Raw genomic sequence first — 144179 nt, forward strand, 5'->3', positions numbered from 1 at the left:
CCTAATGCTAACACACTGGCTCAGGTTTTTATTGACCACATCGTGAAGCTTCACGGGGTCCCTTCCGATATTGTTTCGGATCGTGGTACCCAATTCGTTTCTAAATTTTGGAAAGCTTTTTGTTCTCGTTTAGGGGTTCATCTGTCGTTTTCTTCATCTTTCCATCCACAGTCCAACGGTCAGACTGAACGTACCAATGAAAACCTAGAGACATATTTGAGATGCTTTGTTTCCGAAAATCAGGAGGAATGGTCATCTTATTTACCGTTAGCCGAGTTTGCCATTAATAATCGTCGTCAAGAATCCACCGATAAGTCACCATTTTTTGGTGCGTATGGTTTCCATCCTCAGTTTTGTACGTTTAGTGAGGGGGGGCCATCTGGGATTCCCGAGGAGGAACGATTTGCGTCTTCACTTTCTTCAGTGTGGCAGAGTGTGCAAGAAAGTTTGAAGAGAATTGGTGGTAGATACAAACGTGCGGCTGATAGGAAGCGCTCTGAAGGTCCGGACCTTGGGGTGAATGACTTGGTGTGGTTGTCTACCAGAAATATCAAGTTGAAGGTTCCCTCGTGGAAATTAGGTCCGAGATTTATTGGTCCTTATAGGGTAATTAAGATCATTAACCCGGTGGCTTTTCGTCTGGAGCTACCTCAGACTCTAAGGATCCATAATGTCTTCCACAGATCTCTGCTTAAGAGATATGTAGAACCTCCTGAACCATTGCCACTACCGCCTCCACCGGTGGTTGTTGATGGCAGTCTTGAGTTTCATGTAGAAAAGATTGTTGATTCACGATATGTTCGCCGCTCTCTTCAGTACCTGGTGCACTGGAAAGGTTATGGTTCCGAAAAGAGAATGTGGGTTCCAGCATCAGAGATAAAAGCGGACAGACTCATTTGGGCTTTTCATAGTTCCCATCCGGAGAGGCCTGGTCTTGAGGGTCCAGGGGCCCCTCGTAGAAAGGGGGGTACTGTCACGACTGTGACTGATCCAGACAGGTCTGGGAGGAGAAGGTCGTAGCGACTTGCTACTCGCGATAGCTTGTGAGTTTGCTCCGTGGTTCAGGGTATGTCATCTGGGTTTTGCCTTGTGAACCTTTTTGTCCTGACTGGGAGTTTGTAGGCATTCTTCTCAGGTGAGTCCTGTCTGCCACTCCCAGCTACTATATTAGTTTCACTTTCACTTGCAGTCATTGCCAGATATAGTCCTTACTTCCAGTTCTATTCTGACCTTTGAAGGAGATCGTTTGATGGTGTTGCTGTGGAGCTCTTGTCCGGCGTGGACTGTCGTGATTGGGATCGCCTTCTCTGCTCGTGACTGGATAAGTCTATCTCTGATATAGTTTTTTTTGTTGCTGTCTTCCCCTGCTGTTCTCCTAGACATGAGTGATGGTGACTAGTGCTCCCATCGGCCTTTCCCCACTCTAGGCCTTTTTAGGGTGACTGAGGGTTTAGGAATCCTGCTCGCCGCACGGGTTCACACCCTGTCTAGGGTATCAGGGCAGACAGGTGCCAGCTTAGGGTTAGTCAGGGGTGGCCATACTATTCCCATCCGTAGATAAGGGTCCCCCTTCCTCTCCGTCTGGTGCGACACGACTGCTGCTGGGGTAGCGGTCGTGACAATTATGATCTCTCTGAGAGGTATATCTGAGGTCTAACTAATAGTTCACTTGCTGAATTTGGTTGCAATTTGCAGTATGCAGTTAGCAATAATTATTTGCAGATTGGTTGAGTATGATCTGGTATGGTTGTATGCAATTTGGATTGCAATATGGAATTTGAATTTGGATTGTGAACTTTTTAGTTTGCAATTGGTGAAAGTGTAAGTAAACACATATATAACTAGTTCAGTATACAGTTCTAATCACTATATTAACAGTAGGAACATTATATAACAGTTTTAAATACCTATTTCCCTGCTTCCATAAAACACAGCTCTTAGTGGAGTGAATGTCTGTTCAGCTTCTCTCTCTGGTGAATAATAATTTCTAGCAGCTCCTGCTAGGGAATTTCCCACACAGGCTGTGTGTGAGGCTGGCTGTGATTGGTCTAGACTCCTGCTATGTGTGAGGCTGGCTGTGATTGGTCTAGACTCCTGCCCAGCAACAACAGTTTAACTCTATGATTTCTATTGTTTCTGCTGTGTCATTGAACTTACCTCACATCATATAATGAATCTTAAAGGCATACTATCTTTTCTGCTTCTGTGAACACAATATATAACAGTTATATGACATCCAAACATGCAGCCGATACCGCACTTGCATCAATCTTGACAGGATTCGTCTCTAGGTTGAGAGATATTGTTTTCATCGCAACCACATCGTCGAATAAACAGAAAACTGGCTCTGTCTCAGGCAACACTTATTTTTAAAAAATTTAATTTATTAAATATTTAAAGTTGTCTGAGTAATTTTTTTTATTCTTTCTATGTTTCTAACTAGGCAAATGTAACAGCTTTCCAATTCACTTACTTTATCTCCAGTGGCTGGTTTCTCAGATTTTACTGAGGGTCACATGACCTGTGATGTCAGCTTCTCTCCCTGCTCTGATAATGTTCCTGCACAAGCCTGAGAGATCTGTACACAAGATCTATGCTGGCCAGTGGCCACGCTCCCCTGCACTGCTGGCTGCTGCTTATTGCTCACTCCCAGGACTCTTAACCTCTTCAGATGCAGTGTTTACTGTGTAGCTGCATGCAGTGAGGAGACAAATGCTGGGTGCAGGAGCTGAAACAGAAGTTCTGCAGAGCATTGCATCTAGGGGGAAGATCCTGTGTGTATTAGCAGTGTCATTGTACAGCTAGGACTTGTAGTTCTATACATACAACATGCTGCTGAGTCTCCAAGCAAGCAGACGTTACTCAGGACAGCTCTTGTATCCACTCCCTTAGCAGTGTCATTATACAGCTGGGACTTGTAGTCCTACACATACAACATGCTGCTGAGTCTCACAGCAGGCAGACATGTCACTCAGGACAGCACTTGTATTCACTCCCTTAGCAGTGTCATTATACAGCTGGGACTTGTAGTCCTACACATACGACATGCTGCAGAGTCTCCCAGCAGGCAGACATGTCACTCAGGGCAGCACTTGTATTCACTCCCTTAGCAGTGCAGGGGGAGGGGCCAAGATTGTTTTTATTGCAAGTAAACAAAGGGCCAGAAGAGAATCAGGGAAATGAGGAAATAGATATTTTTTGGCCTAAAACTTGCTTAGCTTAGTTATATATCGCTGACCATCAGATTTACAGTGCTATATTTTTTCTTCCATAACTCGGACAACCTCTTTAATATTAAATGGAAACAAAACTTGATTAAAATTATAAGAAACTAAATTTAAATTCGCCAAAATATTATCCCAATCTTCAATGGAAATTCCCGGACAATCAATTTGCCAAGCCTTTTGTGCCGGAGAACATGTATTATTAAAATGTGCAGAGCCGAAGTGGCCTTCTCATGCATTTGCAACGTCCACACTTTGACGTCGTGCCACTCTATGGCCTCTTCATGCTGCTGCCACCTCCACAATCTCTCGTTTTCGTGCTACTCTGTGGCCTCCTCATGCTGCTGCCACCTCTACAATCTCTCGTCGTCGTGCCACTCTGTGGCCTCCTCATGCTGCTGCCACCTTAACATACTCTCGTCGTTGTGCCACTGTGTGGCCTCCTGATGCTGCCGATACCTCCAGACTCTGTCATTGGGCCATTCTGTTGTCTCCTCATGCTGCTTCCAACTCACCACTATGTCATAAGTCCACTCTGTTCCCACCCTCCCCACTTCATGACTGGTCCACTATTTTGGCTTTCAGCCTGGCTGACATCATCATTTATTTGACCTTTCTTGTGATCTGTCAGATGGAAGGAAAAATGAGATGCAGAACAGATCCTGTCTGTGTAGCAGCTGTAAGACCTGTATGGTCCCATCAGAATTGGCTTATGATTTGGTAGCCAAAAGCAGGAGTGGGTACAAAACACAGAAGACATGCAAATATTCCATTCACGTGTCATCTCTGTTTTAGATCCACTCCTGTTTTGTTTGGCATTAGCAATACTGATGGAGTGATGGTGGATGCTCCACAGACAGGATCCTTTTTTTTGGAGGTTATTGTTCTGACAGATCAGAGGTAGGGCAAAATAATCAGTGACGTCAACACAAACTTACTGCTGACACCCTCTCCACTCCGCTTGTATAAGCGTTTAATAGAACAGGTTCTGTAGAAATCTATGTGGAATCAGCTGACGACGGTGTAAAAGGAGTGCGCTTCTTCTTGACGCTAACATTGACCTGTAAGGCTGAGTTCATACTTGAGTTATTTGTTCAGTTTTGGCCCCATGACTGGCCAAATAAGTGAAGTGTGCAGTGATTCTAAGAGCAACGCCTGTCATCTGCATGTCATACGGACTCACAGTATTATTTCACTACCAAAGCAGACTCCCTATGCGTATTACTGCAAGGCATAGTGTTGTACACCACTATAAAGGCTCTCTGCAGCCAGGAAATAGCAGTTTTTAATGTACGTGTAATTCACCGCAAATAAATTTGGATCGAACCAAATTTTTGAAAAATTCGCTCATCTCTAATAGAGATTATCAAAACCTCACAATAGCTACAGCCATATTGACTACATTTTCCTGCAGCACAACCTACTCCCACATGCCCACATGTCTTTTATTGGATCCACCCTATAATCTGACCACGCTCCTGTATTCTGTTCCATTCTAGTCCCTCTTGCCTATAAGAGGGCTTTTTTGTGGTGACTCAATGAATCCCTCCTCTTAGACTCACTATGTTTGGCAGACCTGAGGCAAATGATTTCCAACTTCCTTGTAGACCATAGCTCAGACCTCTCTTCGCCTCCATTGAGGTGGGAGACCTTGATGTGTGTGACCAGAGGACTCCTTATTAAACATGGGGCTCATTTGAAAAAGGAAGCTGCTCACCATTTGCACACCCTTTTGGCTAAGCTTTGTTCATCAGAAACCTCCCATAAGCACTCATTGATGGCTTCTACTCTTAGGGAATTAACCCAGGTTCGACATGATATTAAATCTTTACTTGATCACAAAACTAAGAGATATAAACAAATCTGCGCCAGGGCTTTTTATAAATGGGGAAATAAGTCAAGCCGTTTGCTGGTATGTGCTGTACTCGATAAGTGGGCTTCTATGTTTATACCGACCCTCGCATACCATACAGAGAAAAAAGGTAGGGTTAATGGTGCTAATCTGGGGAAAAACCAGAAAGCAACAAAGGAGCGCCACAAAGCAAAAAAAGGTTTACAGAGTTCAAATTATAATATAAATCTCATAATCCCTTTGGGGACTGGAGAAGCTACTTTTACCACCTACAGGCGACCTCGGTGGTGGAGGTGCAAGTATTGATGTATTGGGTTTATCCTTTACTTCCCTCTCCGGTAAAGTAAGTCCTTTACCATTGCTATCTTACAAATTTTATAATTGCTTTCAATTACCGTCTCTTAAAAACACACAATCTAACATAATATACCAACTTACACTTTATGATATTTATATTATAATTTGAACTCTGTAAATCTTTTGGCTTTGTGGCGCCCCCTTGTTGCTTTCTGGTTTTCCCCCGGATTAGCACCATTAACCGTACCTTTTTTCTCCTATCGCCTTTGAATCAGCAGTACACTCTTACAGTCTGGGGAGCTGCCTCACATCTCTTTTTATCCACAACTTAACACTTCCATCTCTGGGTGATCCCTTGGTGCACTCTGCGGTCTTACTAACCCTGGTACTGGTGTAAAATTGAGAATTAGCCAACATATCTTGCTTGGAGGACATGTCTGAGCTCGAGCACCGCACCAAGGTTTCTCAAGTAGCTCGGGACCTAACGCTAAACCTACCTGGGCCGTATGGGCAATACCAGGAGCCAGTGGGCGAATTACATTACAGGAGCGCAAGGTCCGACTCAAAGCAATCTCCCAGTAACCTCCAACATGTAACCATGCATACAATGGGAGGAGGCAGAGAGCTCTGAGCCCCACCCAAGACTGGCCAATAAAAATCTTTGAAAATTGAAAATTTCCACCCACACAGCTGTATGAGAGCTTGTTTTTTGTGGAACAAACTGTGGTTTTTATTGGTACCATTTTTGGGGTATGTATAACTTTTTGATCATTGTTATTCAATTTTTTGGGGGTGATTAAAAAATGGCAAATCGCAGGGAAAATATTTTTATATTTGAATAGTTCACACATTTTTTATTGTTTACTTTGAAATGTAAAATTGGGAAAGGGAGGTGATTTAATTTTTTTTATATTTTTACGATTTTCTTTATTTAAAAAAAACACAATAATTTTTAGTCCCCTTAGGGGGGCTAGAACCTGCAATCTTCTGATCACTTGTCCCATAGTCCATAATATTACAGTCTATGAGATTCTGTTGCTCTGTCTGTTGAGCTGTGCCTCATGCAGAGCTTTACAGGCAGTTTACCATCGGTTCGGAGGGCAGAGGTAGCCTCCTTCCTCTGCCTAACTCCACAGATGCTGCGATCACTATTGATTGATGCATCTGACCAGGTGCCACCATGTATGGAGCGCGAAGGCGTTATGAAGAACTTGACAGTTGCTTGTAACTTTTCCCCCTGTTGATAGGGTATCTTCTGAAAGGTGTGAATTGTCAACTTTGATTGAAATTTGAATTAAAAAACAAGAAAAAACTCAGTGGCCCACATTTACTATTGTTTTGCACCTAAATTCTGGCTTAAAGTGTGCCATAATCTGGTATATTTTTGGCACAAAATGTTGCATTTCCGGTTATTTATGAAAGGATAATCCAGTGTCTCACTCAACTACAGGATATGGCTTACAAGTAAAGGAGATGTGACTTTGTAGCAAGGTGCATGGCTCAAGATACACCAACTTGTGGTAAAATTGTGATAAATATAAACCAACCAATAGAAGTTATACAAAAGTGTCTAGACATGCATCAAAGTTATACAGCGTGCGTCACTGTGATAAAGGGGGTAATGTATTAACATGCATGTATTAACATGCAACTTTCCTTTCATTTTTTTGGAGTGTCTGTTATGGGTTGCATTTGTTTTTACAACAAATTTACAAAATACCATTTGTATACCTATGGGTGAAGTCAGGGTAAATACGGCAGCCACACTTCACACCGGCTTAAGTGAGGCACCTTTCTTTAACTATCCTCAGTGGATGACATAGTGCACTACCATCCTCTGGGCGATTAGTACATATTTTGTTGCCATTCTGTACTTGGCACTAGATTAATTGTGTTAGTCCAGAGGTGTGACCCTAATGGGCATTATGACACAGTGGTGTAATACATAACAATTTCCACTAATTACCCAATGTGATTAATTTATTACCTGGGCTTCTACCTCTGGAATTCAGGTCCCACTACATTACTGGTTCACTTGACTGGCAGACATACCATGCAAATTCAGTTGCCAAACCTATGCAGTCATAGTGAATCATACAGAGTGACCTCTCACTCAGCCTACTATATATCACGTTTTTAGGTCATGCACCCGTATATGTATTTTTAAATCAGATGACTAATAAACTTTCGTTGTTTTGAGTTTTAACGTCCCAATCAACATTTGCCATATTGATACTTAGTTCGGACGTACACCCTTTTCACCACCTATATATTTTTTCCTTTTCCTTAGTAAAGTCAGGGTAAAGTCTAACCTCATTTATTATCAAGGTTTCCCACAGTCTGTACGCCACCAGGGGACTGGAGTACACTTGCTACTTTTTTAGGTGACTTGCGACTTTTTGGTGAAAAAGTTGCAATGATATATCTGGCTAATAATGAAGCCCCACCCACTAAACATCTGTCTAACCCTTAGCAAATGCATTTTGCAGAGAATGACGCAAACCCTGAAATGGTGAAAATGTATAATAAATTTGGCACAAATGCCTACTTCGTCAACAAAGCAGCCAAAATCACTGTTTTCTGGGCCAGAGCACTTGATGCACTAACTCTTAAGTTTAGGCTGTCTATATTTGATGCAGGGTTAGTAAATCTGCCCCAGTCTTCCCTTCCCATGTGCCTTCTGTTCATGATCCATTCTTGCTTTGGCTTCACAAATGGCATAAATAACCTGAATGTACAGTCGTGGCCAAAAGTTTTGAGAATGACATAAATATTGGAAATTGGAAAAGTTGCTGCTTAAGTTTTTATAATAGCAATTTGCATATACTCCAGAATGTTATGAAGAGTGATCAGATGAATTGCATAGTCCTTCTTTGCCATGAAAATTTACTTAATCCCAAAAAAACCTTTCCACTGCATTTTATTGCTGTCATTAAAGGACCTGCTGAGATCATTTCAGTAATCGTCTTGTTAACTCAGGTGAGAATGTTGACGAGCACAAGGCTGGAGATCATTATGTCAGGCTGATTGGGTTAAAATGGCAGACTTGACATGTTAAAAGAAGGGTGATGCTTGAAATCATTGTTCTTCCATTGTTAACCATAGTGAGCTGCAAAGAAACGCATGCAGCCATCATTGCGTTGCATAAAAATGGCTTCACAGGCAAGGATATTGTGGCTACTAAGATTACACCTCAATCAACAATTTATAGGATCATCAAGAACTTCAAGGAAAGAGGTTCAATTCTTGTTAAGAAGGCTTCAGGGCGTCCAAGAAAGTCCAGCAAGCGCCAGGATCGCCTCCTAAAGAGGATTCAGCTGCGGGATCGGAGTGCCACCAGTGCAGAGCTTGCTCAGGAATGGCAGCAGTCAGGTGTGAGCGCATCTGCACACACAGTGAGGCGAAGACTTTTGGAAGATGGCCTGGTGTCAAGAAGGGCAGCAAAGAAGCCACTTCTCTCCAAAAAAAAACATCAGGGACAGATTGATCTTCTGCAGAAATTATGGTGAATGGACTGCTGAGGACTGGGGCAAAGTCATATTCTCCGATGAAGCCTCTTTCCGATTGTTTGGGGCATCTGGAAAAAGGCTTGTCCGGAGAACAAAAAGGTGAGCGCTACCATCAGTCCTGTGTCATGTCAACAGTAAAGCATCCTGAGACCATTCATGTGTGGGGTTGCTTCTCATGCAAGGGAGTGGGCTCACTCACAATTTTGCCCAAAAACACAGCCATGAATAAAGAATGGTACCAAAACACCCTCCAACAGCAACTTCTTCCAACAATCCATCAACAGTTTGGTAAAGAACAATGCATTTTCCAGCACGATGGAGCACCGTGCCATAAGGCAAAAGTGATAACTAAGTGGCTCGGGGACCAAAACGTTGACATTTTGGGTCCATGGCCTGGAAACTCCCCAGATCTTAATCCCATTGAGAACTTGTGGTCAATCCTCAAGAGGCGGGTGGACAAACAAAAACCCACTAATTCTGACAAACTCCAAGAAGTGATTATGAAAGAATGGGTTGCTATCAGTCAGGAATTGGCCCAGAAGTTGATTGAGTGCATGCCCAGTCGAATTGCAGAGGTCCTGAAAAAGAAGGGCCAACACTGCAAATACTGACTCTTTGCATAAATGTCATGTAATTGTCGATAAAAGCCTTTGAAACGTATGAAGTGCGTGTAATTATATTTCACTACATCACAGAAACAACTGAAACAAAGATCTAAAAGCAGTTTAGCAGCAAACTTTGTGAAAACTAATGTTTGTGTCATTCTCAAAACTTTTGGCCACGACTGTAGAAACCCAGTCTTAGTGGGTTTAAGGAAGAACAAGCAGGACGGGATGACGTAGGACGTAGTGTGTCGCACTCTCCCCTCCTCCTGTGGCTCGGCTGCCTCGCTCCTCGCGGCATCTCTGCTGCCTCTCCTGTTCCCCTCGGGTCAGATGGCCTCTGCCGCGGTCTTGGTCCCCAGTCTCTCCGTGCCTGCCTGGCAGTGCTTCCGGGTCTCTGCTTCTCCCCGGATTTCCTCGTCTGGACCGTGGGCTTCGTCCTCGTTGCCTGCCTCTGCCTGCCTCTGTCTGCTTCTGCCCTCTGCCTCCTCGGCTGGCAGTGTCCGGCTGTGGCGTGGTCGGCTGACTGGGTTGGGGGGCTTCTGTTGCGGCCGTGGTCCTCGGTCTCTCTGTGCCTGCCCGCCGGCGTTTCCTGGTCCCCTCGTGCCCGCCGATGCCTGCCGGTTTCTGTGAACAGTACTCCTTTCCCTTTGGACATCTCCTGAAGAGTCTTGTGTGCCCTGGGTGTTTCACGGGGGCCATCGGAACCTGGTCGGCTGCTTCCTCTGGTGATCTCTTCCAGCCATTCCACTGGCGGGGAGGTGCCGAGCAGGGGGGAGTGTGGGAGGGATGGTCATAGGTGAGAGATCTGCTGCAATATGTGGTGGATTACTTGTATGGGGGGGGGGTTGGGATTGGGCTGGGATGCGTCCCCTTTTTTTTTTTTTATATATCTAACTGTCTTCCATAATGTCAATTAGAATTCTTACCTGGAACGTACGGGGTCTGGGGGACAGAAGAAAGAGACAAGCGTTTTTTTATCTGATGAGGATACACCTCCCAGCAATTGTATGTTTGCTAGAAACACACCTTACTGGGGAGACCTCCAGGATGGTCACCAGGGCATGGGCTACGCACACTTACCATTCCACCTTCTCTAGCTATTCTAGGGGAGTGACTGTTTTCATACATAGAACGATTGATTTCGTGTGCGAGGCATCCTCTGTTGACCAGCAAGGGAGATTTGTCTTCCTATATTGCAGGCTGGTGGGGAAGATATGTATTCTAGCCTTTGTCTATATCCCACCTCCATTATCTTTCTCAGTCCTCCACTCTCTGTTAACATTTATGGATAAATGGCCTGAATGTCCAACACTGATTATTGGAGATTTCAACTGTGTTATTAACCCTGTTTTGGATAGGGTCTCTACGGGTGTTAAGGGAGAAACTCCTGTTCAGGGGTCCCCCTTGGCACGCTTTTGCTCTGAGGCCGGGTTTGAGGATGTTTGGGGATGTTTGGGGATGTTTGGGGATGTTTGGGGACGTTTGGGGACGTTTGGGTCATGGGAAAAGGGTTTTTTCATGTATCAGTAAATCAGGTAGATCTATGTCCAGAATAGATCTTGCCCTGATGAATAGAAAATATGTGAGATATGTAAATGAATGAAGTACGAGACAAGGTCATTCTCGGACCATCTACCCCTATCCCTTGAACTTTGTCTGACCCACGATAAAAATATAGAGAGGCCCCCATTTAGATTAAACCCCTATTGGTTATCAGTAATAAAGAGCCATTAAACAATACAAAACGGAATTAACCGATTTTGGGATACTAATTATGGCTCAACAAAAACCCAGGTGGTATGGGATACCTTTAAGGCCTATATGAGGGGAATATTGGTCAGCAACATTGCGAACCTGAGAAAGGAGTATGGGAAAAAGGAGAAAAATTTTGAACAACTAGCGTCCTCATCTACACAATCCTTTTATATAAATAATACAGAGGAAAATAGGGAAATTATGCAGAAGACTACAGTCGTGGCCAAAAGTTTTGAGAATTACATAAATATTGGAAATTGGAAAAGTTGCTGCTTAAGTTTTTATAATAGCAATTTGCATATACTCCAGAATGTTATGAAGAGTGATCAGATGAATTGCATAGTCCTTCTTTGCCATGAAAATTAGCTTAATCCCCAAAAAACCTTTCCACTGCATTTCATTGCTGTCATTAAAGGACCTGCTGAGATCATTTCAGTAATCGTCTTGTTAACTCAGGTGAGAATGTTGACGAGCACAAGGCTGGAGATCATTATGTCAGGCTGATTGGGTTAAAATGGAGACTTGACCTGTTAAAAGGAGGGTGATGCTTGAAATCATTGTTCTTCCATTGTTAACCATGGTGACCTGCAAAGAAACGCGTGCAGCCATCATTGCGTTGCATAAAAATGGCTTCACAGGCAAGGATATTGTGGCTACTAAGATTGCACCTCAATCAACAATTTATAGGATCATCAAGAACTTCGAGGAAAGAGGTTCAATTCTTGTTAAGAAGGCTTCAGGGTGTCCAAGAAAGTCCAGCAAGCGCCAGGATCGTCTCCTAAAGAGGATTCAGCTGCGGGATCGGAGTGCCACCAGTGCAGAGCTTGCTCAGGAATGGCAGCAGGCAGGTGTGAGCGCATCTGCACGCACAGTGAGGCCAAGACTTTTGGAAGATGGCCTGGTGCCAAGAAGGCCAACAAAGAAGCCACTTCTCTCCAAAAAAAACATCAGGGACAGATTGATCTTCTGCAGAAAGTATGGTGAATGGACTGCTGAGGACGGGGGCAAAGTCATATTCTCCGATGAAGCCTCTTTCCAGTTGTTTGGGGCATCTGGAAAAAGGCTTGTCCGGAGAAGAAAAGGTGAGCGCTACCATCAGTCCTGTGTCATGCCAACAGTAAAGCATCCTGAGACCATTCATGTGTGGGGTTGCTTCTCATCCAAGGGAGTGGGCTCACTCACAATTTTGCCCAAAAACACAGCCATGAATAAAGAATGGCACCAAAACACCCTCCAACAGCAACTTCTTCCAACAATCCAACTACAGTTTGGTGAAGAACAATGCATTTTCCAGCACGATGGAGCACCGTGCCATAAGGCAAAAGTGATAACTAAGTGGCTCGGGGAACAAAACGTTGACATTTTGGGTCCATGGCCTGGAAACTCCCCAGATCTTAATCCCATTGAGAACTTGTGGTCAATCCTCAAGAGGCGGGTGGACAAACAAAAACCCACTAATTCTGACAAACTCCAAGAAGTGATTATGAAAGAATGGGTTGCTATCAGTCAGGAATTGGCCCAGAAGTTGATTGAGAGCATGCCCAGTCGGATTGCAGAGGTCCTGAAAAAGAAGGGCCAACACTGCAAATACTGACTCTTTGCATAAATGTCATGTAATTGTCGATAAAAGCCTTTGAAACGTATGAAGTGCGTGTAATTATATTTCACAACATCACAGAAACAACTGAAACAAAGATCTAAAAGCAGTTTAGCAGCAAACTTTGTGAAAACTAATATTTGTGTCATTCTCAAAACTTTTGGCCACGACTGTACACAAGCATACTCCAACTTCTTGTTGGAGAAGGCCCAACAGAGTCTATTCTTTAAAGGCCAAAAATATTTTACAGAGTCTGGGCGACCTGGGAAACTTCTATCTAGAGTGATCTCGAGCCAGAAATCCAAAAAATATATAGATAATATCCGATTGGCTAATGGTAGGATGATTAGTGGACAAAATTCCATAGAGAAAGCTTTTCTGGACTACATTTTACATCTTTATAAAGCTAATTGTAAGATTACGGATGAAATGATGGATTCCTACCTCAATGGTATTGCTTTTCCAACTATTACCTTGGCTCAAAAGAAAGCACTTGAGGTGGAATTCTCCATTCAGGAACTTGAAGGGGCAATTAAATCATGCTCGGGCAACTCCACCCCCGGTTCAGACGGACTCCCATATGAATTTTATAGTAAATATAAGGAGATATTCTCCCTAGATTGTTGGGGGTCTTTGCTGAATTGGTGGATGATGGGAATCTGCCGGATTCAATGATGGAAGCCGTAATAACATTAATTCCAAAAAAAGGCAAGGATCCCACAGATTTGGAATCTTATAGACCGATTTCACTGCTAAATGCAGACGTAAAGCTCCTGGCAAGGATCTTGGCCACAAGGCTCTCCAGGGTCATTCCCTACATTATCCATCCGGACCAGAATGGGTTCATCCAAAATAAGGGCACTCTTCACAATCTTTATTGGCTTTTTGCCAATATACAGGCCCCTGGGGGAACCTACCGCTCCATCCTTTCACTGGATGCCTGTAAGGCCTTTGACAGGATGGAGTGGCGATTCCTGTGTAGGGTTCTGGCCAGGATGGGCTTTGGGGAGAAATGTATAAATATCCTTAAACTACTGTATAGATCCCCTACGTCGAAGTTGAGTCTCAATGGGAGCTTGACTACTAGCTTTGATCTAAATAGAGGAACTCGCCAGGGCTGTCCACTATCCCCATTGTTATTTGACATTTACATTGAGCCCTTAGCTTTGGCCATTAGGCAGGACGATCAAATTAAAGGATTTGGCACATTAGGAGTGGAAGATCGTATTTCCCTATATGCGGACGATGTCCTCTTTTTTATAGATCATATGGAAATAACTCTCCCAAGAATTATCCGATTGGTTAAATTGTTTGGTGAGGTATCCGATCTACATATAAACTGGTCGAAGACCAGTTTGATGCCAATAGACCCGGTACCCCAAAAGGAGGGTTTGATAACCCAGCTGGATGTTGCTGACACCTTTCAATACTTGGGTATGATGATATCGCCCAAGGTGATGATATCGCCAAAATTTTGTACAACTCAATCTGATCCCATTGATAACGAAAATTAGGGCAAAAATAGGGATTTGGTTGAAACTCCCCCTATCTAGAGCTGACCGAGTCTCATTGGTTAAGATAGTCATTCTACCGCAATTCCTGTATGTTCTCAGGAATACACCTATTTGGATAGAAGACAAATATTTTAAATTTATGGAAAGAATAATTAATGATCTAGTTTGGGGAAGAAAACGAGTGAGGCTCAAATTGGAATATCTATATAAATCACTAGAGTATGGGGGTCTAAATCTCCCCTACTTCAAAGGTTACTTTATTGCTGCTCAGTTATGGATGTGCTATGAATGGCATAACAGTGCACTTTTAGGGAGCTTAGTAGGGAGTTCTTCATATAATAACATATTTACTCTTTTGGAATCTGGACAACTGACTAATCGAGACCGGGACTACAAAGAGACTACAAAATTACTTGCTAAAGTGTGGGTTACTATTAGAAGATGGTTGGGGGTAAAGGGATCACTTATATTCACGCCTCTTTGGCATAATGTTCACTTACAGATTTTAGATGGTATAGCAATGGATCAATTTTGGCAAAAGAATGGGATTCTTTATATCACACAAATAGTTAAGAATAGAGAGATTAAGTCGTTCCTGGATCTATCACATAATGTAGAAAACCTTTCTTGGTTTAGGTATCTTCAGTTGCGGTCGGCACTATTTAGTTTGGATAATAAATCACTATTGGACATAGATAACTCCTGTCTTTTAAATGAATGGATAGGGACTACACCTTTAAGAATGAAGATCACAAATATATATTACTTTTTAAGGCACGATTTTGTGAGACACAATCGCCAGGACAAAGGGCCTGGGAGTTGGATTGTCCAAATATACAATTAGAAGGGTGGGGAATATTTTTATTAATTTAGGTTTATTATCTCATAATTTTAACCATATTTTAGTACAGTTCAATATCTATCATAGACTATATGTTACCCCTATATGGCTAAATAAATGTGGGTTAAAAGATACCTCCAAGTGCCCTAGATGTGATACCTTAGGTGCAGATTACTTGCACATGATCTGGGCCTGCCCAGAACTTAGAGAATACTGGAATGGTATCAACAATTTTCTTATTCATAAACTAAAAATACAGATCCCTTTTGAGCCACAATTGTTCTTGCTGAATGACCTCTCCACAATAAGTAGCCATAAATACCAAAAGATCCTATTAGGTAGAATACTATTACTGGCCAGACTCTTCTTGATCAGCCGAAGTTGGTTCGCTCGCCATACTCCAGAGTTAAACTCCTGGATAAACCTAGTTAATAAGGTAAAAAATTACGAACGGATCCTTTATAGGCAGAGAGACACGGAGAAATGGATTAGGATATGGGACGGTTGGAAGATTTGATCTGATTGTACTTTTTATTTATTTATTTTTTCCCTTTCTTTTTTCCCTTTCTTTTTTCCCTCTCCTCCTTTCTCCTTCTCCTCTCTTTCTCTGAGGGGGAGGGGGGAGGGCAGACGCATCACAGGGCTGGGGGGGTGGGGGGGAGATAGGGGTTGGGTAAAAAAAAAATTAAAAAAATTATCACTTGAATCCTTTTTCCATGTGAATTTGTTTTATATATCATTAAAGTTGCTAAATAAAAATAAAAAAAATTACATTTAATAACTGGGGATTTAAAAATAAAATTAGACCCCCCCCCCCCCCCAAAAAAAAAGAAGAACAAGCAGAACTGTAACACAGAACTATCAACTTATTTCCATGTTTGTAGAAGAGGTAAAAGAACTGCACAGTGTAGAACAGATGCAGCAAGTTAGTATTTCATGAATTTATTTTCAAAAACATGGCAGGAGATTTGTCAGGTCCTTATAAACATGTGGTGAAATAACATAGAATTAATACTCATACCTTTTCTCCCCAGCTTCTTCCGAAGCTGCACTCTGGTCCTCTCTGCTGCTGATGCCATACCTGTGTGTACACAATGTCACTGCTGCAGCCAAACACTGGCCATAGCAGTACACAGGACACCACTGCTGATACCAGTCATTGGCTGCAGTGGTGACCGGTGTGCATGTACAGTGTTCATTTTAGGACATGGTCAGATATCATAGTCAAGTATCAAAATAATGCCAATGTGACACCTGACCCTGACACCTGACTCTGACACCTGGGACATCACAGCTGCAGACAAGAAGACGAACAGCAGCAAGAGGACCAAAGCAGAGAGTGTGAAAAACCAGATGAGAAAATGGAGAGCATACATTCTTCTGCTATTTTACATGTTTTTATTTAACTTAGACAACCTCTTTAATTGTCTTAATGTTGGGAATCCATTTGTATAACATCTACTGTATATCACCCGTATGAAAAAGCATGCCATCTTTCCACCAGCAGCTATGCAAAGTTCTGCTTATCTTATCATGTTCAGGAACATCTTCTGTAATACCACGCATTCCATTCTTAAAATTAATTTCAATTTGCTGTTACAGTTCAGACACTGTGGATTAGTGTCATAAACTCTACCCTTCACATAACCCCACAGATAAAAATTGCACACCATTAGGTCACTATAGAAGAGGCAATAGAAAAGTACAGAGTTACCAGTGATCAGAATTGATGTCAAGTCAGATAGTCATGGACAGGTCAGACATTGATAGGGTGCATGTAGAGAGGCAGAGGCTGTGGTAGGTGGATAAGAGGTAGGCTGAGAAGCCTGTCTCTGTATGCTACACATAGCGGTCTCCAGCGTTAAATTTATACTGAAGACAGGTTTTCCTTAGCTACATGCAGGTTTCTGGTACAAATAAACAGATTTCTTAATATAGTATAACACAAACATGCTTAAAATCACTGTCCGTACGCAATTCTAAATATAAACTGAATGACAGTTACACTTTGCAGCTTTCTAGATACTCTATTGGGGAAGCAGAGGGCTTAATTGGAAAACTGATTTATTTGTATTCTGTCAATTAACACTTCTCCAGAGGCGAGACCTGCACCTACTAGACATTTATGGCATATCCTACAGATGGAAATACCCAGGGGTGCACCTAGCCTTTCTGCTGCATGAGGCGAAAAAAGAAACGCCCCTCCCCATGCCAATTTCTTAACCTAACCCCTTTGCCACAATGAAAGCGCTCATTGCCCATGGCCCTTCCACTGCCCACCTCTTGCCCCAACCTGGTGCTGCCTGAGGCTTTCGCCTCACTTGGCCTCATTGGTGGTGCACCCCTGGGAATACCCCTTTAGAAATACCAGAACTCTGACAGAGCCTTACTGTGTTTTCTAGCTACTGCTTTGATGGCAGCTACCAGCCAGTCCATGAGCAGCTCTGCTTGTAAGAAAAAAAATCTGTATTGGGGTAGAATGTAAACGGAACAAGAAATAATTGCAGTTTAGCAAGTTTCTACTTGCTGAACATCTACTTTTGGTTTCATTTCCTTGTTTGAGCCTGAGAGAGCCACTCCCAGTGAGTTCACATCTTATTCTCATCTGCAAGTGCTTGTTAGCAGAAGGATTAGAGGTACGTTTCTTTGGATTACCTTTTGTCAGTATGATTACAGATTATGTATGTATGTCATGCCTTTACGTTAATGATGATTCTTCACTGTACAATGATGATGCTTCATTTATTAATGCTAATTGTGTATAAATCTGTGTAAGTGTATGCTGTGAGGAATAGTCAATATGCCCTTCTACTTATTTGGTTTGCAGTACAAAATAATTGTTGAATTTAAAGGGGTATTCTCATTTTAGCCATTTATGTCATATCCACAGGATATACCATAAATATTTTATAGATGTAGGTTCCACCTCTCATTCCCTGACCTCACCCTGCCTGCCAAGGCACCCTACATCTGAATGATAGGTGGCTGTGATTACAGAAACAAGTTGAGCTAGCTGTGTCCTAGTAGGGAATGGGAGGTATGGAAATAGCATAGCACAGTGAGCTCAGCTATTTCCCTAATCCTTACCATCTCACAATTTAATCACAGCCTGGATGTGGCAGCTAGCAGCCAATGGACAAGGTCAAGGGCCTCTGTTCTGGGGATAGGTGCAGGTGGGACCCCCATCTATAAAACATGTTATATCCTGTGATCTGTAACATTCAATTTCTCAATATTATAAACAACGTGAATAGATATTTTAAAAAGAGGAAGTGTTTTTTTTCTTCCACTGCACAGCATACATACGAACTCCTGCAGTTTTTTTGAGCCAAAGAAGGCTGCTGTGATATTCATGTTCTTGGAAACCAATCAAATACATTGTATCTGTACAATCTTGGCCATATAGATTTTGCAGATGTGTTCCCTAGAGACAGCGGTACAGCTGCTTTACATACTGAGTTTTACAATCAGGAAAATGCTTTAAATGATACTATTTTTCTTTTTTCCTTTTCTTTTTTCTTTTAAATTTGACATTTGCTTGGCATTTATTACATTGTTGATTTACTTATCTGTATGACAATTCTAGAAATTGCTAAAGCAAAGTTTGGAAGAAGGATGTACATTTAAGTTACCAGCTGCAGATATATGAAGCAACTAATGTATTATTGTAAAATAATTAGTGATTGTTATTCAGAAGCCTAGCGAAATGGAACATATGTTGAGAGAAAAATAGACATCAGAAGGTGGTGGTATCTTTCATCACTCTGGTACTGTATTTTAACACAGTGAAAGAAAGTGGTATTAAAGCAAAACCATGAACAGGATACTGAAAGACACGGAAACCTAGTGAAAATACATTAGTCTCTGCCTTGTGATCCCACTGATCTTTAGAATGGTGGAGGCTGGAGCCATAGCAATTCTTCAATCATTGCAACCATTTGTCCTCTGACTTGTTCTTGAAAATCTCCTTTTTACAGCAATTAGTCTACATGCACCTTACTATTGAGTGAATTAAAAAAATATACAAGGAAACGTAGGTCAATTTAGTAATCCTAAACCACTAGTTCGGCAGCATAAACTTAGACTTCACAGTCTGAAAATGTGACACATCATATTCTTTCAAAGTGTCCCACTAGTATATGTGGGCACTGCAAAAGCTTGTTATGTCATATGTTATATCATCCTGTATTTCATTCTTATGTGGAATCGCTGTTACCAGGCTGTTAGGTACATTACGCACATTCCACCACTAGATGGGGGCAGCACCGCAGTATATATACTGCAGTTCAGGCCTAGTGACCAGGGGGGAGTTAGAATTTGGAGGAAGGAGGAGATAGAGTGAGGAGCAAGGGGGAAGGAGAGGACCCCTCTCCTCTCAGCTCTCTCTTGGGCTCCACGGCCCAGAGGAGCCAATTCATGGTCTCAGTGTCAAGCCAGGAAAATAGGCAGAGGTGAAGTCTGTGTTCTACCGTCTACTCTTTCGGAGTGTCAAGTGGATTTTACTTAGTTTATTGTGGAAAGACAAAGGAAGGACAACAGCCATTATTCTAGGCTTTAGGCGGCTTTGTAATAAGGTGAAGGTTTATTAGCTTCTGACAGCCTCACTATTACTTCAAGGACAGATAGGACATCTGTTACATCACTTGTGTGTAGAAGACAAAGACTTGAACTACTTTTACTGAGACTGAAGCAAGGCAAAGAGCTGAATATCAGTGAGCACACAACTTCCTACTATAGCCTGAGACATAACCACATGTACAGCCTGTTACTGGGATTTGCCACATCCAACCTGCATGTTCATAAGAGACTGTTTTATAACTGGATGTAAACTGCTGTCAAGATCCTGGTTACAGTAAAGTTCTTAGTTAGATTCAACCCTGCCTCATTCTTCTATCTCCATACTACAACCGCTCTCATAATTTTGCACCACCAAGGTGCTGGCGTCACAACATTACCTAAGTCAGGGGCCCAGCCACACAAGCACTCAGAAACCTAATTACCATCAAGGACACCTCAATCACCACCTGAAATAGAGTGTGCCCCGGAGAATTTAGTGCTGTTCTCCTCTTCACTGCACTGCTGGCCCAGGGAGGCATCTGCTAACCGTGAGTAACCGATGAACTGTTGTACCCTTCGGCCCACCGTGAACCTCACGTGTTCTCCCCTGGGGACCGGCACGTTGCATGTGTCTAATTCTGGTCGGTGGGATGCAGCATTTTACTTTTATGTTATGATCAGAAGTAATACTCTTAATGTTTTATTTTTTACTGTCTATTAGTTTGTTTGGGGCAGCCGCTATACAATTGTGTCATAGTTGATCCATTAGTGTGGGTCAGCTGATTTCTCTACTGCAGATTTGAATTATTTCAAGTAGTTCCTGATTGGTTAGCCTTTCTTTAAATATTCGTGGCTTCAGCAGTGGGCTTCTATAGTGTAAACTATGTGCATTTAAGTCCAATAATCCTTGTGTAAAAACTGGAATACCTTTTTAAATGTGAAAAAAATGTCCCAATGATCTGTAATATGATATAAGTAGCAATGTTACATTATTTGTGCCTGCCTTTGTGTAAAAATTACATCTCATTTTTATATATTTTTATATATCTTAGATGGCACACACAGTAATGAATAACTCTGAAAGAAGCTCCATTATTCCACAACCAAGAGGAAATCGTGCTGTTAAAGCTGCCTATTTCTTTATTCTCGTATGTGCTCTACTTCTCTACCTACTTGGAATTGGAAATTTCAAAAGGAGTCAAATTGCCTTTGCGATAGCATTTCATTGTGTAATTGCACAAAGTTGGCACTTTATGGTCAGCCTATGTGAGTTTACTGAAGAACTTGCTCATGTTCACAGCAGGTAACTTAACAAAATGTAGACTGTAGTAATGTCACGTCAGGTAGGGAACAGTGCAAACCTGACCTCCACCCTCACCACTGTCCCTACCTACTTGGACGATCCGCCCTAAACGGCTGCCCCAACTGGGCAACAGTCCCTGACCTGACTAATTGTGTAGGACCTACTTTGGGGAGATAAAAGGGGTTAGGCCAATCAAAACCAGAAAGTACCTTCAGTACCAAGGAAGAAACAAACGCAGAGTAATATACCAAGCAGGGTCAAAACCAGGAGGTAACGTCAGGACCAGAATCAGCAGTCAGAGGCAAAGTCACGAACAGGCAGGTCAGAAGTCTGGGAATCAACATAAACCCAAATTAAGTGTGTGAGGCAAGAAGACCAATCACAGGCAACTGTGTCTCGCTGACAGGAAGCACATGATAGGCTGATCAGCCCCACTGTCAACTAGGCTGGTTGCCATGGGGTATGACCACACGGTGCAGTCATGTTCCAGTCGGGCCGCGGCCAGCTGCGGTCAAGCAATTAGGCCGCAGCTGCCTGATATTTAACTAATGAAGACCACATAGGCAGTCTGAATTTATAATGGCTACATGGTTTTGAAGGTGCCATGCAGCCATTAAGAATTCAGACCGCCTGTACAGTGCAGGCTTCATTAGTTAAATACCAGGCAGCTGCAGTTGGCCACGACCTGACCAGATCACGACTGTGCTGTTTGGTTATACCCTTAGAGAGGATGGACTAGCCACAGGAGCACAGGCTCTGTTCATATTTAACCTATGGCTTCTGTTATTGCTAGAATCCACAATGCTGTACCTGTGCACCCCTTTGTCTTGTAATAATGTCCATCGGGGTTTTGTTATGGATGAGAACAGAGCTTGTGACACATATGTGAAAATGTACTATATTGCCAAAAGTATTTGGACACCAAACCAATATGAGCTTTTTAAACATCCCATTCCAGAACAATTTATGTTAAAATGGAGATGGTTCCATTTGTGCATGTATAACAGCCTCATCTCTTATGGGAAGATTTTGAAGTGTGTGTGGGAAAATGTGCCGATTTAGCCAAAGAGCATTTATGAGGTCAAGCACTGATGTTGGTTTACAAAGTCTGGCTTAACATCGAAGTTCTACTTCATCTCAAAAGTTCTTCTGCTGATGTCACTTCAAGAGTTAGTATGGAACTCTGAGTGCTGCAACAGAGCTTGGGCACTTTGACTCAATTATTAAGAAGGTCTGCATAATTTTGGCAATATACAGTAGTGTAGTGTTACTATTTAATTATACAGTAAGTGATTTGCAATATCTTTAGCTTAATGTGTGCTTTTTTGTCTTTTGGCTCTGTGGCCAGATATTACATTGTAGGTAGAGATGAGTGAAGTTTTGAAAAATTCTATTCAGCTGATTCGTCGAACTTCCACAATAAATTTGATTAGTTTTGAATTAATTTGTCACAAATCGCGATAAATCAAGTATACCTAGGCCACTCTGCCTAATCACATCCATCCCACTGGTGGCTTAATCTCAGTGTGAAGGCTTGGAACTTAAACTGCAGGGAGAGTGTATCGCCAAGTGCATTACGTTCTAGTGCACCCACATTCATAGTTAATCCTTTCTGTAGGTACTGTGCCATCAGTATTACAGGCAGGTGTAATTTATCGCCGTCTACATCACTGTGCACCAAGAGCACCAAGATTCATAGCTAATCCCTTCTGTTAAACAAATAGAAAAGCATACAGCACCCTTCAGTAAAGCAAAAAAAACATGTGTGCCCCTGCCCAAATGACTCCTTAGTGGAAAAAAATAAAGAAATGGTGGTAGCGCCAATAAAGTAGTGTAAAAAAAATCTTTTAAATGCATGTTGTGGCAATCCAAACACATGCTTTTTAATCCCTTTTGTAGATTTACTTTGCATCAGTATTACAGGTCAATTTTAGCGTCAAGTCTCATTTATCATCATGGACTTAACTGTGCAGTGCCCCAAGATTCAAGTAGTGGCCCCATGACAGAGTGGGGAGGTTGGCAGCAGCAGCAGTAACATTGACAATATTGCCCCCATGACAGAGTACGGAGGGTGGCAGCAGTACAGTGACAGTAGTGGCCCCATAACACAGTGGGGAGGGTGGCAGTAGCAGCAGTGGCAGTAACAGTGATAATAGTTGCCCCACAACAGAGTGGGGAGGGGAATAGCAGCAGTGGCAGTAAGGCGGTGCTCACATCTCTGTTTATTTATACGTTCTGATCCGTCAGAAGAACAGAAACTAAAGGAAAAAAATAATCCTGTATTTTGAGCATCCATAAAGTCTCTTTCAGTATTTGGTCAGTATTTTGCATCAGTATTTGATCAGTAATTGTGGGCCAAAACCAGGAGTGGGTCCAAAACAAAGATAAAATGTAATAGAAATATTTGCACTTCTTCTTTGTTTTGGACCCACTCCTGATTTTGACTTACAAATACTGATGCAAAATACTGACTGTGTGATGGAGGCCTTAGGCTCAGTTTGCATCTGTTTTGGCCATTTACATTTGAATTTAGTTTTTTTAACAAAGAAAAAAAAGTCCAGCATGCAGCACTTTAATGGCCTCTTTCACATGGTCAGTGTTTTGCATCAGTATTTGATCAGTATTTGGAAGCCAAAAACAGGAGTGGGTCTAAAACAGAGATAATATGTCATGGAAATATTTGCATCTGTTTTGTGTTTTGGATCCACTCCTGCCTTTGGCTTACAAATACTGACTGATGCTCAAAATACAGGAGCCTTTTTTTCTCCTGTTCTTCTGATAGATGAGAAGAATGAAAAAATAAACAGTGATGTCAACATGGACAAAAAGGGACAATAGTGGGGATGGGGGCCAACTGCAGTGGCAGTAACAGGGACTATAATAGCCCCATAACAGAGTGGAGATGGGGGCCAACAGCAGTGGCAGTAACAGGGACAACATGGCCCCATAAAAGAATTGGGGTGGGCGCCAATAGCAGTGGCAGAAACAGGGACAATAGTGGCCCTTTGACAGAGTGTGGGGGTGGCAGCAGCAGTGGTAGTAACAGAGACAGGAGTGGCCCCATGACAGAGTGCGGAGGGGGGACAACAGCAATGGCATACAGCACAAGATGATAGCATAGTAGCAGAACCCAACAACAGTAGTGTGATATCAAGGCCCAGTAGGATGCATATAATTTTACAAATTTAACATGTGCATATCAGTTGGCCAAGAAGCCCCAGTGTAGAAATGGTAGTAGAGGCAGCAGGCGGGTGGCATCAAGCGAGTAGCAGCATCAGAATGGTGGCAGCAGCACATGGCCAGAAGTAACAGCCCAGAATATTCTGGTGTGGCAGCACACTAAAGTATGATCATTAGTGGCAGAATAATCTATTCTGTTGCGTCAGGCACCAGTGTCTTGAAATCTTGGTTGATCCACACTTGATTCATCTTTACAAAGGTTACTCTCTCAGCATTTTGGGAGGAAAGGCGAGTTCTCTTAGGCTAACTATGCCCCTCACCGGCCGGGCAGGAAAGCATGCCCATGGCAAACTCGGCCAGTGACAGAGTGGAGTCCAAATATGCCACCACCTGCTGGTTGAGGTTCTGTTGCATGTCCTGCTGCTGCTGGGTGGTTTCTTCAATAGGTGGCTGAAGAAAACTGCTCATCAGAGACTCCAGATTAAAGTTGCTACATATACCCGTCAAGACAGTGGAGCATGAGCGCAGAGGGTCCCCCAGTTAGACCTTCCTGAGGACAAGCAATGGCACACGTAGGTAACGACCGACCAACTATACAGCATGTCTATAGTACTATTTTTGCATCCCTCTCAGAAAGTCTAAAAAATGTCCCTAATTTTGACCAGTGGCGAGGGTCTAACAATATGGATAGCCAGTAGTCATCCTGACAATGTGGGTTTCACTATGCAAACAATAAAGCATGCATCTGACCATTTGCACAAGGGACTCGGAGGGCCTCCCTGCCTCCATCTCCACTGCATACTGCCAGTCTGTCGGGGTCATCTGTGTCATCTTTGTTGTCACCTCCCAGCTCTTCCTGCTCCTCTCCTGTCACATGGGCAGATAAACCACCTTGCATTATATAAAACTCCTGAGCATTCATGTCCTCCTCCTCCTTCCTCTGCCAGTTCAGCCGCCTCAGGGCTCAGGAGGCCATGAGATGTAGGTACCACATCTTCTGTCCCCTTGCCAATCAGATTTATCAGCATTCCCTCTAGGACGTGAAGGAGTGGAATGACATTATTCACCCCGTAGTTCAGCCTACTGACAAATAAAGTGGCCTCCTTAAAGGGCCTATCGCACATGAGCTGCCACTGGCTAATGTGGAAGTTACACCGGGGAGTAGACCTGTCCATCTGATACATTAAGATATCGTTGACCGCCTTCCTCTGCTTGTACAGGCGGTCTAACATATGGCACGTGGAGTTCTAACAGGTAGAAATGTTGCATATCAGGCGATGTTGGAGAACAGCATTTTGCCGTTGCAGCTCAAGGAGGGCATGTTTTGCACGGTAAGAGTAGCTGAAGTGCATGCACAGTTTCCTGGACATTTTAACAGCTCTTGCAGTTCAGTGGAAAACTTGAGGAACTGGGTGACAACGAGATTGAAGACATGCACCATGCAGGGCGCATGGGTCAGCCCTTCCTGACATAGCACAGACAAAATAGTCTTCCTATTATCAGTAACCATGATTCCTATATCCAGTCGGCGAGGAGACAACCAGTATTCGATTTCTTTATTGATGACACGGAGCAGTTCCTCCCCCGTGTGACTCTGTTCGCCCAGGCTGATGAGGTGCAGAACCATGTGACAATGCCTAGCTTTGCATAGGTGATATGCTGGAGGACCACTGTGAACTGTGCTTACAGTGGAGGCTGAGGACAAGGATGAGGAGACAGAGGAGGACATTGGCGCAGAAATCCCACTATTACAATGTGGAGATGGCATTGCCATCACCAGGCCAATTTGCTGGTGTGCCTGGCCAGGAACGATATTTACCCAGTGGGCTGTGAACGACATATAGTCCTTGACCATAGTTACAACTCCATACGTCAGTGCTGGCGTAAACTCTACGAGACACTGAGATGCAGTAGGACTGGCCTACTTTCTGCTCAATGTATGTGGGCAGGGTTGCTACAGTATTTTTGGAAAAGTAATGTTGGCTTTGGAATCTCCACTTTGGGTGGGCACAAACCATCAGTTTTCTGAAATGTCTCTGAGTCAACTACATGGAAAAGGACGGACTGTAGTACCAGCAATTTGGCAAGGTGCACATTCAGCTTCTGCACTGTTGGATGAGTGCACACATACCGTTGTCTTTTTGTAATAGCCTTTTGCTAACATTGTTGAGCCCTGAATGCTGGAGAGGGGGTGTGGGCTGTAACACTAAATGAGTGGCACGTTTTTCCCATGCCACTTTATGGTGACGCTCTATGTGTTGAAGCAATGCTGTCATCCAACATTAGGACCCTGACCACGCTTCACCTTCAGCCCACATCCTGCATACCGCCACTCTAAAGTCGCCCAGCGACTTGGTAAAAAACTCCCGCACTGCCAAGTATGGCATTGGGACTTGGTGAAAAATTCCCACACTGCTAAGTATGGCATTTTCCCTCCACCACTGCGTGATGTCTGCCTGCTGTTGCTTTTATTAACCCGTGCACTGCTAGAGTATTCCTTACAGGTAGTCTCTCGAGTAACAGACGGTATACACCTCCCGTGTTTACCTGCAGATCTCCCACTGCTTACACCCTGCTGTCTCACGGGCACCCTGCCACCTTCATCCCTGAAGATGACGATGCCCCCTCTTCACCCGACTCCCATGTGCGATCGGCTAGATCATCATCATCTACATCTGTTTCGTTGTCACTTATGTCACCCTCACCTGTCTCTTGTGCACGTTACTGACCTCTCGCAACATGTGCTCTCACTCGAATGTCATCTTCGGTAGTTGTATGCCTAGAGGAGTCCGCAGCGGACCTCTCCTTCAAATCTGTACTGGCCTGTAACTGCTGACTGTCCACACAAAGCTCATCCACACTGAAAAGCACAGCAGAGCCGGCGACATACGTGACTTGGCTAGCAGAAGGAGCAGCAAAAGCAAGAGGCAGGACAGGTGAGGGCATATAGGCAGTACTTGGGCCATGCCAACTAAGTGTGTTGTCAGAGGAACCCACCGATTCCTGGCTGTGTTTATCTGTTGTCACTTGTGATGATGCTGGATTGTTGATCAAAACAGGACCGCTGGATGACAGTGGCAGCTATGGCCTGTTGCTTCAGCTGCTCGAATCCCCACTCTTCTTCTGCTGCTACTTGTGCCGACTACAGCAACATTTTTGCCACTGCTCATTCCTCTGGAGGGCCCAGGCAACTGTCTGTTGGCCATAGTATACAGTAACTGTATCAGTAAAGTAACAGATTAACTATGAATGTTGGAGCAGTTGAACAAGATGCATGCAACGAAATATTAGACTACCCTTTAATAATGAGGCACAGTAAGTGTATCTGTAAAATAACTGATTAACTATGAATGTCACAGCAGTTGAACAAGATTCACATGGCGATATACTAAACCACCCTTTATTACTGAGGCACAGTAAGTCTACCTGTGAAATAATGGATTAATTATGTTGCAGCATTTGAACAAGATGCACATGGTGATTCCTGCTGTCTTCCCAGCTCTCTCTACAGTCTAAAAAAAACCTCTCCCTACGATCTCCCTGCACTGTCCCTGCACTCTCCCTATCCAATATTCTTTTTCAAACTGTTTTCATGCAAGACTGTTCCTAGCGCATAGGCGCTTGCCACGTCTCTCCCTATACTCAGCTCACAGTGAACTGGCAAAGACCGTGTGGGATGAGGTTTTTATAGGGCTATGACATTATAGGGGCATGGCTAACAGCGGATTGGCTGTCTGCACGGCATTATGAGTGATCTCACATTCCCTGGCTTCTTACTTTTACTGTGTAACACGTGCAGCCACCATTTTAGAAAAAAAACGGATTCGTTACCACGAAGCACAAGGAAATTCGGATCCGTGGCAAATCAAATTTTTGCTAAGATTTGGATTGAATTCCACTTCGAATGCTCCGATTTGCTCAACACTAATTGTAGGTAACAGACTTAAAAAAAAAAAATCAAATCACCTTCACAGACATTCATGTCCACATTTGTTGAAGCTATCAGGAACTCTGTTTACAAAATGCAATTTACCTAGATTTCTACTCAACATTTAATGCTCCAATATTTATACTCGAATGATTCTTTCAGCACTTGAATGAGTCTTTCAGCACTTCACTGTAAAGATGTAGAAATAAGTGGAGTAGCATCCCTACAAAAGGCCTTTTTGCCACTCCAATAGTGTCTACAATGTTTGTCTTAGGCCTCTTGCACACGACCGTATGGATTTTTTTTTGTATTTTGCGGTCTGCAAAAAACGGATTCGCAAAAAATACGGATGACGTCCGTGTGCATTGTGTTTTTTGCGGAACGGAACAGCTGGCCCCTGATAGAACAGTACTATCCTTGTCCATTATATGGACACTAATAGGACATGTTCTATCTTTATACGGAACGGAAAAACGGATATACGGAAACGGAAGGCATACGGAGTAACTTCTGTTTTTTTGGTGGATCCATTGAAATGAATGGTACCGTATACGGAATGCAAAAAACGGAATGTAAACGGAAGAAAAAACGTTTGTGTGCATGAGGCCTTAAACTAAGGGAAGTGAAGATAAATTTATACAGGCTCATTGAACTACCATTAACATTGAACTGATGGTTTATGAAATGACAGCACAAAGGGAAAGAGGTCTGTATTCTATTGTACTATGGTACTATATGAGTCAGGATATTATAGTAAAGATACAGTTTACAAAGACAAGTACTTATTAAAGAGGACTTGTCGCCTCTTCTGACACATGGAAGAAATCCCAATTGTCGTGTCTTGACAATTAGTTATGATGTTTTATTGCATCAAATCAATGTGTCCTACAACCAGGACGCGTTTCGGCAAGCATGCCTTCATCAGATGAAGGCATGCTTGCCGAAATGCGTCCTGGTTGTAGGACACATTGATTTGATGCAATAAAACATCATAACTAATTGTCAAGACACGACAATTGGGATTTCTTCTATATTACAAATGGAGATTGCTTCTATCCCGTGCGGCGTGCACTGAGTGAGTGCTGGCTGATCCATTTTCTTGTGCCTCTTCTGACACGTCTGTTTTAGTAACTATGTGCATTTCTCCATAGTGTAGCATTTCTGAAGCATCTTTTCACATAACTCTATGTTGTGCCATTCTTCTATTATTCTTACTCGAAGTTTATGAATGCAGTTTACGTTGCGAGGGGGGTGCGGCGGGTGCGGGCCGCACTGGGTGGCACCAGTCTGATGGGGTGAGTCACCCGCCGGACCCAGTGGCCGATTATAATAGGGGCGTTCGGGTCGGCTTCCCTGGGGGGCCCAACGCCGACCCGAACGCCCACATACTGCGGCGGGGCACGGAAGCGAATAGTTCCCATCCCTGCCACCGATCACCGTCATAGTCTTCAGGTCTAGTAGGTCTGAGGCCTATGCGGTAGTGAAATCCCGTCGCAAGCATGCGTGATGACGTCAAAGGTAAGTATTAGCTTTTAATTGTTTTTATTTTTTTATTTTCTGTGTGTGCCAACTTTGGGAGGGGGGGCAGAGGAGGACATGGGACAGTGTGGTAGCAAATCAGTTTTGGGGGGGGCAGATTATTAAATGGGGCAAATTACTTCATGTGGGGCAGTGTAGGGGCAGATTATTACTTGGGGCAAATTACTTCATGGGGGGCAGTGTGGGGGCAAATTACTTTATGGGGCAGTGTGGGTGCAAATCACTTCAGGGGGTGCAGTGTGGGGGCAAATTCTTCACGGTGGGCCGTGTGGGGCCAGATTACTTCAGGGGGTGTAGTGTGGGGGCAAATTACTTCAGGGGGTGCAGTGTGGGGGCAAATTACTTCATGGGGCAGTGTAGGGGCAAATTACTTCAGGGGGTGCAGTGTGGGAGGAAATTACTTTATGGGTGTGCAGTGTGGGGGCAAATTACTTCATGGGGCAGTGTCGGGGCAAATTACTTCAGAGGGTGCAGTGTGGGGGAAAATTACTTAATGAGGGGCAGTGTAGGGCAAATTATTTCATGGGAGTGCAGTGTGGGGGCAAATTACTACATGTGGGCAGTGTGGGGGAAATCACTTCAGGGGGTGCAGTGTGGAAGGAAATTACTTTATGGGCGTGCAGTGTGGGGGCAAATTACTTCATGGGGCAGTGTGGGGGCAAATTACTTCAGGGGGTGCAGTGTAGGGGCAAATTACTTAATGAGGGGCAGTGTGGGGGCAAATTATTTCATGGGAGTGCAGTGTGGGGGCAAATTACTACATGTGGGCAGTGTGGGGGAAATTACTATATGGGGCAGTGTGGGGGAAATTACTATATGGGGCAGTGTGGGGGAAATTACTACATGGGGCAGTGTGGTGGAAATTATTATATGGGGCAGTGGGGGGGAAATTACTATATGGGGCAGTGTGGGGGAAATTACTATATGGGGCAGTGTGGGGGAAATTACTATATGGGGCAGTGTTGGGGAAATTACTACATGGGGCAGTGTTGGGGAAATTACTACATGGGGCAGTGTGGGGGAAATTACTACATGGGGCAGTGTGGGGGAAATTACTACATGGGGCAGTGTGGGGGAAATTACTACATGGGGCAGTGTGGGGGAAATTATTATATGGGGCAGTGTGGGGGAAATTATTATATGGGGCAGTGTGGGGGAAATTATTATATGGGGCAGTGTGGGGGAAATTATTATATGGGGCAGTCTGGGGGAAATTAATATATGGGGACTGTGTGGGGAAAATTATTTTTGGGGACACTATGCAGGCATTATTACCTGGAGTACAATATAGGGTGTTATTATTACTGGAGCCACTTCATTGGGGCCGTAAGAGGGGAAATTACTTCGGGGGCTGCAGTGTGGGGACAAATTATTTCATGGGAGTGCAGTGTGGGGGCAAATTACTTCAGGGGGTGCAGTGTGGGGGGCAAATTACTTCATGGGGCAGTGTAGGGGCAAATTATTTCAGGGGGTGCAGTGTGGGAGGAAATTACTTTATGGGCGTGCAGTGTGGGGGCAAATTACTTCATGGGGCAGTGTCGGGGCAAATTACTTCAGGGGGTGCAGTGTGGGGGCAAATTACTTAATGAGGGGCAGTGTGGGGGCAAATTATTTCAGGGGAGTGCAGTGTGGGGGCAAATTACTACATGTGGGCAGTGTGGGGGAAATTACTATATGGGGCAGTGTTGGGGAAATTACTACATGGGGCAGTGTGGGGGAAATTACTATATGGGGCAGTGTGGGGGAAATTATTATATGGGGCAGTGTGGGGGAAATTACTATATGGGGCAGTGTTGGGGAAATTACTACATGGGGCAGTGTGGGGGAAATTACTATATGGGGCAGTGTGGGGGAAATTACTATATGGGGCAGTGTGGGGGAAATTATTATATGGGGGCAGTGTGGGGGAAATTATTATATGGGGCAGAGTGGGGGAAATTATTATATGGGGCAGTGTGTGGGAAATTATTATATGGGGCAGTGTGGGGGAAATTATTATATGGGGCAGTCTGGGGGAAATTAATATATGGGGACTGTGTGGGGAAAATTATTTTTGGGGACACTATGCAGGCATTATTGCCTGGAGTACAATATAGGGTGTTATTATTACTGGAGCCACTTCATGGGGGCAGTATGAGGGGAAATTACTTCAGGGGCTGCAGTGGGGGGGCAAATTACTTTATGGGCGCCAAATTATTTCATGGGAGTGCAGTGTGGGGGCCAATCTCTTCATGGGGACAGTGTGGGGGCAAATTATTTCATTGGAGTGCAGTGTGGGGCAAATTATTTCATTGGAGTGCAGTGTGGGACAAATTACTTCATGGGGCAGTGTGGGGGCAAATTATTTCTTGAGGGGCAGTGTGTGGGCAAATTATTTCATGGGAGTGCAGTGTGGGGGCAAATTACTTCATGGGGGCAGTGTGGGAGAAATTACTATATGGGCAGTGTGGGGGAAATTACTATATGGGGCAGTGTGGGGGAAATTACTATATGGGGCAGTGTGGTGGAAATTACTATATGGGGCAGTGTGGTGGAAATTACTATATGGGGCAGTGTGGTGGAAATTATTATATGGGGCAGTGTTGGGGAAATTACTACATGGGGCAGTGTCGGGGAAATTACTATATGGGGGCAGTGTCGGGGAAATTACTATACGGGGCAGTGTGGGGGAAATTATTATATGGGGCAGTGTGGGGGAAATTACTATATGGGGCAGTGTGGGGGAAATTACTATATGGGGCAGTGTTGGGGAAATTTCTACATGGGGCAGTGTTGGGGAAATTTCTACATGGGGCAGTGTGGGGGAAATTACTGTATGGGGCAGTGTGGGGGAAATTATTATATGGGAGCAGTGTAGAGGAAATTATTATATGGGGCAATGTAGGGGAAATTATTATATGGGGGCAGTCTGGGGGAAATTAATATATGGGAGCTGTGTGGGGAAAATTATTTAAGGGGACACTATACAGGCATTATTACCTGGAGTACAATATAGGGTGTTATTATTACTGGGGGCACTCTAGAGGACATTATATCTGCTGTAGACATGGACCTTTGGGATAATTCATCAAACTTGTGTAAAGTAGAACTGGTTAATTAGCCCATAGCAACCAATCAGATTACACTTTTCATTTTTGACACCTTCTTTGGAAAATGAAAGGTGGAATCTGATTGGTTGCTGTGGGCAACTAAGCCAGTTCTACAGGGTGTGCCATTTATATGGATACACCTTAATAAAATGGGAATGGTTGGTGATATTAACTTCCTGTTTGTGGCACATTAGTATATGTGAGGGGGAAACTTTTCAAGATGGGTGGTGACCATGGCGGCCATTTTGAAGTCAGCCATTTTGAATCCAACTTTTGTTTTTTCAATAGGAAGAGGGTCATGTGACACATCAAACTTATTGGGAATTTCACAAGAAAAACAATGGTGTGCTTGGTTTTAACATAACTTTATTCTTTCATGAGTTATTTACAAGTTTCTGACCACTTATAAAATGTGTTCAATGTGCTGCCCATTGTGTTGGATTGTCAATGCAACCCTCTTCTCCCACTCTTCACACACTGATAGCAACACCGCAGGAGAAATGCTAGCACAGGCTTCCAGTATCCGTAGGTTCAGGTGCTGCACATCTCGTATCTTCACAGCATAGACAATTGCCTTCAGATGACCCCAAAGATAAAAGTCTAAGGGGGTCAGATCGGGAGACCTTGGGGGCCATTCAACTGGCCCACGACGACCAATCCACTTTCCAGGAAACTGTTCATCTAGGAATGCTCGGACCTGACACCCATAATGTGGTGGTGCACCATCTTGCTGGAAAAACTCAGGGAACGTGCCAGCTTCAGTGCATAAAGAGGGAAACACATCATCATGTAGCAATTTCGCATATCCAGTGGCCTTGGGGTTTCCATTGATGAAGAATGGCCCCACTATCTTTGTACCCCATATACCACACCATACCATAAAAAAAAATTGGAGGGATCTATCCAATGTGGGTTAGTGTCAGACCAATAGCGGTGGTTTTGTTTGTTAACTTCACCATTCACATAAAAGTTTGCCTCATCACTGAACAAAATCTTCTGCTTAAACTGAGGGTCCTGTTCCAATTTCTGTTTTGCCCATTCTGGAAATTCAGTGAGCCAATCTGGGTCATCCTCGTTGAGATGCTGCAGTAGCTGGAGTTTGTAAGGGTGCCATTTGTGAGTAGCTAATATCCGCCGAAGGGATGTTCGACTAATGCCACTCTCCAGTGATATGCGGCGAGTGCTACGCTGTGGGCTCTTGTTGAATGAAGCTAGGACAGCCACTGATGTTTCTTCATTAGAGACAGATTTCATGCGTCCACATTTTGGCAAATCCAACACTGAACCAGTTTCACGAAACTTAGCAAGCAGTTTGCTAACTGTAGCATGGGAGATGGGTGGTCTCGTAGGGTGTCTTGCATTGAAATTTGCTGCAATGACCCGGTTACTGCGTTCACCAGACATCAACACAATTTCTATCCGCTCCTCCCGTGTTAACCTCGGCGACATGTCAATGGCTGTAAACAAACAGAAACTTGTAAATAACTCATGAAAGAATAAAGTTACGTTAAAACCAAGCACACCATTGTTATTCGTGTGAAATTCCCAATAAGTTTGATGTGTCACATGACCATCTTCCTATTGAAAAAACAAAAGTTGGATTCAAAATGGCCGCCATGGTCACCATCCATCTTGAAAAGTTTCCCCCCTCACATATACTAATGTGCCACAAATAGGAAGTTAATATCACCAACCATTTCCATTTTATTAAGGTGTATCCATATAAATGGCCCACCCTGTACTTTACACCAGTTTGATAAATGACCCCAATTATGAGAAATCTAACGTGTCTGTGTAGCAAACTCTGCAGAGACGAGATGTGGCTAAAATAATTTGTCATGGTGGCCTGGGTCAAACTGAGGAGAAGAGGAAAGAGAAGGTCTACATGACAGGAGATGTCATTGGAAGTAAGAGGTATGTGGTGCTGTATTCTCCTATATGTAGAGCGGGCTAAGATTTTAATTTGTAGATGTCACCTGCAGTCCTATGTAACATCCCAGATAACAATGCTAGCTTTCTGTGTGCAGATAATGTAGTAGATGTTCCCTGCAGTCCTATGTAACACCCCACATAACACAATAATTAGCTGTGTTATGTGGGGTGTTACATAGGACTGCAGGTAACATCTATGACATCTGTACACAGAGAGTTAGGAGATTGGTGGGGGTCTGACTCCTGGCACCCCCGACAATCAGCTGTTGGAGGAGACCGTGATGTTCTAGTGAGCGCTGCAGGCTCTTTGCTCCTTACCAAGCACATCTCTCTCCATTTGATAGCACTGTGCTTGGTATTACAGCTCAGCCCCAAACACTCAGATGGGATTGCACTGCACCTAGACCACATGAACGATGAATATGATGTCATATGGCCTAGGAATAGACTATGACGCTCACGAAGCACCGCAGACTCTTCATACAGAAAAAAATTAAACTAAAATGGAGGAAGGGGCCCGTGTGGGGTAGACAGCTCCGGGCCTCACATGCACTTAATCTGCCCCTTGCCGGACCCAACACCACTCGCCCCCCCCTCCCGGTAAGCTATCTGTTTACTATACAAACCACCCCCCGTTACCGCTTGGGTCAGTCGGCAGGCTCAGTGAAGGACGTGAAGGGACATCAGCGGCGCCGCGGCGGCAGGGTGGAGCTTGATGGACGTCCCCTACGTGACTCGTACGCACAGGTCAGAACACGATGACCACACGAAGAAGCGGTGACCAGAAGAAATTGAACAGCATTTGGTGTCTCGGTCAGCCAGCCAGCAAAAGTAGGGTGCACCTGACCTAGGTAAGCTGCTGCCAGCCCTAGCAACGCCACTGTATGAATGAATTGCCAGAAGTCCACAATAAAGGTGCACCTGGGGATGGGGGGGGGGGGGTTGTCCCTGTACTGTAATTATTCCTTTTCTGTTTTTATCAATATACTTCACCAATTTGGCACATTTTAGTAATTACACGTCAACTTAAGAAAAGTAATAAGAACTATAGAGACAGTGAACGTGAACATAATACTAATGGTAATGAAATAAACAAAAGCTTCCATTTTAAAGGTATAATGGAGAATACCTAAAGGCGTTACAAGCAAGTGTCAGTGCCAGGAGTACATCTCTGATGATCTTAAATGTCATGTGCTGCTACATTCTTTATACAGAAGATCCGTTACCAGGAATGATTCATGTGGTGTTGCTGTTTCTCTGCAATTTGCTATGCAGATGTTTTGGACTTCAGGTATGTAACAATTATTTTTTTAGGTATCCCTTGATGTGCACATTATTATGGTTAGGTTTATATGTATAGATAAGGAAGGTAATAACTTTTTTTTTACAATGTAATATTTGTAGATGGTAAACCCTAGTTCTAATAACCCCCGTCCACAACACAGCCCATGCAGTTTAGTGGAGAACAATGCCACTTGTATATTTTATTCTTGTATTATAAGTTCACAGATATGACCTCTGTGGCACAATGTACTCCAGTCCAATTTATACGAGATGAAAGCTTTAGTTTGCTGCCACACGTTTTGTTTTTTTAAAGCAGTTTTTGAAGCCAGAACCAGGAGGGGATTGAAAAAAGTGAAGTTGTATCGGCCCTTAAAGAGGTTCTCTGATCATTTCCTCTGATTAGCCCATGGTTCCCTGCAGAGGGAAAATGTTTTACATGGTACTTACCCTCCCTCGCTCCCCTGATGCCAGCATCTCTGCTGTGCTGGTGCACGTTCAGACTATTCCTCCCAGGAATGTGGATGTGGCCGCTTCTTGTCAATGTAGCTGAACAGGAAAAGAATTCCCCACATCCAGTCAGGACCCGGGCAGAAGAGCCTGAAAATGTGCGAATGCAGCAGAGACGGCCACATTGGGGAAATGAGGGAGGCTAAGTAATATGTGAAACATATGAGGATCAGCACTGCAATTTCCCCGTGCAGTGCACGATTACCTGATCCATATACATAAGTGAATCACAGCATCACAGGAAATGATAATTAACTTCAAGCTTTTGGTTATTTAAAGTGGTACATTTATCCCAAATAAATTCAAAGTATATTCAGACCAAGGTCTTGTTACCAGTGGGGTACCTCAGGGATCTGTTCTGGGACCCATATTGTTTAATATCTTTATCAGTGAAATTGCAGAAGGCCTCGATGGTAAGGTGTGTCTTTTTGCTGATGACACAAAGATTTGTAACAGGGTTGAGGTTCCTGGATGGATACACCAAATGGAAAAGGATTTAGGAAAACTAGAGGAATAGTCAAAAATCTGGCAACTAAAATTTAATGTTGATAAATGGAAGATAATGCACCTGGGGTGTAAAAACCCAAGAGCAGAATATAAAATCAGTGATACAGTCCTAACCTCAGTATCTGAGGAAAGGGATTTAGGGGTCATTATTTCAGAAGACTTAAAGGTAGGCAGACAATGTCACAGAGCAGCAGTAAATGCTAGCAGAATGCTTGGGTGTATAGGGAGAGGCATTAACAGTAGAAAGAGGGAGGTGCTCATGCCGCTCTACAGAGCACTAGTGAGACCTCATTTGGAGTATTGTGCTCAGTACTGCAGACCATATCTCCAGAAGGATATTGATACTTTGGAGAGAGTTCAGAAAAGAGCTACTAAACTGGTACATGGATTGCAGGATAAAACTTACCAGGAAAGATTAAAGAACCTTAACATGTATAGCTTGGAAGAAAGACGAGACAGAGGGGATATGATAGAAACTTTTAAATACATAAAGGGAATCAACAAGGTAAAAGAGGAGAGAATATTTAAAAGAAACTGCTACAAGAGGACATAGTTTTAAATTAGAGGGGCACAGGTTTAAAAGTAATATCAGGAAGTATTACTTTACTGAGAGAGTAGTGGATGCATGGAATAGCCTTCCTGCAGAAGTGGTAGCTGCAAATACAGTGAAGGAGTTTAAGCATGCATGGGATAGGCATAAGGCCGTCCTTCATATAAGATAGGGCCAGGGGCTATCCATAGTACTCAGTATATTGGGCAGACTAGATGGGCCAAATGGTTCTTATCTGCCGACACATTCTATGTTTCTATATTTCTATGTTTTGGTGGACAAATCACCTTTTTCAAGCTTTTTCAAGCTCCATTCACTGTGTAGTGGCCTTCCTGATTTCTGCAGTGCTGCTAATATTATTTAGGATATTTAATCAATATCAGATCGGCAGGAGTCTGACTCCCTGCACCCCCATCAAATTGATATTGATAACTTACCCTAAATATTGGCCAATAGGTAATTCCTGAAAACTCCTTCAAAATTACCAACATTTTTTTTATGTCTTTTCATCAAACGGTGAGCTAAGTCGACTGTCAGTAGACCAAGCAAGTTTCAAATATTCTGCCTGCAATAGTGTCAACAGCAGGTGTGCACTGCTCAATAAATCCTGGCAAATGAAGAGAGTCCCTTGTTGTTTCTTTCCACTGGAGTCACCACTCTAGCTTCTCAATCATCTCAGTTGTGTCCTTTTTGTAAACGTCAAACAATGTCTCCAGATTTTGATCATTTCACCCAAAGCAGCATGCAAACTTCCATTCTACCATAAGAAGAAAAAGCAGGGATAGGCTGCACGTAGTAAAGAAGCGCTAAGTCTAGAACATCAAATCCACTCAATGATTTTATTTACTCCTGTTAAACTGAATATATTTCAACATTTATTTTCTTGTAGGAACCAACACAGGCAGTGATATCTGAAATAACTGAGAAGAAACAGTTAAATGTGGCTCATGGGCTTGCATGGTCTTATTATGTTGGATATTTAAAGTTAGTCCTGCCAGGTAGGAAACTTTGTGTTAGATGCTGTGATGGGTGAGTAGTTATTTACTGAAATAAAATGTCCAAATAAAGAGTTTACCTAAAATAGAATAGAATCCTGAAGAATGCTTTAGGATAATATAGGACAAGTAGTTCACTATATGAATTTCTCAGGAATGGACGACAACAAGAGATTAACGTTTAAGTATTGGAATAAAATATAATAAAATATAACTTTTATTAGGATAATTAAAATGTGAGTCATTCAACTTAAGTGTATAAATAGATAAACTACGTATAAACCATCCTGGATCACACTCGCACTGGGTGTGAGTGTTGTATCATCTACTCAAACTAGACCCTAGGACTGTGTACACACAGAGGGAGCAGGCTGTGTGTCTGGAGATCAGCGGGGTATGCGTTCTAGCCTCTACATCACTGTAGGCACCTAAGCCTGTTCTGCTCGACGCATTTCTTATCAGGAGCACAGAGTGGTATATTGGAAGCCAACAAAACAAACAAACAAATAGTGCTGCACACTCTCATGTATAGCGTGCAGACACGTAGCCTGCCGCCGTGGGACGGCCATAGCGTGGCCGCCCAGTGCAGCTTCTAAAGAAATAAAAGCCACACCCCCTGGGCCGACCAAAGCAGTGTGGGAGCCAATGGATCAGAGACACTGCCGGCGCGCCCCTATCCCACCTCTTAACAACGCTGGAGGGAGCGCAGGAGGTAAGTACATTACATAGAGTGAACAAAGGCGATTACTCTTGCTCCAGGACAAACAATCGCCCATACATATCAAGGATGGACACTGAACCGGGAGGTAGATCACCAGAGCAAACAAACCTGACCAAATGGGGTGATGTCAATGCCAGGGCACCCCATAGAAATATCCAGGGTCATAAGATGTCACACCTAAGTACACCATATAGTCACAAAACGTGACATGCAGACAGGAATAACAGACAAACCATGTCTGTAAATAAAGACTATCTCTAGAGGTGAACACATTATCGTCACAGAAGTGACAACAAGGCAAATGTGAGGTGTTGCATATAGATATACCATGTTGTCACAAAATGTGGCATGCAGGCAGGCAAGAATCACAAACAAGCCATGTGTATAAGTCAAGACACTCACCAGATGTGAACACAATACCGTCACAAAAGTGGCAACAAGAGAGGGATAACAACACACCAGTCATATCAGTGGATATTGGGGGCAACGTGTTAGAGAAGAACAACATATAAGAATGATAGGGGCATATTCAGACCACAGATGAGTACTGCGTGACCAGTAGTACACATCACTGAATGAAACTGGTGTATGAAATTAATTCATTTAGTCCATGGGGTTGGGTGGTCTGCAAAGTGAAGGACCATTGATCCTCTTTGCGGAGGAGGAGGTTATTCACATCACCCTCTTGCGCAAAGGTTCTGACATGCTCAATTCCCTGGAATTTAATACAGTCGGTCTTGTCAGGATGGTATTTCAACATATGCTGGGCAATTGGAGTATCGGCTTGATTCAGAATATCCCGTAGATGTTCACCGATACGACGCCTAAACTCACGTTTCGTTTTGCCCACATACTGAAAGCTACGTACGCAGGTTTCCACGTACACAACACTAACAGTTCTGCAGTTTATAAATGACCGAATCATGTATCTCCTTTTGGTGGTAGTACTCTCAACTATCTATCCTTTCTTAATGACCTTGCATGTCACGCACCCCTGCAATTATATGTGCCCGGTGGTCTATTAGGTAACCAAGTATCCAGTGCCGGAGTAGAAAAAGCACTGTGTACTAATTTGTCCCTAAGGTTCCCACCTCGTCAAAATGTGATTAGTGGATAATCCCCCATGAGGTGTCCCACTACAGGGTCTGACTTCAAGAGGCCCCAGCTGTCCCTAAGAATCTCTCGTACCTCATTGTGTGCTACATCAAATGAGTGTTGTTAAGAGGCGGGGTAGGGGCGCGTCAGTCTCCGGCAGTTTCCCTGATCCATTGGCTCCTGCGCTGCTTTGGTCGGCCCAGGAGGCATGGCTTTTTCTTTTTTAGGAGCTGCACTGGGTGGCACGCTATGGCCGTCCCAGGGCAGCAGGCTACGTGTCTGCACGCTATACATGAGAGTGTGCAGCACTATTTGTTTGTTTGTTTTGTTGGCTTCCAATATAACCCTCTGTGCTCCTGATGACTAAGTTGCAGCAACTAAGAAACGCGTCGAGCAGAACAGGCTTAGAAGCCTACAGTGATGTAGAGGCTAGTACCTCAATGACAGGAAGCAAAACTACATTGTAGCCAGTTTTTATGAATAGTTTTTACCTAGGGCAGCAGCTCAGGGTTCAGTGGTAGTGTCTTTTTTCTTAGACATCTGCACCCTGTCAACTTGTTGAGTGCTGGAGTATTGTGTGTGGGGGTTCAGTCGAGCGTTTATCGCCATACACCTACCCCGCTGATCTCCAGACACACAGCCTGCTCCCTCTGTGTGTACACAGTCCTAGGATCTGGTTTTAGTAGATGATACAACACTCACACCCAGTGCTAGTGGGATCCAGGACGGTTTATAGTTTATATATTTACCGTATGCACTTACGGTAAGTTGAATGACCCACATTTTAATTATCCTAATAAAAGTTATATTTTAGTGACAGTTATTCCAATAGTTAAACGATAATATAGGACAAGCCAGGGACCTTTAGAGAAGAGTTTATTTTTGGTGGAACAAAAATAAACCTCAATACAATTTTTCATGTACATGTTTGCTTGACATCCATCCTAAACATTCACACTGGCTAGCAGAAAAGAAAAAATGTAGCTTAGCTTATTTATTGCATGGACTGACAGGTAGGATTATAATACAGTCACATTATATATTTGTAAATTATATATATATATATATATATATATATATATATATAAAATGGACAGCACCATTGATCAGGGAATACTCCTCAGATGCATCAGTCAACCGATCTACTTTCCCATCCAGTCTCCAACTGAATGCCGTAAAAATAAGATTGCAATCAGCATTCAAAAACTTTATTTTGTCTGAAATCTTTTTTTATACAGCGCTACAAACTACAAAAATTTCCAGCACTGTCCTGGATCTTGCAGGACAGTGCTGGATTTCGGTGCCTGTCCCGCCATCCTGGAACTGCTGAGGTACGGAATGTACGGAACAGTTGAGTTCAAAGGTGATTCAGGGAGCTGTCAGCACCCTGCTTCACCATTCAACTGCCTGCGCTCTCCACAGCCTTAGGCACATCATCGCGCCTGCAGAGCTCAACTGGAATGCGCATATGCCAAGGATCATTCCCTGTCTGGGGAATCAGCCTATCCACTCTTCAGCTCAGCAGGTGCTATGTGGGGAATACCTACTGTGTGGGGCCAATAAATGGCATAACTAATATGTGGGCTGCATTAAAGGGGCATAAATACTACTTGGGCGCAATATGGGAACATAACTACTGTGTGGGTAACTATGGGGGCATAACTACTGTGTGGTGGCACTATAGGGACATAACTACTATATGGGGGCACTAAGGGGGTATAACTACTGTATAGGGGCAATAAGAGTACATAAATACTGTGTGGGGGCATTAATGAGGCATAACTACTGTGTAGGGGTAGTAAAGAGGCATAATTACTGTGTGGGATAACTAAGAAGGCATAACTACTGTGTGAGGGTAGTATGGGAGAATAATTATTTTGTCAAAATCTTTTTGACACAAAGCCATGCTTCTAAGTCCTCCTAATGATTACCTACAGTCAGGTCCATAAATATTGGGACATCGACACAATTCTAACATTTTTGGCTCTATACGCCACCACAATGGATTTGAAATGAAAGGTGTGATTTAACTGCAGACTGCCAGATTTAATTTCAGGGTATTTACATCCAAATCAGGTGAACGGTGTAGGAATTCCAACAGTTTTCATATGTGCCTCCCACTTGTTAATGAACCAAAAGCAATGGGACAATTGCCTTCTCAGATGTTCCATGGCCAGGTGTGTGTTATTCCCTCATTATCCCAATTACAATGAGCAAATAAAAGGTCCAGCGTTAATTTCAAGTGTGCTATTTGCATTTGGAATCTGTTGCTGTCAACTCTCAAGATGAGATCCAAAGAGCTGTCACTATCAGTGAAGCAAGCCATCATTAGGCTGAAAAAACAAAACAAACCCATCAGAGAGATAGCAAAAACATTAGGCATGGCCAAAACAACTGTTTGGAACATTCTTGAAAAGAAGGAAGGCACTGGTGAGCTCAGCAACACCAAAAGACCCGGAAGACCACGGAAAACAACTGTGGTGGATGACCGAAGAATTCTTTCCCTGGTGAAGAAAACACCCTTCACAACAGTTGGCCAGACCAAGAACATTCTCCAGGAGGTAGGTGTATGTGTGTCAAACTTAGCAATCAAGAGAAGACTTCACCAGAGTGAATACAGAAGGTTCACCACAAGATGTAAACCATTGGTGAGCCTCAAAAACAGGAAGGCCAGATTAGAGTTTGCCAAACGACATCTAAAAAAGCCTTCACAGTTCTGGAAAAACATCTTATGGACAGATGAGACCAAGATCAACTTGTACCAGAGTGATGGGAAGAGAAGAGTATGGAGAAGGAAAGGAACTGCTTATGATCCTAAGCATACCACCTCATCAGTGAAGCATGGTGGTGGTAGTGTCATGGTGTGGGCATGTATGGCTGCCAATGGAGCAGTATGAATTCTGAAGTGTTTCAGGCAATATTACCCACATAGAGTAGTTGTGCCCCCTTATTTCCCCCACACAGTTGCTATGCCCTCTTAGTGCCCCAATAAAGTAATTATGCCCCTTGGTGCTCCCACACAGTTGTTTTGCCCGCAGGATAGCCACCGAATTCCATGGGCCGGATCTGGGACAGTAGGAGGTATGTACAGTATAGTTACATTAGACTGTCATGTGCACATGCGTAAACCTCCAATAATATTGTATACATTAGATGTCACAAATTGCCACATGTCCTCTTGTCTGCACGTGCAAAGGACAATAAGGGTGCCTTTATATTTTGTGGAAGAAAATTCTGCGACTAAAGATCAGTTCTATTCACCTTGATAGGGCTTGCAGAAATGCATGTGCTTGTTGCCCCATTCAAATGAATGGAACTGATTTTCAATATTCAATGACTGAGATAACATAAATGTGAATATGCTTAGCAAATATACAGTATGTTGCTATGTGGGAATATCCTGCTCCAGTTCTTCCGACTCTAAATATTTTCATCGGATTACTGCATATCTGTTTTATAGCTCTTAAAGATAAGGTAGAAAAATTCAATGAAGAGAACAATAACTTACTGAGGTCTCCAGAAACTATGAAGCTATATATTCTGATGCCTTTAAGCTGCAAGATATATAATGACTTAAAAACGGAAGATGAAAACATAACATTTATTAAAGAGATTCCTCCACTCCTCATGGATCGAGCTGGCATCAAACAAAGAGTATTTAAAAACAATGTGTATCGCATTCTGGATGAAGATCATCGGGTATATTGCATTTTTATTCATAATTATACAGTGTATGTGATAAGCACAGGCATATTTAGAGACTACGAAATTGATAACATGGATAACAGTATGAAAAAGCAGTGGGAATATGTTAGAAAAATATGGCTATTTTCTTCCAGAAGCAGTACCACCCTTGAGTCGTGTCTGGTATTGCAGCTCAGCTCAGTTGAAATGAATGCGGACAAGTGACAATCTATGTTTTTCTAATCCTGGACAACTCCTTTAATTGATTGTTTTACCCATTCATGGCTGTGCTTATATAAGCTACACACAATTATCAACACAACTCATAAAACTGAAGTTTACTCTCAAAGATTTTGGACTGTCATGCATGGCTTGTCATGAGTTGCTACTCTCTTCTTAAACTCTCTTCCTTACCCTATGAAATTAACCCTTCATTTTAGGGAATCTGTCAGTAGTTTTTATCTTGCAAAACTGCTGACAGTGCTAGCCAGTTGATCCATAAACCAGTTTAAAAATACCTATGTGGAAGTTCTTAGTAGGAGCATCCTTGAGAAAAATACATTTTCATATATTATGTGCTGTGTTGCTCAGTGACCACTGGTAGTTTAATGACAGCAGGGCCGGACTGGCCTACCGGGATACCGGGAAAATTCCCATTAGGCAGGTAGCCTTGACTCCCGCACGGCCGGCAGTGCCGCCAGCGAGGAGGCTCCTTGGCTTGTGCAGTATATATTACACAGAGTGAGTGACTGACAGAGAGAGGAGCCCATCCCCCGCCCACAACAGGACATGGACATTGCCCGGAGCCTGACTCCTCCCACACATGTGACTGATCACATGATCATGACATCATGGAAGGTCCTTTAGCCTGGTAGCTGCTGCTTGTGCATAACTGTCATCCTGCTGTTCAGGGCTGTGTGTCAGGAAGGAGGCTGGTGATTTTATCAATAGGAGTTTATCAAAAGGAGAGCAATTGTTTCAGTAAAGAAAGACTTTGCATACAAAGACAGTTATGTGCGTGGTTTAGGACACATGAGGGGACATTAATAAAGTAATGCTGTGACACATAGGGCCATGAGGGGGACCAGCATAATATGCTATATGTGTGTCATTCACACATATAGCATCTTATGCTGGTCCCCCTCATGGCCCTATGTGTCATAGCACACATCCCCCATAACAGTGCATCATCCATAGGTCCCCATAACAGTGCCAACCACAGATCCCCATAACAGTGCCATCCACAGATCCTTCATTACAGTGCCATCCACAGATCCCCCATAACAGTGCCATCCACAGATCCCCTATAACAGTGCCATCCACAGATCCCCCAATAACAGTGCCATCCACAGATCCCCTCCATAACGGTGTCATCCACAGGTCCCCTCCATAACGGTGTCATGCACAGATCCCCTCCATAACAGTGTCATCCACAGATCCCCTCCATAAAAGTGTCATCCACAGATCCCCCATATAACAGTGTCATCCACAGATCCCCTCCATCCACAGATCCCCCATAACAGTGCCATCCACAGATCCCCGCCATAACAGTGTCATTCACAGATGTCCTCCATACCGGTGTCATCCACAGATCCCCTCCATAACGGTGTTATCCACAGATCCCCTCCATAACGGTGTCATCCACAGATCCCCTCCATAACGGTGTCATCCACAGATCCCATCCATAACAGTGTCATCCACAGATACCCTCCATAGCAGTGTCATCCACAGATCCCCTCCATAACAGTGTCATCCACAGATCCTCCATATAACAGCGTCATCCACAGATCCCCCATATAACAGCATCATCCACAGATCCCCCATATAACAGTGTCATCCACAGATCCCCTCCATAACAGTGTCATCCACAGATCCCCTCCATAACAGTGTCATCCACAGATCCCCTCAATAACAGTGTCATCCACAGATCCCCTCCATAACAGTGCAAACAGACCTCTAGCACAATTCTATTAAAATATTGCATCGCATATCGTTATCACATCCTGGTTGGGAAAAGCTGGTCTACTGTGATAATATAAACAATGGGGGTTCTACAAAAGAGCTATTGTGGGGCAAAACTCATATTCGTGTTTACACACATGTTTTAAAATGAATGCTTTCGCCTTTTATAAACAAGTAAATAATGACGCAATGCTGTGGGGCTGGTATGCAACTTTTTCCAGGACTGGTTTTTATCCCCAGTCCGGCCCTGAATGACAGTGAAGTGTCCTAAGCTCTCTGTAGTAAATGTTCACCAACTCCATCCCCTCTGCTCTTGAGTGACAGCTCTGGCAGTCTCCTGGAGGGACTTCATTTTCCTAATCATGCTCCTACTAAGAGCATCCACAAAGCTATGTTTAAACTGGTTTCCTGGTCACTTATCTAGTGCTATCATTAGTTTTGCAGGTCAAAACTGCTGACAGATCACCTGTAATCTTAGATATTTAGCAATTATGTGAAAAACATAGAAAAATAAAGTTGTGCCACACCACATTTCCATCTCAGTCAATATTTTAATTTATTTAAAGAGATGTATTAAGGCTAGTGCAAAGAAACGGTGAAGAATTGCCCATAGCAGCCAATCAGGTTGCAGACTTCACTTTAATAAGGGCATCTGAACAGTTTAAAGTACAACTGTCATTTTAACTATAAAAAAATGTGTTTGCAATATTAGGGAAATATTTGTCATTTAATTAAAAAGCTGCCTCTAAGGGTTCCCTTTAGCAACCCTATAACTGAGCATAGCTAAGGAGAATCCGTCTTCAGCATTGCACTCATATGGCATATGTTTTCATTTCTTATTCTATTGACTGAAATTCTATAAGTTAATATAAATGTCTGCTGACTGAGCAGTTCTATCTTTGACAGTCTATATTGTCATGATTATGTTTTCATGTGGTGATTATCTTCTGTTTTCTGTTTGCATGTCATAGCCCTACTACTGTATAGCGGAGTATGCTACACCTCTTGCGTCTTTGTATGAAATGTCAAATATAACCAGTGCTGGCTTTAGCAAACAGGATCGCACAGAGCAAGCTAAACTGCTCTACCGTACCTTGAATGACATCCTGGAAAGTTCACCAGAATGCCAGAATACTTTTCGACTAGTGATATATGACGGTAAAGTAAATGACTCTCAATCTGAAGTATTATGAGCCATATCTTATCCAAATGTACCTTTTAACCTTATTTTAATTTCTGTCACTGCTTTCATTGCAAGAGCACAATTCATTTGGCTGTGTTTTTCTCTGGATCCTTCACAAAGACTCATATTGTGAAACATCTGGAAGGCATTCCTGTTTCTGCAGATCTTGAGGTTTTATGCTATTGTATATTCCTCCAAACAGCAGCAGTCGTTAGGTTTAGGGCAAAGAAATACATATTCATTTGTATGACAATTGGAAGTCAGTATGCTCAATTGTTGTAAGCACTACTGTATATACTTACTAGATGGATTTATTTCTGGCACTTTAATGGAGTAATTGGTTGATCTAGAGCTCTGGAATAGGCATTCTACATCCCTGCTAGTCCCAAGATCATATAGTGCTGAGGAGATATACTAACAATAGAGGAAGGGTGGCCTTGTGGTTGGAAACACATCATAAAGATTTACTTAGGAGTGAGGGGAATATAACAAAGCATTATTTGTGGCAGGCGCAGCACTATGAAGTGCCTTCCGCGCTGTGGCATTAGAAGAATTTTGATATCTCTGACTTTTAGTCTAACCTGCCTGTCAATTACTCTGCAATTCCTCTAGTGCCGTTCTATGGAAACAGTAGGTTTAAAGAGAACACCAAATGCTTGAAATAACTTCATTATTAATTCAAATTTTCTTCATATAACACTGCCGCCTCCACAGCAAATAGTCCATGTGCAAAACACGTGTTGAATAAAGTATCACAAAATGGAGGTATGCATAAGATGGTGGTTCAACTGTTCAATCTTGTCATTCAACATAAAATGGATATATTTCACTCTTGAGTATCTGTGCTCTCACTAAGTTATTTAAGCACTTTATGATCTCTCTGAGAGGTATATCTGATGTCTAACTAATAGTTCTACTTGCTGAATTTGGTCGCAATTTGCAGTATGCAGTTAGCAGTAACTATTTGCAAATTGGTTGAGTATGATCTGGTATAGTTGTATGCAATTTGGATTGCAATATGGAATTTGAATTTGGATTGTGAAATTTGTAGTTTGCAATTGGTGGAACTGTAAGTAAACACACATATAACTGGTTCAGTATACAGTAACTGTTTTAAATACCTATTTTAGCCTCTCTGCTTCCATAAAACAAAGCTGTTAGTGGAGTTAATGTCTGTTCAGCTCCTCACCTCTGGTGTAATGAATCTAGCAGCTCCTGCTAGGGGGATTTCCCACACAGGCTGTGTGTGAGGCTGCCTGTGATTGGTCAAAACTCTTGCTGTGTGTGAGGCTGGCTGTGATTGGTCTAGACTCCTGCCCAGCAACAACTGTTTAACTCTATGCTTTCTGTTGTTTTTGCTGTTTCATTGAGCTTAACTCACATCCATATAATGAATCTTAAAGGCATATTATCTTTTCTGCTTCTGTGAACACAATATATAACAGTTATATGACATCCAAACATGAAGTCACTGTAAATAACTCAGATTTTGTCTTTAACACACAAACATAGGAACTGTATTAAGGTTATTGGCAGGTTTACCTGTATAAACATATAAGCTATATTAGCAACCTAGGACAGATCTTAGCTGGCCAGCTACATTATTAGCGTTGTGATATTAAGTGATATAATGACATAGTAACATAGTTTATAAGGCTGAAAAAAGACATCTGTCCATCCAGTTCAGCCTGTTATCCTGCAAGTTGATATATATTGTTGATATAATTTAATGTTACTGATATTAAATGCAACAAAGAAGCATACAAAGGTACAATACCGGTTTATACATTTCTCTGAGGAAGGAACAGTACTGCATATGTGGCATTATGCTGGTTTGTACATAGGAAGTGTTTGGAAGTGTAAAGGACACAAACAGGAAAGAGTATAGTGGGACACATTTACTAAGCCTGTAGATGGCAGAAGCTAAGGCAACTTTCACATCTGTGTTGTGCTGTCTGGTTTTGATATCCGACACAGGCTCTCAAAACCGCAGCACAACAGTTCAGTTTTGTCCCCATTCATTGTCAATGGGGACAAAAATGAACAAACCGGAACGGAGTGCACCAGAATGCATTCTGTTCCGGTTTGTTGCATTCCCAAATCGGACACAAAATCGCTACAAGCAGCGTTTTTGTGTGTGGTATGATAAACTGAACATGCCGGATCCGGCACCAAAAACCATGTAATTCAATAGTGTTGGGTCCATTTTTTTCAGAAAAATCGCTGATGTAAAAGTAGACAGGCTGTGCAGACCTACACCAGATTTATCACAGTGGCTAAGGTTGGATGATAAATTTGGTGCAGGGATATGCATTTTTGTCTAACTTTATACACTTATTGGTTGGCTTAGCTAAATGTCGCATATTTGGTATCGTCGCACTCGCTTGTCTTCAATTATGCAGGATTTATTCACCAACAAAAATGTGACGTTTCGACCGTCATGGTCTTTCTCAAGCAACAAATAATGTGAACAAAAGCAAATATATATACACTCCCTCCCAGTAGGTCACATGACCAAATTAAATATGCAAATTATAGATCAATTATGTGAATTATCTAGATCTCACCAACCTGTTGTCTTATATCTGAGTATACTTGTCATTACCCTGTATATATTACACACAGTGTCATTCCCTTAAGTATAATTATATAACATCAAAAGTGTTTACTTATAAAAACCTTGGTAGGAGTCTGGTTGGCACATCATGGAGGGGACCTTCCTCATCGTTCTATGTTGTCAGAAAAGCGTGCGCATCTCAGCGTTTCCCTATTGGAGGTGCGCACGCGCTGGGAACACGTGCAGGCACCCAAAGGGCGCGCTCATCCTAGCGTTCCTTCGTGGTTAGTGCGCATGCGCATCGGGTATGAGGCTAAGTTCCTTGCGTTGACGTGCTCCTTGTGTTGCTATAGTAACGTTCTAAACAAAACATGTGGGCGTGTCACATCGAGTCCTTAGTGTGATGTTTCAGCAGCTCCGTCTGTGTTTAACATTATCCTTATGTCTCTGCTCAAAATAATTGATTCAGCATTATCTTTATAAGCGGCATACATGATATAAAGATAATGCTGAATCAATTATTTTGAGCAGAGACATACGTTACATAAGGATAATGTTAAACACAGACGGAGCTGGTTGGTGAGATCTAGATAATTCACATAATTGATTTATAATTTGCATATTTAATTTGGTCATGTGACCTACTGGGAGGGAGTGTATATATATTTGTTTTTGTTCACATTGTTTGTTGCTTGAGAAAGACCATGACGGTCGAAACGTTGGTGAATAAATCCTGCATGATTGAAGACAAGCGAGTGCTGCGGTATTTCATATACGACGCATCCAAGGGGGATCTTCAGACTGGCTCCCAACACGGCTGGCACCACCACAAGAAAGGTTTCATTTTTTCCTTGTGCTGCTATTAACATTTTTTCTATGCATATTTGGTATCGCCATAATTGACCTGCAGAATACGGACATCATATCATTTTTAGCTGATAGCAAGCGCTGTAATATCAAAACCCAAGAAACCTTGGTGAAATAGTTTTTTTTGTTTTTTTTTTCCACTTTCACCCCCCAAATAAATGTTTCCTGTTTTCCAATTTAAGATATGGATATGGTAAATTAAATAGTGCTATTAAAAAACTTGTATCTCAAGAAACAAGCCATCAAATGGCTATAGTAACGAACATTTTATAAGTTGTGGCTTTTGGAAAGTAGGAAAAGAAAAATGAAAACAAAACTGGCCCAGTCCTCAAAGGGTTATAACTTTCTCTGACATCTGCAGATGTCTGTCTGGTCTTTAAAGATGGCTCCCACTCAGGAGCTGAGCAGGCACATTAGCAGACATTTCACTGCAGACATTCACTGGAAATGTCAATGATTGGAGACAACTGAAATAATTTATTATTTATTTATTTTATGCACTTATATAGTTCTACTATATTCCGCAGCACTTTACAGACATTTGCATCCAACTGTGCCCAATAGGGCTCACAATCTAAGTTCCCTATCAGTATGTCTTTGGAGTGTAGGAGGAAACCCATGCAAACACAGGGAGAACATACAAACTCCATGCAGATGTTGTCCTTGGTCGGATTCAAACCTAGGCACCAGTGCTAACCACTGAGCCACCCTGCTGGCTAAATCAGACATTTACAAAGAAAAAGACACAAATGCAATAGCACTCTGCAACCAGCATTCTGCCCTGCCTCTATGCTGGATGAGGCATTGGTGTACATTTTGGCCAAAGCGTAATAAGCCACTCACAACGTCAAGGTCGCCTCTATGGCGTGGTCCCTAACACTAGTTCCTACCTGTTTGTGGGCCATGACAGCCACACAAAGTCCAGGGAATGCAAGTGCAGCATGCACGCCAAGCACACTCTGCTTTTAACCCCGTCCGGTGCCATTACAGCTTTTATCGGATCCAGGGATGCAAGTACCAACATGCATGCTGAGCCCACTATATACTTCTCCTGGAGCCAAATGGCTACTGGTAGGTGCTATATATGCAGACTCAGTTTTATACTGACTTTAAAACCAGCCTCCAGGACAGATTGACTGGTCAGGTGTGCATGACTGCATGGAGATCGCCACGCCTCCAATATATACTACAAAGAAAAAATGTGGGGATTCAATCAGCACAACCCTATATGCAGGTGCACATCGCTATGGCGAAATACATATACAAAGAAAAAGACACAAATGCAATAGCACTCTGCAACCAGCATTCTGCCCTGCCTCTATGCTGGATGAGGCATTGGTGTACATTTTGGCCAAAGCGTAATAAGCCACTCACCACCTCAAGGTCGCCTCTATGGAGTGGTCCCTAACACTAGTTCCTACCTATTTGTGGGCCATGACAGCCACACAAAGTCCAGGGAATGCAGGTGCAGCATGCACGCCAAGCACACTCTGCTTTTAACCCCGTCCGGTGCCATTACAGCTTTCATCGGATCCAGGGATGCAAGTACCAACATGCATGCTGAGCCCACTATATACTTCTCCTGGAGCCAAATGGCTACTGGTAGGTGCTATATATGCAGACTCAGTTTTATACTGACTTTAAAACCAGCCTCCAGGACAGATTGACTGGTCAGGTGTGCATGACTGCATGGAGATCGCCACGCCTCCAATATATACTACAAAGAAAAAATGTGGGGGATTCAGTCAGCACAACCCTATATGCAGGTGCACATCGCTATGGCGAAATACATATTTTGTGTTTAAATCAGACATTTAATCTCTCAGATGCCTTGGTCAATTGTGACAATAAGTTCTGAGCGATCCCTTAAATATCTGATACATCACCCCCCTTGACGAGATTGTGGGAGTCATTACGTTTCTATTGCAACCAAGAGCCTTGTGAAGGTTCCTAGGTCTGCCATTGTAAAATTCCTGTTATACCCTGTAAGTAGCAATATTGCAAGAGACTACAAGTGATCCAATGAGACACTGCATTTTGAAGTCCTCTTGGGGCAAGAAGGTGGGGGAAAAAAAGTAAAAAAGTAAAAGAAGTTTAAAAAAATCTAATAAAACCAAAAAGAATTAAAAAAAATTCAAATCACCCCTTGTCCCTATTTTACAAATAAAATAAACAAAAAAGTGGCATACTTGGTATTGGCAGGTCTAAACATGTCAGAACTATTAAAATATAAAGTATTTTTCCTGATCAGTGATCCCCTTAATTAGAGATGAGCAAATTTCTCAAAAATTCAATTCAGAGGGTTCGCCGAATTTCTCAAAAAGATTTGATTCAATCCGAATTTATTTGTGATGAATCACGTTAATAAACAGCTATTTCCTTGCTTCTGATAGCCTATATAGTAGTGTAGAACACTGTGCATTGCTGAAACATGCATAGGGAGTCCACTGTGCTAGTGAAACGTGCAGTGAGTCAGTATGATATGCATGGCGTCACTCTTAGAATCACTTCACACTTCATTCATTTGGTCATTTACGGGGCCAAAACTGACCAAATAACTCAAGCGTGAACTCAGCCTTACAAGTCAATGTTAGCATCAGGTATAAAGAACCGTGCAGTGGCCCAGGATTCTACCCAGGATTCTACTATAGAGTGAAAGAGCTCACTCCTTTTACACCGTCGCCAGCTGATTCCACATAAATTTCTACAGAACCTGTTCTGTTACATGCTGAGACAGGTAGTGTCCCCCAGACAGAGTGGAGAGGGTGTCAGGAGTAAGTTTGTGTTTACATCAATGTTTATTTTGCCCTTCTTCTCATCTGTCATAAGAACAACCCCAAAAAAATGGATCCTGTCTTTTGAGCATTCCCCTTCGCACGGTCATCATTTGCTCAGTAATCCATCAGAATTGCTAAGGCCAAATAAAAAACAGGAGTGGATCCAAAACAGAGATGATACGTGAAGTATCCAGTGGCACAATGACAGATTGGGTGTCAAAGTTTGGGTGTGGCACCCAGAATGGTCAAGTCTGATGCATCAGGCACTGGGGTGTGGAAATACTGGCTGATTCACCCCTGATTCATTTTCACAAAGGTCAGTCTCTCCACATTTTGAGTGGAAAGGCGAGTTCTCCTTGGGGTGACTATGGCCCCAGCTGCACTAAACACCCACTCTGATGCCACACTACTAGCCAGGCAGGAAAGCTTGTCCAGGGCAAAATCGGCCGGTCGTGACCACAAATCAAGTTTGGCTGCCAATAGTCCAGGGGATCTTCAATGTGGGATGGCAGGGTGCAGTCCAGGTATGCCACCATCTGTTGGTTCAGCTTCTGCTCCATGTCTTGCTGCTGCTGGTGGGTGGTTTCTTCACTAGGCGGGTGAATAAAAGTGCTCATCAGAGACTCTACAGGGAGTGCAGAATTATTAGGCAAGTTGTATTTTTGAGGATTAATTTTATTATTGAACAACAACCATGTTCTCAATGAACCCAAAAAACTCATTAATATCAAAGCTGAATATTTTTGGAAGTAGTTTTTAGTTTGTTTTTAGTTTTAGCTATTTTAGGGCGATATCTGTGTGTGCAGGTGACTATTACTGTGCATAATTATTAGGCAACTTAACAAAAAACAAATATATACCCATTTCAATTATTTATTTTTACCAGTGAAACCAATATAACATCTCAACATTCCCAAATATACATTTCTGACATTCAAAAACAAAACAAAAACAAATCAGTGACCAATATAGCCACCTTTCTTTGCAAGGACACTCAAAAGCCTGCCATCCATGGATTCTGTCAGTGTTTTAATCTGTTCACCATCAACATTGCGTGCAGCAGCAACCACAGCCTCCCAGACACTGTTCAGAGAGGTGTACTGTTTTCCCTCCTTGTAAATCTCACATTTGATGATGGACCACAGGTTCTCAATGGGGTTCAGATCAGGTGAACAAGGAGGCCATGTCATTAGATTTTCTTCTTTTATACCCTTTCTTGCCAGCCACGCTGTGGAGTACTTGGACGCGTGTGATGGAGCATTGTCCTGCATGAAAATCATGTTTTTCTTGAAGGATGCAGACTTCTTCCTGTACCACTGCTTGAAGAAGGTGTCTTCCAGAAACTGGCAGTAGGACTGGGAGTTGAGCTTGACTCCATCCTCAACCCGAAAAGGCCCCACAAGCTCATCTTTGATGATACCAGCCCAAACCAGTACTCCACCTCCACCTTGCTGGCGTCTGAGTCAGACTGGAGCTCTCTGCCCTTTACCAATCCAGCCACGGGCCCATCCATCTGGCCCATCAAGACTCACTCTCATTTCATCAGTCCATATAACCTTAGAAAAATCAGTCTTGAGATATTTCTTGGCCCAGTCTTGACGTTTCAGCTTGTGTGTCTTGTTCAGTGGTGGTCGTCTTTCAGCCTTTCTTACCTTGGCCATGTCTCTGAGTATTGCACACCTTGTGCTTTTGGGCACTCCAGTGATGTTGCAGCTCTGAAATATGGCCAAACTGGTGGCAAGTGGCATCTTGGCAGCTGCACGCTTGACTTTTCTCAGTTCATGGGCAGTTATTTTGCGCCTTGGTTTTTCCACACGCTTCTTGCGACCCTGTTGACTATTTTGAATGAAACGCTTGATTGTTCGATGATCACGCTTCAGAAGCTTTGCAATTTTAAGAGTGCTGCATCCCTCTGCAAGATATCTCACTATTTTTGACTTTTCTGAGCCTGTCAAGTCCTTCTTTTGACCCATTTTGCCTAATAATTATGCACACCTGATATAGGGTGTTGATGTCATTAGACCACACCCCTTCTCATTACAGAGATGCACATCACCTAATATGCTTAATTGGTAGTAGGCTTTCGAGCCTATACAGCTTGGAGTAAGACAACATGCATAAAGAGGATGATGTGGTCAAAATACTCATTTGCCTAATAATTCTGCACTCCCGGTAGACTTAAGTTGCTGCTGATGGAGCTGGTACTGCTCCTGCCCCCCCCATCCAGCAGCCATGGCAGTGGAACATGAGCTCAGAGGGCCCCCCCCCCCCCGGTCAGACCTTTGTGAGGATGGGTGATGGCGCACATAGACAGCGGCCAACTGTCTACATAGACTGTCTCAATAATAGTTCAGTTTATCCTCCCTCTCAGCGGGTGTAAAAAAAAAATGCCCCTATTTTGGACCGGTAGCTAGGGTCTAACATGGTGGAGTGTCAGTAGTCATTCCTTTGCCGAATTATGACAATTCGGCTGTCACTACACAAGCAACCAAACATGCATTGGGCCATTTGCGCAAGGGACTTGGAGGGACTCTCTGCCTCCATCTCCACTGCATACTGACACAGAGTCATCTGCCTGGTATTCCTTATTGCCCTCTATCTCTTCCTGCTCCTCCTCCTGTCACTTGTGCAGAAAAAAAAAACATTTATGTATACATTGCTTGTGCGTGAATGTCCTCCTTCTCCTCCTCCTCCTCCTCCAGTTCAGCCCCCACAGAGCTCAGGTGGCTGTGAGATGTAGGCGGCACGTCTCCTGTCCCCTAGCCAGACAGATTTAGCAGCATCTGTTCCAGTACATGAAGCAGGGGAATGACGTTGTTCATCCTGTAGTCCTGGCGACTGACAAAGTGGCCACCTCAATGGGCCTGAGCAGCATGAGCTTCCACTGGCTAATGTGAAAGTTACACAGGGGAGTGCTCCTGTCCGCCTGCATCATCAAGATATCATTTATGGCCTTCCAATGCACATATAGTCAATCCAATATGTGGAGGGTGGAGTTCCAACATGTGGAGGGTGGAGTTCCAACAGGTGGAAACATCACATATGAGGCAATGTTGGGGAATGTCATTCTGTCTTTGCAGCTCAAGAAGGGTGTGCTTTGCAGTGTAAGAGTGGCTAAAGTGCATGCACAGTTTCCGGGCCATTTTCAGGATGTCTTGCAGATGGGTGGAAGACTTCTGGAACCGCTTTACAACCAGATTAACCACGTGCGGCATCCAGTGACCATGGTTCCGATCTTAAGTTGGCGAGGAGACAGCCAGGATTCGATTTCTTGATGGAGGATGCGGATAATTTCCTCCCCTATTTAACTCTGTTCGCCCAGGCAAACTAGGAGCAGAACAGCATGACACCGCTGTGCCCTGCACATGTTGTATGCTTGAGGAGCACTCCCATTGTGCCTGCAGGTGAGGCTGAGGACAAGGTGGAGAATGACGAGGCAGCGGAGGATATTGGTGCAGGACCCACAGCCTGAGACCGTGGAGGTAGCAGTGCCGTCACCTGGCCAAGTCGCTGGTGTGGCTGGGCAGGAACAACATTTACCCAGTGGGCTGTAAAGGACCTATATTCTCTTTGACCGTAGTCACAGCTGCCGTAAATTTTAGCAGACACTGAGAGGCTCAAGGACTGGCCAACTTCTGTTTAACATACGTGTGCAGGGCTGGTACTGCCTTTTTGGAGTAATGACAGCATGGGACTCTCCACCTTGGCTCGACACAAGCCATCAGTTCTCTGAAAGGTGCAGAGTCCACCACATGGAAAGGGAAGGACTGTAACAGCAACTTGGCCTGAAGCACGTTCAACTTCTGCACCATTGGATGAGTGCACACATACTGTTTTCTATTTGCAATCGCCTCTGGGATTGAGTTCTGACAAAATGACTGACGGGGAGTAGGAGGAGCAGGAGCATCAGGACTAGTAGGTGATGGGAAGGAAACACAGCTCCCTTCTGTGTGAGGTGGTGGAGCCTTGACTTGCGGATAAAGGGTGCGGGCCACTGGGCAATGCAACTGTTGCTGCCACAGGTTGTACCATTACATTAGAACCACATTTTTTTCAGGCCACTTTATGGTGACACTGCATGTGTTGACGCTGCGTGTGTTGATGCAGGGCCATAGTGCCAACATTGGCACCCTGGCCACGCTTCACCTTCTGCCCACAGACTCTACAAATAGCCATGCTGACATCCTCAGGCAGCTTGATGAAAAACTGCCACATTGCCGAGTATGGCATTTGCCCCCCACCACTCCATGCTGACTGCCTGCTACCGCTGCCTCCATGAACCCATGCACCACTACTTCTTTCTGGACAGGTAGGCTTCTGCGTAGCGGGAGGTCTACCCCGAGCACGTTTGGCTCCCGACCACTGCTGCCACCCTGCTGACTCACTGCCACGATAACCACCCTGCTGGCATAGCCGATGCCTCACGTACAAACTGACCCCCTTTTCTCCTGATGATGATGAAGCCCCCTCTTCCCTATTTCCTGCATGTCACTGATTTTACCTTCACCAGTCTAGGGCCACGTGCCTGACCGCTTGCAACACCAGCTCCCGCGCGACTCTCATCATCACTACTTGCCCGCCTACTGGAGAAAGCAGCGGATCTCTCCTCCAGATCTTGACTGGGCCGTAGCTGCTGATTATCCTCTAGAATCTCGTCTACACTGGAGCTGAGCCGACGGCATACAATACTTCTCGAGCTGATGGAAAATAAAATTACAGAGGCAGGTTGAGGACAGGTAGGGGCACAGAGCTTGTTCCCGGGCCATGCCAACTAAGGGTCGTGTCAGAGGAACCCACCAAATCCATATCCAAATCCAAGAGCTTTATTGACAGGACCAAATACATTTAGCATTGCCAAAGCAAAACAAAGCATTAACAAGGGGTGGAGGGATTCGGTTGTGGGAATAAGGGAAGGGTATAGGGGGTTAGGGTATTACAGTCTATAAGCATGTGGAGGATATAAGGGACAGTATGGGGGCTGGGATATACAGTCCATAGGGGAGGGGGGTATAGGGGGCAGTATACAGGGTATACATTCCATGTGGTATCATGTTCCTCTCCGTTGGTGGCAGGTAGTGACATATCGTGAGGCTATTTAGTAGAAGACCGAGTCAACTATTCAAGGACCGCTGGGTTGCTAGTCGAGATACGACCATTAGATGACACTGGCAGCTCAGGCCTATCGCTGCGACTTCTGCTGCCACCCCCCTTTCCCCTTCTTCTGCTGCTACTTCTGCCTGCTCCAGAAACATTTTGGCCACTGCCTATTCTCTGTTAATTAAAAGAAATTGCAAGGGGAAAAGAGCAATACTATCAGACGTAAGGATGAATGGAAGAACTTATATATATGAAATAAATACCCCAAAACTGTTTGTATCAGGCCGTAAATTCACCCCAAAAGCAAGGATGAATGGACGTACTTTTATATATTTCAAATTAACACACCCCAAAACTGGTTGTATCAGACTGCAAATTCACCCCAAAAGCAAGGATGAATGGACGTACTTTTATATATTAAATAACCACACCTCAAAACTGGTTGTATCAGACTGCAAATTCACCCCAAAAGCAAGGATTAATGGAAGTACTTTTATATATGAAATAAACACACCCCAAAACTGGTTGTATCAGACAGCAAATTCCCATCAAAAGCAAGGATGAATGGACATGCTTTTATATATTTAAAATAAATACACCCGAAAATGGGTTGTATCAGACAGCACTTTCAACCCAATAACAGAAGCTCGGATTACTGGAATTACTGAAGTATCAAAGAATGCAAACAACTTAAAATCAGTAGTAATAGATCACTTTTAGTAACCCCAATTAGTGCAGCAAGGTATTATAGAATAGCTACTATTATCCAGGCTTTACACTCTCCTATTGGTCCCTGTTCTCTCTCTCTCTTTACAGTGTGGATAATGCCTCCCTATCCTTTCCCTACATTGTGAATAATATTTCCTTGAACAGCTCAATTCTCCCTTGTTCCCGGGTTTCTTACTTTCACTTTGTAACATGTGCACCAACCATTTTAGAAAAAAATGCTAATCGTTACCATGAAGCACGAGAAAATTCGACTTCGGGACAAATCACATTTTTCCAGAATTTCGGATCGAATTCCACTTCGGCAATTTAGATTTGCTCATCTCTACCCTTAATGTAAAAAAATCTGATTGCCAGCTTTGCCATTTTTAATCACTTTGCCTCACAAAAAATGTATTAAAAAGTGATCATAAAGTCATATGTACTCTAAGATGGTACCAATAAAAACTTCAGCTCTCTCCACAAAAAAAGAGTTCATTTAGTTTTTAAGTATAAAAACATACAAAAAACTATTGGATCATTTATTAAGACAGGCGTTTTAGACACTGGTCTTAAAGGGGGTTTTCTCATCTCAGACAATGGGGGCATATCGCTAGGATATGCCCCCATTGTCTTATAGGTGCGGGTCCAAGAATGGAGTCCCGAAAGTGAAGGCGAAAGTGAACTGTGCATGCGCAGCAGCCCTCCATTCATTTCTATGGGGCTGCCGAAAATTGCCGAGCGCTGGATTGTCTATTGCCGTCTGCCCCATAGAAATTAATGGGCCGCGCATGTGCGGCATGCTCCCATTCACTTCTATGGCAGAGGCTCCCCGCTCCGTTCTCGATATAGGTGCGGGTCTCAGCGGTGGGACCCGCACCTATCAGACAATGGGGGCATATCCTAGCAATATGCTCCTATTGTCTGAGATTGGAATACCCCTTTAACCCCTTCAGGACACAGCCTTATTTCACCTTAAGGACCAGGCCATTTTTTGCAAATCTGACCAGTGTCACTTTATGTGGTGATAACTTTAAAACACTTTTACTTAGCCAGGCCATTCTGAGATTGTTTTTTCATCACATATTGTACTTCATAACACTGGTAAAATTGAGTCAAAAAAATTCATTCTTATTTATAAAAAAATACCAAATTTACCAAAATTTAGGAAAAATTTGCAAATTTCTAACTTTCAATTTCTCTACTTCTACAATACATAGTATTAACTCCAAAAATAATAATTCATTTACATACCCCATATGTCTACTTCATGTTTGGATCATTTGGGGAATGCTATTTTATTTTTTGGGGACGTTACAAGGCTTAGAAGTTTGGAAGCAAATCTTGGAAATTTTCTGAAATTTTCAAAAACCCATTTCTTTAAGGACCAGTTCAGGTTTGAAGTCACTTTGTGAGGCTTACATAATAGAAACCACCCAAAAATGACCCCATTTTAGAAACTACACCCCTCAAGGTATTCAAAACTGATTTTACAAACATAGTTAACCCTTTAGGTGCTCCACAAGAGTTATTGGCAAATGGAGATGAAATTTCAGAATTTCATTTTTTTGCCAATTTTTCCATTTTAACCCATTTTTTTCACTAACAAAGCAAGGGTTAACAGCCAAACAATACTGTATCTTTATTGCCCTGACTCTGCCGTTTACAGAAACACCCCATATGTGGTCGTACACTACTGTACAGCCACGCGGCGGGGTGTAGAGGGAAAGGAGCGCCGTGTGGGTTTTGGGGGGCTGATTTTTATAGACCGGTTTATTTACACCGTGTCCTATTTCAAGACCCCCTGATGCACCCCTACAGTAGAAACTCTGTAAAAGGAACCCCATCTAAGAAACTACACCCCTCAAGGTATTCAAAACTGATCTCATAAACTATGTTTACCCTTTAGGTGTTCCACAAGAGTTATTGGCAAATGGGGATGAAATTTCAGAATTTCATTTTTTTGCCAATTTTTCAATTTTAACCCATTTTTTCCCACTAGCAAATCAATGGTTAACAGTCAAACAATACTGTATCTTTATTGCCCTGACTCTGCCGTTTACAGAAACACCCCATATGTGGTCGTACACTACTGTACGGCCACACAGCGGGGTGTAGAGGGAAAGGAGCGCCGTGTGGGTTTTGGGGGGCTGATTTTTATGGACCGGTTTATTTACACCGTGTCCTATTTCAAGACCCCCTGATGCACCCCTACAGTAGAAACTCCCTAAAAGTGACCCCATTATGGAAATTACAGGATAAGGTAGCGTTTTTTTGCGACAATTTTTAGGGTACATATGTTTTTTGGTTGCTCTATATTACATTTTTGTGAGGTAAGGTTATCAAAAATTGAAATTCTGAAATTTCATCTCCATTTGCCATAAACTGTTGAGGAACACCTAAAGGGTTAATAAAGTTTGTACAATCAGTTTTGAACACCTTAAGGGATGTAATTTCTTAGCTGGGGTCACTTTTAGAGAGTTTCTATACTAGGGGGCATCAGGGGGCTTCTAAAGGGACATGGTGTCAATAAAAAATGCAATCAAAATCTGCCTTCCAGAAACCATGTCGGTCCTTTCCTTTTGCGCCTCCCTTTTACTGATACAGCAGTTTACGACCACAAATGTGGCGTTTCTGTAAACTGCAGTATCAGGGTAATAAATATTAAGTTTTTTTGGCTGTTAACCCTTGGTTTTTACCGGAAACGACGGATTGATATGGAAAAGTGCCAAAAATAGCTGTTTTGGCACCATTTTTTTAATATTTTTTGGACCGTGTTAATCTGGGGAGTTGGGTCATGGGGTATTTTTACAGAGGAGATTATTACAGATGCGGCGATACCTAATAAGTCAAATTTTTTACAATTATTTAGGTTTTAGACTATATTATCTTTTTGGATACAAAAAAAGAATTTTTTTGTATCTCTATAGTCTAAGAGTAATTTTTTTAAAGTTTTTTAGCCGATTGTATTAGGTAGGGGCTTATTTTTTGAGGTAAGTCTACTTTTTTTTTTTTGGTGTCTCAAGTCTGGGAACCATAGTTTTTGTTGAATAGTCAGTGGCTAAATTGGTGAAGGGGATTATGAATTTAGAACTCCATGGAAGTGTGGAACTCCCTGAAGCAACCAATAACGCAGAGGCCCGGATGATCGGGGCACATGTCACACTGAGTGGTGGTGTCCTTCTGTATCCCCCTCCTGCAACACACTTTGCATTTTTTGGGGGTTCGTCCCTTCTTTCCAGTATGGGGGACCACACCTGGAAAGTGTTGGCCAGGGACGATCCGGGCGCCTCCAATTCCCGAGGTACTCCCACCTGCTCTTTCCCGGGCAGAAAAGATCAGGGTCTTGAGGACTGCCTCATAGAACTGGAGGAATGTTCCTGTGTTGCCAGTGCTCTGGAACAGTACAAAAAAGTTGTACATGGCAACCTGCACCAAGTAGACCACAACTTTTTTGTACCATGCCTTGGTTTTGTGCATGGCGTTATATGGCTTGAGGACTTGATCAGAGAGATCAACTCCTCCTATATACCGATTGTAGTCGACAATACAATCGGGCTTGAGAACCGTTGCCGCGGTACCTCGCACAGGGACAGGGGTGATGCCGTTACCGTGAATTGTGGACAGTACAAGGACATCCCTCTTGTCCTTATATCTGACCAGCAGCAGGTTTCCATTGGTAAGGGCACGGGTCTCACCCCTGGGAATAGGTACCTGGAGGGGGTAGGTAGGGAGGCCGAGCTGATTATTCCACACGGTCCCACAAGCGAACGTGGATCTGGCGGCGAGGGACTGGAACAAGGGGATACTAGTATAAAAGTTATCCATGTATAGGTGGTAACCCTTATCTAGCAGTGGGTGCATAAGGTCCCACACAAGTTTCCCGCTAACACCCAGAGTGGGGGGACATTCTGGGGGTTGAATACAGGAATCTCGCCCCTCGTACACACAAAACTTGTAAGTGTATCCTGAGGTACTCTCACAAAGTTTGTACAGCTTCACACCATACCTCGCCCGCTTTGAGGGAACATACTGGCGGAAAATGAGTCTCCCCTTTTGAACGCAATGAGAGACTCATTAACCGCAACCTCCCTTCCAGGTACATAGGCCTCCATGAATTTGGCCCCGAAGTGATCGATGACCGGCCTGATTTTGTACAGGCGGTTATAGGCAGGATCACCTTGGGGGGGACATGCTGCATTATCTTCATAATGCAGGCATTTCCGTATGGCCTCAAATCGGGAACGTGTCATGGCCATACTGTAGAGTAGGGTCTGGTAGAGGACGTCCCCACTCCAGTACAGCCTGACACTAGGCTTTTTGACTAGGCCCATATGCAGCACGAGGCCCTAAAACGTCCTCATCTCGGCTGCACTGACTGGGGTCCAGCCACCGGGTTTAGCCAAAAACTAGCCCGGGTGTTGCCGACAAACTGTTGGGCGTACAGGTTCGTCTGTTCCACCATCAGATTTACCAGTTCCTCACTGAAAAAAAGACTGAAAAAGTCGTATTCAGTGAAGCCCACTGTGTAAATCTGGATTCCTGATTCACCAACAAAATCAGGAATCGCGGGCTCAAAGTTCTCTGGGGTACACCAGACAAGTCCACCTGCGGTAGGCATATTTCTGGATAATAAATGACCCCCATATGTTTGGTATCCTTGTAAACATACTAAGAGGTTTCATTAAAAAACATTAATCATGTCTGCCGCCGGAAATCTGGTGCAGGCACAGTGCCGCCGACTGCCTGCGCCTGCGCGATCATAAAGCTCCTGAGGGCAACAGCCTCAAAAGTGTCACTAAGCATGCGCCGAGTACAGTGACGTAATCTGAGCGCTGTTGCCTCAGGAGCTTTATGATTGCGCAGGCAGTCGGCGGCACTGCGCCTGCGCCAGATTTACGGCGGCAGACATGAAGAATAACGGGGCGTATCTGGAAGGTTAAAGATGACGTAGCGGAGGGGGCGGCACCGTTTGCCTCGGCTGTGGGAGGATATTTCTGGATCAGGAGGCGTGCTTGGGCTTCAAATTAAGGCGGGCTAGGCCCTGCAGGGGGCTTACTGGGCTCCAGAGATGAACAAAACACCCCTCTGGGCACCTTGGAGGTTCATTTGCATAACAGAAAAAGAGCTTTTTTTAATCAAAATGACAACATGAAATGAAGAAAGAAGACCACTGCAGGAAATAAGGTAGTTTATTGAACATGGCAATGGTGACAGCTTAAAATGATAAAAACAGGTTACAGATTCCTTTTAACCGTGCAGTGCCCCAAAATTCAAGGAGTGGGGAGGGTGTCTGCAGCAAGGCTGTGTCCATCAGAAGAACAGCCCCCAAAAAAGCGGATCCTGCAGTTTGAGCATCCGCCTTCAGACCATTAGTATTTGTTCAGCATTTGATCAGTATTGGTAAGGCAAAAATAGGGTGCGTCCAATACAGAGATAACATGTGGTGGAAATATTTGCATGTCTTCTGTGTTTTGGACTCACTCCTGCTTTTGGCTTTCAAATCCAGATTTTTTTGTTATTGTTTGGTTCTTCTGACAGATCAGGAGAACGGATGTTAACACAGCCAAACAGGGAAAATAGTGGCCCTGTAACAGACTGGTGAGGTGGCAATAGCATGAAAAGCCACAATAATGGCCTCATAAGAGACTGGTGAAGGTGGCAACAGCATGAAGAGTTACAATAGTGACCCTGTAACAGAGTGGTGAGGGTGGCAACAGCATGAAGAGTAACAATAGTGGCCCCGAAACAGGTTGTGGAGGGGGGGGGGGCAACAACAGTGGCAGTAACAGCACAAGATGGTGGAAGATCACAGTAGGGGCAGATGGCAGTAGAGGCAGCAGGCATGTGGAATCAGGCGGGTGATAGCATCAGGATAGTGGCAGCAGGACGTGGGCAGAAGTATCGGGCCATTTGTCACAATGTTCTGGTGTGGCAGCACACTACAGTCAGATCATTACTGCCAGAATGATGTAGTCTGATGTATCAGGCACCAGTGACAGGAAATCACTGAGATGTACCCTGACCATGCTTCGCCTTTTGCCCATGTATCCTGCATACCGCCACACTAACGGCTTTCAGCGACTTGATAAAAAATTCTATTTTTGGCATTTTACCCCAACACTCCGTGCTGACTGCCTGCCACTGCCTTTATAAACCCATGTATCGGTAGTTCCCTGATCGGTATGCTCCTGAGTAGCAGACGGTCTACCCCCTGATGCATTTGGCTCCAGATCTCCCACTGCTTCCACCCTGCTGGATCATTTGCACACTGCCACCCTGCTGTTGTCTCAAGGGCCTGCTGCCACCCTCAGCCCCTGATTATGAGGATGCCCCTTCTTCACTCGGCTCCCACGTGCAATCGGCTACATCATAATCCACTAATGTCTGTTTGTCATTTATGTCACCCTAACCAGTCTCATGGCCACATCCTTGACCGCTTGCAACACGTGCTCCCACCCGACTGTCAACTGGCTAATGAGACGAATTCTGATGCACAGTCTATGTATAACAGATCAAATTAAGTATAAATGGCCCAGCAGATGAACTATATAAATGTGCCTATATATTACACCACCTGCTGACAATGAGTCTGATGCACAATATGTCTATGTATAACTGAACAGATTAATTATTAATGACGCAGCAGATGAACTAGGTACACATGCCTATAATATTAGAACAACTGTTGATGCACAGTCAGTCTATGTATAACAGAACAGATTAAGAATGAATGGCACAGCAGTGAAACAAGATGCAAAGGGCGATTACACAGAGCGTGCACTGACCCTGCACTGTCCATGCAGTCTCCCTAGGCTCTCCTGACAGTGTCTGAAAACTCTTCCTACGATCTCCCTACACTGTCCCTTTCCAATATTCTACAATTAAAAGATTGCTAAAACAGTGTCCCTAGCAATTGCCACGTCTCTCCCTATGCTCAGCTCACAGTAAAATGGCAGACAATATTTATCAGAGCTCCAATATCATGCTCCTTAATGAAACTTTAGAATAATATCTGTTGTCATGTGAGCAAAAACCCACGTGGTATAGTGATGGTCTATAGAATGTCTTTCTACCACAGCTCCACCTAAATACTCCCCTAATGATCCACAATAACTGATCTAGATTTGCTTTTCCTTAGACACCTTAGGATCCTAATTTTGGAGAACTAGTTCATTATATTGTTACTCTCACGAAATTTGGAAATAATCTAACGATGTATTATCTGCACACATATGGTAGAATAAAGGTAGGAAACATGCTGTGTTGCAGATTCTGGCATGTTTGAGAGAAAAAAGAAATTGCAGAACTACTATAACAGTCAACATGATGGACACCTCGGTGGAACTCAGTGGAACTCACTAAAAGGCCTCATGCACACGACCGTTGTTGTGTTCCATTCCACAAAATGGGGTTCCGTCGTTCCGTGATCCGTTTACGTTTTTGTTTCCGTGTGTCTTCCTTTATTTTTGGAGGATCACCAGACATGAAGGAAAGTAAAAAAAAGTCTAAGTCAAGTTTGCCATGCAAATGATAGGAAAAAAACGGACGCGGACACGGATGACAATCTTGTGTGCCTCCGCGTTTTTTCACGGTCCCATTGACTTGAATGGGTCCGCGAACCGTTTTCCGTGAAAAAAATAGGACAGGTTATATTTTTTTGACGGACTGGAACCACGGATCACGGACGTGGATGACAAACGGTGCACTAGCCGAGTTTTCAATGGACCCATTGAAAGTCAATGGGTCCGCAGAAAATCACGAAAAACTGAACAACGGACACAGAATAAAATAACGGTCGTGTGCATGAGGCCATTGGGCTCTGATGGCTCCTGTTGCGTTTTATACCAAGCACTTATGGTTTCCAATAGGGACAGAAATCATGGCCGTATTGGATAGTTTTAGTCTTTCGGTCTGCTTTTTCATAAACCTCTAACGAATGCCTGTATTCTAGTGATGGACTTGCAGGATAGCGGGGAAAGGTTTAATATGATGGATTTTAAGCATGTGCGATATAATATATATATTGCAATATATTTTATATTTCAGGGGGTTAAACTTTTTTTATTTTATTTAATAACTATTAGCCTCCTTAGGGGCTAGAACCCTTGTCCTATTCACCCTAATAGAGCTCTATTAGGGTAAATAGGACTTCACACTCTCCCTGCAACCCTGTGCATAGTGCACACAGCAACAGGGAGCTGACCATGGCAGCCAGGGCTTCAGTAGCGTCCTGGCTGCCATGGTAACCAATTGGAGCCCCGCGATTACACTGCTGGGGCTCTGATCAGAAGCTGCCACCCTGGGTCCACTGCCACCAATGATTTAATTGTGTGGAGGGGGGGGCCCAGCAATTAATATAAAACTTAGAAGAGGGGGAGTAGAAGGGAGGGGCTGTGGCCACTGCGCCACCAATGAATATAGTTAATATGCCTGAATACAAACATTGCCTGCATGTGCCGGCCATATGCCATACCTGGCCTGTATTACTGCGCGCCGTGATCCGCCGCAATTAACCCCTCAGGACCTGAGGTGTTAATTACCGTGGATCACAGCGTGCAGTCATAGAGGCCAGGTATAGGATATGGCCGGCACATGCAGGCTACGTTTGTATTCAGGCATATTAACTATATTAATTGGTGGCGGAGAGGCCACAGTCCCTCCCCTCCTCCTCCTCTCTGTTCTCATTGATGGCGCGGTGGCCACAGTCCCTCCTCCTCCTACTCTCTGTTCTCATTGGTGGCGGAGTGGTCACAGTCCCTCCCCTCCTCCTCCTACTTTGTTCTCATTGGTGGTCAGCGGCAGGCGCACACAGTGGGGAGGGACTCCCTCCTTCTCCACTGTGCCGGCTCAGGAGAACATGGTGCGTGCCGAGAGCGGCGCTTGCCATGTTCTACGGCAATATGGTGATATAAACGAAATCTCTATCGTTGGCCAAATTTATATAGTTTATATTGCATATCGTCTATATCGCCCACCCCTATTGGAACATTATTCAAAAGTGGAGACAGTGACACCCGATGTGGATGATAATGTGGTGATTAACCTTACGAGGTACGATCTGCCTCCGGGCTGTATCTCAGTCCTCAGCAGAGGGCTTGGATACAGCCTCGTTGAGCAGTTCGACCCTGTGGGTTTTGAGACCGATCTGTTTAAATCTGTACGTAAAATGTACTTGCATGAGATGTTTATGAATACCCCTCAGAAAATAGAGCAGGTGAGACAGGGCGAGCCATTGGGATCTAATATCTCTGGGAAGATGAATGAGGAAAAATGTCTAGAGTTTATGACGGATATCCCCCTTTTCTCAGAAACCAAGGAAGAACCACATGTAGAGGTGTTTCATGGTGGCGTCCGCTCCACGTTATGTTCCCCCATGCAGGCCGGTAGTAATGTTGACATCTTTCACCACCATGTCTTAAAGGATACAAAAGCTTTGTTATACCCCAATGTTCCTGATAATATCAGTAAGGAGGGAAAATTAGCTTTGCACTGGATTAAGTCACATAAAGACATGGTGGTGAAGGGAGGGAATGTGGTCCTGATGACCAGAGACTACTATATTATGGAGGCCCATAGACAACTGAGGGATGATAGGACTTATGAGATGATACGGGATGACCCTGTGTCAGGCATACAACAGAATCTTAGGAGTCTGTTGCAGAAGTATGTCATGTTCGATTTTATTTCCAGCAACAGGGCTGAGAAACTGATACGACTTTACCTAAGGTTCACAAGTCGCTGAGCCAACCCCCTGGCCGCCCTATCATGGCGGATACTGGCTCGGTGACTGAACCACTCTCCAAATACATTGACTGGTTATTGAGGCCCTTGTTGGCTAGTGCCCCTGCCTACCTGCGTGATATCAATGATTTCCTCCTGTCGCTGAGCCACTTCCAGTAGCAGGAGGTTTTTAATCTGGTCTCCTTGGACGCAGAAAGCCTGTTCGCCCGCATTCCTCATGGTGTGGGTCTTGCAGCTGTTCTCGACGTCCTGGAGAACATAGGTAGGAGTACTTTGTTTTGTGAGTTTATTAAGGAGTCATTCGATTTCATTTTAACTAACAATGATTTCAAGTTTGGGAACCAGTGCTATCAGCAAAAATGTGGTACCGCAATGGGTACCCCCATATTATGTACCTTTGCCAATTTTTATCTGGCTAGGTTAGAGGATTATATTCTCCATAAATAATTCATACCTACGTCACATTAAATTGTTCCTGCACTATGTGGATGACATCTTCTTGATTTGGTCTGGCACTAAGTCTGAATATGCCGATTTTGTTACTTTTTTGAATGAAAACAACGGGATGAATATGTTTTGCACCCTCAACTATGGAGGTGGTAGCCTTTAGTTTTTGGATGTGTCTGTCGAGGTGGTGGACGGTGAGTTGGTTACTATGGGTTTTTGTAAGCTCACGGCGACCAACTCGCTGTTAAACCACAGCAGCTTTCACTCTGTAAGTGTGAAAAGATCTGTGCCTTATGGGCAATTCATAAGGCTTAGACGTATTAATAGTACGGAAAAGGGTTTTGATGAACAGGCCACTCAATTGAAGGAATGCCTTATAAAAAGAGGCTATCCCTTGAAGATGTTGGAAACTGCTATGCAGAAGGCTGGGAGTTTTTCCCAGCGTGATTTACTTTTCCGTAACAATAGACATCATGGTGTAGCGGGACAGAGAGCAACCAGGGATGAACAGCACCATAAGAGGTTCGTGTTTTCCTTTAGATACAGCCCCACGGCCGATGATATATGTAGGGTGATCCTCTAACATTGGAATATTCTGAGGAGCGATGCATGTTTTGCTGAATATAGCGACAAACCATTAGTCACTTTAAAAAAAAAGTCATACCATTAGAGACAAGCTAGTTAGGAGTCGTTTTGCGGGCACTACTACAGTTAATTGGCTATATGAAAACCGACCTAAGGGTAACTTCAGATGTGGAAAGTGCTCTTTTTGCTCGTTAAATTCCCAGAGTAAGGTACTAGATTTTGGAGGTGTGAAACATAGAGTTAAGGATTTTATTATGTGCAGAAGTACATTTGTTGTGTATGTTCTAACATGTAGCTGTGGACACTTCTATATAGGATAGACCATTAGATGCCTGTTTGAGCGGGTGAGGGAGCATATCAATTCGGTACAGTCAGGTAAAGGATGCCCTAGATTCATTAAACATATGAGAGAAGTACATGAGGGGAATTCTAGAACATTGAAATTTGCTGGTATTGTATTAGTCCCCAATCCACCATCAGGGGGAGACAGACATTGCCTACTGTTACAAAAAGAAGAAAGGTTGATCCTGCGTACGGAGGCATTGGGGAGGTTAGGTCTTAATGACAGTGTTTTCTTATAAATTGTGCTTTCTTGCGGTATGTGCATGCTACTATTGCTTCAGAAATGTAACCCCTTAAAGATCCATGTCATTTCTGTCCGGGACTTAAAGACCCGTGACGTACATGTACTGTCCGGGACTTAAAGACCCGTGACGGACCCCTGCTGTATGCGCTGGGCAGGCCCCTGGATCTCACAGGCAGGAAGCTGTATGTGTAATACACACTGTATTACACTTACAGCCAATGCATTCCAATACAGAAGTATTGGAATGCATTGTAAAGGGGATCAGACCCCCAAAAGTTGAAGTCCCAAAGTGGGACAAAAAATAAAGTGAAATAAAAGTCCCCCCCAAAAAGAAAAAATGTTAAAGTTTCAAGTAAAAAAAAGAAAAAAAACGTCATTTTCCCCAAATAAAGTAAAAAAAAAAATTTGAAATAGGGAAAAAAAGAAAAGTAGACATATTAGGTATCGCCGCGTCTGTATCGACCGACTCTATAAACATATCACATGACCTAACCGCCGCGTCTGTATCGACCGACTCTATAAACATATCACATGACCTAACCCCTCAGATGAACACCGTCGAAAAGATAAAATAAAAACTGTGCTAAATAAAAAAAAATTTGTCATCTTACATCACTAAAAGTGCAACACCAAGCGATCATAAAGGCGTATGCCCCTCAAAATAGTACCAATATAACCGTCACCTTATCCCGCCAATAATGTGCCCCTACCTAAGAAAATCATCAAAAAAATAAATAATGACTCTCAGAATATGGAGACACTAAAACATGATTTTGTGTTGTGTTTCAAAAATGATATTATTGTGTAAAACTAAAAAAAAAAAAAAAAGGATACATATTAGGTATCACCGAATCTATACCAACATGCTCTATAAAAATACCACATGAAAAATACCACATAAAAAAAGGAAAAACGGTGTAAAAGGCAATTTTTTGTCACCTTACATCACAAAAAGTGTAATAGCAAGTGATCAAAAAGTCATATGCACCCCAAAATAGTGCCAATCAAACCGTCATCTCATCCCACAAAAAATGAGCCCCTACCTAAGACAATCGCCCAAAAAATAAAAAAAACTATGGCTGTCAGACTATGGAGACACTAAAACATGATTTTTTGGTTTGTTTAAAAAATTATATTATTGTGTAAAACTTAAATAAATAAAATAAAGTAAACATATTAGATATTGCCATGTCCGTAATGACCGGCTCTATAAAAATATCATATGACCTAACCCCTCAGGTGAACACTGTCAAAAAAATAAAATAACAACTGTGCTAAAAAAATAAAAGTGCAACACCAAGCGATCAAAAAGGCATATGCCCCTCCAAAATATTACCAATCTAATCATCACCTCATCCTGCAAAAAATGAGTCCCTACCTAAGACAATCGCCCAAAAAAGAAAAAAATATGGCTCTCAGACTATGGAGACACTAAAATGATTTTTTTTTGTTTCAAAAATGATATTATTGTGTAAAACTTAAATAAATTTAAAAAAGTAAACATATTAGGTATCCCTGCATCAGTAAGAACCTGCTCTATAAAAATACCACATGACCTAACCCCTCAGATGAACACCGTAAAGAAAAGAAAATATAAACAGTGTCAAAAAAGCAATTTTTTGTCACTTTTCATCACAAAAAGTGTAATAGCAAGCGATCAAAAAGCATATGCACCCCAAAATAGTGCCAATCAAACCGTCATCTCATCCCGCAAAAAATGAGCCCCGACAGTCACCCAAAAAAAAAACCACTATGGCTTTCAGAATGTGGAGACACTAAATATTTTTTTTTTTTAAATGCTTTATTATGTAAAACTGAAACAAAAAACAAAAGTAGTAGTCACATTTGGTATTGTCGCATCCGTAACAACCTCCTCTATAAAAATAGCACATGATCTAACCTGTCAGATGAACGTTGTAAATAGCAAAAAAATTTAAATGGTGCCAAAACAGCAATTTTTGGGCAAATTTTCTATTTGAATCCATTTTTTCCAGTAACAAAGCAAGGGTTAACAGTCAAACAAAACTCAATATTTATTGCTGTGATTCTGTAGTTTACAGAAACACCCCATATGTGGTCGCAAACTGCTGTATGGCCACACGGCAGGGCGCCGAAGGAAAGGAACGCCATATGGTTTTTGGAAGGCAGATTTTGCTGGATTGGTTTTTTGACACCATGTCCCATTTGAAGCCTCCCTGATTCACCCCTAGAGTAGAAAGTCCAAAACAGTGACCCCATTTAAGAAACTACACCCCTCGGTAAGGTTTTGCCAAAGCATGTGTGCGGACGCACGTAGGTGACGTGCGCACCTCCCTTCCGGCCGCCGAGCTCCCAGCCCGATGTGAGATGAATTAGACACCGCTCCAGCCACCGCTCTGTCGCCTTGCTGACCTGCCGCCTGGCTGCCCTGCCTCCCTACGTGTGATACGCTGCCCAGCTGACTCTCCGATTCCGGAGAGAGAGCGGGAGCCGAGCACAGACAGAAGATCGGAAGTGATAGGAGGAGGACCGCTGTGGTGGTGCGTGTGCCTGTTCCTCCCCTCCCCCCCTCTCGACGAGAACCGGAGTTGAGGTGAGACGCACAGATTCCGGTGCCTGACTGGAGGCCTGGCTGCTAAACAGGCCGACACAGCATCGAGGGAATAAAGTGTATGTATACCGGGTGGTGCCCTTCCCCCGATAGTTTACACCTAGAAGACAAGACTGGACCACGGTAGCGGAGGGGGAAGGCTGCTGTTTGCTGATGAAAAGAGAGCACTGCAGTACAAACTTTTCAAAACCTGTGAGAGGGAGGAATTAACCCTGATTGTGGAAACAGGGGTAGGGGGGAAAAAGGGCAGAAAAGAAAACGGAGAAGTGGTAAAGTAATTGGAAATAAAAGGAGGCTGGAAGGGTTTATTTCTGCCCTCTTCCTGCCCCCAGATTGGGACGTGGTATCAGTCTGGCCTCTCCATTGTTGGGAACCGTGGGGTGTGAAGCAGAACTGTCCCCCTAAAAGGGGAGCGTGCAATTGGAGGGTCAGAGGCTTGGGGATAATCTCCCTTCCCCCCACACTTTTGGCGCTGACCGCTGGACTTTTATGGATTAGTCACATAAAGGACAAAAAAACTTAGACAATAATAAATATGATAAGTAAAAGCAATAGCAGTAATGTGGCAGCACTGCGGATCAGCGCCCCACCAAGGTTCCACGAAGTGCAACTAACCCCTGAGCGCACGTCACCTGCTAGTCTGAGTAAGGCTTAGTAAAATGTAACATGCACCCAACACATAAAAAAGTCGCAACTGGCATGGAAAACAGAAGAAGCTGAGCGAAACGCGCGTCAGGGGTGCGCTCACCAAGGTCCCAAAGTTTGGTTCCCCTCTATTATTATCTTATGTATGTTTTCCATGCCAGTTGCGACTTTTTTATGTGTTGGGTGCATGTTACATTTTACTAAGCCTGTTGTTGCGGATATGTTATCCACATGCTGCACCCAACTACACTTATGATTCGGCTGGCATGGTAACAATTGTACCACCATTTAAGGCCCACGTCTCCATCTGGCCTGTGTATGAGACTTCATCTCATTTTAGCCATTAGGCTTACTCAGACTAGCAGGTGACGTGCGCTCAGGGGTTTGTTCCACTTTGTGGAACCTTGGTGGGGCGCTGATCCGCAGTGCTGCCACATTACTGCTATTGCTTTTACTTATCATATTTATTATTGTCTACGTTTTTTGTCCTTTATGTGACTAATCAATAAAATATCTTGTTATTTTCATACATGTGTGTTGTTGTTTATCGGATGCATTGAGTCAGTACTCACATATGGTTTTCTCATTTGTATTGAGAAGAATTTTGGTTATACTGACCGCTGGACTTTGTAACTCTGGAAGACTGTTTGGTTGTTATATAACTGAAAAACCTGTCATTTTTCCATTATCTGTGGATAAATCTAAGACAGCTTAGGCTACTTTCACACCTGCGTATCTGGTATCTGCACAGACGGATCCGCACCTATAATGCAAACGATTGTATCCGTTCAGAACGGATCCGTTTGCATTATGAAGAACAAAGTCAAAATGGATCCGTCCTGACTTATATTGAAAGTCAATGGAGGACGGATCCATTTTTAATTGCACCATATTGTGTCAGTGAAAACGGATCCGTCCCCATTGATTTACATTGTGTGTCAGGACGGATCCGTTTGCAAGCAGCGTTTTGGTGTCCGCATCCAGAGCGGAATGGAGGCAGAACGGAGCCAAACTGATGCATTCTGAACGGATCCTTCATCAGAATGTATTGGGGCTGAACTGATCCGTTTTGAACCGTTTGTGAGATCCCTAAAACGGATCTCACAAACAGAATTCAAAACGCCAGTGTGAAAGTAGCCTTAACCGTATTAATTATTCTAACCTGAATGCGATTTGTTATAATAGGCGTGGACTACTACAGATATACAGAGATAAAGAGGAGATGGCCTGAAGAATTGACATTTGGGGCATAAACTAATTTATTAACTGCATATTGTTATTGAGTCTTGTGTTATTAACTCTCTGTGATCGGTTGTCTTATAACTGAAGGAGCCTTTCTTTTTACTAACAGAGCATATAAAACTACTCAATTAAGTTAACTGTATTAAGTTCAACGACATCTGGGTATAACAGGCCTGAATGGAAATACTCAAATAGGGATAAAGAGAGGCCAGCCTGAAGAATTGATATATAGATGTGTGAACCAGTGTATCCAGTTGATTATCTTCACTGTTTGTTGTGTGATTAACGTACTAATTTTCTGGGTTTGTGTGCTCACCCCCCGTGTCTGGCCGTTCCACTAGTCAATATGTTTCAGACTCGGCTAATATAATATAAGGGGGGGGGGGAAACGAAAACAGGAAAGTCTCTAGAAATGGCTAGACAGGGGGTAGAAAAAAGGGGAGGGGGCAATTAGAGTTAAATACTTAAATTTCCCCAATGTTTAAAAAAGCTGAAAGATCTAAGCAACAATTCTTGACTAATATGCGTGGACAGACTAGCCCCCCTAAGAAAAAAAAAGAGGATATATCTCAAGACCAGGAGGGTGAGTCTTTCTGTTCGGTAGAGAATACTTATCTGAAATTACCTGATGAGGGTTTCCAGCCTGGAGAGAGAGGTAGTAAACAATTAAAATATGTGGAGAAAAACACTTCTACTAAAGAGGAGCAGATGCCTAGCCTGCAGGATATATTCCAAGAAATAAAAAAGCATAGCTTGGCAATACAGGACCTCTCTCTCCAGACTGGAAATATTAGGGAGGCGGTAGGGCTCCTCAGAGCGGACCTACAAAAATATAAAGATAGGCTGACAGAAGCAGAGAAAAGAATATCGGACTCCTAGGACCTTTTGCAGATAACGGTTAAAGAAAAAAATATTCTAAAGGAAGAAAATAGGGAATTAAAAAACAAACTACTAGATTTAGAAAACAGGTCCAGAAGGGCTAATCTGAGAAGTTTAGGGATCCCGGAAGGTGCGGAGGGACGAGACCCCTGTGCCTTTATACAAACTTGGCTGATGGAACAACTGGGCCAGATTATAAAAACTTTGTGGAACGTGCCCACAGATTGCCACCAAAGATGCCCCCCCCCCCCCCCCCCCCCCCCGGAACGAGACCGAGACCAATAATTTTTAATTTATTATTGGTCAGGGATAAGGAGGAGATACTAAGCAGGTCAAGGAAGAAAGGAAAGCTGGAGTATTCAGGCGCAGCAGTAATTCTATTTTCTGATTCTGCAAGGGAAACGGTAAAGGAAAGAAACCAGTTTATTGAGGTAAAAAAAATCTAAACAATGTAAAATATTCAATGATGTTCCCAGATAAGTTGAGGATTGAATGGGAAAATAAAACCAGTTTTTTTGACACCGCAGAGGCAGCTGGAGAATGGACTAAAGAAAAGATAAAGAACTGAGGTGTAAGATGGCTGAGTGCGGGTCGGGAGGGGGTAAAGCTAAGATAGAGAGCCAGGGCTAGATGCTCTCCTGGGTCATTCAGAAGGGATGGGTAGGGTGGGTAACCTGCTGTGCATCTCACTCTCTGTTTTGTTTTGTTTTGTTTTTCTCTCCCTATCTTTCCTTCATTCCTTCTCTCCCTCCTCCTTCCTGGGGTCTTTAACTATATCCTGGAAATGGTTAGTTAGTACTAATAGGTTTCTATGAGAATAATTTCATGGAATATTAGGGGTCTGAGTAGGGGTGTAAAGAGAATCGCAGTCTTTGATGCAATACACAGGTCTCTCCCCGCTATAATCTGTTTACAAGAAACACATCTGACAGGTGAGACAATAACTGGGGTGACCAGACCGTGGATGCAACACTCCTTCCATTCAGTTTACTCATCATATGCGAAAGGAGTGAGTATACTAATACATTGAGATATAGATATCAAAATAGTAAAAACTGTTATAGATAGGGAGGGTTGCTATGTCCTGATGGACTGTATACTGGAAGGAAGAGCATGGATAATAGCAAATGTCTATATACCGCCACCCTTTAAAACAGATGTCCTACTAAAATTCACGACTTTGGGCTTAACGCGGGGGATAAACTTAGTTATAGGTGATTTTAATAACGTAATGGATGGCAAAATAGATAGATGTAGATTAGGAAATACTCAAGATTTTTGCACTGAATCTAAATTAAAAAACATCACAGAAGAACTGGGTTGGATTGATATTTGAAGAGTAATGCACCCAAAGTCAAAAAAATATTCATGCTTTTCAAAAACTCACAGGAGTTTATCACAGATTGATTTAGTTTTCACTAATAATAAAGGTTCATTTGACATTGAACTGGTTAAGTACGGACAACGTGGGGTTCCAATTATTATAAACACAAAAATAAGTAAAATAAAATAAAAATAGAGGGATGAATATAAATATAGGATGGATAAATATAATGGGTATAAGATTTTGAAAGAGATAAGGGACTTTTTTTTATATAAATGATGGCTCAGTGGCAATTAATATGGTATGGGAGGCTGCAAAGGTCTTCATTAGAGGGATTATCACAAAATACACAGTAATATATAAGAAAGTAACAGATTTGGAACAAGAGGCAGAAAAATATGAAAACCCCACAGAGCAAAACTATAAAGAGTGGATAGAGAAAGCTTCCAAATTGGAAGATGACCTGTTCTTATTGGCGAAACAACAAAAATCAAATTATGTGAGGGACAACTATATTTATGCACATATACCGGGTAAAAAGTTAGCGGCTCTGGTAGCGGCCCAGACAAAAAAAAAAAGAATTACATCCACTGTCTAGTGGATAAATTAGGATATAAAACTGTTGAACAAACGGCAAAAATAGAACTGCTCAAGGGACACTTTGAAGATATATATAGTAGCAGGATAAATAAGATCTCGGCGCAAATACAACAGTTTTTGGATAAAATTACTATCTCCATGCTAACAGTAGACCAAAGGGAAAGTCTGGAAGCCCCATTAAATTCTCCAGAAGTGGACAAAATATTATCAAAGATAACTAAGAACAAGACTCCAGGAATAGACGGCATTCCGTTTGAAGTTTATGCCCAATATAAAGAAATATTAACTCCGAAACTGCTTATAATGTGGGCTGCCTCGAGGAAGGTAGGAAAATTGCCAGATTCCCTGAGAGAAGCTTTAATTACACTTATTTTAAAACCTGGAAAAGACCTAGGCCTCCCGGATTCATACCACCCCATTTCATTAATTAATACCGACAATAAAATACTAGCAAGGATTCTGGCAGCCAGGCTCCGGAGGGTAGTCCCGGTGCTCGTTCATGAGGATCAGACGGGAGTCATGTCAGACAAAACTACAACTGATAACATTATGAGATACTTTGTGAACACTTAACATGAACCCACAAATTGTGGTGAACGAATGATTGCAACTATAGATGCCTCAAAGGCTTTCAATACTATAGAATGGCCTTTTTTAATTGCAACATTGAAGAAAATGGGATTTGGTGACAACTTTGTCTCATAGGTCAAGCTATTATATACTGAAATTTCTGCAAGGGTGATATTGAATGGAGAATATTCGATAACATACACATTGGCAGAGGGGTTAGACAGGGTTGCCCCCTCTCCCCTATGCTATTTGCCATGGAGCCGTTAGCTGATATGATCAGGCAAGACAAAGAAATTGTGGGTATCAGGTTTGGTGACCATGAAGAAAAAATAGCTTTATACGCAGACATCATGTTGTTTCTGGGATCTCATGGATCACCCACTAAGATTTTCCAGGTATTTGACTATTATAGTCAATATGCTGGACTCAATTTAAACTGGTATAAATCGGTCTGTGTCCCGATTGATCCTCTGAACGATTTCATACCGGGATCACTGGAAATTAAGAGGATTAACGAACCCGTTAAATATCTAGGAATTCAAATAACCCCAAACCCCAAGGACTACGTTCAGTTGAATGTGGTCCCCAAAAATACAGGAAATTAGGAAGAAAATAGATGTATGGAAAAGACTATATGTCTCGATGGCAGGCCGTATTTCATTGGTGAAAATGTGTCTATTACCCTCCCTGAATAATATTTTGTGGAATGCACCGGCAATAATCCCCAAAATAATTTTTAAAATACACTGCTCAAAAAAATAAATGGAACACTTAAACAACACAATGTAACTCCAAGTCAATCACACTTCTGTGAAATCAAACTGTCCACTTAGGAAGCAACACTGAGTGACAATCAATTTCACATGCTGTTGCGCAAATGGGATAGACAACAGGTGGAAATTATAGGCAATTAGCAAGACACCCCCGATAAAGGAGTGGTTCTGCAGGTGGTGACCACAGACCACTTCTCAGTTCCTATGCTTCCTGGCTGATGTTTTGGTCACTTTTGAATGCTGGCGGTGCTTTCACTCTAGTGGTAGCATGAGACGGAGTCTACAACCCACACAAGTGGCTCAGGTAGTGCAGCTTATCCAGGATGGAACATCAATGCGAGCTGTGGCAAGAAGGTTTGCTGTGTCTGTCAGCGTAGTGTCCAGAGCATGGAGGCCCTACCAGGAGACAGCCCAGTACATCAGGAGATGTTGAGGAGGCCGTAGGAGGGCAACAACCCAGCAGGAGGACCGCTACCTCCGCCTTTGTACAAGGAGGAACAGGAGGAGCACTGCCAGAGCCCTGCAAAATGACCTCCAGCAGGCCACAAATGTGCATGTGTCTGCTCAAACGGTCAGAAACAGACTACATGAGGGTGATATGAGGGCCCGACGTCCACAGGTGGGGGTTGTGCTTACAGCAGGACATTTAGCATTTGCCAGAGAACACCAAGATTGGCAAATTCGCCACTGGCGCCCTGTGCTCTTCACAGATGAAAGCAGGTTCACACTGAGCACATGTGACAGAGTCTGGAGACGCCGTGGAGAACGTTCTGCTGCCTGCAACATCCTCCAGCATGACCGGTTTGGCATTGGGTCAGTAATGGTGTGGGGTGGCATTTCTTTGGAGGGCCGCACAGTCCTCCATGTGCTCGCCAGAGGTAGCCTGACTGCCATTAGGAACCGAGATGAGATCCTCAGACCCCTTGTGAGACCATATGCTGGTGCGGTTGGCCCTGGGTTCCTCCTAATGCAAGACAATGCTAGACCTCATGTGGCTGGAGTGTGTCAGCAGTTCCTGCAAGACGAAGGCATTGATGCTATGGACTGGCCCGCCCGTTCCCCAGACCTGAATCCAATTGAGCACATCTGGGACATCATGTCTCGCTCTATCACCAATGTCACTTTGCACCACAGACTGTCCAGGAGTTGGCAGATGCTTTAGTCCAGGTCTGGGAGGAGATCCCTCAGGAGACCGTCCGCCACCTCATCAGGAGCATGCACAGGTGTTGTAGGGAGGTCATACAGGCACGTGGAGGCCACACACACTACTGAGCCTCATTTTGACTTGTTTTTCAAGGACATTACATCAAAGTTGGATCAGCCTGTAGTGTGTTTTTCCACTTTAATTTTGAGTGTGACTCCAAATCCAGACCTCCATGGGTTGAAAAATTGGATTTCCATTTTTTTTTATTTTTGTGTGATTTTGTTGTCAGCACATTCAACTATGTAAAGAACAAAGTATTTCAGAAGAATATTTAATTAATTCAGATCTAGGATGTGTTATTTTTGTGTTCCCTTTATTTTTTTGAGCAGTGTAATAGCTAGTCTTTTAACGGATTTGATATGGCGAGGCAAAAAACTGAGGATAAGAGCACAAATATTGTGCATCCACGAGAGGGAGGGTGGATTATCAGCTCCAGATTTGGAGCTCTATTTTATTTCTGGCCACATTAAAAACATGATAACATGGAGTAATTCGCAAAGATATAAGATCATGATAACAGGGATTAATAAAAGGTTGGATAACTGTAGTATTTTCCAACTAGTCGAAGCTGGTATTTTGGTACAACAGCAATCCAGTAAAATACAGTTATTTGAGCTGTTGGCTAAAGCTTGGAAGGAAGCAAGAAAACTGTGGCCCCAGAACGGATTCCATGTTGACACCGTATTGCGGGATAACACTCACCTTATAGAATTAAAGTCAATTGAGCAGAAAATTTGGTGGAATTATGGAATTTTAAAATTGGGTCAGGTATGGAAAGAGGGGGATATAATTCCATATGAAGATCTTAAAAATCAGTATGGAATGGGCAATAAAGATTTGAGGCTTTTCTATTTCCAACTGAAACAAGCTCTGTGAACGATGTTAGGAAAAGGAACACAAATTGCTACCCTTCCGCAACCTTTAGCCAATATCTCTAAACTAACAGCAGGTGGGAAATTGGTTTCTAAAATATATAAATGTTTGTTAGATCAAAAGGCTAAGAAAAGAGCAGTTAATAGCCTAATGCACAAATGGCAAGATGTTTTAAATTCCCAACAGGAAGAGTTTTGGGAACTGGCTATACAGGCAAAAAATAGTGTTTCAAATAATTTCTCCCATAGAATTACTCAATTTAATATACTATATCGTTTATACTACTCCCCTAAGATTTTAATGAAATGCTATAAATCCAAAGAATTTAGCTGTCAAAAATGTGGCGAGGTAGGAGTGGATGATGTTTATATACTTTGGACATGCATAAAGATTCAAGAGTTCTGGGAAAAGGTTAATGAAAGAATAGAGAAATATCATTTGTTTAAAGTTCCTAGGCATTTTGAAAGGAACTTTAAGAATAGAGAAATATCATTTGTTTAAAGTTCCTAGGCATTTTGGGGGTGATGGATAAAATATATACCCCTAAACATAGAAAAATAGCATCTAAATTCTTATTTCAGGCTAGGAAGGGTATTATTGGACATTGGGGATATAGTGTTGCCCCCACGGTTAAGGAATGGGAGAACCTCACTAGAGTCTTGCTTGCCAGAGAGGAATTTCACTTGGTAAATATTAAGAAAAAACACAGATTTGCCAGAATGTGGCAGAAATGGTTAAAATAGTTGTTGTGCATAGGGACGGCGGTTATTAAGAGTGGATGCCTGGGGGCGGGGGAGAGAAGGAGAAAGGGAAAGGGAATTCTCTTTTTTTATTTTATTTTTATTTTCCCCCTTCCAGGGGGGAGCAGGCAGCGGGTAAAGGGTGGGTGGGAAGAAATATGTAAACTGTATATATACCTTTTAGAATGTAAAACAAAATCAAATGATTGATGAAGATTTTGTAGGAATTTTTGTAAAAATAATAAAGATTATAAAAAATAAAAAAAATTAACTACACCACTCAAGGTATTCAAAACTGATTTTACAAACTGTGTTAACCCTTTAGGTGTTCCACAAGAGTTAATGGCAAATGGAGATGAAATTTCAGAATTTCTATTTTTTGTTACCTTGCCTTACTAAAAGTGTAATATAGAGCAACAAAAAATCATATGTACCCTAAAATAGTACCAACAAAACTGCCACCTTATTCTTAAATGGGGTCACTTTTTTGGAGCTTCTACTCTAGGGGTGCATCAGGGGGGCTTCAAATGGGACATGGTGTCAAAAAACCAGTCCAGCAAAATCTGCCTTTCAAATACCATGTGGCGTTCCTTTCCTTCTGCGGCCTGCCATGTGGTCATACAGCAGTTTACAACCACATATGGGGTGTTTCTGTAAACTACAGAATCAGGGCAATAAATATTGAGTTTTTTTTGGATATTAACCCTTCCTTTGTTAGTGGAAGAAAAATTATTAAAATGGAAAATCTGCCAAAAAAGTGAAATTCCTTGAGGGGTGTAGTTTCTAAAATGGGATCATTTTTGGGTGGTTTCTATTATGTAAGCCTCACAAAGTGACTTCAGACCTGAACTGGTTCTTAAAAGGTGGGTTTTGGAAATTTTCTGAAAAATTTTAAGATTTGCTTCTAAACGTCTAAGCCTTCTAACGTCCCCAAAAAAGAAAATGTAATTTACAAAATGATCCAATCATGAAGTAGCCATATGGGGAATGTAAAGTAATAACTATTTTTGGAGGTATTGCTATCTATTATAAAAAATAGAGAAATTGAAATTTGGAAATGTGCAAACTTTTTCCCAATTTTTGGTAAATTTGGTATTTTTTTTATAAATAAAAATGAACATTTTTGGCTCAATTTTACCACTGTCATGAAGTACAATATTTGATGAGAAAACAATCTCAGAATGGCCTGGATAAGTAAAGCGTTTTAAAGTTATCACCACATAAAGTGTCAGATTTGCAAAAAATGCCCGGGTTCTTAAGGTGAAATATGGCAGGGTCCTTAAGGTGTTATACAGTATGTAGTTTTTATGTATACACTGGGGTGTGTTTGCGTATGATGCCATGGCAACCTCACCCAAGGCGTTTAAAAGACAGCGCGTGAGTACGCACTGATGTCAGCGGCCTGAGGAAGCGAAACGGACGTCGCTGCTGAGATGTGTGAGGATTGTGTGTTCTGCCCCGCCTGTAACCCTGAGCATTGTTTCTGCAAGATTAAAGGACTGCTTTTAGCAACAATACAGTGGTGAGTGCCGCCCCATTTCTTCTCTTTATTTCTGGATTATGTCGTCTCTTTAAGGGCTGTGCAACGCGGTGTATTTTTAGACGTGGACGTGCGGTGGATTGATTTTTGGAGTGTGTGGTTGTCGTTTTGTATACCACAGCTGTGCCGCTGTGTTTTCTACTGTGGACTGAGACATCTTGCTAATGGAGGTTTTGAAATTTTGAAAAATGTGCAGTAGTACAGTCAATGGAGATACAATGAAGATCAGAAACATTTCTAAGATATGTTAAATACAGAACAGCCCTGTGCTAAAGGGGCTGTGTCATTAAGATAACCCTGTAGAATTATGTAGAAAGTGTAGTGGCCCAACCAAATTGATAAACAATGGACCGGTGCTCACCCCGCGACACACGCAATCTCGTTTAAGGATATAATAATAAAATAGAGAATATGGGGGGCACTCATCTATCTGACACTGAATGGACTCACACAAATGCAATGGCTGCTATATATAAAATAATTTATTCACAAAAACTGCACAATATATAAAACTAATATATAATACAAATAAATCCCCATATATACCTGCAAATTAATCTAAAATAAATTGAATTTATAAAAAAAATTGATTAAAAAGCTCATCAAAAGGTTCACTTATACTATTGTATGAGATGGTGGGAGTTCTTTCTGATGGTAGTATCCCCACAATTTCCAAGTAACTGTATCCTTAAAAGAAGTACTAACTCACAATCCAAATATCACCCTTAAAATGTCACTGTTTTCTACTAAATTGATTGCGCAATATTCGATGGTACCACCGTGGTATTGTGATATGGAATTCCTTAGGGTATCACATTTAAGATGTAGAATTGTGTGCCAGCCTCCTTAATGTTTGTAGCAGCAACCGTTATAAGATAAACATTTTGATTAAAATTTATCAAATCTCGTCCTTAGAACAGTCAATAGTAATACTATGTTGAAGATACACTTGTTAAATGTACTTTACCGGTCTTGTCGCAGCGTGTCTCTCTGCTACGTAGCTGTATTATATCACTGGTGAGCTTATCCGTCCGCTTGTTCTTTAGCGTCACACGTGGCGTCCCACGTGGATTGGATGCCTTACTGTTCGTTCCAGTATTGAGCGACCGTTTTGTTCCATTTGTGGGATTCTCTGCCTTGTTTCCTGGCATCCCACGTGGTCTGGACGCCACAGCGTTGTTGGATACTGAGGGCGGTATTGAATATTGAGAGCGGGGCTGACGGCAAAGGAATTGTTTCTTATAGACAACATCAAGTGGTTAAAAATGATTACAATCAGCAAATCCTATACAGGAATCGTGATTGGCACATCAATAATTCTTTTGTTTCACTGCTATTCACCAGACACGTTTCGGGGTTAGCTTCCCCTTCCTCAGTGGTTAGCAGTGATTCATTTAAAACCTCCTTTTATATGGTATACAATCTTTATGAGGGGAGGTAACCTTAAAAGGACAAGTAACTTGCAATAAATGGACTGGAACAGACTGTCATTGTAGTTAGCTGCTGTTCACATTTGTGGCATATAAAAAGGATACATAGTTATTTCCTTTAAAAATACAACAGACTATATGATATAATTATTAATCATGCAATAGATAATCATAATAAAAGTGAATAAATATAGCTTTAAAAAAAAACTATAAATTAGTAAATTCAGCCCAAGTAACACACGTATATTTTTCAAGTGTTTTCCGTGCGTTAATTTGGTGCATGGAATGCATGGAACACATGGAATGCATGGAAAACGCATAAAAAATATACATGTGTTACTTGGGCTGAATTTGCTAATTTATTGTTTTATTTTAAAGCTATATTTATTCACTTTTATTATGATTATCTATTGCATGATTAATAATTATTTCATATAGTATTATTTCATATAGTATTTCATATTGTATTTTTAAAGAAAAATAACTATGTATCCTTTTTATATGGACGGGATTTGATACATTTTAATCAAAATGTTTATCTTATAACGGTTGCTGCTACAAACATTAAGGAGGCTGGCACACAATTCTACATCTTAAATGTGATACCCTAAGGAATTCCATATCACAATACCACGGTGGTACCATCGAATATTGCGCAATCAATTTAGTAGAAAACAGTGACATTTTAAGGTTGATATTTGGATTGTGAGCTAGTACTTCTTTTAAGGATACAGTTACTTGGAAATTGTGGGGATACTACCATCAGAAAGAACTCCCACCATCTCATACAATAGAATAAGTGAACCTTTTGATGAGCTTTTTAATCATTTTTTTTTATAAATTCTATTTATTTTAGATTCATTTGCAGGTATATATGGGGATTTATTTGTATTATATATTCGTTTTATATATTGTGCAGTTTTTGTGAATAAATTATTTTAGCGGCCATTGCATCTATGTAAGTCCATTCAGTGCCAGATAGCTAAGTGCCCCCCATATTTTCTATTTTATTATTAAGATAACCTTGTCTATATGCCCAGTGGATAATTCCCCATGTCAAACTACATTTCCCATACAATGATCGCTGCCTGTGTCTTCCATGAAGTCAGACCCGATACTCAACTGATCACTGTGGCAACTCCTATCTGTAGACTCTCCCATAAACATAAATTTCATTCTACTGTATAACTTCATGTACTACTATTACTATTAAATATCAAAATAGCTCAACTTACAGATATAAGAGAAGGTGAGGGCGCGGTTTAATTTAGAATTTCTTTTTGTTTGCCTGGAATATACCATTCATCATTTATCATAATATAATCATTTATGTTGGAAATTGTTTTGTGGCAAATGTATAATGGTGATTAAAAGCTTGTTAGCCCTTCAGAATTTTCTATACTTCTGCATAAATTTCACCTAAAACGACTTCAAACTGTCATATGTCCTAAAAAAAGATGGGATAACCAAATAAAAAATATGAGTAAAAAATATTAGACTTGGTTATATATTTATTGAGGCAAATGGTCCAATATCACATATAAAAGTGGTAGAAGTATGTGAACCTTTAGAATTAACAGATAATTTAAAGGTGTGATTAGAGTCAAGTGTCTTCAACCAATGGGATGACCTCAGATGACTTCGTTTTTTTATCCTTTCCAGACTTCAAAAAATTGGAGCCACTCCTGAGTGCAGCGGGTGCTGCAGCCGCCACATTTCTGCTCTTTTAAACAGCATACACCATGGGATAATATCTGCAATTGGCAATAACGCTGATCGCATACATTTAACCTTTCAGAGGCCGTGGTCAATTGTGATCACTACATCTGAGATGGCATTCCCTGGGAGTGCTGCTCTGAGATTGGGAAAGTTGTTGGTTGGTTGTAATAAGCTGAAGCCTGTACGAGGCTACGAGGACTATTACAGGTATATTCCAGTGTAGACTTGCAGGTGGCAGCATTGCAATCGAATATACTAATTTACACATACACTACTGTATGAATTCACATAGTAGTGTATGTGAGAAACAATCTAATGATTGCATGATTATGGCCCCTGAAGGCCTTAAAAAAACAAAAAAAGGTTTTTAAAAATATTTAAAAAAAAATGTAAATACTGAAATTCTAACCGTCCCCCTTCTCCATAATAAAAATAAACAATAGCATAACCACATATGAAAATCTCTACGGTAAACGCCTTAATGAAAAAAAGACAAAAAAGCTGATTTAAGGTTTTTGGTCACTTTACCTGCCAAACAAAAATTCTATAAAAAGTGATCAAAAAGGCATACAGACTCCAAAATGGTATGAATAAAAATTACAGATATCTCTGCAAAATAAGGGCCTTCACACAGCTCCAAAATGGTATTAATAAAAAATACTGATTACCCAGCAAAAAATGAGCCCTCATACAGCTCTGTAGACTTAAATATACAAAAAAAAGTTAGCAAGGTCAGAATATAGTGATGCAAAGAAAACATTTATTTTTTCAAATGTTTTAAAAAAAAAATTGTATTAAAGCTCAAGAAAAAAGAATTGTTGTAATCGCACTGACCCAAAGAATGAAGGTTATAGGTCAGTTTAGTATAGGGAACGCTGTTGAAACAAAACCCATGAGTTGCATTTTTTTTCCCAATTCTACCCCATTTGGAATTTTTTTCCAGCCACCCGCCACATTGTATGCAACATTAAATGGTGCCATTAGAAAGTAAAACTTATCCCACAATAAAACAAGCCCTCATACAGGTATGTGAACGAAAAAATAAAAAAAGTTATGGCTCCGGGAAGGACAGTGAGTGAAAAACTTAAAGGGATTCTGTCACCTCGTTTTCGGTTATAGAGCTGCGGACATGCACGGCTAGATCGCCGCTAGCATGTCCGCAATATACCGTTCCTATAGGGCTGTGTGCTTTTATTTTGTTTAAAAAATGATTTTAGAGATATGTAAATGAGTCTTGTAAGGTGCCAAGGGGCTGTACAAAGCTTCCTGGAGCCCAGCCACGCCGCCCTGTGAAGGAGCCCAGCACCGCCTATGTCATCCGAATCTCCTACTTTCAACACAGTTAGATTGCCGTAATCTCGCGATGCGCAGTTCCTTCCCTGCATGTCCTCTATAACCTAAAACGAGGTGACAGAATCCCTTTAAAACGTAAAAAAGGAAAATTGCAAGTTCCTGAAAGGGTTAAAGAACAAGGATGTATCAAAGTCTGATGTTCACAACATTTTTGTGGAATTGTATCATGGCACGAACAAAGGACGAAGCCTGGTGAGGCAAAACACGTGTTGAGGTGTCAGTACGTGGGGTGACATTCCAGTTTCTGAGAACCATGTCATTGGGTATGTTTTAGACCTATTATGGGTAGCTTTATATTTATGGATGGACATATAAGGGCATGAAGTGTATATATGCTGCGGAATTGTAGAGACAAGCATATGTGCCTATTGATATAATACTTATTTATCGCACCAGATATATATATATCTAGGTGCGATTTAGTGCGTGTATTTTTGCTATTAAAAGGTAACACCTGCCTGTCATTTGTCGAAAATTTGGGCAGCTGTTGATATTTATGGCCTTCTGGTACTATCCATTACAATTAACCACTTAAGGACCACAGGTTTATACCCCCCTAAAGACCAGGCCCTTTTTTACAAATCGGCACTACACTACTTTCACCGTTTATTGCTCGGTCATGCAACTTACCACCCAAATTAATTTTACCTCCTTTTCTTCTCACTAATAGAGCTTTCATTTGGTGGTATTTCATTGCTGCTGACATTTTTACTTTTTTTGTTATTAATCGAAATTTAACGATTTTTTTGCAAAAAAATGACATTTTTCACTTTCAGTTGTAAAATTTTGCAAAAAAAACGAGATCCATATATAAATTTTGCTCTAAATTTATTGTTCTACATGTCTTTGATAAAAAAAAAATGTTTGGGTAAAAAAAAAATGGTTTGGGTAAAAGTTATAGCGTTTACAAACTATGGTACAAAAATGTGAATTTCCGCTTTTTGAAGCAGCTCTGACTTTCTGAGCACCTGTCATGTTTCCTGAGGTTCTACAATGCCCAGACAGTACAAACACCCCACAAATGACCCCATTTCGGAAAGTACACACCCTAAGGTATTCGCTGATGGGCATAGTGAGTTCATAGAACTTTTTATTTTTTGTCACAAGTTAGCGGAAAATGATGATTTTTTTTTATTTTTTTTTTTTTCCTACAAAGTCTCATATTCCACTAACTTGTGACAAAAAATAAAAACTTCTATGAACTCACTATGCCCATCACGAAATACCTTGGGGTCTCTTCTTTCCAAAATGGGGTCACTTATGGGGTAGTTATACTGCCCTGGCATTCTAGGGGCCCAAATGTGTGGTAAGGAGTTTGAAATCAAATTCTGTAAAAAATGACCAGTGAAATCCGAAAGGTGCTTTTGGAATGTGGGCCCCTTTGCCCACCTAGGCTGCAAAAAAGTGTCACACATCTGGTATCTACGTACTCAGGAGAAGTTGAGGAATGTGTTTTGGGGTGTCATTTTACATATACCCATGCTGGGTGAGATAAATATCTTGGTCAAATGCCAACTTTGTATAAAAAAATGGGAAAAGTTGTCTTTTGCCAAGATATTTCTCTCACCCAGCATGGGTATATGTAAAATGACACCCCAAAACACATTCCCCACCTTCTCCTGAGTACGGCAATACCAGATGTGTGACACTTTTTTGCAGCCTAGGTGGGCAAAGGGGCCCATATTCCAAAGAGCACCTTTCGGATTTCACAGGTCATTTTTTACAGAATTTGATTTCAAACTCCTTACCACACATTCGGGCCCCTAGAATGCCAGGGCAGTATAACTACCCCACAAGTGACCCCATTTTGGAAAGAAGACACCCCAAGGTATTCCGTGAGGGGCATGGCAAGTTCCTAGAATTTTTTATTTTTTGTCACAAGTTAGTGGAAAATGATGATTTTATTTTTTTTTATTTTTTTTCATACAAAGTCTCATATTCCACTAACTTGTGACAAAAAATAAAAACTTCCATGAACTCACTATGCCCATCAGCGAATACCTTGGGGTCTCTTCTTTCCAAAATGGGGTCACTTGTGGGGTAGTTATACTGCCCTGGCATTCTAGGGGCCCGAATGTGTGGTAAGGAGTTTGAAATCAAATTCTGTAAAAAATGACCTGTGAAATCCGAAAGGTGCTCTTTGGAATATGGGCCCCTTTGCCCACCTAGGCTGCAAAAAAGTGTCACACATCTGGTATCTCTGTATTCAGGAGAAGTTGAGGAATGTGTTTTGGGGTGTCTTTTTACATATACCCATGCTGGGTGAGATAAATATCTTGGTCAAATGCCAACTTTGTATAAAAAAATGGGAAAAGTTGTCTTTTGCCAAGATATTTCTCTCACCCAGCAGGGGTATATGTAAAATGACACCCCAAAACACATTCCCCACCTTCTCCTGAGTACGGGGATACCAGATGTGTGACACTTTTTTGCAGCCTAGGTGGGCAAAGGGGCCCATATTCCAAAGAGCACCTTTCGGATTTCACAGGTCATTTTTTACAGAATTTGATTTCAAACTCCTTACCACACATTTGGGCCCCTAGAATGCCAGGGCAGTATAACTACCCCACAAGTGACCCCATTTTGGAAAGAAGAGACCCCAAGGTATTCGCTGATGGGCATAGTGAGTTCATGGAAGTTTTTATTTTTTGTCACAAGTTAGTGGAATATGAGACTTTGTATGAAAAAAAAAAAAAAAAAAAAAATCAGCATTTTCCACTAACTTGTGACAAAAAATAAAAAATTCTAGGAACTTGCCATGCCCCTCACGGAATACCTTGGGGTGTCTTCTTTCCAAAATGGGGTCACTTGTGGGGTAGTTATACTGCCCTGGCATTTTCCAGGGGCCCTAATGTGTGGTAAGTAGGTAAATGACCTGTGAAATCCTAAAGGTGCTCTTTGGAATATGGGCCCCTTTGCCCACCTAGGCTGCAAAAAAGTGTCACACATGTGGTATTGCCGTATTCAGGATAAGTTGGGGAATGTGTTTTGGGGTGTCATTTTACATATACCCTTGCTGGGTGAGAGAAATATCTTGGCAAAAGACAACTTTTACCATTTTTTTATACAAAGTTGGCATTTGACCAAGATATTTCTCTCACCCAGCATGGGTATATGTAAAATGACACCCCAAAACACATTCCCCAACTTCTCCTGAGTACGGCGATACCAGATGTGTGACACTTTATTGCAGCCTAGATGCGCAAAGGTGCCCAAATTCCTTTTAGGAGGGCATTTTTAGACATTTGGATACCAGACTTCTTCTCACGCTTTGGGGCCCCTAGAATGTCAGGGCAGTATAAATACCCCACATGTGACCCCATTTTGGAAAGAAGACACCCCAAGGTATTCAATGAGGGGCATGGCGAGTTCATAGAAATTTTTTTTTTTTGGCACAAGTTAGCGGAAATTGATATTTTTAATTTTTTTCTCACAAAGTCTCCCGTTCCGCTAACTTGGGACAAAAATTTCAATCTTTCATGGACTCAATATGCCCCTCACGGAATACCTGGGGGTGTCTTCTTTCCGAAATGGGGTCACATGTGGGGTATTTATACTGCCCTGGCATTCTAGGGGCCCTAAAGCGTGAGAAGAAGTCTGGAATATAAATGTCTAAAAAATTTTACGCATTTGGTTTCCGTGAGGGGTATGGTGAGTTCATGTGAGATTTTATTTTTTGACACAAGTTAGTGGAATATGAGACTTTGTAAGAAAAAAAAAATAATAATTCCGCTAACTTGGGCCAAAAAAATGTCTGAATGGAGCCTGACAGAGGGGTGATCAATGACAGGGGGGGTGATCAATGACAGGGGGGGTGATCAATGACAGGGGGGTGATCAGGGAGTCTATATGGGGTGATAACCACAGTCATTGATCACGCTCGTGTAAGGCTTCATTCAGACGTCCGTATGCGTTTTGCGGATCCGATCCATCTATCAGTGCATCCGTAAAAATCATGCGGACATCTGAATGGAGCTTTACAGGGGGGTAATCAATGACAGGGGGGTGATCAGGGAGTCTATATGGGGTGATCACCACAGTCATTGATCATGCCCCTGTAAGGCTTCATTCAGACGTCCGGATGCGTTTTGCGGATCCGATCCATCTATCAGTGGATCCGTAAAAATCATGCGGACGTCTGAATGGAGCTTTACAGGGGGGTAATCAATGACAGGGGGGTAATCAATGACAGGGGGGTGATCAGGGAGTCTATATGGGGTGATCACCACAGTCATTGATCACGCCCCTGTAAGGCTTCATTCAGACGTCCGGATGCGTTTTGCGGATCCGATCCATCTATCAGTGGATCCGTAAAAATCATGCGGACATCTGAATGGAGCTTTACAGGGGGGTGATCAATGACAGGGGTGTAATCAATGACAGGGGGGTGATCAGGGAGTCTATATGGGGTGATAACCACAGTCATTGATCACGCCCCTGTAAGGCTTCATTCAGACGTCCGGATGCGTTTTGCGGATCCGATCCATCTATCAGTGCATCCGTAAAAATCATGCGGACATCTGAATGGAGCTTTACAGGGGGGTAATCAATGACAGGGGGGTGATCACCACAGTCATTGATCATGCCCCTGTAAGGCTTCATTCAGACGTCCGGATGCGTTTTGCGGATCCGATCCATCTATCAGTGCATCCGTAAAAATCATGCGGACATCTGAATGGAGCTTTACAGGGGGGTAATCAATGACAGGGGGGTGATCACCACAGTCATTGATCATGCCCCTGTAAGGCTTCATTCAGACGTCCGTATGCGTTTTGCGGATCCGATCCATCTATCAGTGCATCTGTAAAAATCATGCGGACATCTGAATGGAGCTTTACAGGGGGGTGATCAATGACAGGGGTGTAATCAATGACAGGGGGGTGATCAGGGAGTCTATATGGGGTGATCACCACAATCATTGATCATGCCCCTGTAAGGCTTCATTCAGACGTCCGGATGCGTTTTGCGGATCCGATCCATCTATCAGTGCATCCGTAAAAATCATGCGGACATCTGAATGGAGCTTTACAGGGGGGTGATCAGGGAGTCTATATGGGGTGATCACCACAGTCATTGATCATGCCCCTGTAAGGCTTCATTCAGACGTCCGGATGCGTTTTGCGGATCCGATCCATCTATCAGTGGATCCGTAAAAATCATGCGGACGTCTGAACGGAGCTTTACATGGGGGAGATCAATGACAAGGGGGTAATCAATGACAGGGGGGTGATCAGGGAGTCTATATGGGGTGATCACCACAGTCATTGATCACGCCCCTGTAAGGCTTCATTCAGACGTCCGGATGCGTTTTGCGGATCCGATCCATCTATCAGTGGATCCGTAAAAATCATGCGGACGTCTGAATGGAGCTTTACAGGGGGGTGATCAATGACAGGGGGGTGATCAATGACAGGGGGGTGATCAGGGAGTCTATATGGGGTGATCAGGGGTGATCAGGGGCTAATAAGGGGTTAATAAGTGACGGGGGGGGGGGGGTGTAGTGTAGTGTAGTGGTGCTTAGTGCTACTTTACTGAGCTACCTGTGTCCTCTGGTGGTCGATCCAAACAAAGGGGACCACCAGAGGACCAGGTAGCAGGTATATTAGACGCTGTTATCAAAACAGCGTCTAATATACCTGTTAGGGGTTAAAAAAAACACATCTCCAGCCTGCCAGCGAACGATCGCCGCTGGCAGGCTGGAGATCAACTCTCTTACCTTCCGTTCCTGTGAGCGCGCGCGCCTGTGTGCGCGCGTTCACAGGAAATCTCGGCTCACGCGAGATGACGCCTATTGGCGTTAGCGTAGCCTGGGGGAGCCGCCGCAATGACGCCTTTCGGCGTTACAGTTGCGGGAAGTGGTTAAGGTGGATTTATAGTGAGTCTTTATATGGATAATATATTCTCTTCATTGATAGTGCAGTGTTAGGGCCATATTGTATGGGTGATTATTACGCTGTCTGGTAATGTGCCCCATGTATATTTTCTGTATTGTATTTCCATTGTGTTCTCTTTCCTTTTAATACCTGATCAATACTATGGATTTTTGATAAATAAAGATTTTTGTATAATTTTACGATATTATTCCCATTGATCCATTTTTTTTTAGTTTGGTCTGTGTTTGTAGGGGTGTCTTCTTTCCAAAATGGGGTCACTTGTGGGGTAGTTATACTGCCCTGGCATTTTCCAGGGGCCCTAATGTGTGGTAAGTAGGTAAATGACCTGTGAAATCCTAAAGGTGCTCTTTGGAATATGGGCCCCTTTGCCCACCTAGGCTGCAAAAAAGTGTCACACATGTGGTATCGCCGTATTCAGGATAAGTTGGGGAATGTGTTTTGGGGTGTCATTTTACATATACCCTTGCTGGGTGAGAGAAATATCTTGGCAAAAGACAACTTTTACCATTTTTTTATACAAAGTTGGCATTTGACCAAGATATTTCTCTCACCCAGCATGGGTATATGTAAAATGACACCCCAAAACACATTCCCCAACTTCTCCTGAGTACGGCGATACCAGATGTGTGACACTTTATTGCAGCCTAGATGCGCAAAGGTGCCCAAATTCCTTTTAGGAGGGCATTTTTAGACATTTGGATACCAGACTTCTTCTCACGCTTTGGGGCCCCTAGAATGTCAGGGCAGTATAAATACCCCACATGTGACCCCATTTTGGAAAGAAGACACCCCAAGGTATTCAATGAGGGGCATGGCGAGTTCATAGAAATTTTTTTTTTTTGGCACAAGTTAGCGGAAATTGATATTTTTAATTTTTTTCTCACAAAGTCTCCCGTTCCGCTAACTTGGGACAAAAATTTCAATCTTTCATGGACTCAATATGCCCCTCACGGAATACCTGGGGGTGTCTTCTTTCCGAAATGGGGTCACATGTGGGGTATTTATACTGCCCTGGCATTCTAGGGGCCCTAAAGCGTGAGAAGAAGTCTGGAATATAAATGTCTAAAACATTTTACGCATTTGGTTTCCGTGAGGGGTATGGTGAGTTCATGTGAGATTTTATTTTTTGACACAAGTTAGTGGAATATGAGACTTTGTAAGAAAAAAAAAATAATAATTCCGCTAACTTGGGCCAAAAAAATGTCTGAATGGAGCCTGACAGAGGGGTGATCAATGACAGGGGGGGTGATCAATGACAGGGGGGGTGATCAATGACAGGGGGGTGATCAGGGAGTCTATATGGGGTGATAACCACAGTCATTGATCACGCCCGTGTAAGGCTTCATTCAGACGTCCGTATGCGTTTTGCGGATCCGATCCATCTATCAGTGCATCCGTAAAAATCATGCGGACATCTGAATGGAGCTTTACAGGGGGGTAATCAATGACAGGGGGGTGATCAGGGAGTCTATATGGGGTGATCACCACAGTCATTGATCATGCCCCTGTAAGGCTTCATTCAGACGTCCGGATGCGTTTTGCGGATCCGATCCATCTATCAGTGGATCCGTAAAAATCATGCGGACGTCTGAATGGAGCTTTACAGGGGGGTAATCAATGACAGGGGGGTAATCAATGACAGGGGGGTGATCAGGGAGTCTATATGGGGTGATCACCACAGTCATTGATCACGCCCCTGTAAGGCTTCATTCAGACGTCCGGATGCGTTTTGCGGATCCGATCCATCTATCAGTGGATCCGTAAAAATCATGCGGACATCTGAATGGAGCTTTACAGGGGGGTGATCAATGACAGGGGTGTAATCAATGACAGGGGGGTGATCAGGGAGTCTATATGGGGTGATAACCACAGTCATTGATCACGCCCCTGTAAGGCTTCATTCAGACGTCCGGATGCGTTTTGCGGATCCGATCCATCTATCAGTGCATCCGTAAAAATCATGCGGACATCTGAATGGAGCTTTACAGGGGGGTAATCAATGACAGGGGGGTGATCACCACAGTCATTGATCATGCCCCTGTAAGGCTTCATTCAGACGTCCGGATGCGTTTTGCGGATCCGATCCATCTATCAGTGCATCCGTAAAAATCATGCGGACATCTGAATGGAGCTTTACAGGGGGGTAATCAATGACAGGGGGGTGATCACCACAGTCATTGATCATGCCCCTGTAAGGCTTCATTCAGACGTCCGTATGCGTTTTGCGGATCCGATCCATCTATCTATCAGTGCATCTGTAAAAATCATGCGGACATCTGAATGGAGCTTTACAGGGGGGTGATCAATGACAGGGGTGTAATCAATGACAGGGGGGTGATCAGGGAGTCTATATGGGGTGATCACCACAATCATTGATCATGCCCCTGTAAGGCTTCATTCAGACGTCCGGATGCGTTTTGCGGATCCGATCCATCTATCAGTGCATCCGTAAAAATCATGCGGACATCTGAATGGAGCTTTACAGGGGGGTGATCAGGGAGTCTATATGGGGTGATCACCACAGTCATTGATCATGCCCCTGTAAGGCTTCATTCAGACGTCCGGATGCGTTTTGCGGATCCGATCCATCTATCAGTGGATCCGTAAAAATCATGCGGACGTCTGAATGGAGCTTTACAGGGGGGTGATCAATGACAGGGGGGTAATCAATGACAGGGGGGTGATCAGGGAGTCTATATGGGGTGATCACCACAGTCATTGATCACGCCCCTGTAAGGCTTCATTCAGACGTCCGGATGCGTTTTGCGGATCCGATCCATCTATCAGTGGATCCGTAAAAATCATGCGGACGTCTGAATGGAGCTTTACAGGGGGGTGATCAATGACAGGGGGGTGATCAATGACAGGGGGGTGATCAGGGAGTCTATATGGGGTGATCAGGGGTGATCAGGGGCTAATAAGGGGTTAATAAGTGACGGGGGGGGGTGTAGTGTAGTGTAGTGGTGCTTAGTGCTACTTTACTGAGCTACCTGTGTCCTCTGGTGGTCGATCCAAACAAAGGGGACCACCAGAGGACCAGGTAGCAGGTATATTAGACGCTGTTATCAAAACAGCGTCTAATATACCTGTTAGGGGTTAAAAAAAACACATCTCCAGCCTGCCAGCGAACGATCGCCGCTGGCAGGCTGGAGATCAACTCTCTTACCTTCCGTTCCTGTGAGCGCGCGCGCCTGTGTGCGCGCGTTCACAGGAAATCTCGGCTCACGCGAGATGACGCCTATTGGCGTTAGCGTAGCCTGGGGGAGCCGCCGCAATGACGCCTTTCGGCGTTACAGTTGCGGGAAGTGGTTAAGGTGGATTTATAGTGAGTCTTTATATGGATAATATATTCTCTTCATTGATAGTGCAGTGTTAGGGCCATATTGTATGGGTGATTATTACGCTGTCTGGTAATGTGCCCCATGTATATTTTCTGTATTGTATTTCCATTGTGTTCTCTTTCCTTTTAATACCTGATCAATACTATGGATTTTTGATAAATAAAGATTTTTGTATAATTTTACGATATTATTCCCATTGATCCATTTTTTTTTAGTTTGGTCTGTGTTTGTAGATCTATGGGCGATTTTGTTAAGTGATGAGATTCTTGTAGGTGTTTACGAACAAAGGACATGTCTGAGGACCTTAGAAGTTGTTGCTCATTAGGCTGGAAAAGATTACAAAACCATCTGTAAGGAGTTTGAACTCCACCAATCCACAGTCAGTATATGTACAGTCAGATTATGTACAAATAGAGGAAATTGAAGACCATTCTTACCCTCTCCAGGAGTGGTCGACCCACAAAGATCATAACAAGAACAAGGTCCATGAGGTCACAAAAACAACAAGGTTACCTCTAAGGAACTAAAGGCCTTTCTCACATTAGCTAATGTTAGCTGCTGTACATGAAGTCTGCTTTCACACAGCAGACACCTGGGGCTAATGTCTGTTATCAGTAATAATGCTGATTGCAGATATTTAACTCCTCAGATGCTTTGATAAATTGTGACCATGACATCTGAGGTGGCTTTCGGGCGAGCCGTTCGTTACTTGTGGTAGCTTTGGTCCCTCTGATGGATCTGAGGCTACTACAGCAATAGTTCCTATGGAGCCTCTAGAGCAGTGATGGCTAACCTCCGGCACTCGAGATGTGGTGAAACTACAACTCCCAGCAAGCTCCATTCATTTCTATGGAGTTCTGAGAACAGCCAAGCAAATGTGCATCTTGGGAGTTGTAGTTTTACCACAGCTGGAGTACCGAAGGTCAGCCATCACTGCTCTAGAGGAATGCATTGAATGTCCCATAGGCTGCAATATTGACTTATTGCAGTCTATGGGACAAATGATCTAACAATCTCATGTTCAAAGTATAAAGGGAGAAAAATAAATAAAAAAGTTTAAAAAAAATAAATAAATAAAATTAATAAAATTTTTAATCACCCTACCCCCACATTAAAAATCACAAGAACTATATAATTGTAGTATCGCTGTAATCTGACTGATCCAAAGAGAAGTATTATATTCAGAGAGGAAAAACTCTACTTTCCAGCATAAAAACCTCATCCCCTCTGTGAAACATCTTGGTAGTATTATGGTTTGGGCCTGTTTTGCTGCATCTAGGCCCGGATGACTTGCTATCATTGATGGAACGATCAGTTCTCAATTATACTAGCAAATACTAAAGGAAAATGCAGCAAGACAATGACTCTAATCACACAAGCCGTTCTACCAAAGAATGGTTAAATAACAAGTTCAAGTTTTGGATTGTTCAAGTCAAAGTCCTGACCTTAATACAATAGAAATGTTGTGGAAGGACCTGAAATGAGCAGCTCATGGAAGGAAACCCAACAACATAGAGTTGAAGCTGTTTTGTATGGAGGAATGGGCTAAAATTCTCCCAAGCTGATTTGCAGGACTAATCAACAATTACTAGAACTGATTAGTTGCAGTTGTTGCTGAAGAAAGGAGTCATGCCAGATACTGAAAGCAAAGGTTCACATACTTTTGCCACTTAGACATGTGATATTGTGTCATTTTTGACTCGTTTGTTTGATTTGGTTATTTTTATCTACGTTTAGGACTTGAGTGAAAATCAGATGTAGTTTTAGGTCAAATGTATGCAGAAATATAGTAAATTTTATAGGGTTCACAAACTTTTAAGCAGCACTGAATTAGCACAATTACCACTACTGACACATGTGAGCCCAAATATGTTGAGCTATTATTACTTAACCCCTTAAGGACTCAGCCCTATTTCACCTTAAGGACTTGGCCATTTTTTGCAAATCTGACCAGTGTCACTTTAAGTGCTGATAACTTTAAAACGCTTTGACTTATCCAGGCCATTCTGAAATTGTTTTTTCATCACATATTGTACTTCATGACACTGGTAAAATAAAGTTAAAAAAATTCATTTTTATTTATAAAAAAATACCAAATTTACCAAACATTTGGAAAAAATTGCAAATTTCCAAGTTTCAATTTCTCTACTTTTATAATACATAGTAATACCTCCAAAAATAGTTATTACTTTACATTCCCCATATGTCTACTTCATGTTTGGATCAATTTGGGAATGATATTTTATTTTTGGGGCATGTTACAAGGCTTAGAAGTTTAGAAGAAAATCTTGAAATTTTTCAGAAATTTTCAAAAACCCACTTTTTAGGGACCAGTTCAGGTCTGAAGTCACTTTGTGAGGCTTACATAATAGAAACCACCCAAAAATGACCCCATTCTAGAAACTACACCCCTCAAGGTATTCAAAACTGATTTTACAAGCTTTGATAACCCTTTAGGTGTTGCACAAGAGTTATTGGCAAATGGAGATGAAATTTGAGAATTTAATTTTTTTTTGCAAATTTTCAATTTTAATCCATTTTTTCCAGTAACAAAGCAAGGGTTAACAGCCAAACAAAATACTATATTTATTGCCCCAATTCTATAGTTTGCAGAAACACCCTTATATGTGGCCGTAAACTACTGTACGGGCACACAGTAGGGCGTAGAGGGAAAGGTGCGCCGTATGGTTTTTGGAAGGCAGATTTTGCTGGACTGTTTTTTTTACACCATGTCCCATTTGAAGTCCCCCTGATGCACCCCTAGAGTAGAAACTCCATATAAGTGACCCCATCTAAGAAACTACACCCCTCAAGGTATCCAAAACTGATTTTACAAACTTTGTTAACCCTTTAGGTGTTGCACAAGATTTAATGGAAAATAGAGATACAATTTCAAAATTTCACTTTTTTGGCAGATTTTCCATTTTAATATTTTTTTTCCAGTTACAAAGCAAGGGTTAACAGCCAAACAAAACTCAATATTTATGGCCCTGATTCTGTAGTTTACAGAAACACCCCATATGTTGTCGTAAACTGCTGTACGGGCACACGGCAGGGCGCAGAAGGAAAGGAATGCCATACGGTTTTTGGAAGGCAGATTTTGCTAGACTGTTCTTTTGGACACCATGTCCCATTTGAAGCCCCCCTGATGCACCCCTAGAGTAGAAACTCCAAAAAAGTGACCCCATTTTATAAACTAAGGGATAGGTTGGAAGTTTTGTTGGTACTAGTTTAGGGTACATATGATTTTTGGTTGCTCTATATTACACTTTTTGTGAGGTAAGGTAACAAGAAATAGCTTTTTTGGCACCGTTTTTTTTTTGTTATTTACAACACTCATCTCACAGTATAGATCATGTGGTATTTTTATAGAGAAGTTTGTCACGGATGCGGCGATACCTAATATGTATAATTTTTTTTTATTTATGTAAGTTTTACACAATGATTTCATTTTTGAAACAAAAAAAATCATGTTTTAGTGTCTCCATAGTCTGAGAGCCATAGTTTTTTCAGTTTTTGGGCGATTATCTTAGGTAGGGTCTCTTTTTTTGCGGGATGAGATGACGGTTTGATTGGCACTATTTTGGGGTGCATATGATCTGATTTGATCGCTTGCTATTACACTTTTTGTGACGTAAGATGACAAAAAATTGCTTTTTTTACACCGTTTTTATATTTTTATTTTTTTACGGTGTTCATCTGAGGGGTTAGGTCATGTGATATTTTTATAGAGCCGGTCGATACGGATGCGGAGATACCTAATATGTATACTTTACAGTAGATATGAGATGACGGTTTGATTGCTACTATTTTTTACCTTTTTTGTGAAGTAAGGTGAGCAAAATTTCAATTTCCTCATAGTTTTTATTTTTTTATTTTCATAGCGTTCACCGTGCGGGGAAAGTAACATGACCATTTTATAGATCAGGTCGTTATGGACGCGGCGATACCTAATATGTGTAGTGTATTTTTATTTTTTTATTTATATTCAGTGATAAATGTTTTTTTTTATCTTAACTTTTTTCACTTTTCTTTCACTTTTTTTTTACCCAGACCCACTTTGTTCTTGAAGATCCAGTGGGTCTGATGTCTGTATAATACAGTACAGTACACTATATAGGGTATTGTACTGTATTTTACTTACACTTTGTCTGAACAGATCTATGCCTTCAGCACAGATCTGTTCAGCACCATGGACAGCAGGATGCCTGAAAAGGCGTCCTGTTGCCATGGGAACCTTCCCCGTCTGCTCAGTTGTGGCCACAACTGCGCAGACGGGGAAGGGTAAGGAGGGGGGCTCCCTCCCTCTGTCACCCCATCCTGTCGGGGGGCTGCAAAGGCACAGCAGCCCCCCGATGGGAGAGGGAGGGAGCCCCATCTTACTGTTAACTTTTTCCATACAGCGGTCCATACGGACCGCGGTATGGAAAGGGTTAAACGGCTGACATCGCATCACAGATGTCAGCCTTTTATACCAGAGTGTCAGCAATGTGCTGACACTCTGGTATAACCACTGAACACCAACGATTATCGCGATCCCGTCTGCAACACCGCCCGCCTCCCGCACCGCCTGCAACACCCCCCCTGAACCACCCGCCGCCATAATATCATTCAGGGGTGCAGGGGGGGTGAAAAAAACTTTATATGGGGCATTTTAAAGTTTAATCCCCGCGGATCAGAATCGGCAGAAAGCGCAGCAAACCGCAGGTCTGAATTGACCTGCGGTTTGCTGCGATTGACGAGACGGGGGGTCACATGACTCCCCCCAGCATTGTGACAGGATGCCGGCTGATTGATTTCAGCCGGCATCCTCTTCGGATTAACACCCGCAGCGCCGCAATCTCATTTTAAACTCATGACGTACCGGTACGTCATGGGTCCTTAAGGACTCGGGAAACATGCCGTACCGGTACGTCATGCATCCCTAACGGGTTAAGTGACTCAATATATATTTAATACTAGGAATGAGCGAACTTGAGTTTTCAAGTTTGGCATACAAGATTCAGGTTCGGGTTATCTAAGAATTCTGTTATGGATTCTGCTACCATGGGGTCAGACCCCCATCAGACCCCCATTCCGCCTCAGATCAGACGCGCAAGCTCCATCTGAATGGGGATGAGCTGCTCTTAGGCCACGTGATCAATGAACATGTCGTCACTTGACCTAGAAGGCAGAGAGAAGGCAACTGTGCTCATAGGTGTCTTCTCAAACAGCTGATCGGCGAGGGTCCCAGGTTTCAGACCCCCACAGATCAGATACTGGTAACCTATCCTGAGGATAGGTCATCAGTAAGAAAATCTCAGAAAACCCCTTTAACTCACCACTACACATGCTTCCTGCATACTAATGACTGCTTCCATTATTGATACAATGATGTATCTTCTGGTGTTTTTTTTTTCAGATTGTCCAAGGATTGAAGACCATCAAGAGCATCCCCTTTCCCAAATAATACTGAAACATATAAAGCAACAACATTCTGAGGAATATGATCTTGAATTCAGAACTTTAAGGAGTGAATAAATGCTGTATCTGTTTAGCTTTTGTTTCCAGAAAATAAAATTCAGTTCCTTAACAACTCTTTTAACTGTTGTAGTCATCCAATGGTCTAAACTACTGTAATTGAAAATTATAAACATATCTTATGTAAATGATGGTCAAACAGTAGAGCATGATATAGACTGCGTAGCAGTAGATCTTAATGTTAGATCATCAGTCTGCCATCCTGACTTTTACAAAGAATTTGCTTCCTTGTTGTAGGCTCATGTTAGAGGGTGAATGTCAATGCCTTTTTCTAATAAAAGGCTATTAGATGGTGTAGCTCCAATGTACCATGAGTGCAATTCAGCCAGAGAGGGTGCCAGCCTTTTTTCTGCCTGCAGCAAAAACATTTAAATGAGTCCTTGATATTTACTTCTAAAAGGAAAAGAAAAGAAAACAGCACTGGGCGCTACATGGCGTAGTGCAGTCAAGATGCAGCTTAAATGGTATTGCGCTCACTTTGTAGGGCTGTGATAAATTACAACCACTGTTACAGCATAGAGAAAGGGTAAAAAATCCATATTATGGTTAGCAGTAGGTGTCCAGGATAACGCTGTGGTATTAACCAGACGTGGAGAGGAACGTGCAGCAGATTCTGGTAGATCAAAGGGTACCGCAGTAGAAAACATATATACAGTATGTATATTCTCCATCTGAAGAAGGGGCTGTCCCCAAAACGTGCTATGATTTTATAACAAATAAAGTTGGGATTATCATTAAGTGGTTGAGCAATGGAGTACTTTATTTTCTACTGCGGTACCCTGACGTTCCCCAGAATTTGCTGCAAACTTCTTTTGATATTGACCAGTAAGGTGCAGGGATTTAAAAAAAGCTTCCCTTTCTTCCGTTCCTGGTCCCCACTGGACCAGCAAGTGTGACATACCATCTACATTCATATCCCTGCTGAGGCCACTGAGTGGCCAGCGGTGGCCATTATACTTCCAGTCCATAAGGGACCAAATACAGAGGAGAGAGCTTGGAGCTGTCCCTGCACATTGCCTGGTAATTTCAAAAGGGATTCCTCATCATGGACGGTTGGAGAAAAAGTATGGATTGACTGGATATCTGATATTATTTCGAGCACCCGAGCACAATGGAAGTCAATGGGAGAACGCGAGCATTAAACCAGGCACCCCCTGCTCTGAAGAAGGGAGGGTGTCGGGACTCTAGTTCGGCTTAGGAGTCCCTCGGTCAAAATAGGCAAATATATCAGTATTACTGTTGAGTGAGCATGCTCGGCCGAACACCAGTCAGTGTATTTAAATCTAATTTAACCAGTGAAGTGATAATTATTACTCCCAGAATAAGCTTAAATGGTATTGCGCTCACTTTGTAGGGCTGTGATAAATTACAACCACTGTTACAGCATAGAGAAAGGGTAAAAAATCCATATTATGGTTAGCAGTAGGTGTCCAGGATAACGCTGTGGTATTAACCAGACGTGGAGAGGAACGTGCAGCAGATTCTGGTAGATCAAAGGGTACCGCAGTAGAAAACATATATACAGTATGTATATTCTCCATCTGAAGAAGGGGCTGTCCCCAAAACGTGCTATGATTTTATAACAAATAAAGTTGGGATTATCATTAAGTGGTTGAGCAATGGAGTACTTTATTTTCTACTGCGGTACCCTGACGTTCCCCAGAATTTGCTGCAAACTTCTTTTGATATTGACCAGTAAGGTGCAGGGATTTAAAAAAAGCTTCCCTTTCTTCCATTCCTGGTCCCCACTGGACCAGCAAGTGTGACATACCATCTACATTCATATCCCTGCTGAGGCCACTGAGTGGCCAGCGGTGGCCATTATACTTCCAGTCCATAAGGGACCAAATACAGAGGAGAGAGCTTGGAGCTGTCCCTGCACATTGCCTGGTAATTTCAAAAGGGATTCCTCATCATGGACGGTTGGAGAAAAAGTATGGATTGACTGGATATCTGATATTATTTCGAGCACCCGAGCACAATGGAAGTCAATGGGAGAACGCGAGCATTAAACCAGGCACCCCCTGCTCTGAAGAAGGGAGGGTGTCGGGACTCTAGTTCGGCTTAGGAGTCCCTCGGTCAAAATAGGCAAATATATCAGTATTACTGTTGAGTGAGCATGCTCGGCCGAACACCAGTCAGTGTATTTAAATCTAATTTAACCAGTGAAGTGATAATTATTACTCCCAGAATAGGGGAAGGTATACCCCTCAGCAGTACCAGCGGTATTATGGGAATGGAAATCTGTACCAACAACAATATTATGAAGATCGGCATAGATTTATTAATGATAATCAATGTAGAAGTTTTGGAGATAGATATGGAAAGAAGGAAGAGAATGTACAGCCACGTAGCCAGTAAACCAATAACCTAGAGAAGCAGAATATTAGCCACCAGGCGATGAAGGTAATACAAAGGGAAAGTGGGGTGGGAGACAAAATGGGAGAGAAACAGTAGATGAATACCCCCCAAAAAAGAACACAAACAGAGTAAAAAGGGGAGGCAACCCCCAAAAAGAGCAAGGGACAGAAACCGGGATCTGTAATTTGAGTAGTCACATTTTGTCCAAACAAGAAACTAAGGTGCTGAGTAAGGGTCCTAAATTTGCACCCATCAGAGGGATGAATAAGTTAGAAGTTTTTTTTGGATGTTCACAAACATGTAAGGAAGCTAAATATAGCGAAGTATTTTTCCAACAACCAGACTGCACCAATAAAGAACTTTGAAGAAAGAAATTAAATTACACATACATCGTTACGGGAAAAATCTAGTTTTTTCCCGAAGAATAAAAATAATGAATGCATTGAAGCCTTCAAAAGGGGGGTACTTAATGAAATAGAAAAAAATGGATATTAACCACCTCCGGACCGCCTACGGATGCGTCTGGAAGGTGTATGATTCATTCCTCCTGGACGCATCCGTGCGTCATCTCGCGAGACGCGAGATTTCGGTCAGAGCCGGCCCGCGCATGCGCATCGCGGGCCGGCAAAAGTTAAAGGAGTATTTCGTCAGCAACCTGCCACCCAATGATCGTGGCTGGCAGGTTGCTGATTTTTAAAAAATCGAATCACAAGCCATATAACAGATCATACAAATAGTGGGGCGGTGGCTCACTCAAGACGGAGATGTGGAACAGGTGCTGCTAGCCCAAAGGTGAGGGACACCCACCCTCAGAAGGTAAAATATGTAAACTAAAATAATGGGCGAGCACACTTCATTTGTATCATATAGTACATAAAATTTAATTAAATCCAATAGGTCAACACGTGATATAAATAAATAAAATCCAGTCATACAATGAAATAAAATACAATAAAATACTATAAAACCTATGTGCTTGGATTAGTACACTTAAATAAATACCGCAGATAAATAGGATGGTTTGCACAATATGGTGAAATCCAATTAATGGTGTATGGACCAAAGTATCATATAAAAGTCCATTAATATGATAGGATATCTTAAATTCTCCTATCCAGGAGATCTTTGGTCACAAGTCTATTTCATAGATAATGCACCAGAAGTGTGTGCTGGTGTTGTAGCTCCAATATGAAAAAAAGAGTATATAGATCTCCTCTTTCAGTCTCTGGCCGACTGCATATAGTGGACTCCTGTATATTTCCTCAACCTTGGGTGCTGGTTAGTATGTACCAGTTCACTGGATGGTATTGCAAAGTCCCGTGGTCACTGTGAATATAGCAGCTTATGTATATAGTGCTTCTTACCTCCCTCGTGGTGGACGAGCTGTTTCCAGCGTGAGTCGGGCGACGCGGGATACTGCCGGCGTCTGGCTTCGTTCAGCTGCAGCTGACTTACCCGAAGTCTCACGAGATTTCTAAACGGGATTTCGTCCGGCACGACAAAGAGGGCACAGTGAGTCTCCAATATGTTCTTAGTTATTGAAAAGTCCTTCAATTCAATTTTCACAGCATGGCCATGCTTGTGGACGTGGAGGTGCTTTAATTACAGGTATGCGATAATTAAAGCACCTCCACGTCCACAAGCATGGCCATGCTGTGAAAATTGAATTGAAGGACTTTTCAATAACTAAGAACATATTGGAGACTCACTGTGCCCTCTTTGTCGTGCCGGACGAAATCCCGTTTAGAAATCTCGTGAGACTTCGGGTAAGTCAGCTGCAGCTGAACGAAGCCAGACGCCGGCAGTATCCCGCGTCGCCCGACTCACGCTGGAAACAGCTCGTCCACCACGAGGGAGGTAAGAAACACTATATACATAAGCTGCTATATTCACAGTGACCACGGGACTTTGCAATACCATCCAGTGAACTGGTACATACTAACCAGCACCCAAGGTTGAGGAAATATACAGGAGTCCACTATATGCAGTCGGCCAGAGACTGAAAGAGGAGATCTATATACTCTTTTTTTCATATTGGAGCTACAACACCAGCACACACTTCTGGTGCATTATCTATGAAATAGACTTGTGACCAAAGATCTCCTGGATAGGAGAATTTAAGATATCCTATCATATTAATGGACTTTTATATGATACTTTGGTCCATACACCATTAATTGGACTTCACCATATTGTGCAAACCATCCTATTTATCTGCGGTATTTATTTAAGTGTACTAATCCAAGCACATAGGTTTTATAGTATTTTATTGTATTTTATTTCATTGTATGACTGGATTTTATTTATTTATATCACGTGTTGACCTATTGGATTTAATTAAATTTTATGTACTATATGATACAAATGAAGTGTGCTCGCCCATTATTTTAGTTTACATATAACAGATCATATTAGTAAATATGATCTGTTATATGGCTTGTCTGCTCCTCTGCTGGTCCTTTTCGTCGGTTGGATCCAGCAGAGGAGCAGAGATCACTGTGAGTAGCACCAACAGTACACTTTAGCCCCAGATCACCCCCTGCACCCCAATTAACCCTTTGATCACCCCTTTGATCGCCCCTGTCAATCACTAGTGAAAGGAAAAAAGTGATCAGTGTAAACTGTCTTTTTTTTTTTTCACTGGTATTGACTGTTAGGTTTTAGGGATAGTTTAGACCCCTTGGTTAGGTAGTTTAGGGATCAGTTAGCGCCCAGCCCACCACACCGCAGTCACTTATTCGCTGATTAGCGTATCGCTAATCAGCATTTGTACTTTTATAGTATCTGTAAGTGATCAAAACTGATCACGGTCAGATCTATAATAGTATTAGTGTCACTTTAGTTCGCCCTCCACCCAAAACGCAGTGTTTGCCCGATCAGGCCTGATCGGTCGCCCACACGTGCATTCACCCACGCCCGCCCCACCGCAGTGACAAAAAATATATATTTTTTGATCACTGCACATTCACTTTACACGCGCTGCGGCGATAAAAAAAAAATCAGTTTTGATATTTTTTATCAACCGCAGTGGCCTCCGGTACTTCGCTAGCCTCCCATTTGTAAGACAGGCTTGCTTTTTTTCTTGGGTAGTCTCAGGGAATACCGCTAAATTAAGTTGCCCAAATGTGAAACAGGGGGTATTCTTCTGAAGAGGCCTAAAGGATCCTGACCCAGTCGGATGAGGAGTGGGAACCCTCATCTGATGAATCTAGCGGGTCAGAATATGAACCTGTAGAAAGCAGTGGCTCTCTGACCCAAAGTTCGGACGAGGAGGCTGAGGTCCCTGATAGCACCAGGCGTACCCGGCCCCGTGTCGCTAGACCACAGGTTGCGCAGGATTCGCTTCAAGAGCAGCAGACAGGATCCGCTTCAAGAGCAGCAGAGTGGGGCTGGCGCTGTCGGATTACGTGGTGAGGCATACACCAGCAGCGCAGCCCTTCCTGGACCTAGTACCAGCACTGCCGTACAACATGGTGAAGTAGCGAGCACCAGAAGGGCAGTTGAAGCTGGTACGGTGGCACGTGCAGTAGTTACCCCGTCGCAGCCACCGCAAAGACGGGCCCGTAGAGCCCCTAGAATCCCTGAGGTGCTGGCAAACCCTGATTGGCAGTCCCCAACTTCAGCCGCACCAGTAGTTCCCCCTTTCACCGCCCATTCTAGAGTTCGGGTTGAGACAGCTCAGATCGGTTCGGCCCTGGGATTTTTTGAGCTGTTCTTGACTGCGGAGCTCTTAGACTTAGTTGTGGCAGAAACAAATCGGTATGCCACACAATTTATAACCGCCAACCCGGGAAGCTTTTATGCCCAGCCTTTCCGGTGGAAACCAGTCCAAGTTTCCGAAATAAAAAAAATTCTGGGCCTTCTCCTCAACATGGGTCTAACTAAAAAGCATGAATTGCAGTCATATTGGTCCACGAACCCAATTCATCACATGCCCATGTTCTCTGCTGCTATGTCCAGGACACGATTTGAGACCATCCTGCGTTTCCTGCATTTTAGCGACAACACCACCTCCCGTCCCAGAGGCCAGCCAGCTTTTGATCGGCTCCACAAAATTCAGCCCCTCATAGACCATTTCAACCAGAAATTTGCAGATTTGTATACCCCAGAGCAAAACATCTGCATAGACAAGTCCCTAATACATTTTACCGGGCGCCTTGGCTTCAAACAATACATCCCAAGCAAGCGTGCCCGGTATGGGGTCAAATTGTATAAGCTCTGTGAAAGGGCCACAGGCTATACCCACAAATTTCGTCTCTATGAGGGAAAAGATCAGACCCTGGAGCCGGTCGGTTGCCCTGACTACCTGGAGAGCAGTGGGAAGACAGTCTGGGACTTGGTGTCACCCTTATTCGGCAAGGGGTACCATCTTTATGTGGACAATTTCTACACAAGTGTGGCCCTCTTTAGGCATTTGTTTCTAGAACAGATTGGCGCCTGTGGCACCGCGTGAACTAGTCGCGCGGGCTTCCCCCAACGGCTCGTTACCACCCGTCTTGTAACGAAGAACTGCTTGCGGTGAAATGGAGAGACAAGAGTGACGTTTACATGCTCTCCTCCATTCACGCAGACACGACAATCCAAATTGAGCGAGCAACCCGTATCATTGAAAAGCCCCTCTCAGTCCACGACTATAACCTTCACATGGGAGGGGTGGACTTCAATGACCAGATGTTGTCTCCGTATTTAGTGTCCCGCAGAACCAGACGCTGGTATAAGAAGGTGTCTGTATATTTGATTCAATTGGCTCTGTATAATAGTTTTGTTCTCTACAGTAAGGCTGGGAGAACACGATCCTTCCGCAAATTTCAGGAAGAGATCATCGAGAACCTCCTGCATCCAGAAGGTTCTGTGGCCCCATCCACCAGTGTAGTTAGCCGTCTACACGAGCGACATTTCCCCAATGTCGTTGCCGGTACCTCAACCCAACCGTCACCCCGAAAAAGATGTTGTGTCTGTAGCAGGAGTGGAATAAGGCGTGACACCCGCTATTTCTGTCCTGACTGTCCTGACCACCCTGCCCTATGCTTAGGGGAGTGTTTCCGGAAGTACCACACACAGGTACACCTAGCATAGGGATCACATCTCACCAGGACAGGCACACAGGGCTATTAGGGCCCATTCACTCACAGCTGCTGCAAACGTCTCCTTTCACCTGGGACAAAGTGCATAACGCACTTCGCCACATCTTTGGGCGATTTGCGCTTTGCACATTGACCCATGGGGAAGGAGAGGTTTGTTCTATAAAGGTAAAAAAAAAAAACACCAGTAAGCAAAAAGGTTAATGTTCAGTTCAAAAAGTTAAAGTTTATATGTTCTGTTCCAAAGTTAATAAAATTATTGCGTTGCGGCCTGTTTTTTTTTTTTTTTTACCTTCTAGGTGGACCAACCGATCGACTAGCTGCAGCACTGATGTGCATTCTGACAGAAGCATTGCGCTGCTGTCAGATTACACGCAAGTCTGTGTATGCGGCGCTGCAAGACGAGATTTCTCCTCTGCAGTAAAAGATACGTTTGCCGAGGCATATGAGCTGAGGAGGTGGCGGTGTTCATATACTTTGGCAAACACTTTGTATATATAAAAAAATAAAAAATCCCGGCAATGATTTATTCATCCACATTGATTGATGTGAATGGAGAAATCTGGTTTGCCAGGGCATACGAGCTAAGTGGGTATGGATGTTGGGCGGAGCTCCTATGTCCTGGCAGACGCCTTTCCCCTCCTTTTTTTTTTTGGCAGAGATTTTTTCATCCACATTGATCGATGCGAATGAAAAAATCTGTGCCGTTAATTTTTTTCTTTCATCCCAGAGGCTGAACGTAAAAAAAAAAACTCATTACCTGTATGCTCAATATAAGGAGAATAGCAGAAACTCCTAATGCTGGCCATACATGTATTGATTGTGGAGACCCTCAAATGCCAGGGCAGTACAAACACCGCACAACTGACCCCATTTTGGAAAGAAGGTATTCGCTGAGGGGCATATTGAGTCCATGAAAGATAAAAAAAATTGTCCCAAGTTAGCGGAAAGTGAGACTTTGTGAGACAAAAAAAATAAATAAAAAATTTCCGCTAACTTATGCCAAAAAAAAAAATTCTATGAACTCGCTAGGCCCCTCATTGAATACCTTGGGGTGTCTTCTTTCCAAAGTGGGGTCACATGTGGGGTATTTATACTGCCCTGGCTTTTTAGGGGCCCTAAAGCATGAGAAGAAGTCTGGGATCCAAATGTCTAAAAATGCCCTCCTAAAAGGAATTTGGGCTCCTTTGCGCATCTAGGCTGCAAAAAAGTGTCACACATGTGGTATCGCCGTACTCAGGAGAAGTTGGGGAATGTGTTTTGGGGTGTCATTTTACATATACCCATGCTGGGTGAGATAAATATCTTGGTCAAATGCCAACTTTGTATAAAAAAATGGGAAAAGTTGTCTTTTGCCAAGATATTTCTCTCACCCAGCATGGGTATATGTAAAATGACACCCCAAAACACATTCCCCAACTTCTCCTGAGTACGGAGATACCACATGTGTGACACTTTTTTGCAGCCTAGGTGGGCAAAGGGGCCCACATTCCAAAGAGCACCTTTCGGATTTCACCGGTCATTTTTTACACATTTTGATTTCAAACTTCTTACCACACATTTGGGCACCTAGAATGCCAGGGCAGTATAACTACCCCACAAGTGACCCCATTTTGGAAAGAAGACACCCCAAGGTATTCTGTGAGGGGCATGGCGAGTTCCTAGAATTTTTTATTTTTTGTCACAAGTTAGCGGAAAATGATGATTTATTTTTTTTTTTCTTACAAAGTCTCATATACCACTAACTTGTGACAAAAAATAAAAACTTCCATGAAAACTCACTATGCCCATCAGCGAATACCTTGGGGTGTCTTCTTTCCAAAATGGGGTCACTTGTGGAGTAGTTATACTGCCCTGGCATTCTAGGGGCCCAAATGTGTGGTAAGAAGTTTGAAATTAAAATGTGTAAAAAATGACCGGTGAAATCCGAAAGGTGCTCTTTGGAATGTGGGCCCCTTTGCCCACCTAGGCTGCAAAAAAGTGTCACACATGTGGTATCTCTGTACTCAGGAGAAGTTGGGCAATGTGTTTTGGGGTGTCATTTTACATATACCCATGCTGGGTGAGAGAAATATCTTGGCAAAAGACAACTTTTCCCATTTTTTTTATACAAAGTTGGCATTTGACCAAGATATTTATCTCACCCAGCATGGGTATATGTAAAATGACACCCCAAAACACATTGCCCAACTTCTCCTGAGTACGGAGATACCACATGTGTGACACTTTTTTGCAGCCTAGGTGGGCAAAAAGGGCCCATATTCCAAAGAGCACCTTTCGAATTTCACCGGCCATTTTTTACACATTTTGATTTCAAACTTCTTACCACACATTTTGGCCCCTAGAATGCCAGGACAGTATAACTACTCCACAAGTGACCCCATTTTGGAAAGAAGACACCCCAAGGTATTCGCTGATGGGCATAGTGAGTTCATAGAACTTTTTATTTTTTTGTCACAAGTTAGTGGAATATGAGACTTTGTAAGAAAAAAAAAAAATCTGCATTTTCCACTAACTTGTGGCAAAAAATAAAAAGTTCTATGAACTCACTATGCCCATCAGCGAATACCTTAGGGTGTCTACTTTCCGAAATGGGGTCATTTGTGGGGTGTTTGTACTGTCTGGCCATTGTAGAACCTCAGGAAACATGACAGGTGCTCAGAAAGTCAGAGCTGCTTCAAAAAGCGGAAATTCACATTTTTGTACCATAGTTTGTAAACGCTATAACTTTTACCCAAACCATTTTTTTTTACCCAAACATTTTTTTTTATCAAAGACATGTAGAACAATAAATTTAGAGAAAAATTTATATATGGATCTCGTTTTTTTTGCAAAATTTTACAACTGAAAGTGAAAAATGTCATTTTTTGGCAAAAAAATCGTTAAATTTCGATTAATAACAAAAAAAGTTAAAATGTCAGCAGCAATGAAATACCACCAAATGAAAGCTCTATTAGTGAGAAGAAAAGGAGGTAAAATTCATTTGGGTGGTAAGTTGCATGACCGAGCAATAAACGGTCAAAGTAGTGTAGGTCAGAAGTGTAAAAAGTGGCCTGGTCATTAAGGGTGTTTAAGCTATAGGGGCTGAGGTGGTTAAAGGGAACCTGTCATGTGGATATTTGATTATAATCTAACTAATTATATACAATCATTAACTACTAAAAAGTACCTTAGATGTATTCACTAACTGGCGTTACAGATGGTTACCTCATAATATACACACAAAGATGCCGCATGCTAATGAGCTGATAGGAGTCCAGCGTGATGTCATTAAGTCCAGCATATATTTAATTCAGAGCTATAGCCACTCCCCTGCCCACCTGCTGTTGATTCCTATGGAAACAAACTGTAATTCAGCAGCAGGTGGGCGGGGAGAGTCAGGAGCTCATAAATATTCATGACTCATCATTATCAGCTGGAGCTTTTCAATACAAGATGTTGGCAGATTGACTGGGTCAATTAAAGAAAGTGACCCAGCATTGTGCTAAGAGAATCAATCACTTATTTATGTTGCCCTTAGTTAGGACATCATAAAACTGGTGACAGGTTCCCTTTAAGTCAAATGTGCATAACTTGACAAGGGAAGAAAATGCAGCATTGTGGGATCTAGAAAACAACCGGAATATAGTGATAAAACCGGCGGACAAGGGGGAAGGGGGTAGTTATTATGGATATCCAAAAATATGAAGATGAATTGGATAGACAATTAGCAGATATAAATACTTACCAGTTGCTCAAAAAGAATCCAAATGCTAAATATAAGAAAGAGCTTGATACTTTATTACAAAAGGAGTATAAGGAGGGAATTCTGAATAAAAAAAAGGAAATGAGTATTTGATGATAAGAACACCTGTGACACCAGTGATATACCAATTACCAAAATACACAAAAATATTCCAGACCCCCCCCGGGAAGACCTATTGTGTCCGGCAATAATTCCCTGACAAGTCGGCTGACAGAGTATATTGACCACTTCTTACAAAAGTATGTCATCAAAGCCCCATCTTATCTAAAAGATACAGGGAGTGTGCTTGATCTGGTGAAAAATCTAGGTACCTGTGGAAAAGATATATGGTGTGACCTCCATGTACACCATTATTCCGAAACATCTTGGTATAAAGGCCATTCAGGAAGAATTGCTAGGAGATCCAGCTATGTCACAACAGCAAGGGGACTTTATCATAGAATGTGTAGATTTTTGTTTGACGCATAATTATTTTTGGTTTAGGGATAAATACTATCTTCAGATGGTTAGGACGGTGATGGGGGCGGATTTTGCCACCAGTTTTGCCAATATTTTTATGTCCGCATGGGAAAGAGAGAGGATTACACCCCTTTTGGGATAAGAAACACAGTTCGGTAGGCTAAATATATGGTGTGATGAATGCCACGCCTCGTGCCTGTTTGACGTCACCTACGTCTAGCTCACAAGATGCAGTATGGTCACTTGTTACCAAAGCGTACGTTATGCCATCCAGAGGAGCAGGTAAGGTCAGCTTGGTACGGTTTACACATACACCTCCTGTCCACGCGGGCACATAGAGGCAACAAGTTGAGAGGACCTTTTCACTGCCGCAGTGAAAACAGCGCTGTCTCAGCCCTGGTATCTGCCACCAGCTCGTTTGATATAAGCCCGGTCCGCTAACGGGATTATATAGGGTGAGAAACCAACACGTGGTAGCTTATAACTAGGCCGAAACACGGACATGGAGATTCGTGATCGAGATACAAGATAGCACAAGATTAAATTATATATTTAATCGCCTTAAGGGCACACTAGATATAACACAATATACACAGAGAATATATAGAGTGGTCTGAGGTTACAGATACAGGTGATATAGGTACAACAGGATTAGGCAGAACAATTAGTCAGTTTACCAGATATATGAGTCCTTTGGCTAGTGATGAATTCTTAGCTGTATTCACGTCGGAGGCAGCGTTGTCAGCTGGTCGCAGGTCCCTCCAAACACATTGCACGATGTGACCCCCCTTTCAGAGAAAGACCCGCCTGCTTGCTGGCACAAGCCTTTTAACCTGTAGCCGTTCCTCCCCTCCTGGCCTTTGGGAGGGGTCCACCCCTCTCTGCTGGACTGGCTGCAAATGACCCACAAAACCCTTTAGGGTTTATAGCTCCAGTCCAGAAGGTCACAGGGAGATGGTTCTGGGACCAATGGATCCGCCTGCATTCCGGATACAACTAGAGTCCAAACATGGTGCCGCTATTGGGTTTCTGTGGGGAGATATGGATATCTCCCTTCCCTGGCATCCCACCCTCAAATGAAGACCATGGGCATGTTCATCCTGGCCACCGGGACACAAATATGTACAAACCGGATTCCAAAAAAGTTGGGGCACTATACAAATCGTGAATAAAAACTGAATGCAATGATGTGGACGTGCCAACTTCTAATATTTTATTCAGAATAGAACATAAATCACGGAACAAAAGTTTAAACTGAGAAAATTTACCATTTTAAGGGAAAAATATGTTGAATCAGAATTTCATGGTGTCAACAAATCCCCAAAAAGTTGGGACAAGGCCATTTTCACCACTGTGTGGCATCTCCCCTTCTTCTTACAAAACTCAACAGACGTCTGGGGACCGAGGAGACCAGTTTCTCAAGTTTAGAAATAGGAATGCTCTCCCATTCTTGTCTAATACAGGCCTCTAACTGTTCAATTCCCTTGGGCCTTCTTGGTTGCACCTTCCTCTTTATGATGCGCCAAATGTTCTCTATAGGTGAAAGATCTGGACTGCAGACTGGCCATTTCAGTACCCGGATCCTTCTCCTACGCAGCCATGATGTTGTGATTGATGCAGAATGTGGTCTGGCATTATCTTGTTGAAAAATGCAGGGTCTTCCCTGAAAGAGATGACGTCTGGATGGGAGCATATGTTGTTCTAGAACCTGAATATATTTTTCTGCATTGATGGTTCCTTTCCAGACATGCAAGCTGCCCATGCCACACGCACTCATGCAACCCCATACCATCAGAGATGCAGGCTTCTGAACTGAGCGTTGATAACAACTTGGGTTGTCCTTGTCCTCTTTGGTCCGGATGACATGGCGTCCCAGATTTCCAAAAAGAACTTTGAATCGTGACTCGTCTGACCACAGAACAGTCTTCCATTTTGCCACACTCCATTTTAAATAATCCCTGGCCCAGTGAAAACGCCTGAGCTTATGGATCTTGCTTAGAAATGGCTTCTTCTTTGCACTGTAGAGTTTCAGCTGGCAACAGTGGATGGCACGGTGGTTTGTGTTCACTGACAATGGTTTCTGGAAGTATTCCTGAGCCCATTCTGTGATTTCCTTTACAGTAGCATTCCTGTTTGTGGTGCAGTGTCGTTTAAGGGCCCGGAGATCACGGGCATCCAGTATGGTTTTACAGCCTTGACCCTTACGCACAGAGATTGTTCCAGATTCTCTGAATCTTCGGATGATGTTATGCACAGTTGATGATGATAGATGCAAAGTCTTTGCAATTCTTTCTGATATCGCTCCACTATCTTTCTGCGCAACATTGTGGGAATTGGTGATCCTCTACCCATCCTGGCTTCTGAGAGACACTGCCACTCTGAGAAGCTCTTTTTATACCCAATCATGTTGCCAATTGACCTAATTAGTGTTAATTGGTCTTCCAGCTCTTCGTTATGCTCAAATTTACTTTTTCCAGCCTCTTATTGCGACTTGTCCCAACTTTTTGAAGATTTGTTGACACCGTGAAAATTGGAATCAACGTATTTTTCCTTTAAAATGATACATTTACTCGGATTAAACATTTGATCTGTCATCTACGTTCTATTACAAATAAAATATTGACATTTGCCATCTCCACATCATTGCATTCAGTTTTTATTCACAGTTTGTTTAGTGTCCCAACTTTTTTGGAATCCGGTTTGTATTTGCTTTGTGCCTGCGATGGCCGGGCGATTCATAATTCCTTATGAAATGTAAGTGCCAACATGTCTGGGAGGTATCATTGATTCTGGCAAGGACTGATACCTCCTGCTGGGGGTTTTCCTGCAGGATCCGTGCTGTCTGGAGGTGTGAAATGTAACCAAATGTGGCCTGCTAGGAGTTTTCTGCTATCTGGCTGTGGCTTTGAAGCAGGGCCCCCCTCCGTGGAGCTTGATTTCCTCTGCCATCTTTCAGCAAATGGTGGGTGTGAGGACATGGCTGACAGTAAATATGAATCCATATTCCTTAACTATGGCGAGGATTCATAGACAACTGTTTCCTTGTATGGGAAGGAGAGAGACAAGTTCTGGAACAATTGATTGCCCAGCTTAATAATAATGACTGGAATTTGCAGTTTGCTAGCAGCTTCAGTGACAGGGAGGTGAATCTTCTTGATCTTACGATCTTTGTGGAAGAGGGACAATTCAAAAGTAATGATGTTAATAATTACAGTGATACTAGCAGTTGCCATTACGGTCCATGGCTGAAAAATTTTAACAAGGGTCAGATCGGGAAAATTCCCCGGAATTGCACTGATGCTGCGACCTTTAGAGAACAGAGTATTATGATTCAAGAAAGATTCATAGAGAAAGGCTATACAAAGGAGGAGTTATCTAGGTGTAGTAGAGAAGTGGAAGACAAAGGTGAAAAAAGGGGATGGAGAATTAGTATAAGAAGAGGAAGGATTTCAGATTTGCGTTTCTTACTCAGTATACGGCACAGGCAGGCTTAATTAAAACTGTCATCAGAAAAAATTGGACAGTACTTAAAAATGATCCGGTTATAGGCAAAAAGATCCCCAGCCACCCTGATTATTTTATTTTTAGAAAGGCACTGAACCTTAAAAATCATCTAGTACACAGGGGATTCCAAGTAAGTATGAGGGAAAAGATATTTTTTTTTCTCCTGGTGCGGTTTTTGTCCCCCATGTAGGAACAGGAGTAGGGATAAAAAACAGATGAGAACGACGATGATAAATTCATTCAAAAGAAATAAGGACTTTAAAATTAAAGGAAAAATTACATGTGACAGTTCAGGGGTGGTCTACATGCTGGAGTGCCTGTGTGGCCTCCAGTGTGTAGGACGCACTATGAGAAAACTGAAGGTCCGTATACAAGAACATATTAAGAATATTAGAAAGGATCTGGAGACTCATGGGGTGTCCATGCACTTTAAAAAGCTCCATCAGAAAGATCCCAGAGGACTTGCGTTTGTTGGGTTAGAACTGGTGAAAAGTGACTGGCGGGGAGGAGATACCGTGCAGAAGATAGATCGTCAGGAGGTCAAATGGATCAATGAGCTTGATACTATTCAACCGCAGGGGCTTAATGTAGAGCTAGATTTGAAACCGTGCTTAGTGAAATAACGGCGATCCTACTACAAAGGAGGTGTGTCACTGTTGACCAATCAGGGGAGGGAGGTGTGTGTAATTGGGGAGGGAGGTGTGTAATTGGGAGTGAGCATGAGTTACCACTGACCAATTAGAAAAGGAGGGTGTGTACTAGGGGAGTGACTACAGGCTGGAGGAAGAGTTGTAGGAGATTTCTCTTTTATTGCTCTTTACCATCTTGTGTTTGTGAGTATATTAAATAGTTTTATTTAGCGGTGGTGAAAAGAAGAGAAAGAAAAAAGAGATAAGAAGCAAAGCCTTGGAGGTTGTGTGATGTGCCTACATACCAAGTTACGCTTCTATGTGAATAGGATTGTGAATAGGATTGTTGTTGACACACAGTACTTCACTATTGGCGTATTTTCTGATATCCCACAGGAACCTTGGATTGGTGATAGTGGAACCTGATAAATTGTCTATGTTCCAAAAATTTGATGGGTCGAGCTTGAAGAGGTTTTCATTCTTCTGGATAGGGAACGTGCGGTCCCAGATAACGCATTCACTGGACAGGAAAAAGCAATTGATAATGTGGAAATAGGTACATTAGGCGGTCACCGTATAAAAATTTTACTGTTGGCCAGTTAGATTACAGGTCCCAAAAATTATGCATTCAATGTACATAAATGATCAAGTGATTATGTGGCCGGAGGTATATTACACGGTCAATGGATATCAATTTTACAGCAGGCCAGTGAACTACAGGCCACAAAAATAATTAATGGCTCTCATGGAGAAGTAGTGGCGGCTGGGAACGACGTACTGTGGGACAGCAAGCCACATAAGCTGTTTGAAGCTGTCCGTCTCCACCAGTCTGAATGACAGCATTTCAAAGGCCAGCAGTTTAGAAATGCTGGCATTCAGGGCCAGGGATCGAGGGTGGCTAGGTGGGAATTTACGCTTTCTCTCAAAGGTTTGTGAGATGGAGAGCTGAACGCTTCCGTGTGACATAGTGGAGATGCTTGGTGACGGAGGTGGTGTTGTTGGTGGCACATCCTCTGTTTACTGGGCGGCAGGTGCCAACGTTCCTCCAGAGGCGGAGGAAGAGGCTGAGGCAGCAGCAGAAGAGGGAGCAGGAGGAGCCTGAGCCCTTTCTTGGTTTTGAAGGTGCTTACTCCACTGCAGCCCATGTCTCGCATGTAGATGCCTGGTCATGCAGGTTGTGCTAAGGTTCAGTACGTTAATGCCTCGCTTCAGGCTCTGATGGCACAGCGTGCAAACCACTCGGGTCTTGCCGTCAGCACATTTTGTGAAGAAGTGCCATGCCAGGGAACTCCTTGAAGCTGCCTTTGGTGTGCTCGGTCCCTTGTGATGGTGGCCTACTGGCGAACTGTTTTGGCGACGGCTGCTCTGCTTTTGCACCCTGCTCCCGCTTTTGCTACGCTGTTGGCTCGGTCTCACCACTGCCTCTTCCTCCGAAATCTGAAAGTCAGTAGCACGACTTTCATTCCATGTGGGGTCTAGGACCTCATCGTCCCCTGCATCGTCTTCCACCCAGTCTTCCTCCCTGACCTCCTTTTCGGTCTGCACACTGCAGAAAGACGCAGCAGTTGGCACCTGTGTTTCGTCATCATCAGAGAAGTGCTGAGGTGGTATTCCCATGTCCTCATCAGGAAACATAAGTGGTTGTGCGTCAGTGCATTCTATGTCTTCCACCCCTGGGGAAGGGCTAGGTGGATGCCCTTGGTAAACCCTGCCAGCAGAGTCTTCAAACAGCATAAGAGACTGCTGCATGACTTGAGGCTCAGACAGGTTCCCCGATATGCATGGGGGTGATGTGAAAGACTGATGGGCATGGGTTTCAGGCGCCACCTGTGCGCTTTCTGCAGAAGACTGGGTGGGAGATAATGTGAACGTGCTCGATCCACTGTCGGCCACCCAATTGACTAGCGCCTGTACTTCCTCAGGCCTTACCACACTTAGAACGGCATTAGGCCCGACCAAATATCGCTGTAGATTCTGGCGGCTACTGGGACCTGAGGTAGTAGGTTCAGTAGGACGTGTAGCTGTGGCAGAACGGCCACGTCCTCTCCCTGCACCAGAGGCTCCACCAACACCACGGCCATGACCGCGTCCCTTATTAGATGTTTGCCTCATAGTTAGCGTTCACAAAGCAAAGTAAAAAGTGTTTGAGTATGTTAAAAATAATTAACCGCCAATATAAACCCTGATGTAGGGTATTGCACAATTATTTTTTTCCCAACTCTATATGACAGCAGTATTTGTGGCCTAAATGTGACAGTCACCTATGCAAGTGTAATCCCAGATGTGCAGTATTTTAGAGGGATTTTTCACCACAGTATCCTATAAGCCTTATTTGTGGCCTAAATGTGACAGTCACTTATGCATGTGTAATCCCAGATGTCCAGTATATGAGAGGCTTTTTTCACCCCAGTAACCAAAAAGCCGTATTTATGGCCTAAATGTGACAGTCACTTATGCTTGTCTAATCCCAGATGTGCAGTATATTAGAGGGTTTTTTCACCCTAACCAAAAAGCTGTATTTCTGTCCTAAATGTGACAGTCACTTATGCTTGTCTAATCCAAGATGTGCAGTATATTAGAGGGTTTTTTCACCCTAACCAAAAAGCTGTATTTTTGTCCTAAATGTGACAGTCACTTATGCTTGTCTAATCCCAGATGTGCAATATATTAGAGGTTTTTTTCACCCTAACCAAAAAGCTGTATTTCTGTCCTAAATGTGACAGTCACTTAGGCACGTGTAATCCCAGATATGCAGTATATTAGAGTTTTTTTTCACCCTAACCAAAAAGCTGTATTTCTGTCCTAAATGTGACAGTCATTTATGCACGTGTAATCCCAGATGTGCAGTATATGAGAGGCTTTTTTCACCCCAGTATGCCAAAGCCGTATTTATGGCCTAAATGTGACAGTCACTTATGCACGTGTAATCCCAGATGTGCAGTATATTAGAGGCTTTTTTCACCCCAGTATGCCAAAGCCGTATTTATGGCCTAAATGTGACAGTCACTTATGCATGTGTAATCCCAGATGTGCAGTATATTAGAGTTTTTTTTCACCCTAATCAAAAAGCTGTATTTCTGTCCTAAATGTTACAGTCACTTATGCTTGTCTAATCCCAGATGTGCAGTATATTAGAGGGTTTTTTCACCCTAACCAAAAAGCTGTATTTCTGTCCTAAATGTGACAGTCACTTATGCACGTGTAATTCCAGATGTGCAGTATATGAGGGTTTTTTCACCCCAGTATGCCAAAGCCGTATTTATGTCCTAAATGTGACAGTCACTTATGCGCGTGTAATTCCAGGTGTGCAGTATATGAGAGGCTTTTTTCACCCCAGTATGCCAAAGCCGTATTTATGTCCTAAATGTGACAGTCACTTATGCACGTGTAATCCCAGATGTGCAGTATATGAGAGGCTTTTTTCACCCTAGCCAAAAAGCTGTATTTCTGTCCTAAATGTGACAGTCACTTATGCACGTGTAATCCCAGATGTGCAGTATATCAGAGGCTTTTTTCACCCCAGTATGCCAAAGCCGTATTTCTGTCCTAAATGTGACAGTCACTTATGCTTATCTAATCCCAGATGTGCAGTATATTAGAGAGTTTTTTCACCCTAACCAAAAAGCTGCATTTCTGTCCTAAATGTGACAGTCACTTATGCTTGTCTAATCCCAGATCTGCAGTATATTAGAGGGTTTTTTCACCCTAACCAAAAAGCTGTATTTCTGTCCTAAATGTGACAGTCACTTATGCACGTGTAATCCCAGATGTGCAGTATATCAGAGGCTTTTTTCACCCCAGTATGCCAAAGCCGTATTTCTGTCCTAAATGTGACAGTCACTTATGCTTATCTAATCCCAGATGTGCAGTATATTAGAGAGTTTTTTCACCCTAACCAAAAAGCTGCATTTCTGTCCTAAATGTGACAGTCACTTATGCTTGTCTAATCCCAGATCTGCAGTATATCAGAGGCTTTTTTCACCCCAGTATGCCAAAGCTGTATTTCTGGACTTGCAGATAGCCTGTGCTGTTGCACTATCGTTGCATAAAATGGCTGCTGATCATGTATAGATATTGATTAACTGAAGAAAAAAAAGTTAGTTTTCAGCAGTAGTTGGCTCAGGGCAGGCTTAAAAAAATTGTGCACTGCACCCACAAAACACTTTTGCTGTAAATCGCTGAGTACAAAAACAGTTCTTGATAAGATTTCTCCCTGATCTCTCCCTCACAGCAGCTGCAGCCTCTCCCTACACTAATCTGAGCAGAGTGACGGGCGGCGCTACGTGACTCCAGGTAAAAAGAGAGGCTGGGTCAAATGCTGCAGTTGGCCAATCACAGCCATGCCAATAGTAGGCATGGCGGTGATGGCCTTTTGGGGCAAGTAGTATGACGCTTGTTGATTGGCTGCTGTGCAGCCTTTCAAAAAGCGCCATAAAAATCGTCGAACACCGAACCCGAAATTTTACGTAAATGTTCGGGTCCGGGTGCCGAAAACCCTAAAGTTCAGTACGAACCCGAACTTTACAGTTCGGGTTCGGTCAACTCTACTTACAGCTTATGAAACCCCAAAGTCTAAATTTTGAGGTACCTTATGCTCAGGGGGTATGAATTAATTAGCTGACTAGAGTGTGACACTCTGAGCATAAATGTCACGGATCGTGTTGCAGAAAACTGGAAGTTATAAATAAACATCTGACTGACTTGATCCCAAACTAAGGAACATATGGGTGAGCCCTATAAAACCCCTAGAGCTCTCCCTGACTGCTCTGCCCATGCAAAGATCTTTATGATAGATAATTGCATGCCCTCGTACCTAGACTGTGTGACACCTGAAAACCCTATAATAGTGAGGGGACACGACCACCGGCTCCCTGCACTTAATACGGAGAGAGTCAGGGTCACCTAGAATCAAGCCAGCACGGAAACACAAATAAAGGAAAAGACTTATCTGAGGAACCAGCAGTTGCAGCATCTAGCAAAGTGAGGCAGTATGGGAGGGAATATAAAGGGAGGCAATCAGTGTAAATAGATGACAGCTGGGAGAAGGAAAAGAGATGACAAAGTGAAACCAAAACAAAGAACATCATGCAAGAGGTACAGAAGAACGTCTGCCAGAGCTTCTCAGAGAGCTGGCGGTGACAGTACCCCTCCCTCTACGAGTGGACCCCGGACACTCAGAGCCCACCTTCTCAGGATGGGACCTATGGAAAGCCCTTATAAGACGAGTGGCCTTAATGTCCGCCACTGGAACCCACATCCTCTCCTCAGCACCATAACCCTCCCAATGAACGAGATACTGGAGAGAACCGCGGATAATGCGAGAATCCACAATCCTAGAGACCTGAAATTCAAGGTTAACATCAACAACAATCGGAGGAGGAGGCAAAGAGGGTACAGTGGGTTGGACATACGGTTTTAATAGGGACCTGTGAAAAACATTATGGATCTTCCAAGTCTGAGGAAGATCAAGACGGAAGGCAACGGGATTGATGACGGACAAGATCTTGTAAGGCCCAATAAACTTAGGACCCAACTTCCAGGAGGGAACCTTCAGTTTTATATTCTTTGTAGACAACCACACCAGATCACCCACATTCAGGTCCGGACCAGGCACACGTCTCTTATCCGCCACACGCTTATATCTCTCACTCATCCTCTTCAGATTACCGTGAATCTTTTGCCAAATAAATGACAAAGACGAGGAAAATCTCTCCTCATCAGGTAAACCAGAAGACCCCTCTCCAGAGAATGTCCCAAACTGCGGATGAAACCTATATGCACCAAAAAATTGTGACTTATCCGAGGACTCCTGGTGACGGTTATTTAAAGCAAACTCAGCAAGGGACAAAAAAGAACACAAATCCTCCTGATTCTCTGCCACAAAACAGCGCAGATATGTCTCCAGATTCTGATTGACGCGTTCGGTCTGGCCATTCGACTGCGGGTGAAAAGCAGAAGAGAACGACAACCGAACCCCCAAGCGAGAACAGAAAGCCTTCCAGAATCTGGAAACAAACTGCGTGCCCCTATCAGAAACTATGTCTGAAGGAATGCCATGCAATTTGACAATGTGATCAACAAATCCTTGCGCCAGCGTTTTAGCATTGGGTAACCCAGGAAAGGGAATGAAATGCGCCATTTTGCTAAAACGGTCTACTACTACCAGAATCACAGTCTTCCCCGAGGAACGAGGCAGGTCTGTAATGAAGTCCATGGACAGATGCGTCCAAAGATGGGAAGGAATGGGTAACGGGAGGAGAGAACCCGATGGCCGTGAATGAGGGACCTTGGCACGAGCGCAGGTCTCGCAGGCTGCCACAAAACCCTCAAGCGTCTTACGAAGAGCCGGCCACCAGAAATTCCGAGCAATGAGATCCACTGTGGCTCTACTCCCCGGGTGCCCAGCAAGGACAGTATCGTGGTGCTCCTTAAAATCCTTGTGTCGTAAAGCTAGAGGCACAAACAACCTCCCAGGAGGACAAAGATCAGGAGCCTCTGCCTGGGCTGCCTGAACCTCTGCCTCCAAATCAGGATAAAGAGCAGAGACAGCCACCCCTTCAGCCAAAATGGGACCCGGGTCTTCAAAGTTCCCCCCTCTCGGAAAACAACGTGACAGGGCATCAGCCTTCACATTTTTAACCCCAGGGTGGAACGTGACAACAAAATTAAACCTAGAAAAGAATAAAGACCATCTGGCTTGTCTAGGGTTCAGATGCTTGGCTGATTCCAAGTAGGCCAGATTCTTATGGTCAGTAAACACGGTAATAGGGTGTCTGGCTACCTCTAGCCAATGGCGCCATTCCTCAAAAGCTAATTTGATGGCCAACAACTCCCTATCTCCCACATCGTAATTTCTCTCTGTGGAGGAGAGTTTTCTTGAGAAAAAGGCACACAATCGCCATTTGGCAGGAGAGGGACCCTGAGACAAGACCGCACCCACACCCACCTCAGAAGCGTCCACCTTAACAATGAAAGGCAGAGAGACATTAGGTTGTACCAAGATGGGAGCGGAAGCAAAACTCTCTTTGATACTAGAAAAGGCCTTAAGCGCATCTACCGACCAGGAGGAAAAATCTACCCCCTTTTTAGTCATATCAGTGAGTGGCTTAACAACAGAGGAATAATTCAAAATGAACTTCCTGTAATAATTGGCAAAACCCAAAAACCGCATCAGCACCTTCTGATTCTCAGGAAGCTCCCAGTCAAGCACAGGGCGGACCTTCTCAGGGTCCATGCGAAAACCAGAAGCGGAGAGAAGAAAACCCAGAAATTGAATTTCTGTAACCGCAAACACACATTTTTCCAGTTTAGCGTACAATTTATTCTCCTGCAGAATGAGCAAGACCTGACGTAGGTGGTCCCTATGAGTTTTGAAATCAGGAGAAAAAAATCAAAATGTCTTCTAGATACACCAGTACAAATTTCCCCATTAAATGATAAAAAATGCTGTTCACAAAATGTTGGAAGACGGCTGGAGCATTCATCAAACCAAAGGGCATAACCAAATTCTCGAAATGGCCCTCAGGGGTATTGAAGGCCGTCTTCCATTCGTCCCCTTCCCTGACCCTGACTAGGTTGTATGCCCCTCTTAAATCCAACTTAGAAAAAACTTTAGCCCCAACAATCTGGTTAAACAGGTCCGGGATCAGAGGAAGCTGATAAGGGTCACGAATTGTGATACAGTTCAGCTCCCTGAAATCCAGACATGGTCTTAAAGAACCATCTTTTTTCTTAAAAAAAAAAAAAAACAGCGGCAACAGGTGACTTTGAGGGTCGGATGTGTCTCTTTCTCAGGCTCTCAGAGATATAAGTATGCATAGCGACCCTTTCAGGTTGTATAAACGTGAGAGATTGTATAAACGTGATTTTGGCAGCTTGGCGTCTGGGATGAGATTAATAGGGCAATCGTACTACCGGTGAGGAAGCAGCTCCTGGACACCACTCTCTGAAAACACATCTAAAAATTCTGAGAGAAAAGATGGTACAGTCTTGGTAGAAACCTCTGAAAGAGACGCCGTGAGGCAATTCTCTCTGCAAAAGTCACTCTAACCATTTATTTGCCTTGCTTGCCAATCAATGGTGGGGTTATGTTTAGTGAGCCAGGGTAGCCCCAGCACTAGAGAAGTAGGTAATCCGCTTAGGACGAAACATGACATATCCTCAACATGAGCATCACCCACAGTCAAACGGATATTGTGAACTATGCCCTTTAACGATTTTTGAGAAAGTGGAGCGGAATCGATAGCAAAAACAGGTATATCCTTTCCCAAAGTGCATACCTGGAAACCATGTGTTATAGCAAATTGATTATCAATGAGATTGACAGCTGCTCCACTATCTACAAAATCTCACAAACAATGTTCTTGCTATCTAGTGCCACCCTGGCAGGTAGGACAAAACGGGAACTACAAGCAAACGGCAAACCTTCAATTTCCGCATCAACCTTGCCAATAGTAACAGATGGAAAGTTTTTAGAGGTTTTTTCTTTTTGTTTCTTTATTACCCTCAGAAAACTCCCTGAATCTCCTAGAGGGGCAAACATTTGCCAAATGATTTATACCTCCACAACAGAAACAAACCCTCCTCTGAGAACTGAATCCTCTACTATCAGAGGCAAGCAAACCCAGCTGCATGGCCTCCTGCTCAGAGGGGATTGAGAGAGACTGAGGCCTCTGCGCACTGAATGAGACCGCCCCACTGTCCTTGGACTGAATATGACAGGAAGGAGTGATCTCTCCTCTCTCTCTAAGACGCCTGTCAATACGAACAGCTCGAGACATGGCAGACTCCAACGAGGCAGGTCTCTCATGAAAGGCAAATGCATCTTTCAATCCCTCCGAAAGACCATGGCAAAATTGCCTTCGGAGTGCAGCATCATTCCAACCAGTATCAGCTGCCCATCTCCGAAATTCTGAACAATATATCTCTGCGGACTGTTTACCCTGGCATAAAAGACGCAGTTTAGATTCAGCCAGAGCAATACGATCCGGGTCATCATATATCTGCCCCAGGGCTACAAAAAAATAATCCACTGATCGGAGGGGCCGTGCCCCTACCGGCAGCGAAAAGGCCCAAGACTGAGCGTTATCCCTGAGTAGCGAGATGATGATCCCCACCCTCTGCTCCTCATCACCAGAGCAAAGGGAAAGTAGGCGAAATTGGAGTTTGCAAGCCTCTCTAAAACGAACAAAATTTTAACTACCCCCGGAGAACGTATCCAGAAGCGAGATCTTAGGCTCGGAACAAACTCCATGAAAGCAAGCAGAACCGGTCACCTGAAACTGAGACACAGTTTTACGGAGATCTGCTACCTCCAGTGAAAGACCCTGCATGCGGTCAATCAAGGCTGAAACCGGATCCATGCTTCAGACGGTTTTGGCGGTTTATAATGTCACAGATGGTGTTGCAGAAAACTGGAAGTTATAAATAAACATCCGACTGACTTGATCCCAAACTAAGGAACATATGGGTGAGACCTATAAAACCCCTAGAGCTCTCCCTGACTGCTCTGCCCATGTAAAGATCTTTATGATAGATAATTGCATGCCCTCATACCTAGACTGTGTGACACCTGAAAACCTATAATAGTGAGGGGACACGACCACCGGCTCCCTGCACTCAATACGGAGGGAGTCAGGGTCACCTAGAATCAATCAGCACGGAAACACAAATAAAGGAAAAGACTTATCTGAGGAACCAGCAGTTGCAGCATCTAGCAGTGAACACAATCCAGGAAGTAGTATAAACCGCAAAGTGAGGCAGTATGGGAGGGAATATAAAGGGAGGCAATCAGTGTAAATAGATGACAGCTGGGAGAAGGAAAAGAGACGGCAAAGTGAAACCAAAACAAAGAACATCATGCAAGAAGTACAGCAGAACGCCTGCCAGAGCTTCTCAGAGAGCTGGCGGTGACAATAGAATATTGAACCTTTTCACAAAATTCTAATTTTAGGCTGCATTAATGCAATTCCTTTTAATTTCCATTACTGAAATAAATGGGCTTTTGCACGATATTCAAAATTTTTCGAGTTTCACCTATATATGAACTTGAACGCTAAATATGTAGATGCTGAATAAAGAGTAACAAAGCTGCTCTATATACGGTAATCAACTGAAAATCATCTCAAAAGACACTATTATCTGTAAGTTATGTTTTTAAGAGTATTTTAAGGTCTGAAGTTTTATTTTATTTTTATTGTCATGTATTTTTAACTTATGTATCTTTTAATGCTAGTGCATACCCACCTTAGGTCTAAACACTAGAACTAAATAAGCGATAATTGGTCTTATATATCCTCAATATACAGTTGCAAGAAAAAGTATGTGAACCCTTTGGAATGATATGGATTTCTGCACAAATTGGTCATAAAATGTGATCTGATCTTTATCTAAGTCACAATAGACAATCACAGTCTGCTTAAACTAATACCACACAAAGAATTAAATGTTACCATGTTTTTATTGAACACAACATGTAAACATTCACAGTGCAGGTGGAAAAAGTATGTGAACCCCTAGACTAATGACATCTCCAAGAGCTAATTGGAGTGAGGTGTCAGCCAACTAGAGTCGAATCAATGAGATGAGATTGGAGATGTTGGTTACAGCTGCCCTGCCCTATAAAAAACACACACCAGTTCTGGGTTTGCTTTTCACAAGAAGCATTGCCTGATGTGAATGATGCCTCGCACAAAAGAGCTCTCAGAATACCTACGATTAAGAATTGCTGACTTGCATAAAGCTGGAAAGGGTTATAAAAGTATCTCCAAAAGCCTTGCTGTTCATCAGTCCATGGTAAGACAAATTGTCTATAAATGGAGAAAGTTCAGCACTGCTGCTACTCTCCCTAGGAGTGGCTGTCCTGTAAATATTACTGCAAGAGCACAGTGCAGACTGCTCAATGAGGTGAAGAAGAATCCTAGAGTGTCAGCTAAAGACTTACAAAAGTCTCTGGCATATGCTAACATCCCTGTTAGCGAATCTACGATACGTAAAACACTAAACAAGAATGGATTTCATAAGAAGATACCACAGATGAAGCCACTGCTGTCCCAAAAAAATATTGCTGCACATTTACAGTTTGCACAAGAGCACCTGGATGTTCCACAGCAGTACTTGCAAAATATTCTGCGGACAGATGAAACCAAAGTTGAGTTGTTTGGAAGAAACACGCAACACTATTAACATCAAAACCTCATCCCAACTGTGAAGTATGGTGGTGGGGGCATTATGGTTTGGGCCTGGATGGATTGCTATCATCAAAGAAAAAATGTATTCCCAAGTTTATCAAGACATTTTGCAGGAGAACTTAAGGCCATCTGTCCACCAGCTGAAGCTCAACAGAAGATGGGTGTTGTAACAGGACAACGACCCAAAGCATAGAAGTAAATTAACAACAGAATGGCTTAAACAGAAGAAAATATGCCTTCTGGAGTGGCCCAGTCAGAGTCCTGACCTCAACCCGATTGAGATGCTGTGGCATGACCTCAAGAAAGCGATTCACACCAGACATCCCAAGAATATTGATGAACTGAAACAGTTCTGTAAAGAGGAATGGTCAAGAATTACTCCTGACCATTGTGCACGTCTGATCTGCAACTACAGGAAACGTTTGGTTGAAGTTATTGCTGCCAAAGGAGGTTCAACCAGTTATTAAATCCAAGGGTCCACATACTTTTTCCACCTGCACTGTGAATGTTTACATGGTGTGTTCAATAAAAACATGGTAACATTTAATTATTTGTGTGTTATTAGTTTAAGCAGACTGTGATTGTCTATTGTTGTGACTTATCACATTTTATGACCAATTTGTGCAGAAATCCATATCATTCCAAAGGGTTCACAGATGAGAAGCTGTGTACTTAGGGAGTGAGGGAGGCATATTTCTAAAAAGGAATTTGCCTGTACATATGATTATGTCTCGCTAACAAAGCACGTGTTCTGTATTTCTGTCATTCTGATGCTGTTGTGAACAGCATTCTGGTCTGACATATAATAAATTATTGCATGGAAAAACTGTATTGATGGACAACACATCTAAGAAAATGGAGGAAAATGAATCCAACTATGTTCCAAATTCCGGTTTGTTCATAAGATGAAAGAACACCTGCAGAGCTGTAATGACAAGATGACTTATAATGACAGTCAAAGCGACTGGTCATACAATGTCTCTGTAGCCCCATCAATCCCTATTGGAGAGACGAATGCACCAAGCCACCCGCACACCATAACATGCCCAGCAAGATAAAAAACACTCTGCACACAAACAACACATCATCGCAGCAAGGGACCGAGCACACCAAAGCCAGCTCCAAGGAGTACCCCGGTTTGGCAGTTCTTCAGACAATGTGCTGACGACAAGACACGAGTGGTTTGCACGCTGTGCAATCAGAGCCTGAAGCGAGGCATAAACGTTCTCAACCTGAGCACAACCTGCATGACCAGGCATTTAAGTGCAAAGCACGAGCTGCAGTGGAGTAGACACCTCAAAAACCAAGAAAGGTCTCTGGCTCCTCTTACTTCATCTTCTGCTGCAGTCTCGGCCTCTTCATCCACCTCTGGAGTGACAGTGCCACCTGCCACCCCGCAAACAGAGGATCTGCCAGCAACACCACCACCTGGCTCACCAAGCATCTCCACAATGTCCCACGGAAGCATTCAGCTCTCCATCTCCCAAACACTGGAGAGGAAGAGGAAGTACCCCCCTATCCACCCGCGATCCCTAGGCCTGAATGCCAGCATTTCTAAATTACTGGCCTTTGAAATGCTGTCATTCCGTCTGGTGGAGACGGATAGTTTTAAAGGCCTTATGGCGGTGGCTGTCCAACAGTACGTCGTGCCCAGCCGCTACTACTTTTCCAGGCGAGCCATCCCTTCCCTGCACAACCAAGTGGGGGACAAAATCAGGTGTGCACTGCGCAACACCATCTGTGGCAAGGTGCACCTCACTACGGATACGTGGACCAGTAAGCACGGTCAGGGACGTTATATAACTCCATAACAGCACACTGGGTAAATGCAGTGGTGGCTGGGCCTGAGGGGGATAGCAGTTTGGCGCATGTCCTTCCACCACTGAGGATTGCAGAGCGCTTCAGTTTGACTCCTGTTGCTTCCTCCTTCTACTCCGCTTCCTCATCCTCTAACGGCTCCTCATACGGTCAGCGTAACACCCTCACCATCAACTTCAGCACAGCCAGGGGTAAACGACAGCAGGAAGTTTTAAAACTTATCTGTTTGGGGGACAAACCCCACACCGCGGAGGAGCTGTGGACGGGCCTTGAACAATAGACCGATGAGTGGTTAGTGCCAGTGAGCCTCAAGCCCGGCCTGGTGGTGTGCGATAATGGGCAAAATCTCGTAGCAGCTCTGGGACTAGCCGGTTTGACGCACATCCATTGCCTGGCGCATGTGCTGAATTTGGTGGTGCAGAGATTCCTTAAAAATTACCCCGATATGTCAGAGCTGCTGCATAAAGTGTGGGCCGTCTGTGCGCACTTTCGGTGTTCTCACCCTGCTGTTGCTCGCCTGTCGCACTGCAGCGTAACTTCGGCCTTCCCGCTCACCGCCTTATATGCGATGTGCCCACAAGGTGGAATTCCACCTTGCACATGCTGGCTAGACTGTGCGAGCAGCAGCAGGCGATAGTGTAGTTTCAGTTGCAGCACGCACGCAGGGCCGGCCTTAGGTGTTCAGGCGCCCTGTGCGAGCTAACCTTGTGGCGCCCCCCCCCCCCGCCCAAAAAAAAAAAAACACTGCTTGTTGCTGGCATCATGGCATAGGCTGGCTGACTATCCAACCAAGTAGTTACCAGCCCGCACACCCCAAAGGCCGGTGTAATGTTACTTCCCTACTTCGTGAGATTACCCTACCTTCGTCACTTCCGGTCGCACCGGACATGACGTGAGGAGGTGTGCAGCGCCGCGCATGCGCACAACAACAGGTTAGGGAAGTTTCACAGCAGAGTGCGCATGCGCCAGGAGCCTCGCCGGCGGTTAGGGTAGGGAAAAACTATGGGCCAGTGCGCAGGCGCAGTGATCGGATGGATGTTCTCAGATGGACACCGGCCGACACTGCGCATGCACCGGGAGCCTCACCAGCGGTTAGGGAAGGGAAAAATTACGTACGGGCCAGTGCTTTTTCCCTACCCTAACCGCTGGTGAGGCTCCCAGCGCATGCGCAGTGTCGGCCGGTGTCCAGCTGAGAACATCCATCCGATCACCGCACCTGTGCACTGGCCCATAATTTTTCCCTACCCTAACCGCCGGCGAGGCTCCCAGCGCATGCGCACTCTGCAGTGAAATTTCCCTAAACCATAGTTGTGCGCAGTGCGCCCCCCCCAATATAGTAAACATTGGCGCAGTGCGCCCCCCCAATATAATGAACATTGGTGGCGCAGTGCGCCCCCCCCCCCCCCAACACCCCAGTATAATAAACATTGGTGGCGCAGTGCGCCCCCCCAACACCCCAGTATAATAAACATTGGTGGCGCAGTGCACCCCCCTTAAATATAATAAACATTGGTGGCGCAGTGCGCCCCCCCTCAATATAATAAACATTGGTGGCGCAGTGGGCAGTGCCAATGAGGGTTAAAAAATAAAAAAATAATTAACTCACCTCCTCCAATTGATCGTCTTCTGTTCTTTCTTCATGACCTGTCAAAGGACCTGTGGTGACATCACTGTGCTCATCACATGATACATCACATGATCCATCACCATGGTAATGGATCATGTGATGAGCTCAGTGACGTCACCACAGGTCCTGAAGAAAGGACAGGAGACCGGCAGCTACGCGATCAACTGGAGGAGGTGAGTTAATTTTTTTTATTATTTTTTAACCCTCATTGGCACTTCCCACTGAGCCACCAATGTTTCTTATACTGGGGTGTTGGGGGGGGGGGGGGGGGGCGCACTGTGCCACCAACGTTTCTTATACAAATACAGGAGGCGGGTGCCGGAATCAAATAGCCGGCACCCGACCTTTGTGACAGGGAGCTGCGATCAGCGGCAGTTAACCCCTCAGGTACCGCACCTGAAGGGTTAACTCAACTGCAGCTGATCGCAGCTCCCTGTCACAGAGGTCGGGTGTCGGCTATTTGATTCCGGCACCCGCCTCCTGTATTTGTATTTCAGGTCAGTTATCTTCATTGGTGGCGCAGTGGCCACAGCCCCTCCCCTCCTCCTCCTGTCTCTCTTCTTATTGGCAGCGGCGGGGGCAGCAGGCAGGTCAGACACAGGGGAGGAGGAATCAGGTCAGACAGGGGAGGGGGAGATGGAGGGGGCGCCCCGAGGGAGAACACAAGTGCAGCCTCGCCTGCCGCATATTACATTGCGAGCTGTCGGCCGCCCAGCGCCCCTGTTGCTATGGCGCCCTGTGCGGCCGCACAGCCCGCACACCCCAAAGGCCGGCCCTGCACGCACGGGTGAGTCTCTATGCGGAACAGCACCACTTCACCACCAATGACTGGGCCTCCATGCGAGACCTGTGTTCCTTGTTGCGCTGTTTCGAGTACTCCACCAACATGGTCAGTGCCGATAACGACGTTCTCAGCGTTACTATCCCACTTCTATGCCTCCTTGAAAAAACGCTGCTGGTGATGATGGAAGAGGATGTAGCACAGGAGGAGGAGGAGGAAGAGGGATCATTTCATAGGGTTTCTGGCCAGTTATTCACAAGTGGCTCAGAGGGTGGGTTCCTGCACCCACAAACGCCAGGTACACAATTGTCCAGCCAGGGCACAGTTCTGGAGGATGACGAGGTGAGGGTGAGGAGGAGATGTAGTAGGAGGAACCTTGTTCAAAGCAGAGTGGCACCCAGACCAGCTCATGGCCATCACTGGTGCGTGGCTGGGGGGATACAGAGGACACAGACGATACACCTCCCACAGAGGACAGCTTTTCGTTGCCTCTGGGCAGCCTGGCACACATGAGCGATTACATGCTGCAGTGTCTCCGCAACGACCGCCGAGTTGCCCACATTCTAACTTGTGCTGATTACTGGGTGGCCACGCTGCTGGATCCATGTTACAAGGACAACGTACTGTCCTTAATTCCCTCACTGGAGCGTGATCGTAAGATGCGCGAGTACAAGCGCACGCTGGTAGACGCGCTGCTGGTGGCTTTCCTACCTGACAGCGGGGGCACAGTGGAAGCACAAGGCGAAGACAGAGGAAGAGGTCGCCAACGCAGCTGGGGCACCGCCAGCACCTCAGAAGGCAGGGTTAGCATGGCCGAAATGTGGAAAAGCTTTGTCAGCACGCCACAACAACCAGCACCACCAGCTGATATGGAACGTCTTAGCAGGAGGCACCATTTCACCAACATGATGGAGCAGTATGTGTGCACACGCCTACACGTACTGAATGACGGGTCTGCCCCCTTTAACTTCTGGGTCTCCAAATTGGGCACATGGCCTGAGCTTGCACTTTATGCCTTGGAGGTGCTGGCCTGCCATGCAGCCAGTGTGCTATCTGAATGTGTGTTTAGCACGGTAGGGGGCGTCATCACAGACAAGCACAGCCTCCTGTCCACAGCCAATGTGGACAAGCTCACATTCATTAAAATGAACCAGGCATGGATCCCACAGGACTTGTCCGTACCTTGTGCAGAATAGACATGTATACCAGCCTTAACCAACCATTGTTATACTACAGCGCAATTGCTCATTCTTGTAATTAGGATATTTCACACTCTTTTGGAGTGTACCCTAATAAAAAAAAAAATAATTAAAACCAAAAACCAGTGTTGGCTACCTCGTCCTCCTCCAACGCTGCTTCCACCTACAACGCTACGTCCACTGCCTCCTCAAACTCCTACTCCATATGAACCTCCACCTCATAAATCACATTTCACTACTTTGTCTGTTACATTTTCGTGTGAAATTCACACATTTTTGGGTGTTATGTACCACTGCTATACCTAGTAGACAGGTTAAAAAAAATTCACAAATTTGTCTGTTACATTTTCGGGTGAGATTCACCAATTTTTGGATGTAATATACCCCTGCTCTACCAAGTAGACAGGTTAATAAATTTCACAAATTTTTCTGTTACATGCTTGGGTTAACATTATACTATTTTGGACGTGAATAAACCCCTGCTCTGCATAGGTGATCGGGAATAAAATTTCCGAAATTTAACTTTACTTGATGCGCGCCACCTCTATTCAATGCTTAAACTTTAACAAGTTGTCCCACATTTGTGCTTCAATAATTTGTCCCACATTTGTGCTTTAATAATTTGTCCCACATTTGCGCTTTAATAATTTGTCCCACATTTGCGCTTCAATAATTTGTCCCACATTTGCGCTTCAATAATTTGTCCCACATTTGCGCTTCAATAATTTGTCCCACATTTGCGCTTCAATAATTTGTCCCACTATTGCGCTTCAATAATTTGTCCCACATTTGCGCCTCAATATCTTTTCCCATATTTCCACTTGATCAAAATAAAATCTCATCCATTTATCTCCCTTGGATGTGGTCTCTCTTTCTCATGCTCCCTCTCCGGCGTGGAACCCTGATTCGCTGATAACCGTGATCAACATGCTAGGCTCAGAAAAGAACATCGAAAGTTGATAGAGAAGATATCCAAATAGATGGTGAACGTCACGGGGGCACCTCTGTATAGGTGACAGGAACATAAATTTCTAAAAATCGTCTGTTACATTGTCAGGTGACATTTTACCAATTTTGACGGAGAGAAACCCCTGCTCTGCATAGGTGACAGGGAATAAAATTTCTGACATTTTTCTTTAATTCATGCGCGCCACCTCTTTTCATTCTTCATTCAATGCTTAAACTTTAACAAGTTGTCTGACATTTGCGCTTCAATACTTTGTCCCACATTTCCACTCTATCATATTTAATTTGAAACAATTAAACTCCCTTGGATGTGGTATCCCTTTCTCAGGCTCCCTCTCCGGCCTGGAACCCTAAATCCCCACCACCCGTGATCACCATGGTAGGCGCATAAAAGAACATTGAAAGTTGATAGAGAAGATATCCAATTGGATCGTGGACATCACGGGGACGTGCGACATGGTGGAGCAGTATGTATGCACACGCCTACACGTACTGAATGATGGGTCTGCCCCCTTCAACTTCTGGGTCTCCAATTTGGGCACATGGCCTGAGCTTGCCCTTTATGCCTTGGAGGTGCTGGCCTGCCCTGCAGCCAGTGTATTGTCTGAACGTGTGCCATCAAGACATGATGGCAACTGATGAAGAGCCACCCAGTCTGAACATGGGCAGAGAAGGGGCGGACGCGTTCTTTACTGAGTGTAATTCCCGAGACACACTACAGTCGCTGAGCACAAAAGCTCTGGAAATGCATGTCACTAACTTCGCTGATAAAGAGGTCCGTCTATTCTGGACGGTAAACTCATTGAAGTCATATAATATGAGCAGCAGAGTTCCCAGAGGACTCAGAATTTACAAAGAACTCCTCCAATACGAGGAAGATGAAGCATTTGCAGCAGAATGGAAAGACCTACACATGAGTTTTTCCTTCCAAGTACTTACATTGGTATTGAAACGAGAAGAACAAGAATATAACAAAATCAGTGAAGACCTAAAAAATGCAAAGAGCGAACTAGCACAAAGATTGACAGAAAATCAGTTGACCACTTTTGAAAAAAGATTAAATAATAAACTAATCATTACACAGTCTGAAATAAAAGAAAGAAAAAAGGACAAATTTTTGCGAGACAAATGCGATTATGACAGCGGAAAAATATTCTACTGGAATGAAAGAAGGCAAAGAAGAAGACGCCCACAGTGGAAAAGTAAAAGTGATTACTGGACCACGGACAGTGATTCCAGCATGTCTGATGACATTAATACAAATAGAAGCACAGTAGATAATATACCCCTTTTAGACGCAGCACAAGAAGGGGAAGGAAAAGGAGAAAGGAGACCGGCAAGAAAATCAGCACGCAACAGAAAACAGGTGTCGTGGCGTCAATGACACCCTCTTCCACCATTATGTCAAAAGACAATCTTGTAATCAATCTGACCGCAGTTGAATTACCATCCCCCTGTATAAGTGCCCTTAACAAAGGACTCAGCTTTAGCCTAGTAGAAAGTTTTAATCCAGTAACATTCGAAATAGATCTTTTCAAAGCTATACGAAAATTACAACTGCATAAAATCTATAGCAACTCCCCTTCCATATCAGGCTCTAAGAGAGCGGGTGAGATCCCGGCCCATACCAACCTGTTGGGTTTTAAAATTGATGAGGCCTACAATGAAATGGAAATTACCTGTCTAGAATTTTTAGCTGACACAGAAGTATGTGGTCTTCCTGCCCCATCTCTAGAAGCAGGTCGCTTAGAGGGGGGTATAAAATCCACATATTGTCCCCCCTTGCCTGCTGGGAGTAGCATCGACATCTTCCATAAACAAGTATTGAGAGAGGTAAAAGCATTAATATACCCAAAAGCGGAAAATAATATCAGAGACAGAGACGGTGTCTTAGTGAAACCAGCAGACAAGGGGGGCAATATAGTACTCCTCACTAAGGAGTACTATTTACAGGAGGCACATAGACAGTTGGGAGATACCTCAGTTTATTTAAAACTTGAAAGTGATCCTACCCCGGCCATCCAAATACAGCTTTGCGAGTTGCTAACACGATACATTGAGATGGATTTCTTCACGGTCCGTATCATGGATCGGCTTGTACCACCATTCCCCAAAAAACCTACTTGGTACTTCGTACCCAAGATTCACAAGTCACTGACCCATCCCCCTGGCCGCCCAATCGTGGCGGGGATAGGGTCAGTGACTGAGTCACTATCTAAATACCTGGACTGGCTGTTGAGACTCTTGTCATATGCTCCTACATATTTGCGTGACACCAATTCCTTCCTGGAGGCACTGAAGCATTTCCAGTGGCAGGAAGATTTTAATTTGGTGTCCCTTGATGTGGAAAGCCTGTACACCCGTATCCCTCATGGGGAGGGTGTGCAGGCCGTCATCAAGGTACTGAGCAAAACAGACAAGAGCGCTGTCTACTGCTCCTTTGTCCAGGAAGCATTTAATTTTGTACTCAGCAACAATGTATTCATGTTTGGGGGGTTGCTGGTATAGGCAGATCTATGGTACGGCCATGGGCACACCGGTGTCTTGTACATTCGCCAATTTGTATTTAGCAGTGTTTGAAGACCGTTATGTTTGTTCGTCTCCAATCCGTATCTGCAACATATAAAACTGTTTTTACGCTACGTGGATGATATCTTTATGATCTGGCAAGGCTCGAAACAGTTGTGTGCCGATTTTGTCCAGTTTCTAAATAACCAGAATGAGATGAATATGAAATTCACAGTAAATTTTGGAGGTAAAACTTTAGAGTTCCTTGATGTACTGGTCACAATAGATGAAGACACTATAGTCACCACTGGTTTCCGAAAGCCGTCAGCCACAAATTAATTGCTTCATTATGATAGCTATCATCCACGTAGCGTGAAACAAGCAGTTCCGTATGGACAATTCATACGTCTAAAACGCATAAATAGTACAGAAGCAGGGTATATGTTGCAGGCCCAGGAAATAAAGGAAAGACTCCTACATAGGGGATATCCGCAAACTGATCTAGATACAGCAATAAAAAGAGCAGGTCAATTTACACAAAGTGAGTAGCTTAAAAAGAAGAAAAAAAGCAGTTTGGGAAATAACGCCAAAGACAGGTTTACTTTCGCTTTTAAATACAGTCCTTTAGCAGACATGATCAAACAGGTTATATTTTAAAACTGGGATATCCTCAAGAATGAGGAAGGACGCCAGGATTTAATATGTAACAAACCTCTCATCACGTTCAAAAAGTGTCATACTATTAAAGATAAACTAGTCTGGAGTAGGTTGAAGGAAAATAAAACCAAAAATTGGCTCACTGAACGCATACCAATAGGGAGCTATAAGTGTGGGGATTGTTCTTTCTGTCAGCATGCTTTACAGGGCAAGTACCTCTTTTTCGCAGGCATTAGACATAAAGTAAAACAATTCACCACATGTAAGACAAAATATGTAGTCTACTTGGTATTATGTTCCTGTGGATCTTTCTACATAGGGAAGACTATCCGCCCTATGTATGAGAGATTCAGGGAACATGTTAATTCTGTCAGGTCAGGAAAAGGGTGCCCCAGGCTCATCGAACATGTTCGCAATAAGCATGATTATAATACGAAATGTCTAAAGTTCGCAGCCTTGGAAATCGAAGCGTATGTTTATAATATACAACAATAGAATATACGAGTATACACACATGCAAATAGACTACTTAGTGTTAAGGATGTTTATAGTCCACCATCTACCTCACGCTTTGATTGCGAGGTAGTTTGCCTTTCAGCGTCACTGGTTGCCGAGGCAACAGAGACGCTTTAAAATGAGCGCATAGGCTCGTCGCCAGCTGATCACTCAGCAGATGCACGCTATGGTCTGCCCCAGCCCACTTACTACTTTTACTTGTGTATGAATAAAGAAGCTTTTGCAACATTGGGTGAGTGCCGCTATATTATTTGGGTGAGTGCCGCTATATTATTCTATCTACTATACGCATGCTACATTGTGGACATTCTTGATAGCAGAGCACCACTGAGAATTTGCAACCACCTGACTGAGTCGCATATTGTTACATCTGTGTACCGGACATTACTGGATTCACCAGCAGTGCCGCCTCGCATTTCTCAGTTTTTCACAATTGTCTGAACGTGTGTTTAGCACGACTGGAGGGGGTTATCACAGGTTATATTTCCCAATGTTTTGGGGTGTACCCTAATATTAAAAAATAAAAATACATTTAAAACCAAAAAACTGTGTAGGCTACCTCCTTCTCCGCCGCTTCCACCTACACAGCCACATCCACCGCCTCCTCAACCTTCTACTCCATATGGACCTCGTCCTCGTAGATCAAGATTATTATTTTTTATTTTTACATATTTTATGTTATTTAAAGTAATTTCCCTATCCACTTTTGTTTGCAGAGTACTTGCCATGCTCTTACCCACATTTTGCTGGCATTTGCAGCCCTCTAGCCCTTTCCATGACATTTTTACAGCCATTTTAGTGCTCAAAAGTCTGGGTCCCCATTGACTTCAATGGGGTTCGGGTTCGGGGTCAAGTTCGGGTCACTTTTTTGTGAAGTTCGGCCGAACCCTTTTTTTTTTATCAGTTCCCTCTTGGATCTTGAAGATCCAGTGGGGCTGATGGTTGTACTATACTTTGCAATGCTCTTGCATTGCAAAGTTAATACAATCAGATGCCCTGTAGGTGGCAGCACCGGACGCCTATGCCATGGCAACCGGACGCCTTTGCAAAGCGTCCGGTTGCCATGGCAACCATCGGGCGCTGCGATCACAGCAGCCCTGATGGTTGAGAGAGGGAGCCCCCTCTCTCTATTAACCCCATGGATGCCGCTACTGCGGCATCTATGGGGTTACAGCAGTGTCGGCATAGAGCTGACACACGCTGCTGATGGCGGCGGCTCAGGAATGGAGCCGTCGCCATCACACACAGAAGGGGGACTGATCGGGGGCAGCGCTGGAAAGGGGGGAGGGGGGGCAGCATTCACAAATTACAGATCGGGGTAGGAGGGGGTGGACCGCATCGGGGGCAGGATACATGGATGGGGGGGGCGGGGACCGATGGCAGAGGCAGGGCTCACGATGGTGGTGGTGGGGGGTTGGAAGCACACAAGAAGGGGGCACAGATCGGGGGCTTCAAGAAGGGGGCACAGATCGGGGGCTTCAGGACACATTACCTGATTTCAGGCTCTGATCTGCAGAGCGCAGATCAGAGCCTGAAACCGGCATTTTAACACTGCCGCGATCCAATTGGTTAGTCTGCACAGACTAACCAATCGGATCGATTGCCGGCAAGGGGCCACTCTGATTGGTCCCTTGCCGGCATTACTAGACTGTATGCTGTCCGTGACAGCAGCAGGACACGGGCAGAAGCTTTAATCCAAGCGCTTTGCAGCGCTTGGATTAAAGAACTGCAATGACGTCTACAGGGAGTGCAGAATTATTAGGTAAATGAGTATTTTGACGACATCATCTTCTTTATGCATGTTGTCTTACTCCAAGCTGTATAGGCTCGAAAGCCTACTATCAATTAAGCATATTAGGTGATGTGCATCTCTGTAATGAGAAGGGGTGTGGTCTAATGACATCAACACCCTATATCAGGTGTGCATAATTATTAGGCAACTTCCTTTCCTTTGGCAAAATGGGTCAAAAGAAGGACTTGACAGGCTCAGAAAAGTCAAAAATAGTGAGATATCTTGCAGAGGGATGCAGCACTCTTAAAATTGCAAAGCTTCTGAAGCGTGATCATCGAACAATCAAGCGTTTCATTCAAAATAGTCAACAGGGTCGCAAGAAGCGTGTGGAAAAACCAAGGCGCAAAATAACTGCCCATGAACTGAGAAAAGTCAAGCGTGCAGCTGCCAAGATGCCACTTGCCACCAGTTTGGCCATATTTCAGAGCTGCAACATCACTGGAGTGCCCAAAAGCACAAGGTGTGCAATACTCAGAGACATGGCCAAGGTAAGAAAGGCTGAAAGACGACCACCACTGAACAAGACACACAAGCTGAAACGTCAAGACTGGGCCAAGAAATATCTCAAGACTGATTTTTCTAAGGTTTTATGGACTGATGAAATGAGAGTCAGTCTTGATGGGCCAGATGGATGGGCCCGTGGCTGGATTGGTAAAGGGCAGAGAGCTCCAGTCCGACTCAGACGCCAGCAAGGTGGAGGTGGAGTACTGGTTTGGGCTGGTATCATCAAAGATGAGCTTGTGGGGCCTTTTCGGGTTGAGGATGGAGTCAAGCTCAACTCCCAGTCCTACTGCCAGTTTCTTGAAGACACCTTCTTCAAGCAGTGGTACAGGAAGAAGTCTGCATCCTTCAAGAAAAACATGATTTTCATGCAGGACAATGCTCCATCACACGCGTCCAAGTACTCCACAGCGTGGCTGGCAAGAAAGGGTATAAAAGAAGAAAATCTAATGACATGGCCTCCTTGTTCACCTGATCTGAACCCCATTGAGAACCTGTGGTCCATCATCAAATGTGAGATTTACAAGGAGGGAAAACAATACACCTCTCTGAACAGGGTCTGGGAGGCTGTGGTTGCTGCTGCACGCAATGTTGATGGTGAACATATCAAAACACTGACAGAATCCATGGATGGCAGGCTTTTGAGTGTCCTTGCAAAGAAAGGTGGCTATATTGGTCACTGATTTGTTTTTGTTTTGTTTTTGAATGTCAGAAATGTATATTTGTGAATGTTGAGATGTTATATTGGTTTCACTGGTAAAAATAAATAATTGAAATGGGTATATATTTGTTTTTTGTTAAGTTGCTTAATAATTATGCACAGTAATAGTCACCTGCACACACAGATATTATCCCGGATGGTGTACAGGAAACAAGACAATACCATATAAACAATGTCCCTCTGGATCCACAACTAAGGAACAAAGGGAGACCCCTGCAATAGACCTGCCGCTCTCCCTCACTGCTCAGCCTATGCGAACACCCCAAAGGTGGATGGCCGCATATCCACGTTCCTCGGCTATCTATTACCTGAAGACCCTACAATAGTGAAGGGACACGACTACCGGCTCCCTACACTGACACGGAGGGAGTCAGGGTCACCTGGATCCAGAAAAGACAAAATCATAAATACATAAACAGCACTTATCTTGCAGACGACTGACGACTGAGGACTGGGAACTGGGAACAGCATGCACACACACTCCAGGAAGTTGTATCAGCCGCACACTACTGCATTATGGGGAGGAACTTAAAGGGTAGCAATCAGTCCTAACTGCATGACAGCTGAGATAGACTAACGAGATGAGAAACTAAACCAAAACAAAGAAATTCAAGGAGGAGGATCTGAGAAGCACTTCTCAGCTGTCTGGCTGTGACAGTACCCCTCCCTCTAGGAGTGGACTCCGGACACTCAGAGCCCACCTTCTCAGGATGGGACCTATGGAAAGCCCTGATGAGACGAGAGGCCTTAATGTCCGTCACTGGGACCCACATCCTCTCCTCAGGACCATAACCCTCCCAATGAACGAGGTACTGGAGGGAACCGCGGACAAGACGAGAATCCACAATCCTAGAGACCTGAAATTCAAGATTTCCATCAACCATAATCGGAGGAGGAGGCAAAGGCGAGGGTACAATAGGTTGAACATAAGGTTTCAATAAGGACTTATGAAAAACATTATGGATCTTCCAAGTCTGAGGAAGATCAAGACGGTAGGCAACAGGATTGATGACAGACAGGATCTTGTAAGGCCCAATAAACCTAGGACCCAGCTTCCAGGAGGGAACCTTCAATTTGATATTCTTGGTAGACAACCACACCAGATCCCCAACATTCAGGTCCGGACCAGGCACACGTCTCTTATCCGCCACACGCTTATATCTCTCACTCATGCTCTTTAGATTATCCTGAATCTTTTGCCAAATAGATGACAAAGACGAGGAGAATCTGTCCTCATCAGGCAAACCAGAAGAGCCCTCTCCCGAGAAAGTCCCAAACTGCGGATGGAACCCATATGCACCAAAAAATGGTGA

The 144179-nt window shown here is 43.3% G+C and overlaps 1 protein-coding gene across 1 annotated transcript; it reads left to right on the plus strand.

The window, feature by feature from the left end:
- Positions 1 to 17756: 17756 nt before the first annotated feature.
- STING1 (stimulator of interferon response cGAMP interactor 1) lies at positions 17757 to 102867 on the plus strand. Its single transcript, XM_040442533.1, has 7 exons — positions 17757 to 17830; positions 20804 to 21054; positions 35836 to 36013; positions 38460 to 38568; positions 43842 to 44080; positions 46999 to 47185; positions 102694 to 102867. The coding sequence occupies exons 2-7, from the start codon at positions 20804 to 20806 to the stop codon at positions 102810 to 102812; spliced, it is 1083 nt and encodes a 360-aa protein (XP_040298467.1). The 5' UTR covers positions 17757 to 17830; the 3' UTR covers positions 102813 to 102867.
- Positions 102868 to 144179: the final 41312 nt, after the last annotated feature.

This window comes from Bufo bufo, chromosome 1, assembly GCF_905171765.1.
Source record: "Bufo bufo chromosome 1, aBufBuf1.1, whole genome shotgun sequence".
Taxonomy (NCBI): domain Eukaryota; kingdom Metazoa; phylum Chordata; class Amphibia; order Anura; family Bufonidae; genus Bufo; species Bufo bufo.

Bases quoted from the DNA above. Each gene is read 5' to 3' on its own strand.
- STING1 (XM_040442533.1), top strand. From the start codon at position 20,804: ATGGCACACACAGTAATGAATAACTCTGAAAGAAGCTCCATTATTCCA. The intron at 21,055-35,835 runs GTAACTTAACAA...TCCATTTTAAAG, and splicing joins CTTGCTCATGTTCACAGCAG to GTATAATGGAGAATACCTAA. The intron at 47,186-102,693 runs GTAAAGTAAATG...TTTTTTTTTCAG, and splicing joins TCGACTAGTGATATATGACG to ATTGTCCAAGGATTGAAGAC.